Source organism: Rhineura floridana, chromosome 3, assembly GCF_030035675.1.
Source record: "Rhineura floridana isolate rRhiFlo1 chromosome 3, rRhiFlo1.hap2, whole genome shotgun sequence".
Lineage (NCBI taxonomy): Eukaryota > Metazoa > Chordata > Lepidosauria > Squamata > Rhineuridae > Rhineura > Rhineura floridana.
The window spans coordinates 50,669,791-50,791,686 of record NC_084482.1 but is presented as its reverse complement, the minus strand read 5'-3'; the positions used below and the strand labels follow the sequence as shown (position 1 = coordinate 50,791,686).

The 121,896-nt window shown below is 43.9% G+C and overlaps 2 protein-coding genes and 1 long non-coding RNA gene across 8 annotated transcripts; 1 reads left to right on the top strand and 2 right to left on the bottom strand.

Annotated features, from left to right (window-relative positions):
- Positions 1 to 3,964: 3,964 nt before the first annotated feature.
- Positions 3,965 to 94,271, bottom strand: TTYH2 (tweety family member 2). 5 transcript variants are annotated; one of them, XM_061615705.1, is made up of 14 exons: positions 93,845 to 94,271; positions 62,941 to 63,113; positions 47,497 to 47,608; positions 42,150 to 42,370; positions 32,580 to 32,675; positions 31,032 to 31,104; positions 30,011 to 30,080; positions 28,650 to 28,705; positions 27,621 to 27,713; positions 26,504 to 26,596; positions 26,227 to 26,369; positions 24,901 to 25,086; positions 12,324 to 12,402; positions 3,965 to 6,555 (listed from the first exon to the last, which is right to left on the bottom strand). In XM_061615705.1, exons 1-14 carry the CDS (start codon positions 93,974 to 93,976, stop codon positions 6,475 to 6,477), a joined length of 1,608 nt encoding a protein of 535 aa, XP_061471689.1. In that variant the 5' UTR covers positions 93,977 to 94,271; the 3' UTR covers positions 3,965 to 6,474. The 5 variants fall into 5 exon arrangements, with proteins under 5 accessions (XP_061471689.1, XP_061471693.1, XP_061471691.1 ...); XM_061615709.1 differs by lacking the exon at positions 93,845 to 94,271 and adding an exon at positions 68,343 to 68,644; XM_061615707.1 differs by lacking the exon at positions 93,845 to 94,271 and adding an exon at positions 68,174 to 68,264.
- On the top strand, positions 67,971 to 73,959 carry LOC133379779 (uncharacterized). The gene is made up of 4 exons (XR_009761261.1): positions 67,971 to 68,293; positions 68,456 to 68,483; positions 72,499 to 72,614; positions 73,334 to 73,959. It is a non-coding gene; the product is annotated as an uncharacterized LOC133379779 (long non-coding RNA).
- A 17,368-nt stretch (positions 94,272 to 111,639) lies between the features above and the next one.
- On the bottom strand, positions 111,640 to 117,669 carry RPL38 (ribosomal protein L38). Of its 2 annotated transcripts, none has more exons than XM_061621783.1 (5): positions 117,588 to 117,669; positions 117,357 to 117,384; positions 116,621 to 116,681; positions 114,365 to 114,487; positions 111,640 to 111,718 (listed from the first exon to the last, which is right to left on the bottom strand). In XM_061621783.1, exons 2-5 carry the CDS (start codon positions 117,357 to 117,359, stop codon positions 111,693 to 111,695), a joined length of 213 nt encoding a protein of 70 aa, XP_061477767.1. In that variant the 5' UTR covers positions 117,360 to 117,384; positions 117,588 to 117,669; the 3' UTR covers positions 111,640 to 111,692. The 2 variants fall into 2 exon arrangements, with proteins under 2 accessions (XP_061477767.1, XP_061477766.1); XM_061621782.1 differs by having other exon boundaries at positions 117,532 to 117,639.
- Between the last annotated feature and the right edge of the window lie 4,227 nt (positions 117,670 to 121,896).

Sequence of the window (121,896 nt, the reverse complement as noted above, 5' to 3'; positions counted from 1 at the left end):
CCTCCACCTGCACTCTAGCCTCCTTCTCTCTTGCTTCATCACTCTGAGCTCCGGGGTATACCACGGTGCTGTTTGAGTTCTGCACCGAAGGGGGCGCACAGGAGCAATCATGTCAATGGCCCGGGTCATCTCCGCATTCCACAGATCGACCATGGCCTCAACAGGAGTGCCAGTACTATCAGCCGGAAAAACTCCCAGAGCGCTCTGGAAAGCAACAGGATCCATAAGCCTCCGGGAGCGGATCAACTTAATAGGTCCCCCACCTCTGCAGAGGGAAAGGGTTGTCGTGAGTCTAAAGCTCAGCAAGCGGTGATCTGTCCATGACAATGGAGTAGATGAAAAATACCCCACCCTCAGATCACTATCTCCATGACCAGTGGCGAAGATCAAATCAAGAGTATGTCCTGATACATGCGTCGGGCCAGTAGCAACTTGAGACAGCCCCATGGTTGTCATGGAGGCCATGAAGTCCTGAGCCGCCCCGAACAAGACAGCCTCGGCATGAATGTTGACATCCCCCAGTACCACAAGTCTGGGGGATCTCAACAATACCTCCGAGACTATCTCCGTCAGCTCAGCTAGGGAAGCCATTGGGCAGCAAGGTGGGTGGTACACCAATAGTATTCCCAATCTGTCTCCTTGGCCCAGCACAAGATGAAGACACTCCAAACCAGTCGCTGTCTGGACAGGGTGCTTGGTGAGAGAGAAAGAACTCCGATAGACCACAGCAACCCCGCCTCCCCGGCCCTCAGATCTACCACAGTGCTGCACCGAATACCCAGGTGGGCAAAGCTGGGAAAGAGCAACTCCTCCCTGCTCACCCACCCAGGTTTCGGTAACGCACGCAAGGTCGGCACCCTTCTCCACAATCAAATCTTGGATAAGGGGAGTTTTATTAATGACCGACCTAGCATTTAAAAGCAGCACCTGGAGATCCGAGAGCTGGCTGACAGTACAACCAACAGTCCTGTGGATACGAGGAGAACCGGAACAAGGCACAGACACAACTTGTCTGGGACGAGTTCCCCTTACCTGGCACGTTCTCCTCCCAACGCCATAGCTGGTCCGCCTCAAACCACAAGGCAAAAATTGAGAACTCGGGGTGGTGGTGGTTGATGAAATGGGTAGGAATATCTGCCACTTTTTCTTGAGGTTAGTCAGTTTCAGCTTCTGCTCAAGTCTTCTCTTGGGAGGCCAAGTGCAAAACTCCTGGTTATTTCTTTAAAAAAGCATGTTTAAACTGGCAACATTTATTGTGAAGAAAAAGCAGCTGAGGACTCTGTCGGCAATGTGCTCCTAGTCTGGATTGGAATGTTGTGCCCAAAGTTGTCCTCTAGCTCCTATTCACCTTTAAGAGCAGACATCAGGAGAGGGACATTGAGCAGGAAACTGGTGCAACATCACAATCCATGAGTATGTTCTGTATGGGGCCCTGCAGCCAGCTTAAACAAACTTTAAAAAAACCATGAACATCTGGCCCTGCATGCTGGTGTTAAGGGTCAAAGCATGGCATAAGCCTAACGGAATGGAGCTGTTGCTCATTCGTCATGTTACTAGTATTAATTATCAAATGCATGCCTATGACACTGGCACAATCAAATTCTAGAAAACACTTCCAAATCACTATGGCCCCTGTAGCTGAGGTAATAGACATTTTGCCAAACAACAATAATTTGAGATTTGAGTGCTGGGAAAATGCAATAACCCTACATGGACTTGAAGGAAGATGACTACATTCCATGCTATGGTGATCGTCTGGAAAAATCCTGTGAAATTGCAAGCAAAGCATTGCACAGTTGGAATGGTTTCGGTAGATGGCAGAGTCAAAAGTGTGAGCCAGCTTCTAGGACTTAATTGTAAACTTGCCTCCTGGTTTTGCTACCATCCCCTGGGAAGCAGCACTTACCAGACTTAAAAAAAATTTTTTTTTGGCTTCAGCAGCAGTTTGAACTATTAATCACCAGTTGGTAACTTTAGATTTGTTGATGTTTTAATGCTCTCTAAACCTGTTGTGATTAACACTTCAATATACTCCAGCTGTGAGCTAAGAGCCAATGAAAAAGCTGATGAACTGCTAACACTCTACCATTGTGGATGCTACTATGTATAGCACCCTTTACCAACCAGTGTGCCTCCAGATGTTGTTGGACCACAACTCCCATCAGCCTCAGCTAGCATTGCCAATGGTCAGGAAAGATGGGAATTGTGGTCCAACATTTGGAGGCACACTTGTTGGGAAAGGCTGATGTATAGGTTACATGCATGGTGTGACTGATCAGTTTAATGCTAGGACAGCTTTTGCCATAAGGTGGCACTCTTCTCTATATTTAAGAGGCAAACCTTGGAATATGTTCCTTTCCCACATTTTCCAGCTGTTCTGAAGACAGCAGCTAGACAGAGATTGCCATGCTTATTCCACAATATATTGAAACCGAATCCTGACCCACCCCCATTTCCCCCCACATTCCTTCCTGCTGCTCTCCCTCCTCATTCTTTAGGTAGAATGATTACCCAAAAAATTCTAATTTATGCACAGTTACTTTTCTCTTGGAGAAGCATTCAGGCGTACATGCTCCCTCTCTGCCTGAATTGGTACAATCCAGAAAGAGATTCATGGCTCATTGCCAACTGTATAGTTTACAAAGTCCATCAAAAAGACAAAGGCAAGTGATGCTCCAAGGTCTTCCACATTGCCACACCAATTACTCATGTGTTCTCTTTTTAGGACCAAAGCAGACAATATGTTAAACGCCTGAAGGCATTTAACATGTCTTAAAACAACAACTTTACAAGAAATGGTTGTGGGCCTGCCAAATCAGAATTGGGACTGCAAGGACATCTTTCCCCCCCTAACGCTTAATTTCTGCTCTAGTCCTATTCAGCATGGGGGGGGGGGAGGAGAGATAAGGAGCTGGTTATGGTTTGCTGCCTGTGGTATTTCTGTTCACCTGTGAATTCAGATGTTGCAGAACATACCACAAAGCTACTACATATTTGGGCATAATCTACACTTTTTTGATTTACTGTTTTATTATTTAAATTCTAAAAGTCAGAGCAGTAATTTGCCCACTGGTTAGCTTCAGAACCAAAAATATGAAGCACATTCCAATACCCATTTTTATTTCATTTATTTAACATAAATTATATACCCCTTGATTGTAAAAGACCTCTAAGCAGTTTACAAAAAAATATTAAAATTGATAAAACAGCTAAAAACAAGCAATTAAAACATTTAGTTGAGTTATCATAGTCAGAAAGCAGGGTGACCCTTATAGGAACTCAAATCTGCAACTGATTTCTGAGGTTTGCTGAATGCATGTGGAGGGACCCTTCTGTTCTTGATTCCAGCCTTGAACAAAATCATAGAGCAGAACAACCAGGCTGGGGGGAGAGCAGTTACACTGAACTGCATTCAGTGCATAAAGATCAAGTCAAACTGTTTATTATTATTATTATTTGTTGGCAAACGGTTTTTCTTTCTAACACATCAGGGATGTAGAAGCAGTTCTAAGCACTGGTAGGGGAAGAGAGGAATGTTAATTGTGAGTGAACAAGCTGAACCACTGGCTGTGTTCTACACTGATTGACCCTATGTGGAATAAAACTGCAAATAGTATTACTCAGTATTATGAAGGAATGATGGTCACCTAACCCACATCAGGTACCATCATTTTCTGTGACAGAAGTTATATTCTGCCGTTTGCTATGTGATTCAGCCTGTGAGATCTAGCAATCTGCGCAATCACAGACTCTCACTGTACTTCCGTGACCTTGAATTGAATCTCTCTTAAAGACCATGTCAGTTTGAGAATGCGGGTGTGTTTTATAAAGCCAAATTTACTCTGGCCTTTGAACCCATACAACTATCATTTCCAGAGACGCATCTAATAATGTCTGATTTCAAACACATGGCTCTGTACTGCAGGGGGACGGCGGAAAAGAAGACATCTAAGAACACAAGCAGTTGAAGGTCACCTTTTAGTACAAGTGTTTATTATTTGTTTCCCAGTCAGTACATACAAATCAGGCATAGCTCCAGAAGGAGCCTGAGATGAGGTTAGTTCACATGCGTTTTTAAAAAAAACAGTTTTAAACAGTATTGTTACAGTGACACAATTAAAAGCATAAAATTCAGGGTTCTTCCTGTCCCATGCCTTAAAGTTGTAGTTTGCCACATATAAGATGAATGTTCAAATTATGTTGCCATACATATGTACAAGTTATCCTTGATAAAAGACACAGTGAGTCATTGCTGTCAAGTAATTAAACCTCCGTGTAGCTTAGGAGGCTAACTTTGTACCTCTGCAGTTTTTAGCACTATTAGCCCCTGTGCCATGGTTGGCAGGAGCAATTCAGAAGAATGTGCTGCCCAAATACTACTAATCCAGGCTGATGCCGCCTGGAAAGTCTCATTTGTAGTCCCCAGGTTTAATAAATGCTTTCTCTCTCTCTCTGTGCGCTTTGGTGGCTAACCCATCTCTTTGTGTTCCCATGAGAGAGCATGTTCATATATTGCTTTCTCTTCCTCCAATGTCAAGGTACAAAATGTTGAGCAACTCATTGGGAAACACAGCCTAAGCAAATATTAAAAAAGAGGCGAGTTAAATTGGTTTAGGTAAAATTAAACCTGTAAGGCAGGGGAAGCCAACATGATGTCTCCCAAATGTTGCTGAAATTGACTCCCATCACTGCCATCCAGCATGACCCATGGACAGGGATGGTAGTCCAACAGTACCTGGAGGGCACCACATTGGCTACTCCCAAGTAAGAGGGTGGCATCAGAGCTCCTGTAGGTGAAATAACATTCCACTCATCCATTTAGACATATTTTGATCCCCTTCCCATCCCCCAGCAGTCCCCCACTGCCAGCTAGACATATCTCCTTTCCCCAGAGACACACACATATACACAGAAGAAGAGAAGGGCAAAAAGGATTCTTCTTTCCAATACTGAATGGAAATGGAAAGTCACGCTCCATTTTTATTGACAGCCAAAACTGTGTGAGTGATGATCACTATAGCGATGAACAACAGTTTTAGTTTAGCAAGACTCCCTTGATTAACATTGACAGTAAGAATTACTTTCAATAGCCTCCAAAGATGCTAGCTGTATTACAGTCCTGTCCATTGCTGGAGAAAAGTGGACAAGCCGTTACTCAAGGGAAACTGTGCCAAGACATTGTCAGGAACACCTTTGTGGCAATAGTCAAAGCCATTTCTCCCTATTTCATACCAATCCAATTTCCGCCATTATTTTTATCCCACCCCTGGCCCTCCTCGTAGTCAGAGAAAAGAATGCTTGAATGAGTCAAAGTTTTCCCCTACACAGATAATAGCATGCAATTGCCATGGGAGGTTAATTTTTCTTTTAAGAAAAATCAGTGCTAAAAACAGAAATTGACTTTACAAAATATCCAGACATATAAAAAAAACCCTTGTGTAATTAATAAAAATTCTTTAAAAAGACCAAAAAAAAGTTATGCTCTTTGGATAGCTGATATAAAAACACTGGAAGGAAAAACAAAAATAATAATTATTATAATATGCAGAACAAACAAAATATATAAAAGAATAGAAAAACCCCAGTTTGTTCCAAATAATACCCGAGGCCATCAAAGCAATGGTTGCTGAATTGCATGTTCATTCTATTAACAAAGGGACCAATGACAAGGGAGAATACTGTGCATGGATCTCATACCATACTATATAGCAAACAAGTGTTATCAAAAGGAGATGTTGATAAAGTAGCATAGTGCCAAGCCAGCAACAGGCTGTTGTGCAGAGGCCTCTCCAGAGGAAAAAGGAAATTCACTCTAGTGGTTGGTATTGCATTTGACTCAGAGGTGTGGAAGCATTTTCTTTCGTGGCAAACACCCCATTTCCCTTAGGTCACTGTACACCACGTCAGCGTTCTATTTACTGGTACAGTATACTGGTCTTTGTTATTTGCTCTAATAAAACAAAAAGAAAGCCCAAACCACACCATCAATGATGGAACAAACAGCCCCTAAGTCAGTGCAGAGGGGGGCAAAAGTAGGAATTCATACTGTGCCTGTGCACAAACTTGTGACAGTCCAAAACCTAATTCCACCCCACCTCCCCACCCCAAAGCTTGGGGAGGACAATGCCCTGGTGGAAAGAAGGGATCAGAAAGAGATGGCGAGTCAAAGAGAAGACTTCAGAGCAGTTAGCTCCAACGATGGAAGAACTGGCTACCATCCTGTGTGTGCAAGAGAGGAAGACTAAACACAGTGAGAGAAAAAAGCTGCCAGTTGAGCACATGGGATAATCCCTGGAAGACCACCCGGCGTGCCAGTGGGTCTCTTCTCCAGCTGACTCCCTCTCCAAGAGCCCTTCTCCGTCACTTCACTATGGAGGCAATTCTATTCCCTGCAGTCCATGCACCTTCAGTTGTTGTTGGGTTTTTCACTATAGCAACATTGTTTGTTGTGGGCTTTTCTCTACAAGGTGAGTGCTAGGCTGGAAATTCGTTGCCATACTGTCGCCTGTGATCATCATTAACCGAAAGATAGGTGGCTCGCATACTTGGAGAATACTACAGAGAGAAGAGAAAAGGGGGAAGAGGAGTTACATATTTTGCTGTTCTAGCCACCAGTGTAGGCTCTAACTGACAAAGACTGGGAGACGACCCCTTAAATGCCTTTTCTAAAAAGTGCCCCCAGAAAGAACATAAATACTGCAAAACAGATCAGGGCTCGGTTGTTGGAAGTTATGCTGTGCTTCATCTAGGTTTCATGTGGCTGTAAAGCAGCAGAACCACATCCTAACCACTGGCGGTGGAGTGAAATGAGGCGACAACAGAAAGGCACCCAGAAAAAGGAAAATGCTGGCAAGGGATACACCTTGTGTTATTCTGAAAAGAAAGTGAGCTATTTGGGGGAAGGGGAGGCACAGAAAACATCCTGCAGAAAATAAGCCATCTATATTTTTCTCCACTCAAGAGCTGGAAAGCGGCAGGATCTGTTTTGGAAGTGTCACCATTTAGACGCACAGAACAAAACCTGTCTGCTTAACATACCAATTTTGGGTTTGTTGTGGTAAACACCTGCTACTGAAAACTATTTTTTTAAAAGATGATATAGCAAACTTCTTTCCACAACTACAGTACAAATGAAAACAGTGCTCCCTCCTCTCAAACTGGCTCTTATCAAGATTTAAAATATGGACATCAACCACTTTTAGTTACTGCTATGGTCCCCAAATGTAAGTGAGGCATGTTTCTTTCTCTGCATAGATATCCAGTTCTGTTTACAAAACAAGGGTTCTTTAAAAGCCTTAAGTGAAGAGGATGGAGTAAGGCTAGGGTACCTCCTGTATTTATTATCAATGCATGGTAGAAACAAGTACACAATTAAAGGCTATTTCAAACATGATTGTTTAGCATGTTGCATTTTTAGTATGTACAGTAGTTTGAATTTGCATTACGTGTGTTATGGGAAAATGCTACAGGGAACTGTTGATTGGGTGTGGTTTCCTCCAGCATGGACCTGTATGGAAATCTTCAGTGTGTAAGTAATTCTGTCAATACAAGGACTTCTGCCTGTGCAACTGGACCTCTTCTCCCTCTCCTCTCCCCATGCCTCCATGAAACATGTTCTGGGTTTCCCCCAACCCTGTGGAGCACCTTTGGGGGACACAAAGACAAAGAGAGGGTGAGAAGGTCCAGCAGGCGGAAGTCTGTGTGCTAACCATTAATGGGACTACTTCATTGGCTACAACTCTCTAAGATTCAGGCTTGTACTATCTATAGTACAAACTGAGACCATCTATTTTATTTTACAAGAATCCCAGTAGTTTACCAATGTATGTCAAAATTATAAAGCAAGGGTGCATACTCAGGCTCTCTTTAACAGTTAAGGCGCCTTCCTCTTTCAACAAACCTTTTAAGTAGAGACCATATCCCAGTGTGTCTGTGTTGGAATTGCTTTTTAAGATATTTTTAAAGCTTTTTTTAAAAAAAGATGTCTTTAAAGATATTTTGCTTTAATATGTTTTTAAATATTTTTTGTTTTAATATATTTCAACGTCTGTTTTTATGTTGTTTTTGAGTGTTTTTACTGTTTTTGTTTGCTGCCCTGGGCTTCTACTGGGAGGAAGGGTGGGATATAAATGTAATAATAAATAAATAACCTGTGCTAAGTGATCCCAAGCATACAGTCTTGCTTAAAAGGATGGATATTACCTTTCCGGATTGGACCAAGGTCCACTTAGCACAGAATACATTGGCCAGTGATGTGCTGAAGTCTATCTTTTTCCTACTTGACTCCCACCCTTATAAATGCATTACAGCAAGAGACAATTCTAAGTTCATTCCCAGTTAATTGTTTCCGCCCCCCCCCCAACAACTATGTTTTCCATATACTCCCAAGATACTGCTTCTGTTGCAGGGATGTCACATGCTGTCTGTACTCAGCAGCCAATGTGGTGTAAGTGAATCAAGCAATGTGCTTGGATCAGGAGGACATGGGTTCAACATGCCCACTCAGCTAGGAAATGGACTGAAAACGTTACGGGCAAGTCTTTTATCTCTTGATGTAGCTCAACTCACAAGAGTGTTGTGAGGATAAAAAGGCAACCCTTTTGAGGCCGGATGGGTGAGTGGCAGTCGAGTGGGGGAGGAGAGAGAATTATGACTGGTGCCCTGAGCTTCTTGAAGGAAGTGTAAGATACAAATGCAAATAAATCACGACAGCCAGCAATGGATTTCCTTCCTAAACTAGTGCATACATTGCTATTACCTTCTGGAATGTGATTAAATGTCCGAGGCAAATGGCCACTGCCTAGGTATCATCAATACCTTTTCCCTCTTTCCATACTTGCCCCATTTTAAATACACGTATGTATAAAGATTTCTTTAAAGAATTGTTGAGGCAAATATTGGGGGGGGGAATTCCAGGTGCTCGAAGCAGCAATTTTCATAAAGTTCCCCTCCCCCCTGCTTTTTCTTGCTTGTCACTGGTACTCTCTCAGCTTTGCGGCTGATGTTTACATAGTACAAAAGGTCTTAATCTAATAGTAGGTTGTTGTTGCTGTTTAGGTTGAGGTTTTTATTTAAATATTTTGGTTTTTAAAGTTTGAAAAGCAGAAAAGTACTCCCCCCACCACACTCTTCAATTTATAAAGCTGCACTTAGACCTTTCCTATGGAACAAAACCCCTCGCCACTTCAGGAACCTTGCAAAGCCAGCTCCTCAGCCATCATTCACCTTTGTCCATATTAACACAGGGGCAAACCGGTATGGCCATCCCACCCCATCTATTTTCTGGAGTAGGGATGGGTTCTTGAACGACGAGTACTATTGGAAGTACAGGATGAAGGAAACAGCCGAGCGGTTTTTTTGTGTCTGTCTGAAAAGTGTGTGTGTGTGTGTGTGTGTGCATGCGCACGGAGGGGTTTTTGAGGGAAAATAGTGTCTTCCAAATCACAGCATTAAGGAAAATTATTCACAGTCTATTTTTCTGGAGCTCAAAAAAGCTTGAAAGCCTTTCCTTGGAGGATTTAAATCCTATATAAATTGGACTGTTCAGTATGTGGCTTTGAATTAAACTGACTGCATTTAGTTTCATCATTGTCCTTGAGCATTTAACAGTGGCAACCTCTGCAATAGCAAGATTAAAACCAACCAAGCTGGCAGAGCCCCAACATTCAAACATTAAAAACAGTTCCTGTAAAAAGACAGAACAACTGTCACCTAGAAGTAAAAAACTGGTGTTGTGGTAGCTTGTCTTCAAGACTCAGCTATTCTGTTCTTCCTGAATAACCATGAAGCTGGCTGCCCTGATGTGTTGCCTGGCTTTGGGTCCCCATCTACAGATGGAGTCCAACTACACTTGGAGAGCCACAGGGTCCTCAACCCTGATCTATAGTGACATTTGTGGTCATTACCATGTATGAAAGAATGAAGTGGTGGAGTGGCTGCTTGAGCACGCAGGCTGAGATCTGAATGTATCCTATTTGCTTCAAAAAGATTATTTGCATCAGTACTCTCAATTGGGTTTGTACCCAGTGCAAAATAAGCCCAAAACGTAATTGTGCAATTTAGCCCATAGTACAATGAAGGCACACTGTTTTATTAACACTAAGAACTCAGTGGAGATTGGTTAGAATGTGATTCCTTATCTGATTGGCCAATATATACCTCTAATTAAAGAATCTTGTTAATAGGATAGCATAAGAACAGCTGTTTGGTGCCTGCAGGTGCCTTTTACCTTGCTTGAAAACAGGACTTCCTGTCTTCCCCCCCACTTCCTGTTCCAAATTGAACTCTTTAACTCAGAAGAAGAGGCACTCTCGCCACAAGAAAAGAAGAGTCTTGCAGCACCTTGAAGGACAACACATTTACAGTGGCAAAAGCTTTTGGGAGCCAGAGCCCACTTCATCCCACGCATGAAGTGCTATCCTCGCTTGTCATATGTAGAGAGGTGATGGTGGAATGTTATTATTTCAAAGTGAGAGCAGAGGGTCCCAAGCCATGCACAAAAAGAGGAGTGTTAAATTACAAACACTGGTATAAAGGAAATTCAGTCAAAAGCATAAAAGATGCAAACTGAGTAGGATGTACTCTTAAGGGATGATGAATAATGAACATAAACTCCTAAAGAGATTATTTTCTATAGTGAGCTAGCCATTCTCAATCTCTGTTGAGCCCGAGACTGATAGCATCAAACCTGCAAATGAATTCCAACTTAGCAGCTTCATGCTGGACTCTCCCTTTTAAAAGTTTTGTTAATATTGCATCCCTCCCACCCCAAACTTTTGCCTGTAAACATGGGTATGGGTACAACTTATGCCATGATAAATCTTTTAGTCTTTCAACAAGTTTCTTTGTTGGTTTTCCTGCAATAGATTCAAATGGCTACCCCCTCTTGGGAATTTGTCTATATGGCGCAGAAGGAAATCTCTAGCTGGGTAAACCATAATGAAACATTACCTTTGAGGTTTCATTGTATCAAATTTAAGCACTTCTACTAAACTGACTATTTAAAACAACATGTTTGGCAAATATTTCTCACAAAAAAACCCCTATTCACATCACAAGTTCTCATTTGGGGATCACCTGGTCTATAAACTAACTGAAGAGTTTTAAAAAAAATTTTTTTGCTCCAATTAATGCATCACACCTGATATATATTCAGTAGGCCCCAGCAATGTCATTTCATGGGATAAATCCAAGTGAACCTGAAATTCTGGGTTCCTACCTAGTTATGCTATTTGCCATTATTCCATCCTGCATAGTATACAGCTTGGAAAACCTCTAATTTCATCCAATACAATCTACTAAGCTAAACACACACCTACTGTAAATCAAGTGAATACAGTAAAGGTCTGACATTTTGAATTCTGGGGATTCTGTTGTTTATGAGGGGAGGGGAAATGTACAGCACAGAGAAGTAAGTGATCACCAGGAGGGAAAAATAAATGAACTCCAGTTCCAAACGGAGAAAAGATCCAAACAAAAAAACGAATAAGCGACTTACTCTTGAAGGGCTACATAGCTCCAAAACAGTTGATGCAAAAACAAAGGAAACGTTAGCAGGCAAGATGTGTTTTAAAGGAACATAAAGAGCTTTTCCATAGAGTGAAATAGGTTTGCAGAAAAATATGGAAGGATTATAAAAAAAATTAAGAAGAAAGCAAAGACTATATACTCATCTTCTAGATGGTTAGTATCTGAACAGTTGAACAAAATGTTAAATGCACACAGGGAATTTTGTTTTATGGCACTGTGTAACATGCGTATATATATATATATAAAAGAGAATGCAAAGCCGTAGACATCAGCAGGCAAAATGCCATAGATATCTATGGGCAAAATCAGCAAATTCAATAGGGTTGCTGGATAACCTCACACCACAAGCTGCAGGTGTGACAGTGAGCGAAGTACAATACTACAGCATAGAGTTGCTCTCTGCCCAGTTGCCACACAGCTGCCCATAGATGGCCTATAATGATGCCATCTTAACAGACTGCACCCTGTGTTGTCTATAGGTGATGCAGCTAAAACAACTGTGGGAACAAGAAATGCCAATCTTCAAAAAGGCAGGACATGCTGCAGAACTTTTCGCCTTCCAGCAGATATGAATCTTTGGGTTGACTGTCATTTTCTGAAAGAGTGATTTTTCCCCTCGTTTCCTCATCTCTAACATCAGAAACAAAACTATTTTGGCTTTTGACAAAAGCAGGAAGCTTTCTCGTCCCAATTTATTTTTAAAAAATGCATTTTAATATAGAGAAGTTAGTAAAAGCATAGGAAACAAAAAGGGTGTGTTATAAAAATGATTTGGCCTCTGACGCCCACCGTACCGTGGGGGGAGGCGATCCTCTTCCAATCAGTGGGACGTTTTCATAGCGTGGGTTCCCACCAAAGAGCACAGCTTGGTTCCTGCAGGTAGAGAGGAGTAAGGTCAGGAGGTCAATCTGTTCAAATGAACTCGGTTCTGAGCCTGCGGCTAGGAAACAATCCTGTTACATTCCTACAAAAGCAATAAACTCAAGTTGGGTCAGGGACAGAGGAGGAAGAAGGGAAAGAGGAGATGCTAATTCTGTAAACTGGCTGCAACCCTATTATTTCTTTAAACAGAAACTATATAGTCAACTGAAAAATATTGCTGGTCTGGTGAAGAGGTGGCAGAATGTCAGCCACAGTCTTTTGGGTTAACCACTGTATCCAGCAGACCAATATAAACCTTTTCTCCTAATTTCCCTCGCAGCACTATGAGGAGTGAGGAATAGAGAATGTACATGACTCATCTCTTTAGTCTCTCAACTCTCATTAGCTCCACCTTTTGTAGACGAGGTTTAGGGAGCAGAAGTTATTCATTCTGACACCATCTCCTTCCATAGTCCAGAGGTACTCCTTTCCCTCAGTGAGTGCTGCTGGTGGAGGTGAAGGGCAGTCTTAACAAAAGCAGTGAGACTAGAGCAGTGACATAAAAGGTGTGTGCATGCTCTCTTCTCTCCACAAGTTAGGAGGAAACACACTTTCAGTGGTCTACTGGGAGTCTGCCAATGATAGGTAAAAATGGACTGCAGGTCAGCTTTCTGCCCTAGCCATTCTCAAACGTTATCCTTGCAAGCCTCACAAAAGGGGTGAGGGGAAGAATGACAGGCCTGTGCTAACCTTCTGAAGCTTTAATCAAAGTACGACTGGCAGCTCAGGAGGCAGCACTCAGCCGATTCTACCATATGTAGATGTGCATGCACTACAGTTCTTCATGGGACTGTACCATTTCTGAATGCCCATATGGGAATCACTTGCCTGAAGCGCTTTTCCCTGCGTCACAATCTTCTTGCACACAGAAATCTAAAGAGGCCAAGTAGTCTTAGATGGCACTGTTATGTGCAAGGACTTACTGTAGCCTGTTAGAAACAGCACATTTGAATCAGCTCACACTTGTTCCAGATCTGAAATGGCAGACCCAGGGCAGCTTCCGAGGCTATACTTGGAACATACATACAGGAAATCAAAATCTCATACTCTCTCTTTTAAGATGCCCTGGGCACATGTAATAGGGAGACATTTTGGCATAATAGTTTCAGGACCAGCACATACTTAAATATTGTTTTGCAACTTATCTTATTTTAAATTAGCATTATTAAAAGATTCAAATCCTACAATTCCATCTGGTCTTTAATTATCTTTCTAAATGACAGACACCCACATGTTCACTCGCCATGGCAAGTGTGCTGCCATCATCTGGTGAGCAGTGACAAGCCTCAGCCTTCCTCCTAATGATGGAGCTTTAGAAGTGGACAGAGATCTTTCCAGGAGCTGCAAGTTGAGCCTCTGCCTAGCTTCCATGTTGGGTGGAAAACTGAGGGTTGTTAATTTATATGTATATATGCAAATGTAGAATTTAAATGTCACAGCAGGCAAGCCCATTTCCCATCTAGATAAATTGTTCAATTAATTTTCACCCCACCCTAGATCACTAGAATTTGGTTCCTCTTGAATTCATTTATCCCCAATTAATTCCTCAGTAGATCATACTCCACATCAATTCAGTTATAATAATAATAATAATAATAATAAATTTAATTTCTGTGTCGCCTATCTGGCCAAAGGCCACTCTAGGCGACGTACAAAACAGTTAAAACACAATGAGATAAAATACAATAATACAATAAAAAACAGTATGAGAATAATACAGCAGCAACAATATTAAAACAGGGTAGGAGGCATTTCAGTCACAGTAATTAACCCTCCCCGGAGATCCCAAAGGCCTGTTGAAAGAGCCAGGTCTTTAAGGCTTTACGGAATACATTTAGGGAAGAGGCGTGCCGGAGATCTTGTGGGAGGGAGTTCCAGAGAGTGGGGGCCGCCACTGAGAATGCCCTCTCTCTTGTACCCGCCAATCTAGCTGCTTTTGTCGGCGGGATTGAGAGAAGGCCTTGAGTGGCTGATCTTGTCGGGCGGCATAATTGGTGGCGTTGAAGGCGCTCCGTAAGATAAACTGGGCCAAGACCGTATAGGGATTTAAAGGTTAATACCAACACCTTGAATTGGGCCCGGAAAACAACTGGAAGTCAGTGTAGATCGAACAACACTGGTGTGATGTGATCCCGGCGGCGACTATTCGTAAGTAGTCGAGCCGCCGCATTTTGTATAAGTTGTAATTTCCGGACCGTTTTCAAGGGTAACCCCACGTAGAGCGCATTACAGTAGTCCAAACGAGAGGTGACCAGGGCGTGTACTACCAGGGGGAGCTGATGAGCAGGAAGGTAGGGTTGCAGCCTTCGTATGAGGTGTAGTTGATACCAGGCTGCCCGGCTCACTGCCGAAATCTGAGCCTCCATGGACAGCCTGGAGTCAAGTACAACCCCAAGGCTGCGGACCTGGTCCTTCAGGGGTAAATTCACCCCATTCAACTTCAGGTCAACATCTCCCAACCTTCTTTTGTCCCCCACGAGTAGCACCTCGGTCTTATCGGGGTTCAGCTTCAGCTTGTTCCTTCCCATCCATCCACTCACGGATTCCAGGCACTTGGACAAGGTCTCCACAGCCAACTCTGGTGAAGATTTAAACGAAAGATAGAGCTGAGTGTCATCTGCATATTGGTGACACTGCAGCCCAAATCTCCTGATGATTGTCCCCAGCGACTTCATATAAATTATTAAATAGCATGGGAGAGAGGGTAGAGCCCTGTGGCACACCACAATTGAGAGGCCAAGGGTCTGAAACCTCCTCCCCCAATGCTACTTGTTGGTACCTATCGGAGAGAAAGGAATGGAACCACTGTAATACAGTGCCTCCAATTCCCAATCCCTCCAGGCGATGTAAAAGGATACCGTGGTCAACAGTATCAAAAGCCGCTGAGAGATCGAGGAGGACAAGAAAGGTGAATTCTCCCCTATCTAATGCCCTCCTCAAATCATCTACCAGAGCGACCAAGGCTGTTTCAGTTCCGTGACCAGTCCTGAAACCCGATTGGTATGGATCCAAGTAATCCGTTTCATCCAAGTGTGTTGACAACTGGTTGGCCACCACTCGCTCAATGACCTTGCCCAAAAATGGTAGGTTCAAAATTGGGCGGAAGTTATTGAAAACTTGGGGATCCAAGGAGGGCTTCTTCAGGATGGGCTTTACAATTGCCTCCTTGAAGGCTGATGGCATCACACCCTCTTTCAAGGAAGCGTTTACCACCGCCTTGATCCCCTCGCCCAATTTCTCTCTGCAGCTCATAAGGAGCCACGATGGGCAAGGATCAGTTAGACAAGTGGTAGGCTTCACAGATGAAAGCACCTTGTCCACATCCTCAGAAGGGAGAAGCTGAAACTGATCCCAACTTACCGGCATGCAACTGGCCAACTCTGGTTCATCCACTGTATCCACGGCGCACGGGATCGAGCTCCGTAAGTGTTCGATTTTGTCAGCGAAGTGCTTTGCTAATATATCACAGGAGGCCTTTGACTGTTCCAAGGGTTCCTGAGCAACTGGACCGACCAGGCTTCGGACCACCTGGAACAGCCTCCTGGGACAGCACTCCGCAGACGCAATAGAGGCAGCAAAGAAAGCCTTCTTTCCTGCCTTTACTGCCACTTGGTAGGCAGCTACTGCTGCTCTAACCTGTGTCCGGACATCTTCGGAGCGAGATTTCCGCCACCGGCGCTCTAGTCGTCTCACCTCCTGTCTCAAACTACGCAACCGTGGTGTATACCATGGTGCTAGTTGAGTTCTATTCAGGGGGACAGGATGTTTCGGAGCCACCCGGTCTAATGCCCTGGTGATCCCATCATTCCACTCCTTCACCAGGGTTTCAACCGGGCGACCTTCAGCAGGTTCCAATTCCCCTAGCGCAGTCAGGAATCCATCCGGATCCATCAGGCGCCTGGGGCGGACCATTCTAATAGGTCCTTCACCCCTGCGGAGGGGGCATGGCATCGAGAAGTCCATGTTTACCAGGTAGTGATCTGACCATGACACAGGGGTGGAATGAACCACTCCCAACTTCAGACCACTTCTCTCCTCTCCCAGGACAAATACAAGGTCGAGAGCATGACTGGCTACATGGGTGGGCCCAGTATTACTAAGGTGCAGTTCCCAGGAAGCCATGGTTTCCAGGAAATCCCGAGGGGCTCCAGTGAGAGTGGCCTCGGCATGCACATTAAAGTCACCCAGCACTAACAATTCTGGGGACAATGCCCGTACAGCCGAGACCACCTCCAGCACCTCGGCCAGGGAGTCTGCTGTGCAGTGGGGTGGGCGGTACACCAGCAGGATCCCTAAACTGCCCTTCGGGCCCAACCTCCAGTACATACAATCAACAAATTGAGTCCTATGGAGAGGAGGTCTGGCAAAAACCAAGGACTCTTGGTAGATGACTGCCACGCCCCCTCCCCGCCTTCCTACCCTCGGCTGCTGTGCATAACGGAAACCTGGTGGACACATGGCCTCAAGAATGGGAGCAGAGGCTTCGTCCAACCAAGTTTCCGAAATGCATGCCAGGTCTGCCCGCCCATCCAAGATCATATCATGAATGAGTGAGGTTTTCTGAGCCACAGACCTGGCATTACATAACAGCAGTCGAAGGTCGGTAGGAACCTTGCGTCCCCCAGTTTTCGTCTGGTTCTGAGCAGACCCGGAACATGGGATGGATATAATGCATCTATCCCGTGTTCCCCTATATCCATCAGTTACCCCCATTCATTGCCTCCCAAACAATCTCTAAGTAATTTAAGATGATTTTAACTGATTATCTCCTGCCCAGTGACCCAGATCACCCCAGAAATTCAATTTCTTCCAAAATAACTACCCACCAAGAACACTCATGCCACTAAGAAAAAGTTTCTTGGCCTACGCTTCACCTCTAGCAATGGCCCTGGCTCAGGCACTTTTAAGTGTCATGACTGCAGTAGTCAAACTGGTGAGCTCTCTACTTCTCTTTCCTGTAGGTAAGAGACAGAGGCTTCCTCAGTCATATGATCTCATTCATTATTTATAAAAGCATAAAAAGTATACTAGATGCACGATATGTTTTGAGGCATGAAGGCAAATGCAGATAATGGATACTCTTTAATCTAGGAAAACAGGTAACCCTTCTAGAACTTTCCACAGATATTTTTCACAGATCTTGTTAAATGCGGGGGTTCACAGAGGCGTGCAGCTAATGAACAGATAAGGCCAGACCCTAAATTTGCCAGGTAGGAGGAACCAGGGGGTCAGCCAGCGTGTTTTACCGTTTGGGAAGCCCCGAAGGAGGAGGCAGAGAAGTCCTTAAGGGAGTCCAATTGTCCAGAAAACAAGAGATCCGATCAGCTGGTATAGCATCGCAAGTATTGCTAAACCTTGAAATTTGACAATCTGTTTGAGGATGATGGGCTGAGGACAAATGGAGCCAGACATCTAGGGTTCAAAACAGGGATTGCCAAAATCGGGAGGTAAACTGGACTCCTTGATCATGATCTGGAAGGCCATGCAGATGGAATACCTGGGCAAGAAACATCCCGGCAGTCTCGGAAGCTGAGGGAAGTCTGGTACATGGGAGGAAGTGGGCCATCTTAGTAAACAGGTCTACCACTATGAGGGTAGTAGTCATTCCTCTGGAGGCAGGGAATTCCGTGATGAAATGTAGGGAGACTGACCGCCAGGGTCCTGGGGGAGTCGGGAGTGGAAGCAGGGCCCCCGGTGGCTTCCCGGGACAGTCCTTTGCCCGCTGGCAAGTATTGCAGGCAGTTACCCAGTCCCTGATGTCCGCATGGACTCGGGGCCACTAGAACTCCCACAACACTAGGTGGAGGGTCTTGTAGGTCCTGAAGTGCCCAGCTGCCTGGTTGTAATGGCACAGGCAAAGCACTTCTCCTCATAGGACCCCCAGGTGCATGTATAACTGGTTCCGGTGGTACAAGGTGCCATGGTGTAGCAAGAGTGGACTATCAGTGGCTGGGGCTCCTGACTTAAGGTCTTGCAGGTGCTTTATTTTATTTATTTATTTATTAATTTATTTATTTATTGTATTTGTATACCACCCCATAGCCGAAGCTCTCTGGGCGGTTTACAGTAACTAAAAACATTAAAACAAATATACAAATTTAAAAACACATCTTTTAAAAGCAATTTAAAACACAATTTAAGAATTTAAAACAATTTAAAACACATGCTAAAATGCCTGAGAGAAGAGGAAAGGCTTGACCTGGCGCTGAAAAGATAACAGTGTTGGCATCAGGAGCACCAGGGAGCATCAGGGAGCATCATTCCATAATTTGGGGACCACCACTGAGAAGGCCCTCTCCCTTGTTGTCAGCCTCCCAGCTTCCCTCTGAGTAGGCACCCGGAGGAGGACCTTTGATCTTGAATGTAGTGTAGGGGTGGGTTCATATTGGGAGAGGTGTTCCATCAGGTATTGTGGTCCCAAGCCATATAAGGCTTAATAGGTCAAAACCAGCACCTTGAATCGAGCTTAGAAACATACAGGCAGCCAATGCAAGCAGGCCGGAATCGGTTTTATATGTTCGGAACGTCTGGTCCCTGTTATCAATCTAGCCGCTGCATTTTGCACAAGCTGCAGTTTCCAAACCGTCTTCAAAGGCAGCCCCACGTAGAGTGCATTGCAGTAATCTAACTTGGAGGTTACCAGAGCATGGACAACTGAAGCCAGGTTATCCCTGTCCAGATAGGGACGTAGTTGGACCACCAACCCAAGTTGGTAGAAGGCACTCCGTGCCACTGAGGCTACCTGAGCCTCAAGTGACAGAGATGGTTCTAGGAGAACCCCCAAGCTATGAATGTACTCCTTCAGGGGGAGTGCAACCCCATCCAAGACAGGTTGGACATCCACCATCTGGTCAGAATAACCACCCACTAGCAGCATCTCAGTCTTGTCTGGACTGAGCCTCAGTTTATTAGCCCTCATCGAGTCCGTTGTTGCAGCCAGGCACCGGTTCAGCACATTGACAGCCTCACCTGAAGAAGATGAAAAGGAGAAATAGAGCTACATGTCATCAGCATACTGATGGCAACACACTCCAAAGCTCCGGATGACCGCACCCAACGGTTTCATGTAGATGTTGAACAGCATGGGGGACAGAACTGACCCCTGCGGAACCCCATACTGGAGAGTCCAGGGTGCCGAGCAATGTTCCGCAAGCACCACCTTCTGGAGGCAACCTGCCAAGTAGGAGCGGTCCCTCCCACTCCCAACTCAGCCAGTCTTTCTAGAAGGATACCATGGTCGATGGTATCGAAAGCCGCTGAGAGATCAAGGAGAATCATTAGAGTCACACTTCCCCTGTCTCTCTCCCAACAAAGGTCATCATACAGGGTGACCAAGGCTGTTTCTGTGCCAAAACCAGGCCTGAAACCTGACTGAAATGGATCCAGATAATCAGTCTCATCCAAGATTGTCTGGAGCTGGCCCACAACCACTCATTCCAGGACCTTGCCCAGGAATGGAACATTTACTACCGGCCTATAGTTATTAAGATTTTCTGGGTCCAGGGAGGGTCTCTTCAGGAGGGGTCTCACCACCACCTCTTTCAGGCAGCCAGGGACCACCCCCTCTTGCAGAGAGGCATTAATCACCTCCCTGGCCCAGCCGGCTGTTCCATCCCTGCTAGCTTTTATTAGCCAAGAAGGGCAAGGATCCAGCATAGAAGTGGTTGCACGAACCTGTCCAAGCGCCTTGTCAACGTCCTCAAGCTGTACCAACTGAAGCTCATCCAAGAAATTGGGACACGGCTGTGCTCTGGATACCTCGCTTGATTCACCTGCTATAACACTGGAGTCTAAGGCCTTGCGGATGCTAAAGATTTTATCCTGGAAGTGCCTAGCAAATTCATTACAGTGGGCCTCAGATGGTTCTACCATGTCCCTGGGGCCAGAGTGTAATAGCCCCCGGACAATTCTGAAGAGCTCAGCTGGGCGGCAGATTGATGATTTGATAGTGGCAGCAAAATATTGTTTTTTGCTGCCCTTACTGCCCCTAAATACAGCTTACCATAGGCACTTACCAGTGTATAATTGCATCCACCAGGAGTTCGTCTCCATCTGCACTCAAGCCGTCTCCTATATTGTTTCATCACTCTCAGCTCTGGGGTATACCATGGAGCTGTACGAGCTCTACACAGGAGAGGGCGCTCAGGAGGTCTCTTTTGCACATACGGGTCCTTCTGCTGGTGTTCTCTCACCCTGTCCAGTAGGGACTGGGGTTGCTGGGTGGCTGCAAAATTTTCTGGACATAGGATGGGTCACAGGGGAACCTGACTTGACTCAGTCCGGTACTCTGGTATGCAGTAGAGCGCATCCGCTTGTTTGTTCTGACAGCCAGGAAAATAGGAGACGGTGAAGCTGAACCAGGAAAAGAAAAGGGATTACCGGATCTGGCACTGATTTAACCGTTGGGCAGTCTGCAAGTACTCTAGGTTCCAATTATCAGTCTATACTTGCACCGGATGATGTGCTCCTTCTAGATGGTGGTGCCACGTCTTGAAAGCCACCTTGATTGCTAGCAACTCTTTTCCCAAAATAGTATAGTTTTTCTCTGAGGAGTTGAGTTTCCGGGAATGAAACCCACATGGGAGCAGAGTCTGTCCCTTGTCTACTGGCTGTAGCAGTACCGCCACTACGGCTTTGTATGATACATAGGATTCCATGATGAAGGACCTAGCAGGGTCAGGCTGCTGGAGGATGGGTTCTGAAGTAAAGGCTTCCTTGAGGCTGTGAAATGCCTGCTGAGCCGCATCAGTTCAGTAGAGCTTATCTTTAGACCGGAGCAGATCTGAAATGGGCACAGTTAGATCAGAGAAGTGAGAGATGAACCGGCGGTAGTAATTGGCGAAGCCCAATAAGTGTTGTTGGAAGACCGCTGGAACATTGCATACACCAAACGGCATCACAGTATACTCAAAGTGCCTGTTTCTGGTGCGGAAGGCTGTCTTTCATTCATCCCCCTCCCGAATGCGCACTAGGTTGTAGGTCCCCCATAGATCCAACTTTGTAAAGATTCGGGCTTCACGCAACCACTCCAGGAGTTCTGGGATCAGAGGCAAAGGATACTGGTTCCGAACAGTGATCCGATTAAGGGCTCGGTAAGCACTGCAAAGCTGGAGTTCTCCACACTTCTTTACAAACAACACCGGTGCAGCAGTTGGCAAAGTAGAGGGTCGGATAAAACCTCGGCGTAGCTTCTCATCAATGAACTCCCGTAGGGCCGCCAATACAGGTTCAGATGAGGAATAAATCCTGCCCACGGGAATCTTGGCCCCAGGTATCAACTCAATCGGGCAGTCATATGGGCAATGTGGGGGTAGCCGATCTGCTTCCCGCTTCCCAAACACCTCTTGGAACTCCCTGTATTTGCTCGGCAGTTTGTTCAGTTCGGGGGCCTCTTCTGAGGTACCCATGGCCCGCTCCGTCTAGGCCCGACAAGCTGTTCAGCACGGTGGGGAAGGGAAGGATATCTGACCCATTGACCACTGAATGCACGGATCGTGTTGCCTGAGCCACGCCAGACCAAGCACTAATGGGAAATGCGGGACCGCCACCAGGTAAAAATGGATCTGTTTCTGGTGTCCTGCCAAGGTCACCTATAAAGGTGTGGTCTCCTGCACCACGGTCACGAGGTCAGGAGCTGCCCATCAATGGTTTCCACCAGTACAGGCTGGGCGGTAGGCTATCGTGGGATGTGGTGCAGGGTGGCAAAGGAAATGTCCATGAAATTGCTAGTGGAGCCTGAATCCAGCATGGCTTCCACTTGCAGGATCCCCTGTTCAGGGATCTTCAGGGTGACCAACACAGTCAGGTGCTAGGCCGGGGGGCGGCTAAGTTGACAGGCACTTTTGACAGTGACCTCAACCCTATCTAGGGGCCTGTTGCAGCCGTGGTTCCTGGTGGTAGGCTCTTGACTGGACACCATGCTGCAAAATGGCCAGGGGCCCCACAGTACAGACAGAGGCCACGTTGCCTGAGCCGCTGCTTCTCCTCTGGGGAAAGGCACGGTCGAGCCCCGCCCAGCTGCATGGGCTCCTTGGGTAGTGTTGGGTCTGAGGGCCAGGGACCTGAGTTCTGGTGTGGAAACAGGGCCTCTGTGGCCTGGCTGGAGGCGGGCCGAGGCTCACCTGCTTTCCAATCTCCCGTCAATCTGCAGGCACAAGCGAATCAAGGCTTTCAAGGTTGCAGGGCATTCCACCTGAGCCAATTCAACCAGTAGTTCATCTGACAGCCCCTTCTGAAATTGATCCATGAAGGCTGCTTCGTTCCAAGCTAGGTCCTGTTGCAGCAAATGGAGGTCAGTTACATAATCTATGAGAGGATGTTGGCCTTGTCTTAACCGGTGTATGCGACGGTTTGTGGTGGCAGCTCACACGGGGTCCTCAAAAGTGGCTCGAAGCTCCTGGGTGAAGGCAGTCAGATCAGTCAGCACCGGGCTGTGCTCCAACAGCAGGGGAGTGGCCCAATTTGCTGCTGCTCTGGTCAGCAGGCTGATTAGAAATCTCACCTTCCTCCTGTCATCAGGGAAGGCTTCAGGTTCCAGGTCTATATAGAGCTGGGTCTGTGCCAAGAAGGTTGAAAGCTGGTCAGCTGCTCCAGAGAACTTTTCCGGGGCAGCCACCAGGCATTTCACTTGGATGGCCGGTGTGGGAGGGGCAGCTGCTCCCTGCTGGGCTTGCAGGGCTTGCACAGCTGCGGTTAACTGGTCGACCTGGGAACGCAGGAGAAGGTTTTCCTGCAAAAGCTGCTCCATAGCTGAAAACTCTCAGCCCTAGCTGCTCTTATTTTTGCAGGTCTGGCTAGAGTCAATCTGTCAAATGAGGGGTGTCACAGAGGCATGCAACTAATGAACAGATAAGGCCAGACCCTAAATCTGCCAGGCAGGAGGAACCAAGGGATCAGCCAGCATGTTTTACCATTTGGGAAGAGCAGGAGGCAGAGAAGTCCTTAAGGGAGTCCAAATGTCCAGAAACCAAGAGATCCGATCAGGCAGGACAGGGTTCAAGGCACGGGTTTAACAGGAGAGTTGGAGTAATGTCTGCAGCAAGGCTTGGGACTGACTCTAGCAAGGAGTCTCCCTTTCCTTCCAGCCTTTTGTACTCTGCATGCTGGCCCAGGTGCTTCCAATCAGCCTGTGTTCTTGCGAGCTCTCCTGCTCCTTAATCGCACTGATTGCCTTCATTGCTGCAACACCTGTTAGTGTGTTCTCTCTGCTGGGGAAGGGGCAGCCTCCTGGTCGCTTCCTGATTCTGACAGGCAGGCTCCCTCAGGGGCTTGTCTCTGGTCTGGTGAAGGGTCCTGGGCTGTCTCCCTGCTTGTCCCCTCTCCTGGGTCTGTGGTCTCCCATTCCTCTTCCTCCTCAGATAAGTCCTCTGAGGGGGGCATGACAGATCTGCTCCCCCAACCTCAGGTAAGGCAATCCAATGTCAGATCCATCTAACCAAGGGAAAAGATTGCCAGCATGCAAATTCTGATGACAAAGGTTCAACAGCTGGCTGGAGGGCCAAGTGACTTGTTTCAAGGAACACATGGTTCCAGTCTATACCTCCCTCCTTTGTAACGTTTAGCTAAAGATGATGCGCCATGGCCTTGTCCCTCAGGATTTCTCCACACAAGCTCCACTTCACTGGTTACTGATTTCTGTGCGCAGAGAAATGGTACAATGACAGATGTTGCCTTTAACTAATGATTACCAGAGACGCAAAGTAAGTTTGGCAGCAGCCACGCATACCTACTATTGTGTAAACCTAAACATTTTCCTCTCCTTCTTATTGCCATTCCTTGATCATTTCCTTCCAGTCTGCCAGGAATGGAAGCTGAGGCAAACAAATTAACCATATGGAGCTAAACGGGCAAGAATTCCCACGTCAAATGGCACCCTGGTGGAGCCATTTCAGAACAGAGAAGCCACGTGTTGCTCAGTTCCTCGATAACAACCAAATATAGAAATAAGTGGAAAAGGACCTCACGGTAAAAAAAAAGCATGCAAACATACATGGTAACACAGTATAGTAAACAAGAAACCATGTGTTAATTCACATCTTCTGTACATATAGAATTCAAGGTCTGCATCTATAGGCTTTTCTTTAAAAAGACCTCCTCCCATAAGCAAGATTTTTCTTTTAAATAAAGAGAAGGAAATCTCTAGAACTTTTGGTGGGTTAGTGCTGGCTCATCCATTGGGTGGCTGGAATATCTGTACAGAGTATCAAGTTTATAAGTGGCACTGGGTTGCCAGCTGTTCAGAGAGAGGGATGGAAGCAAATATGAAAGGCAGCATGAGTCCCAACAGGGACAGGTGGCACCCAAGTATGGACAGCAAAGGATGGGATGTACCCCTGAGCACCCAGGCCACCCAAAAAGCTTAGCCAATATCTGCAGTCATCTGGGGAACCACAAAGGCCCAGGCATGAGTTTAACTGCTGACTTTTGGTGTCCCAGGCATCTTGTACTCACATGTACTCAGACACTGGAGCATTGGAGATGGTCGGTGCTGGAGGCTGGAGGCTTGTCTGACTGCCTAGGCTACTACTATAGCTGCAGAAACTACGGAGCTGCCCACGGGTAGGGTTGTGGGCAGCAATACGTCGGGCCTGCGGATTGAAGGGGTCCTCTTCATCTATATCGTCATATTCTCGGTCCCTAGTCAGAAGGGAATAAGAATGCATTAACACTGGTCTGAGACACCAACTCAGCCTCTACTGTGCCCAGCAAAAGGAAGTCCTGTCAAGAAAAAAGGTTACAACTAAGAGCAAGGGAAAAGTTTGCTGCCCTGCCTACATTGGCAAAAGAAGGATATACAGCACCCTGCTACTGATGTGGGAGAAGGAAGCCGAATTGGGCATTTCAGGTGTCTTAGAGAATCTAAATTGTAAGGTCTCTCTCAGCAGTGACCAGGGAGGAAGCAGCAGAACCTGCAGTGCAGCTTCTTCTCTCTTGTTCCATGACAAGAGACCTAAGATCCAACTGTCTCCCTGGAAACCCAGTTCCAAGGACTGGTTCATATATTAAACTGGAGCACAAAAATGATCTTAAGAAACCCATCGTTCTCCCTGGGCAACCTCTAATTTCATACTGGGAGTAGGGCTATGGAGCTTGTGGGTTCTAGAGGCCTTCAGAAACGGATTAACTCAAGCAGCAGGAATATACAAGAGATGGAGGAAGTCAGGGATAACTTCCATGGTTGCCTCTCTTTACTGCTCTTGCTCACATTTCTCTCTCCTCCCCCCCAGCCCCAATTTAAGAATGAGTGTGAGAGATATGGGTGGCTGTTATTCAGCAGCAAATGTAAGTGCTCTGTGAATTGCAGATGTGTTAAGTAGTCTCATGTCATGCTAGACAGACAATCTTTAGACTACTAGGCAATCTGGAGAAACCTTTATTGCAGGGGTGGCTAATCTGTGGACCTCCAAATGTGGTTGGACTTCACTCCCATCAGCCCCAGCCAATGGTCAGGGACGATGCAACTAGTAGTCTGGCAACATCTGGAGGGCTACTAGTTCCCCACTCCTGCTCTGCCAGGTGGTATTTGGGACAGTTCTGCTGTCTCCTTGACCCCTCAATTTGCACTGCTCTTAGCATTTGAAGAGGGAAGAGATCAGCCTATGATTCTGGTTATGGTGTTCCTGGATCACAGACATCAAGCATACAGAGGTACCGCAGCAATTTTTATTGCATTCATCTCCATTTAAAAACACTCTCCATAATTAGCAAAGTGATTTTGTACCTTTGTGTATGTGTGTGTGTGTATGCACGTATGTTCCTGGGAGATTCCTGTTTTACCTGCTGGCTAAGTGCTTCCAGGCACGTGGCACGGCACAGATGATGGTGGAGAAAGACACGACAGCCAACAGAGAGAAGAGAATGAGGTAGAGCAAACCTTCCACTCCATCGTAGCAGATCCCAGTCAAGGCATCCAGATAATCCTTTAGTTGGAGGGGAAGGGGGAAAAACAGGGAGAGGAAGTGCTCACTTCTTTGTGTGCCAATAGGCTCCAATAAAGCCTATGCCCACTCCTGCTCTCCCACCCACCCCGCATGATATGCCTTATGCTGCTCACCTTATGCAGGCCCCTGCAGTCCAACATGGCAGTCAGTTGGTGCAGGCTGGTCTCTGAGTAGTTCAGTAGCTGTTGTGTGCCAAGCAGGTCTCTCTGCAGCAAGGAGTGAGGGGAAGCAGTGATGTATTCACAGCAGGGAAAGGAGCATGGTTACTATTAACCTGTAACATGGCTTGGCAGCAATATTAGACTTGATATACTTCCCAAAGATACAACCAGAAAGGAAGACGCAACTAGAACTCATAGCTCTGTACTGCTTTGCTACATGCTATAAAAGATAGCTCAAAGTCCTATTTGAGAAATATCCCTCACATGGTTAACTACTATGTGAGAGGGAGAGCGAGGCCACTCCTGCTGTCAACATGTTGGGGAGGGGGACATCGGTAGAGGGGAGCCTGCTCTGTGTAGGTAAGTTCCCCCTCCCTTCATTTAGAACCCTAACTTCCATGTTGCAAGGGAGCCTACGCACATATAGCAGGCTCCCTCCTACAGCCACACATACCTGCAACAGATGGGGAGTGGGTGGGGCCAGAACAGATGCCCCCCACTCTCCTCTTCACATGACCCATCTATCTGAGGGATAACGCCTAAATAGGGCTTATCTTCTGCCAATAACCATCAGGTGGAATCCTGGTCTGGAGGGAAACTGGGCAGTTAACCTGATCACAAGCAGCTCTAAGGGAGAAACCTGCAACTATGAATCCATAAATGTAGTTCAGGGTTATGACTTGTTCAAGAGATGTTGAATGGTGATCAGGTTACTCCTAGCTAGCCTGATTCTTGGCCCTATGAAACTGCAAATCCTCTGTGCTCTGGAAATGACTTCCAGTGGCTGCCCAGACCTCTAGGCTCCTGCCTCAGCCTCTTCTACTCTGTGGACATTGCACCTTTGCGCTACTGCCTACATGCTTTCTGCTAAAGCATGCTAAACGTGTGCCCCTCTTCTCACATTGTCAACCCACTCTTTGCCAAGAACTAATCTTGCAAACGGAAGGTAGAAATTTGCTTAAGTCCTTTCCCAATTCTAGTTGTACGTAATGTAAGTAACACAGAGGGCTCCCCAAAATGGCTCGCTATTGCTCTGCTCCACAGGACAATACAGCACTGTGCTGTTTACCTCAGCTGTAGGGAAAAGAGGCAGAGCAAACTGCATGAGGCCCTGGATCTGGATCTGCATGGTCGTGAGAGAGCGCTGGTAGATGGTCAGGGCCTGCAAACAAGAAATACAGTACAAAGTGCCAAGCTTTTACACACAGGGCCAGGAATCCTCAATCTTCACTACCTTGCAGTAAAGCAGATCAGTACCACCAACCTCTTCCAGATCCTGGGAGCCAGCCAGCCCCTTCCTTACATGGCAACAAGCAAAACTTTAGTCCCCCTCCCCAAATAAAAAATGTGTGAAATCTGGATTGTTCTATCTACAGTCTCTCTTAGAACCGTTTTATGGATTATCTTGATGGCTAATTCTCTCTACACAGAGGAATACCTAGGGCAGAGTGAGATTTAGGGAATCCACAGGGTTCACATCAAGGCTTGATCTTGTGATGCAATTACCAAGTTCAGACAAGGAAAACTCCTTTTTTAGAAATAACCTATTGGACAGAGGCAACACTCACAAATCTTCACTCAGCACTCTGCAACAGAAATATCTTCTGATGAGAAGCTCATTCATAAAATGAGGACACAGCTTTCTCTTATAGAGTTGGAAGGAATCCTGTAGGCTACATAGACTACTGCCTGCTCTGTGCAGGAAATCACAGAATAGTAGAGTTGGAAGGGGCCTATAAGGCCATCAAGTCCAACCCCCTGCTCAATGCAGGAATCCAAATCAAAGCATTCCCGGCAGATGGCTGTCCAGCTGCCTCTTGAATGCCTCCAGTGTCGGAGAGCCCGCTACCTCTCTAGGTAATTGATTCCATAGAGCATCCATAGAGCATTCCCAGAGAGCCTCTGCTTGAAACCTTCAGCAAAGGAGCACTCGCTACCTTGCTAGGGTACATTGTCCAATTCCTATTACTGTCAAGAAAGTTTCTTCTAAAGCCTACTCTCCTGTAATTCAAGTGCATTTGATATTTCCACTACAGGTAGACTGCAGACATATCAGAACGTTTGCATCACCAGGGTACACATACAGTCAAGTACATACCTGCTGGAAGGGATTGGTTGGACTTTGGCTGCAATACAGGTAGTACCGTACAATCTCTACAAGGCAGAGGGAAGAGGGTCAGAGGTCAGTATGACAGTGACTCCTTTAGTAGCCCAATGCAGCTTGAGCAACTCCTAACTGGGATTCTGTCTGCTTCGAACACAACACACTCTGTGGGTCATATAATGCCATAAAAGAGTGTCTCCTTTTGCAGTGCTAACTCGACATAGTACTGTTTGAAAGGGAGAATACTGCATGAAACTTTAGGTCTAAGGGCTAGGCTAAAGTGCTGCCAAGCCCAGAATATGGAAACAAGGCCAGGATGAGCTTATTCTATGTGCCCATTGGCACCGAGTCTGCTGTGAAATGCATGGATTTAAAAGAATTCCAGCTTTCATAAAGGGCGACTACTACATGTTATACTAACAAATGTGTTTCCTGAACACCTGTCTGCCCATTAAGTGTGAGTGTGCGTCATTTGCAGAGAATAATTGGGAAATGGGGTGGGAATACTTAACCCTTCCTGCACCCACTGATTCTCCCCTGTAAGTGCTCCCCTCCTTCTGTTTTTTCTGCCCTAAAAAGAAAAAAACTGAAGTCTTCAGCAAACACTTAAACATAAAAGAACTTTCAGCACAGCTTCCAATAGCTAGAAGTAATCTATGTTCTATACAACATTCTTGTCTCACTGCATAATAGACTATCATTCCATCTCTCTTTCCTTTATCACTCCCAGTTCTTGCAGCAAACATTTAAAATTAGGCCAGAAACAAAGCAAAAGAACAACCCAAACTTCTCAACATTGCAATCAAAGCTTAAGTTTATTCAAAACCACCCAATTTGCATAATATATTTCTTGCACATTGTTTGGCTTTTAGGGGAAGAGAACTTGATGCAAAATATCCCAATGCCTAAGAAGAGACTGACCCATCAAGAGTCTCGGGACAAATGTGGGAGGCTACAATGTGATCCCTGGTTCTCATTTCATGACCACTGTTGTCTGCAAAACACAGCTTTTGCATTTATCAGTGGCTGAGAGGAAACTGGGGAGATTTTGACTATACTACCATGTTTTATCAACTGCTATGCCAGTAGAGGACATGGGATCAAACTGGGGAGTAGGTAACAAAACATGCTTTTTAAACTAAGCTGAATATTCTTTAAGCCAAAGCCAACTTTGATGCAAACACAACTGTGACCTTGGGTACCCTCCACATGTACATGTACACGGCAATGCCTGTTTGAGAGCAGAGCTGGGGTTGGGCCATGCAAAATTCAGTGTTAGTTATAATTTAGCCAACTCTTGCCCAAAGCAGGACTTGTCTACGTTACTGAAATAATAAAGAAAACAATAACCTTACCTGCACTGAGGTCACCTTGTGTCATGTTCACAATGAACTTATCTGGGGCTACGCAGAAGTCACTGGTCCCCTATGAGAGTCAGAGTTTTAAAAAGGGAGCAATTATGATAACTAGAAGTGTAACTTGAGAAGCTCATACACTTGAGGGGAAGGGTTTTAATTCTGTGGTAGAGCATCTGTTTTCCATGCAGAAGGACCCAGGTTCAATCCCTAGCAAGTCTGGATAGGACTGAGAATGTCTTCTGCCTTAAACCTTGGAGAGCAGCTGCCAGTCGGTATGGACAATACTGAGCGAGATGGACCAAGGGTGCGACTTGGTGCAAAGCAGTTTCCTATGTGGCTTAAAAACTGGTATTTCCACTTCCCAAATCTCTCATGTGTGTATAAAACCTACACTGGTAGAACATGTATCTGCTTTTAAGACCATAAGCCTTTCTACGAAGGCACGTTTGATTTAAATATCTTCCAATTCTCAGCAATCTTCATACATGTGCAGATATGTGTGCAAGTGAGAGGAACTTCTAGCATCATGCATGAAAGTGCTCTCAGCCCCCCAAACCAATAGTTTGGGGTGGTTAATGAAGGCAGACCAACGAAGAGGCTGAACTATTGGTCAAATACCTCCTGCTCAACTGGATCTCCTTGATACACCCTGTGACTAAGTAAATGGAATGGTCCATTCATTCATTCAATGCATTTCTACCCTGCCTTTCAGGCACATTGTCCTCAAATTTAAAACACTGAGACACAACAGCAGCAGTAGTACCAAAATGTTTGCCCTGCCTTAAGTGCATCTAAAACTCAGCAGGGCTTCAGCAGCCCACATGCCAGAAAGCTCAGATTAAACAGACTCTGTTACCAGCAAGAGCTACTGGGTTAGCCAGGAAGGGAGTACAAAAAGATGCACACAAGCCTTTGAAACACACAAAGAGAAGCTATTGCTTCAGCTCTTAAAGCAACCTCTGCTTTAACGTTAAGGGAGGGAGGAAGGATGCAGCTGTGCTTTAGTTATTGTGCTTACCACCGCTGCCGAAACATCCGCTGCAAAGGAAGACCAGCTGAGAATGAGTGTGAAAAGACCACAGCACAACATCCTGTGGACAAAAGGCAAAATGGTCGGAGAGCAGAAGTGGGGTTCACTGAGAAGGTGGCAAGACTGGGTACTAGGAACCCCACTACCACTCATGGACACAGCACTTTACATGATGGGTGGCTTACAAACTTCATTGTGCTCACCCTTACAACAATTCTATAAGGCAGATTGGGTGGTATTCAATCATAATCCTACTCATAGTAGACCCACTGACATGATAGACACAACTTAGATTCATTAATTTCAATGGGTTTACTCTGAGTAGGACTTAGTTGAATACAACCCATTGCTATTACACCTATTTTATAGATGACAAACAGAGGAAAGAGGGGAAGGACTGCCTAAGCAGCACACAATGAGTCTACAGCAGAGGTGGGAACTGAACTCACTTGCCTGGTTCCAGGCCATGCAGGCTTGCATCACATGACTTATTATTTTTTTAGGTGATTTGTAGCCCACTTTTCATTAAAATCAATCCCAGAGTGGGATCTAACATGAAAAAACTATAATACATAATAAAACAAAAACAATTTTAAAAAATCAAATAACAATAAATTTAAATTACATCATAGAACTGTGAGAATGATGAAATCTTCTCCAGTCAGCTAACCAAATGCCTGAGTAAATAAAATTGTATTTTACAAGATGCCTAAAACCCATCAAGGTTGACTTCAACCACATCTGTGAGGGAGGGATCATTCCATAATCAGGGAACACCCTTTTGTGTGCATTCACATTTCATACTACTGGCAAGTGCGACACTGTTAAGAGAGAGTCTCCACTTGATCTCAAAGACCAGGCTGGTATATAGGGGAGAAGCTGTCCAACAAATAATCACTGGACAGTTTTGCCCCAAATAGATTACAGCTTCTAACCTGATCTAGGTCCACCCATGAGCCACATATACATACCTGCACTGGAAAAATGTAAATAGGATGCAGGAACAAGTGCAGAAGTACTGGATTTCCTTGCAATTCTAGAAGCCTACATGGCCACACACTCATTACATTTATGGATTACCCAGCATGACTGGAAAGGTAATGTGGTGCAAGAGGCAAAGTGAGAATTCTCCTCAAGTGCCTTGGAAAGTACACTAGCCCCTGCTTTCTTCAGAGAAGGGTATGGTATATGCTGAAACTCATGCGGCACAAAAGAAAGCAGATGTTTCTGATATACAATCTTTCACAAGCCTTCATCTTATCCATTATTCTCCACTCTTTCTTGTTAGCCTGCCATGGTTGCAGTTATGTAATGCAAAGGAATAGATGCTGTTAAGGGAAGGAAAAGAGACAGACAGCCCAAACCACCCTGTGCAGTAATTAAGATAAGAGCCCAAGGAGTGCTCTGAAATGTGTGACTGGGAATCCCAGTCTCCCAGGGTATTTATTTTATTTAAGACGATTATATACTGCTTAATCGTTCACATTTCTAAGTCGGAAGTTCCAGTCACAGGCCAATCCTAAACTTTGTACTCACGTAATAAGCAGACATTTGGAGTTCTTCGCAAGCCCCAGGCAGGCAATAAGGCAGATCACCAAGTCCAGGATGAACAGCAAGAGGTAGGAGAGCCATCTATGGAGACAGAAAGCTGGTTACGACTCAGACAGACCTGCAGAAAGGCCAGAAAAGGGGATGCTGAAATCCAAGCAAGGCCACTGATATTAAACCTGAGTGACTGCAGTATTCAGAGCCAGCTTTCCCCAACTTGGTGCCTTCCAAATGTAATGGACCACAACTCTCATCAGGCCCAGCTAGCATGTACATCACACCAAGCCACCCAGCTGGCAAAGGCATGGAGTAGACATGAGCACCAGCTGTGCCCAACCCCTTCCCCCCAGCCACTTCCTTTTCACAAATACCATTTGGGCCATGAGAATAGGTATACTCTTATGGGATTCTAACAGAATGTGTGCGTTAATACCATTATTGTGTTCAGCTCATAAGGATTTGTTTTTGCATCATGTAGGCTTTTATGAATTTTCTCTGTACTATTTTCCTTGCAAACGTATTTATGGATGTTATATGGCTCTAGTTTTCATTATTATGGTAGCAGGGGATAGGGAACTTTGAAATAATGCAGTCATGCAACAGCTCCTTTTATTCTTATTGGCATCTTCGCAAAGAAGCATGCTGCATGGAGACTTTGAGTCATGTACGCTCTGTGTATGAGTAGGCATCAAAATGCAGAGGGGAAATTTGTCATTGCTGTGCCCAAAGCTGAAGTGTCCTTGGAAATTATTTAAAAGAATTGTCTTGTCTGCACACTTGAAAATCATATTTTCTGAGGCTGAGACCTTTTGGTGTCCATCCAGGAGATGTTCCAAGATAGCTTGTCTGCAGTAGAAATATGGGATGAAGTGACTCTGATAGTAGTTTCGCTCCATCAGCCCTGGGGCCTAATGCAGCATATTTTCCCCACAGTGATCAGCTGAGGCATTGTTACAGCCCCCCTCCCTTGGATGTTTTGCACTGGGTGCTGGACCTCCTGCCCCTTCCCTCTTTTTTTTAAACATAGCTGACAAGATGGCTTTCTTTTCAAAAGATACCCTAAATTTGCAACGATATACATTATATAATTAGCATACACAAAAATTTATGCAAATTTGTGTCACAGGTCTGTGCCCTGAATGCTGGGGTCCAGACAAATGCTTCTTGGACACTCACAAGAAAGGCATGAAAAGCACCAGTCCTCATGAAACAATCAAAGGTGTGTGTGTGTGGGAGGGAATGCCTGGAGAAATCTCAGAAGCTGATGAGTGGGACAGGATGCTCTGAGCACTCAAGGGGCAGGACTTCAGCACCCTCGCTGTCCTTCTCCATAAACAAAAAAGGAATTTTGCAGATTTGTTTAATCTGAATAATTTACATAGGTTGCAGAATTCCATATTCCTTGATGGGTTTTTAAATATAAACATATAGTATATATGCAGAATACACAGAGGTTTGGATATAACCAATAGCTAGATCTAGTGACTCATGTGGCTTACTAATGCAAGATGCTCCATGCTCTAAAGGGATAGATACTGTTGCAATATTCTGGAGCCTGCACAGTGTTGTACAGGTATGTGTGAGCGTGTCAGTGTAATGCAGCAGCCTCACTCCCTCCTCCTCCTCTTTAAGGCACATGAATAATGTTAGCAAAAGACGGGATTTTGATAGCTCCCACCCTGCAGTTGTTGCTCTGCTCTGGCTTTATTCACAGCCAGTGGCTTTTTGCCTCATTAACACTACAGAGGAGAGAGGAAGAGCAAGATCAGTAGGTTCTTCCTCTGTGTTAATCACCACCTTAAGTCAGAAAGGACCCAATTAATATTCCTACGCTGTGGCCAGGAGCCGGACACAAGCAAACTGCTGCTGTTCCAGGGGAGGCTGCAAAATTTGGAAATAGGGGTGGGCAGAAGCATCAGCAGGGAGCTCGAGGGTAATATGTGGCCTCCACTGCCAGACAGTTTAACACTTGCTGTCTACTGCAGGGAGCTTCCTGAATAAGAAGGCTGTGACGTCCTTCCCTGGTTCTCCCTGTCAGGTTCCCACCTGCTTGTGGCTACTGCCTTTCACTAGGCACCACCAGGGATACCACCAGTCCGGACCGTCCTTTATATGGTTTCTCACTCCGCTCTAGCACAGATCTCACTAGATCCCCCTGCTAGGCAGCACCACCAGTCACCTCCTATAACCAATACTCCCAGAGACTTTGCCTGAGTCTCTCTCTAGCTGGTTACTTTTGTGACTGCGTGCTTATGCTGTTCCCAACCCCCTTGTATCTTTATATACAAAGCATACAACTCTGGGTTGCTCTGGATACTTGACTTGTTACTATTTCTCCCTTCACCGCTGCCACCATTAGATACTGTTTCTGTTCAGCCTTAGTAATTACCTTGCCCTCCCTTCTGGTATGTATATCCCCCAGCCAAGGATCAGGCCTTTGGTAAACCAAATAAGTATTTATTAAATATCAGAAATAACAAGATTAGTTTTAGAATGTTTCACAAGCGTATGGTTTCATCTATTCCTGTTTTGTACTTGACTTATTATTAATCAGAACTCCAACTCCGTGACTGGCTGGCGTTCTTTGCTGCTGGTGTGGTTCCATCTCTACCTTTGTGGTTTGCGCTTGCCTTAGTGGTCCTTCGCCTTTCGTTGTACTGTCATCTGGACCTTTTGCAGGCGGTGCTTTGCCCGGGAAGAAGAACGGTTTGAGAGCTGCGTTGGTGCGCAGGGAGTATGGGACTGTGGTTGTCGTGTAGACCTGAATTGGATGAGTGGATGCTGGTATGACTGTATGTTGTGAGTGTGTGTGTATTTTTATTTTATTTTACTATGTGCCTGGGCGGGAGGATAGGGTATTGGGAGAGGAGACCAGAGGGGGCCCCCGTTAGCATAGTGACGGGTAATGGGAGGTATGGCGTTGTGAGGAGGACATGCCAGTTGAGGGGAACTCGGCCCAGACAATTGGTGGCTGTACCGTGTTCCGGTCCTCCCCACATCCACAGGATTGCTGGTAGTTCTATCAGCCAACTCTCGGATCTCCAGTTGCTGCTTCTTAATGCCAGATCGATAAATAATAAAGCTTCCCTCATCCATGATTTAATTGTGGATGAGGCAGCCGATCTGGCGTTTATTACCGAGACCTGGGTGAGCGATCTGGGAGGCATCAATCTCTCCCAGCTGTGCCCACCTGGGTACTCGGTTCAGCATCTGGGTAGATCTGAGGGTCGGAGAGGGGGAATCGCTGTGGTCTATAGAAGTTCCATCCCTCTTGTTAGGCACCCTATCCAGGTAGCTAATGGTCTGGAGTGTCTTCATATTACGTTGGGCCAGCGAGACAGACTGGGAATACTGTTGGTGTACCTTCCACCCTGCTGCCCAACAGCCTCCCTAACTGAGCTGACGGAAGTGGTCTCGAGTCTGGTGTTGCGATCCCCCAAATTTTTGGTATTGGGGGATCTCAACATTCATGCCGAGACCACTTTGTCTGGGGCGGCTCAGGACTTCATGGCCTCCATGACAGCCATGGGGCTGTCTCAATTTGTTACTGGCCCTACGCATATTTCGGGACACACTCTAGACTTAATTTTTGCTACTGGAACAGGGGATGGTGATCTGGGAGTAAGGAATTTTACATCTATTCCTCTGTCATGGTCAGATCATCGCCTATTGAGGTGTAGGCTCACAATGTTTTCTCCCCTCTGCAAGGGTGGAGGACCAATTAAGATGGTCCGTCCCCGGAGACTAATGAATCCTGAAGGCTTTCAGAAGGCTCTGGGGAGTTTTCCGGCTGATAAAACTGACGCTCCTGTCGAAACCCTGGTCAATCTGTGGAATACGGAAATGACCCAGGCAGTTGACACGATCGCCCCGGTGCGCCCTCTCCTCTGCAGAGCTCAAGTGGCTCCGTGGTTCACCCCGGAGCTAAGAGTGATGAAGCAAGAAAGGAGAAGGCTTGAGTGCAAATGGAGACGAACTCCCGACGGCTGTGGTCTTGCACTTGTGAAGGTCTCTACCAAGCTGTATGTGAAGGCGGTGAGGGCAGCGAAGAAGCAGTACTTTGCTGCCTCCATTCAGTCATCTTCTAACCGCCCAGCGGAACTTTATAAAGTTGTTCGGGGACTTTTACACTCTGGGCCTCAGAACGCAATAATACCATCAATAGCACGCTGTAATGAGTTTGCGAGACACTTCCAAGATAAGATCACGAACATCCGCCGGGACCTTGACTCCAATATTGTAGCAGTTGAGCCTAATGAGGTGTCCGGAGCACAGTCTTGTCCTGTTTTATTGGATGAGTTTCAGTTGGTACAGCTCGAGGATGTGGACAAGGTGCTTAGACAGGTGCAGGCGACCACTTCTGCTCTGGATCCTTGCCCCTCGTGGCTAATAAAAGCTAGCAGGAATGGAACAGCCGGATGGGCCAAGGAGGTGATCAATGCCTCCCTACGAGAGGGAGTGGTACCACCCTGCCTGAAACAGGCAGTGGTGAGACCGCTCCTAAAGAAACCCTCCTTGGACCCTGAAAATTTTGACAACTATAGACCGGTAGCAAATGTTCCGTTCTTGGGCAAGGTCTTAGAGCGTGTGGTCGCTCGCCAGCTCCAGGCTCTCTTGGATGAAACTGATTATCTGGATCCATGTCAATTGGGCTTTCGGCCGGGGTTTGGTACAGAAATAGCCTTGGTCGCCCTGTATGATGACCTCTGTCGGGAGAAAGACAGAGGGAGTGTAACTCTGTTGGTTCTCCTTGATCTCTCAGTGGCTTTTGATACCATCGACCATGGTATCCTTCTGGGACGTCTTGCGGACTTAGGAGTTGGAGTCACTGCTTGGCAGTGGCTGTGCTCCTACCTCGAGAATCGTCTCCAGAAGTTGATGCTTGGGGAGCATTACTCGAACCCCTGGATACTCCAATATGGGGTCCCACAGGGTTCAGTTCTGTCCCCCATGCTCTTTAATATCTATATGAAGCCGCTGGGTGAGGTCATTAAGAGATTTGGAGTGCGTTTCCAGCAATATGCTGATGATACGCAGCTCTACTTCTCCTTTTCATCTTCCTCAGGTGAGGCTGTTAATGTACTAAACCGCTGCCTGGCCGCGATAATGGACTGGATGAGAGCTAACAAACTGAGACTCAATCCTGACAAGACTGAGATGCTGTTGGTGGGGGGGCTCTCTGCCCAGATGGATGATGTCCAACCTGCCCTAGATGGGGTTACACTCCCCCTAAAGGAGCAGGTCCGTAGTTTGGGGGTCTTATTAGATCCGCTCCTGTCACTGGAGGCTCAAGTAGCCTCGGTGGCACGGAATGCGTTCTACCGGCTTCGGCTAGTAGCCCAACTACGACCCTATCTGGAGAGGGAGAACCTCGCCACAGTTATCCATGCTCTGGTAACCTCTAGATTGGACTACTGTAATGCACTCTACGTAGGGTTACCTCTGAAGACGGTTCGGAAACTTCAGCTGGTGCAGAATGCTGCGGCCAGAGTCCTTACTGGGACTAAAAAATTTGATCATATAACACCTGTTCTGGCCCAGCTGCACTGGCTACCAATATGTTTCCGGGCCAGATTCAAAGTGTTGGTTCTTACCTATAAAGCCTTTAACGGCATCGGACCGCAATACCTGGCGGAACGCCTCTCCCGCTATATACCTACCCGGTCACTGCACTCGACGTCGAAGGCCCTTCTCCGTGTCCCAACGCGTAAGGAGGCACGGAGAACAACAACTAGAGCTAGGGCCTTCTCGGTGGTGGTCCCCGAACTATGGAACGCCCTCCCTGACAAGATACGCCTGGCGCCTTCTCTGTTATCTTTTCGGCGCCAGGTAAAGACCTACCTCTTTGCCCAGGCATTTTAAAATTTTTAAAAATTTAAAAATTGAATTTAAATTTGGAATTTTAATTATGTTTTATTGTGTACTGTATTGTATTTACATCCGCTTGTATTTTAATCTGTTTTATTATGCTGTTCACCGCCCTGGGAGCTTATTGCTATAGGGCGGTCTAGAAATGTAATAAAATAAATAAATAAATAATAAACTCCCTCTTTCTCCACACTCCCAACATCCACCACCAAACACCTTCTTCTCCACCCTACTAACATCCACCTCGGTTCAACTGTCATTCTTCCATTTATACTCCCAGCCATTCAAACGCTCAGCCAATCATCCAGCATTCTACTGCTCATGTACTCCCCCCTCCTCTTTCACTCCACTTACCATATGTCTTCTATATAAACAGCACTTACCATATTTACCCTACAAGCAAGAACATCACAAAGGCACCATTTATAAACTGGAGGGGAAATTCACTCAAATAACAAAAACTTCAGTGGAAAATACAATGTACATTAAAGCTGGCCATGCAGTGAAGCAGGTGTGTAAAATTTCTGTTGCACAACCAGTTTGATTTTCAGATCATTATGACACCACAGGCTTGATTTTCAGATCATTATGACAGCACATTATGACCACCACCAAGTTAGAAGAGGCTATAGCTCAATGGAAGAGCACATGTTCTGCATGCAAAGGGTGTCAGGTTCAGACCCTGGTATTGCCAGTTAAGGATCAGAGGACAGGAGATGGGAAAGATCACTGCCTAAGCAAGGGTGGGGGGGGACACACCTTTTTCAGTGTGAGGACTGTATTCCCTTCTGAGCAACCTTGGGGTTACATGCCAGTGGTGGTCAGGGCCAGAGGCAAATGTGGGTGGAGCAATAAATGCAAATTTTACCTTTGTACAGTACACTAGTTTCTACACGCGCTCATACACCCTCTCTGGGTGCCTCTAAACTGTCACTGTTTTGTGGGAGGCATTTAAGTGCATACCAGAACTTTAGGTTTGCACAATGAATGTGAACTTAAAGCACTGTCACCCTAGCGCAACAAATCCACTTTTAAAAAAACCAGACTTTGCAGTTTGGAAAGTAATGGGAAATACTTTTAAAAGTATGGAATGACAGAATAATTTAGCAAGAAGTCATGTAAACACCTCACAAGCAAATCAGAATGAATGTTCATTGTGATGTAACTGTCCTGTAAACAAATTAGAATGAAGGCTCTGTCTCGCACTCTTGACTGAACATAACATCTACCATGTAAGTTCTGTGCAAGCAAATCAGGATGAATAAACAGGTCATTTGGAGGAGCCCCCTACTGGAGCCCCAATGAAGCATTGTTAGTGTTCTTAAGAGAAAAAGCACGTGGACAACTGATCAGTGAGTGTCCAGAGCTTGGAAAAGTTACTTTTTTGAACTACATCTCCCATCAGCCCCAGCCAGCACCATGCTGGCTGGGGCTGATGGGAGTTGTAGTTCAAAAAAAGTAACTTTTCCAAGCTCATGCACACGACCCGCACAAGCCCATGCCAGTTCTCTGCTGATCCCTGTGCAGTACTGTTGTAGAAGACATCTGTACAGTACAGATAAAAGCTTCCCATGCACCTGGACTGCAATCAGGAATACTGAAACAGCGCATCTGATCCCAGGAACAGTAAGCTGTCCAGACATATTTACTGACAACACAGCTGTCCAGTAAATATTTTTTTACAAACCTCGTTAAAAAGCCTGATCATATTTTCCCCTTTACATTAAGCTACACCTCTTTTAATTAGCAAGCTCTTTTAGCAAAGTCAGATTACTAGCCAAGTATTATTCTGTACGTTCTAAAGGTCTTTCAGACAAATAAAGCTGTGCAATATCACGCACAATGCAGCCTCCATCCATTCAGCATCAACTGCCCATCCTTCAAGACTTAGGCTGCAATCCAACACGTCTACTCAGAAGCAAACCAGGTTCAATGGGACTTACTCCCAGGTAAGTGTGTAGTGGATTGCAGCCTTAATCAATGACCTTTGATTTGATGACAATTCCCTGTTGCTGCACCATATTACTGACGTGGAAGATCCCTCATTGCAATGACTCTTCCCCATCTAACAACTGAGCTCTATAAAAGCACATGTACACAGAGAGATTCAAACTTGTACAACAGCTGCAAGGCCATCCCTAAATCCAGAAAGCTTTTGATGCCCAAGGATACAATATTGCAAGCATCTGTCCTCTTCCTCACACATACGGGCATATTCAGTTTCTACCTTGGAGTTATAATGACTTAGACAACATACTCTTACATCTGAGTGCAGTGGAGTTTTTTTTTTTTTGTCAAAGGGGAGCCCCCCCCCCCAGTGCCACAGGCTCTGGTACTTTGAGCCAGCACAGAGGGTGCCATCTACCTCTATGCAATGCTAGCTTATCCTCCTGAGCTGAAATGTCACAAGTGCCTGTAGCGGGTGGACTGAAATGTTGACCTCTTAAGAAGAAATACTTTCCATTTAAAGGGTACCACTAAACATGGAGGATACACATGCAAACATATCAGCTTTGGCTTGGACAAAACCCTGGAGGCAGCTTTGCAGACAGTGAGGGGAAGAGGTGGAAAAGTTTGACTAAGAATGGGGAAGATAATGCATTGGCAAGAACCACATTTGCTCAGTGCCACAGATATTCTTCCCATGCCCTTGCTGCACAGGCTCACAGACTAGGAAAGATGTCAGAGATGAATTACTATCCTCATGCCTCATACTGTGATGTTGGCATCCCATTCAGACAAAATCCTGCCTCCATTTTTGATAAATATTCAGCTAAAAGGAGCCATGAATGAGGACAGCAAGTCAGACTCTTCCTTACCTTTCACTGCTGGACAGAAGTAGCTTGCCTGGTGGGGTGGAGTTTCCCAGCAGCGGGGTCACTGCTGCTTACCAGGAGAGGAGGAGTGAGGTGGCAAGGAGGTCGGTGTAGGTGCACCAGTGGGAGTGCCGGATTGTCTCTGCTGGTGCACCCACACTACACCTAGCCCACACTGCCCCACCCCTTTCCTTCTCCCTCCCAGTAAGCAGAAGTGACCCTGCAGCCAGAGAGCTAGTGTTGCAGCTCCACTCACTGGGTGGGCTGCTTCTCCTGCTGGAGTAATCACTACCTTCTGATTCTGTACTCATTACCAATGCAGACTGAAATGGCCACTAGAATAAAGTGGTGAAAATGTTACAATTCTTTGAGTAATCACCTTTTCATATGGAAAATCTTGAAAAAGTGGCCTCATTTACTGCTGCCTCCCTCCAAATCACAGAATGACCAAGTGGATGCTGGGTACAGCCAATTTCTCTTGCCCATGTTCTTCCTGCTATCTTCTCAACCACTTCCCTACAAGTCACTTAGCTCCTAGGCCACAAATGGGGAACCTGTGGCCCTATAGGTGGTGTTGGACTTCAACTCCCATCATGGCTATTGGCCATGCTGTCTGGGGCTGCTGGGATATCCTACACAAAAAACAATTCCATGATTGGAGTCGGGGAGGAGAGAGATGAGGGAATTTCCACCTCCTGACAATGTAATAGTTTCATGAGCCTAAGATAAAAAAGCCAAAACTCTTTCATGCCTTTGAGATGCTCTTGTTTGGGTCACACTGCCTCCAGTAGGAAATGCCAGGCTGCAAAGTAACTCTATGAATTTTCTGGATTGCCCATGCAACTCTTCCTCTGCAACATCCACTCTCACTTACCTATAATATTCCACATAGCCAACTTCACTGGCGAATTGGGACAGGTGTACAGTGACATCACCCCAAACAGGGAGCCCTGAGAGTTGCAGCACAATATTGCCTGCCATCTGCTGCATGAACTTGAGGGTCTGCACATAGTCACCTCGGGTGGCAAAGATCTCATTCAGCCGGGCTAGGTGCTGCTCCAGAGCCACTTTCATCTGTGTAGTTGTGCGTGAGCCCTGGCAAAAGACAACAAACAGATTTATAAGAACCAGCAGGCTGCTATCTTGTTGAATCACTCATATTTTCTATGGGTGGAAGGGGTGGTTGTAGGATCAGCTTGATCCTGGCAGGCCAAAGAATTTCTTTCAGGTTCCACTATGTGCCCACGCAGGATTTTGACTGAAATCTATTCAAATACACTCAAGAACTATTGCTATAGTCAAAATCCCAAAAGCAGATTTGTGCCATCACATACACATGCACTAGAAGAGCAGGCAAAAAGCTACCCTTATACCACACGAATGGCTCCCATTATGTGAACAAAGATGATGTCTAAAGTGTGCCGTAAGTAACGTCCCTCTGTTTATTGGTGTTGTGCAGGCACCCACAAAAAGGTACTCTTTTCAAAGGTAGAGGCTGCTTGCATGCTGCAAATCTCTCCCCCCCCCCATTATTGCAATCTGAACATATGCACCTTCACTGTATTGTTTTTGGCACTTGCTAAAAAAGTCTTTGTTTAGGCAAGCTTATGCAGACCTGTATTTTTAGCCTGGAATTTTATTGTGTTATATTTGTTTTAATCTGCTGATTTTATCATTTTTTTAATGTTTGATTTTATCAGTATTTTTAATGAATATTTTATATTGTTTTTGTAAACCACTTAAGGGATTTGGCAATTAAGCAGTATCTAAAATTTTGTCAAATACAATAAAAATAAAAATAAATTAAAACAAACCTCATCTGCTGACAACTGTGCACTGCCATGCACAGTATTAGTGCCAGGCCAGGCCAGCATTACCTATACTCTTGGCACTGTTTAAGAACACACAGCCAGTTGAGGTTTATCTTGTTGGTTGCAGTTACTCATCAACATTTGGGTAAATGAAACTGAGTAAATCAGCCGTGCCCTCTTTCTGGTAACCTTTTGCATCCCCAGTTTTCAGTAGTGAGAATGTATCCAGCTTGTGGGTCAGATGGATGGAAAAGAAGTGAAAAGCAAATGTGTACATACACACACATACATAGCCATGGCGTGAAGTCAAGGCAGGTCCACTGAAGCACAGCTGCTAAATAATGGAAAGAGAGGTTTGTTTTCCTGCTGGGCCTGGAAGAGGACTCTGAAATCCTTCCAGAAAAGAAAAGCGAACCAGGGAAATGAGTCTCAGGAAGTTCAAGAGGAGGATGGAAATGGGAAAGCAGCAAAAATTGATGAACATGAAACCTATACAAGGAAGGTGCTGGTCTCTTGTCAAGCGTGTGAGACAGATTTATGCCTCTCTCCTTTGCCTTTCGAGGAAATGTCTGTGTTCATCCCTTAATTGAGTAAAACAGTCCTTGCAAGGAAGACTTGCTTCTCAAGAGGTCCCCAGACATGGCATTATCCACAACTACTAGAAATGGGGAGAGTAGCTCTTCAGCCATCTCAGTCTGGTTAGCAATAACTGGCACACCCAGCAAAATGTGGCTGCCCTAGTGACTTGGCCTTCGCCTATATTGCTATGACAACAACAGGGCTGAATCACCATCAAGAACTCTGTGCAGGAGCTCAGCTTAGCCCAATCCAAACATCTTTCTCTGTGCCTCCTTCTGGTCACATCCTGATATCTCTCCATACTAAAGCCAAAGCAGCAAGAAAGCAAGGACAAAGGTTGAGGGAAAGCTCTGTACAGCAAAACCTCATCCCTTCTAAATACTTCGTGAAGACAGAAAATCCAAAATTAACATTTTCATAGGCATAAGCTTTCATTGGTGGCTTGACACACTAAAGCTCTCATGTGTTTCAAGAACCCAGTGAAAGCAACCCAAACACAGGGCACCAATATACATGGAAACAGAGGGTGTCATTTGAGCACACTGTGTGTCCTCCTGCAAATGTTTGGAATATTCACTAAGAGGCAAAAAACCTTGTGGTTTAAGAATGTATCTATAGCTAACAGAGATTTCTATCAAACTTTAAAAAGCAGGGAAATTGGGCAGCTATAGTGAATGCACCAGGGGAGCAGGAGACCTGACCTCCTGTCTGAGATATTGGACTGCCCTACAAATTTGTCAAAATGCAAACACAATTCGGGTTGGTCTTTCACAGAAATATCTGTGGGCTATAGGTACGTTCTTAAACCGCAAGGTTTTTTTGCCTATTAGTGAATTTCTCTGCTTTTTAATCCGGGAGGTAAGAAATGGAATCCTGTGCAAGTTTGCTGAGAATGGATTGATCATTTGCATGCTTATTGAGTTCAGTGGAATTTACTCCCATGGAATCATGCTTAGGATAGGTAAAACTGACCGGGGGGGAGGGAGGGCTGGAGTGGGCAGGGGAGGAGGAAGAAGGAAGATGGGAGGGGAGGAGGAAGAGAGAGGAGAGGGGAAGGAGGGGAAAGGCAGGTCTGATCATTTGCATGCTTATTGAGTTTAATGGGATTTACTCCTATGCAATCATGGTTAGGATAGGTAAAACTGACCATGGGGAGAAGGAAGGGGAGGGGAAGGAGGGGATTGGAAGGGAATGGGGAGGGAGGGGCAAAGGAAGGGGGAGGGAAGGGGAAAGAGGGAGGGGATAGGAGGGAGAAGGGAGGGTGGGTTTGATGATTTGCATGCTTTTGAGTTCAATGGGATTTATTTCTGTGCAATCATGTTTGAAAATAGAAATGGACTGCCTTCAAGTCGATCCCGACTTATGGCGGCCCTATGAATAGAGTTTTCATGGTAAACGGTATTCAGAGGAGGTTTTACCATTGCCTTCCTCTGAGGCTGAGAGGCAGTGACTGGCCCAAGGTCAGCCAGTCAGCTTCATGGCTGTGTGGGGATTCGAACCCTGGTCTCCCAGGTTGTAGTCCAACAATGACCTGGGGGAGGGGCAGGGGGGGAGGGGATGAGATTGGGTGGGTGAGCACTGGGCAGAGGGGAAAACCCTTTCTTTTCCAAAAGGAAAACATTGTGAACAGTATCATTGCTTTCAGCGTTTCCCCCACCTTTTTATTCTATAGCAGGCACAAGTAGCCTCCCACCCAAATTTAAACCAAAGCTGTCCCTGGCCACATCCACACCAGGCCTTTATTTCATTTTGGTCAGTCAAGGCTTCTCTCAAAGAATCCTGGGGAGTGTAGTTAGTGAAGGGTGAGGAGAGTTGCTAGGAGAGGCCCTGTTCCCCTCACAGACCTTCAATCAGAGCTGCTGACTGTTAAACCACTCTGGCCACTGGAGCTCTGTCAGTGGAATAGGAGTCTCCTCTCAACACCCTGCACAAACTACACTTCCCAGGATTCTCTGGGGGAAGCTGTGACTGTCTCACGTGAAGTCAAAGTCTGGCTTGGGTGTGGCCCCCTGATTAGCCAAGCCAAGCCAAGCCAAGCAGCTGTGAGTATGGCTTTGAGAACACTGACAGTTGGTTCCTACTGAGCATGCCAGACATTATCACGGAGTTCCAGCCAAAATTTCTTAAATTAATTAAAAATCAGCCAGGCATTTTTTTAAACTTTTAAACTGCAGAAGATGAAGGTCATAGTATGGGGCAAGGTCAGTAATACGATTACAGCTACTCTGTGAACATGGCTGATTTTTAATGAATTTCAACAGATTATGAGAACTCTGAGAAAAAAGTCCAAAAGGCTCTGGGTTTTTTCTCTTTTTAGACTTTCAACTCTTAATTCTCTGACTGTTTTGTGTATCGCCATGAAAACTCAGAGTGTTGTTAAGCAAGCGTTTCTGAATGTTGTTAAGCAAGCCTCTCTTGTGGCTGTATAATTGTTTAGAATACTGGCATACTACAGTCACCACACAAGAAACAGAACCAAAAAACCCAAACACACCTATCCACTACACATGTGTAGAGTAAACCTAGCAAAATACAAAATTTTAAAAAGCAACATGATTTCCCTAGATGGGGATAGATAGATGCTATTGAGTCTTCCAGGGCATGGTGCTATCTGAATTGTTCTAGAGTGACATTCTCAGCAGCAGGAGGATGCCAAGATGGCTGGCAGAGCTCTAGCAATCCCTCTGAAAGGTTGCCAAGTGCAGGTGCCACTCAAGGCAGGATGAGAAGACAAACGATGTTACATCATCCTTTCCCCAGCTTTAACTAGAACTCCCACCCATAGACCCTACATGTTCAGTACTGGGCTCCCCAGCTTTTCCTGTGTTTCTGGGGCTGATAATATTCCTTAAGCTCTCAAGCTCTGTCTTTCCTAGCAAAGGGATTTCCAAAGGCTATCTTAGTCCCCAGTCTTCCCCCTGATCTCTTCTTCAACAACAGTGGCAAAACCAGACTGGTGCTGGGCTGTGACAATAATCAGAAACAAAAAAGCCTGTTTTCCCCACAATAACCAGAGCAAGAGTTTCCAGTCTTAGATTTCTGAGTTTTCCCTTTTTTTCAGAGCCAATGTGTCCTGCACAAAGATGAAAACTTAGCCTATGCCTAGCAGAGAGACTGCATCATCCTGGTAATTTGAGACACAACTGTCTCTCCAAGATCAGGTCAGTCTGATTACAGCAACTAAGGGAAGATGTATTGCTGGACTCTAGTATAGGTACATGTGTCTGAGCCCAATTCCTGGCCTAATGTATACCAAGGGCCAGGAGACAATGATCACAGCAAGGAAGAAATAAAAAGAAAACAGATGCCCAAAAAAACTTCTTCACGTAAACAATGGTCATACATAAGCTTAAAAAAGAGTGGCAAATGAACAATGGATCTAGCTGAACAGCAGTAATTTTGTTCCTCTGTTCTGGGATGACCAGACTATGATGATGGCACACCCAGAACATGCAGACACACCCCAACAAACATACACCCCAATATAAGCATGCACACACACAGACAGACAGAATTGAGGTGAGCTGAATAGAGGAAAGTCCCTTTTCCAGTTCTGCTGAGGATTCATTCTTCTACATGGATTAAGGGTTCTCCTCATCCTCATCTACTCCAGATTAAAATGGAGATGAAGGAGGTTTCAAAACAATATTTGCCTTCTTTATGTCAGCCCCTGTGCTCTCTCTACGAAGATATATTCCAATGGATGCTTTCTTTCTTTGTTCTCAAACAGATGTTCTCACCTTCAGGTATTTCAGGACCATCAGGACCAGAATGCCTGCATTAGGTGAAAGCAATTAAAAAAAAATCAAATCAACCCATCAGATTTCTTACCAGTGAATCAATCCCTGAGAGAGTATGATTAGCATTATCAAGGGCGTAGATCAGCTGATAAACCCCATCGTTGGTTTCACTGTTGCCATAGAAACCAATGCCAACAGCAGCACTAGGAATAAAAGGAAATGTGGGTTAGAAGAGGAGAGAACAAAAATTAATATTATTTACAGTGAGGGCTGTAATGAAGGGCTAATTTAGATCAACCTGTTACTTGAAAACCTCATTCTCAATTCCCCCCAAATGGAGAAGTACAAAGTATGGAATAGGTCCTGTCTGGCAGGGATGTGTAGCGATCTATAGCCCACCTCCCAGCTTCCCAAAAGTGCCAAACTGTTTCCCTGACAGTGTGACTGACTTGTGATCAGCTAGTCACAGCCACCTGTTGATCCAGGCTCACCTGGGTCAAGAACTCTTTAAAAGATGGCTGTTGCCAAACAGTCCTTTGCTCCTCAAAGTCCCTTAACTTGACCATCTGCACTGCCACGTTACACGTGAGCAGGCCAGAAGCCTGTTTGTAAGTAGCTGTAATAGGATTAGACACACTTGAACCAAAACATTTTCTTTCTTTTAAAAGTATCACTCTGTTTTTACCTTTGTCCTCCTGTCTTCTTGCTCTTAATAAACTACATAAAATTGGAAGTTGTGGTCTTAGGTGCATTTCTGCGAGACTCAAAGGAAATTTTCCCTTCATGTGCCTAGACTGACTTGGTTCGTGCTATGTATGTATGAGTGAGGTTTGACAGAGAAAAGCAAACTATGCTGGTCTCTGGGGAGAGACAGGTAAGCTGGATGCTCTCTCTGCTTTCCCTTGTAAGTACTTGCCAGGGATCCCCAGACAGTACTCCTATATGGGGTTAGAGGAAGTCTAAGGGGATGTGATGGAAACTGCCTCTGGCACAAGTGGCCTACCTAGACTGGCACTTTTATTGATTATTATTTTATTTATTAAATTTATATCCTGCCCTTCTTCCCAGTAGGAGCCCAGGGCGTCACCTGTGGAAAGAAGTGTGTGAAAGGTCTTTTCTCCCTTCTGTTACAAGGTCTGCTATCAAAGTTCATACCGATACTCACCTGGATATTCAATTTGTCAAAAGAGGAAATGGAAAAATCCCTCCAAATCACTCTCTGCAACTGGAAAGTGGGTGTGATGTGTAAGAACTAGGAAAGGGATTAAGGGGATTTCTGCATAGTGAGGGAATTGCAGTATGATCTTGTGGTGGATGGTTACAATTTGAGGAGGTTGTTGGGTGGTCTTGAGGTGCTATTTGAAGAACTCAATTTGCTCCTGAAATGTCCAAATGTTCTGTTGTGGCAGAATGGCGGAAGTTTTGGCCCTGGCCTCCTATGAAGTGTGCCTGTGTATCAGTAGCAAATGCTAAAATAGCAAATGCTGCAAGACAGTCAATACTGTGAAGGGAAGAAAGCCAGAGAGAGCACTTGCTTGTATATTTCAGGTATCTTGTTACAATGATCTACCAATAGCTTTTAACCCAAACAGAGCGGAGACACTTAAGCCACTGGCAGAGGCCAAGTAGGAAACAATCATTTCATATAGGTAATAAAAGAACCTTGCCGTTTTACAACTAAAACTGCTTCTTTCCACAGGGCTTAAGATTTACATTCGATAGGGAGTACTGGGGTGAGAGGGAGGTCAGGGACTGACCACTATGTAGCAGGAGGGAGGGAAAGAGAAGAGTACAGCATACGCGTAAGGGATGCCAAGAAGGTGTCAACAGAAAGTGTCTCCTCTCTGGCCATTTAAGACATTAGTGGTCCCTTGTCAACTGGCAACAAAGCACGGCCAACCTAGTTTCATTCCCTCCAACTCTAGGGCTTCAAAAGGATGCTACAAGCCAGCAATACATTGAGTTGTAAGCCAGTTCTCTCTCAATTGCTAAGAGATTTAGGCTAAAAGGAGAAAATCCCTCCCCCCTCCAAAAGAAAACCCTGGACTAAGCAGATTATGAGAATCTGTTGAAATACATACTCTTCTAAAGCTGCTCCTTGGTTAACCCTTAGGAGAAGGAAAAAAGAATTCCAGGTTCTTAGGTGAGCTCCAGCAGGGTCAATCAGAAACTATTCCTCTTGCCAGAGTAAATATCAGGGAGGAGGAGTTAGATTCCTCTTCAGGTGATGGAGTCTGAATCAGAAGGGGAAGGACACACAAGGCCAGCCCCAGAAACACGCCTGCCTGCTGAATCTGTAGGACCAGTGTCTCTCTGGCCAGAGGATTTGGTGCTGGTGTTGCTGTCTGAACTCCACTGAAGACCCAGTGAAACCAGAGACTCCCCTGCTCTACTGCAATAGGAGACAGCTGGGCCCCTTTAATCAAAACAGCACCTTCCAGTGCAGACTGGTCTGACAATTAGGATGCAGTACCACCGTTTCAGTACAGGACTGAGGCCCAACCCCAGTTCTGCCTTGCCTCGCCACAGAACAAGACAGTAAAGAGATGCTCTTTTATTTAGGTGGGAAAAACACAGAGTTCTTTATTTTATTTTATTAAACAAGAAAAGACCAGCTCACCTTGGTGATGAAAATATGGCTTTGGCAATCCCCTTCTATCAGATAAATTGTATTAGACACCAAACACTCACGGATCCTAACAATTCACACTGCACTAATTTATGCAGAATAGCCAACATGCTCTAGATTCGTATTCAGATTTTTTAAAAGTCCCATATCATTTATAAGCATGGAATGGATCTTAAGAGCTTAAGGTAGCTAATGAGAGGAATTTGGGAGTTCTTTGTTTTATTAAGGGCCAACACCTTCCTTTTCACGGTAGGAGCATTTTCTATCACCTGGTTCCTGCTGCAGCCACTTGTGGCCGTTGAAAAGCCTCTGGAGGGTTGGAAGCCTTCTGAACAATGTGGGATAGGGAATGCAGGGAGGGAAGGATGGAGAAGCTAGGCCTGAGACAGGCATTGTAACTGTAGCACTGTGAATGGCATCCATGAATAATTGCTCAACGGGAGCCTATAGGTAGGCTGATTGTGGCAAATGGGATTTGACTCACGCATCCTTACTGCACTGGCAATAAAAATGATTCATACTGGCTAGTTCTCCCCTATTGGCCTTTGAATGAGCTCCCTATTTCAAATGGACCCTGCTGTTTAGATACAACATATGTCTAACTCTAAATAACTACAATGCTCAGCAATGGCTATGTTTCTCTCCTCTTCTTCTGCTCACTGAACATTGAACACTAGCTCTGAAACTATGGCTCCCACTTGAAAGGGTGTTGATAATGCTTCTATGGAGATGCCACAGCATGAGTACATCATGTGCACTAATATTATTGTGGAAAGGAATGTGCAGCGCTGGGGTGGAAACTCCCTATGGCCCATATCCACATGGTCCTCTAAGCAGAGCTGCCAACACATGGGAGCTGTTCCAGTGGTTAGGATTGGTATGGTACTTACCAGGGCAGTTTGAAACCAGAATAAAAAGCTAGGTTCTCCCAGCTGGGGAGGCATTAACAGTTCCTATTTTAATATTTCTACTCATACATGTCACATTGCTGTGAATTACAATTCAGCTTTAGTTGCACTTCAGATTGCAATTGGATAAAACTCAGGGTTGTGCAGATACAAAAATAACTCAATGCCAGCCTGAATACATTTTGATTTGAGTTTTGTGTGTGTGTTTAAATGATATATCACTGAGAACGCTTCTGACATGTCTAAAAATGCAAACTACTGGGCAGTGTAGCATTCTCTCAGATATCACTTTAGAACTCCACTTGCAAATGCTTACCAGAAGCCCTCGGGGGTTCTGGTCTCTTTACTTCTGCTGCGTTTTGCAAACTCCCTCCCCCCATATAATTTGCCTTCCCATTCACTTTTCCTTTGCCATTTCTGCTTCTACTTACCTGGTGGTTGGTGCATGGGTGCCGATCCTAAGTCAGGAAAAGAGAGATGCACTCGCACCTCCATCAGATATAAAGGGTGTACGCTTGTAAATTGTAATGCAATAAAACAGTCACTTCTGTTTACCTTTACCACTCATGTAAGAACACAAGAAGATCAGAGAAGAAGACCTATCTAGTCCAGCATTCTGTTCTCACAGTGGCCAAGCAGATGCCTATGGGAAGCTGCATGCCTATGAATCCCACAAGCAGAATATGACTGCAATAGCACTCTCCCCACTCACGTTTCCCAGCAATTGGTATTCAGAGGTATGATGTCTCAGATACTGGAGCTAATATAGCAGTCATGAGTTGTAGACGCTGATAACCTTAACCTCCAAGAATCTGTCTAATACAGTTTTTAAACTATTCAAGTTGGTAGCCTTTACTAAATTTTATGGCAAAAATTTCCATAGTTCAACATTCCATTTTCCATTTTCATTGAGCTATGCACCACAACTCTTAAGATGCCTTTCCATGTAATGTAAAGGGAAAAGCCGTGATTTATATATGTGAACCCTTCTTATCCAACACAATGTGTCAGAGGCATGCTGATTTGGTACAAGGGTACTGGTAACCAAGGACAAAGCATTGCCTAAGCAGCCACCCTTTTCTTTAGTACATCAATCCTTTCGTTTTTCCCATGTTTCTAGTAAACACCAGGAAAATGTCAGTAAAAATTGGCAATTACCTGTGCCCTCTGCAAAACTAGTTTTTTCTAAGGACACTTGCCTTAGAAGCTGTTGGTACTTTGTCATGCAGAAGTTGTAATGTGAGAGCCCCGAGTGTGGCTGGAGCTAGATGGCTGTTTGAGGAAACCTATAGCTCAGCTGGCAGAAGAGGAATCAATGTCCACAAACCTTCCCTGTGCCTCCATAGGTTTTATGGATTCACAGTGGAATTAGTAAATTTTTTTTGTATGTGATGGTGGGAGAGAATACAGGGTGAAAGGAACCTAAAAAGAAAGTCTATAAAGGAAGGAGCTCCAGCCTGGAAAGGCAAGCTTGACTGATCTAAAGTAATAGGTCTGAAGAGCAGGAATGAACCTGAAATTCAGGATTTTCAATCCCCATAGATTTCCCTAAATCATCCATTTTACAGCATATGGCAAGCAGAAGGTAGAAGTGCGCTAGGTGTAATGTAACATGTGGGGAGCTTCATTCTGATCGATGCTTTTGCTACACATTGAAGATTCAAAGAACCCAGATGTCCAGCAGTTTGTATACAGTTGCTCTATATTGTTGCGCTTGCGATCAAAGCACCCTGGGGATCTAAAAAGCACTTAGATATTTTTTACTCTGCCTACCCCTCCTCTCACTCAACCACAGCTTATGCATTTATCTTATTGCATTGGAGACAATACAGCCAGAGTTTCAACAAGCCCTAAAGCTCTGGAAATCACGTGTTTGGGTTAAAGAAGAAGGCAAGTCATGGGAAGAGCATGCCGGTTTAATCAGCATGTTTACTCCCAGGTACAGATACTACTATTCAGCTAACAGAATAATAATAACAAAAAGTCCTTCCCCCACATTTGGTGACTTGGATTACCCTCAAACAATTAGGCACTAAAGCTCTTGGAAGTCCCTGGAACCTGGAATTGAATGGGCTGATTGAGAAGGGCATATGCAGTAAATGGGACAGCCAAAAAATTGCCACGAAATCCTCCCAGCAAACTTTTTTTTTAAATTGTTTTTATTGATTTCATATCCTCCCAGCAAACATGTAAATGGGGGATAAAAAATGTATCAAGCAGATGTGAGGATGTTATTTCCTCTATATTTGCAGCTATGGCTGGTCAGATGCTGAAATAATATGCCTGCTTTTAATATTTCTACCTCTGACAAGGTGGAAGACAGATCAAAGCCTAAAGATGGGCATCCCCACACCACACCACTATCCTAAAGCCAGGAATAACTCGACTGTGAAGGCCTCCGGCAGCTTCAGCTTATTTGATCACTCTACCTTGCGTAAGAGGCAAAGTGAATTTAGTGCAGATCTGTTACCTAGGATGACCCTCGTGTCTTAAGCAGAGGGCAGATTATAGCGTGTGTAAAAGATTGAGAAAGAGGCTTTGTTTTCTCCTATATGCCCATGATTGCAGTTCAAAGAATTCCCCAATTTGCATATGAACTTCCTTATCCAACTGTTCGGATCCATCATGAGTGATTTACAAAATGGCAACTCCACAGAAGGCGGAAGATTCAAAACACACTGGTGTGCAAAATGAATGGTCCTCACAACACAGCTGTAGCTCCGGACACAATCCACACTGATGAAAAAATTAACCATAGGAAATTAAATGAGGACAAGTATTCAAAGTGCTGTAGTTGTGGTAAACACATTTCTCCTTTATGTTCATGGCATTTGATCATATAATACATCACCAGACTCTCTCATCATGAAATTCTGCATTCCACTTTACCAAGGAGTGGTATGCAATTGTGGGCAAGAGTTCAGTTTCTGCAGGTGGTTAATACTAGTCAGATAGCCTGTTTACCGAGAGCCAGTGTGGTGTAGTGGTTAGAGTGTTGGACTACGACCTGGGAGACCAGGATTCAAATCCCCACACAGCCAAGAAGCTCACTGGGTGACCTTGGGCCAGTCACTGCCTCTCAGCCTCAGAGAAAGGCAATGGTAAACCCCCTCTGAATACCGTTTACAATGAAAACCCTGTTCATAGGGTCGCCATAAGCCAGAATCAACTTGAAGCCAGTCCATTTCCATTTTCAGCCTGTTTACCACGGGCAGGGAGCAGTCAGCACAGGCATACAACAAAATGTGGCCTCTATTAGTAAGGGAGGTGCATGCACCAGCTCTAAATTGGGGGAGCAGAGAGTAAGACGACCTTCTGTATGTTACCAGTCGATCCTACCTTGATGGCTTTTCATTACCTCATTTGCTTACTAAAAAAGCCTGTCCAAGTAGTTTTTTGGCAGTTTTTTGGGTGGGTGGGGAAAATATCTTGTTTCTAGCTGGAATTTGTTTAGTCCCTCCTAGTCATCAGCTCTTGCTGTATCCTTTAGGCAGGCTAAATTGCCTTTGGCATCATATGATGAGCGTCTCATTAGTGGCAAGTAAGGAAGGCACATGAACACCAATTCACAGGCTGCTGAGAAAACATGAGACTTGCTCGCCAGGAGCTCCACACACACAGCCCTATCCAATGCCACATATTTAAACCTATTTTCAAGACAAAGGAAGCAATGTAACATTTTTCTTCATTTGGCATGGAAAAGGGAGTAGTATTGCCAAGAGGCTGTTTCTGGCAAGAGGCTCTGAATGTCCAATCGAGGGTGTGCATGGATATGGGCATGTGCCACTTATGCATTGCCTCCCTTGCCATCTCCTTCCCACCCTGCGCAGTGGAAGCACTTCTGCTAGTATAGAAGATAGTCCCTGCTGAAAGCAAGATATCTCAGTGGCAAAGCAGTTTCCCCCTCTCCAGGGAATGGATTTTGTTTGCACATGTAATAGGGTTTGAACAGATTATTCTACCAAGATGCATAACAATTTTTCCCCCAAGCCAAATTATCTGGCAACTGCTGTGTGTATCTGTGCACATGTCACAAGTGATGCTGACATGGCTCACCTCACTGTATTAGAGTAAAAGGATCCCTTGTCCTTGTATGCAACACTACTGAAGTGCAATTGCCTCCAGGAACTTCTTCTTGCAGCAGCACTACCAATCATCTGATTTCTGGGATGAGGTCTTATATGAGGTCTGAAAGATTTCTGGGATGAGGTCTTATATGAAGTCTGAAAGCGGCGGTGATCTGATCACTCCTGAAAAAGCCCACCCTGGACACATTGGTCTGCAACAATTACCGATCGGTCACATATACCCCCTTCTTAGGGAAGATGATTGAGAGGGTTGTGGCGTAGCAATTGCAAATACTCTTGGATGAAACAGATTATCTTGACCCATCCCAGTCTGGGTTCAGGCCTGGTATGGGACTGAATCGGTCTTGGTTGCCCTGATGGATGACCTTTATCGGGAAAAGGATAGGGGGAGTGCAACCCTGTCATTCTTACTTGACCTCTCAGTGGCTTTTGATACCATTGACCATGGTATCCTTCTAGGCTGACTTGGTGAGATTGGAGGAACTGTTTTACAGTAGCTCTGATCCCATCTCCAAGGTAGTTTTCAGAAAATAGCACTGGGTGATTTTCTTTCAGCCCCTTGGCAGTTGTGCTGTGGGGTGCCGCAGGCCACCATCTTGTCCCCCAAGATGTTCAACAGCTATATGAAGCCCTTGGGGATGGTCATCAGGTGATTTGGGGCAAGGTGTCAGCAGTACGCTGAAGATACAAAGCTCTATTTCTCTGGAACATCTGAATCAGGAAAGGCCGTGCAAGCCCTGGACTGGTGCCTGGACTCAGTGGTGGGCTGGATGAGGGCCAATAAACTGACTCTGAATCCTAGCAAGACAGAGGCGCTGTGGGTTGGTGGTTCCTGAGTTTGGACAGTTGGTCAGTTGCCTGCTTTGGATGGGGTCATACTCCCTCTGAAAGAGCAGGTCCGTAGTCTGGGGGTGCTCCTGGATCCATCTTTGTCGCTAGAGACCCAGGTGATCTCAGTGGCTAGGAGTGCCTTTTACCAACTTTGGCTGGTAAAACAGCTGCAGCCATTTCTGGACCAGGATAGTGTGACCACTGTTGTCCACGCACTGGTAACCTCTAGGCTCGATTACTGTAATACGCTCTATGTTGGGCTGGCCTTGAGGTTGGTTCAGAAGCTGCAGCTGGTGCAAAATGTGGCAGCGAGACTGCTCACTGGGGCAAGGTATTGCCAACATGTCACCCCGCTGCTGAAAGAATTGCCCTGGCTGCCCATTTGCTACCGGGCCAAGTTCAAGGTTCTATGTTTGGTGTACAAAGTCCTATACAGCTTGGGACCAGTATACCTGAAAAACCGTCTTATCCCTTATATACCCAGTTGATCACTGAGCTCTGCAGGTGAGGGCCTCTTGCAGATACCATTTTATCAGGAGGTCTGTTCCACACAACATAGGAAATGGACCTTTAGTGTGGCGGCACCTACCCTGTGGAATTCCCTCCCCTTAAATATTAGACAGGCGCCATCTGTGTTATCTTTTTGGCGCCTATTGAAGACCTTCCTCTTTTAACAAGCCTTTTAAGTTGAGACCTTATCCCAGTCTGCGGCTGTGTTGGAATTGCTTTTTAATATGTTTTTAAACCGCCTTTTTTTAACAATATGTTTTTAAACTTTTTAAAAAAGATGTCTTGAAAGCTTTTAAAAATGTTCTTAAAGATGTTTTGTTTTAATTATCTTAAAGTCTGTTTTTATGATGTTTTAAAGTGTTTTTAGTGCTTTTGTTTGCCGCCCTGGGCTCCTGCTGGGAGGAAGGGCAGGATATAAATAAAATAATACATAAATAAATAAAATTGCACACATTTAACTATTAGGAATTTTTTTTGATTGTTTGGAATGTTCTGCCTGGGTTCAGGGGTAGGCTAGGTCCAGAATGGAGAACTGTGGCCCTCCAGATCTTGATAGACTCCAACTCCCATCAGTCCCAGTTAGCATAGCCAATGGCCACTAAAGATGGTAGCTTTAGTCCAATGATGTCTGAAGGACCACAGGCTGCCCACCCCTGGAGCAGATGGATCTTAGGTCTCTTTTACCCTAGCCATGAGTTAACAGCATTTCAACAAGCCTTTTAAGTAGATGCTTTTATCCCAGACTGCATCTGTAGTGAAATGCTTTTTAAAATATATTTAAGATATTTTACTTTTAAGATTTTTAAAAGATGTTTTGTTTTAAAGAGGCTTTTAGTGTTTTATCACTTGTTGTTTGCTGCCCTGGGCTCCTTTTGGGAGGAAGGGTGGCATATAAATTTAATAATAAATAAATAAATTTGTCAACAGCACCTCTGGGGTGGGGGGAGTTCTGGACTTATGATCAGTTGTTATACCTTAGGATGCTTACCACATGCAATATCTACCTCTGGACTAGTTCACCCTACAGAGAGATTAATCAGCACCCTAAACAGGATTCCGGAAGCCTGTAGATGAAAAGTATTCCTGATCCCGGAGGGTGGGGGTGATGGAGAGAAGGGAGGAGACAAGGACACGGGGCTTTTCCTTTCCAGGGGCTCCCAACCCTGCTATCCTCCTTTAATTGATTCACAGACTCCTTATACAATTAACCTCAAGCCCCACATGAGTCCTGACAGCCATCTGTGCCATCTGCTCAGGGATGGGTTTAAAAGCTAAAGGACTCCTCCACACCCCAATCTCCCTCCTTCTCTTGGCATTAGCCACAAAAGGAATGAATACTGAAGCAAAGAAGCCATCTTGAGGAAACAGTATTAAACTGAGGCTGTGGAATCCAGGGGCATCCACAAATAGATACACCAGGCTTGCTGCTCTGAGCAAGACTGGCAAGGGCCCTCAAAGAGCAGCCCATGATTTGTAACCTCCATACTGGAGGGGGTAGGGAACTATGTGTGTTGGATGTCTTTGGCTCAGCAGCAGGAAGTTGCAAAAATCATGTGTCAGTTAGCAAAACAATCAGTGAAACTGCAACAGAACTGTCCTCTTTTCCCTTGTGGACTGTTTGTTTGTTTGTTTGTTTATTACATTTATATACTGCCCCATAGCTGAAACTCTCTGGGCGGTTTACCTCTTTAATTGTGAGATTAAAGCAATGGAACAAACTGAGTATCAGTTGGTCATGCAAACATGAGGCAAAACACAGGCTTTTGACACACATTATGGTCTATAGGCAGCTTTCTAATATGGAATTTGTGTAAAGTGGTTCTCAGTGGCTGTTTCCAATCCAGAGGAAGCTTGTGGACACTTGCTCGCTGCATTCACATAGCAAATGTAAACCAAGGACCTTGGCTCAATAAACCATACTACATGCATACAACCCAACTGCCCCTTCTTCACTCTTCCCTGGCATGAGTGGGTAAACAAAACAGCTAAGTGTGCTGTCTGCACCTGGGATTGTGGTTTATTATGGCGGGTAACAAGCTGGGAACGTCAACAACAAACCCTGGTTTAAGCCTGACTAGCAATCCTGGCTTGTTAGAAAAAAGCAAACCATGATCCTGGGTTTGATGCCATGCTAAGCTGGTTTATTTACCTGCCTGTACCAGCAGTGGAGCAAAGTGGGAGGGATCAATTGGGCTGCATGCACCAGTATTCGGCTTGTGTATAGGACGGTTTATTGAGCCAAGGTTCTTGGCTTATAGTTACATGCGAACATGGCCATTGATTCTGAAGTTACCAGAAAGCAATCTGCAGTTTTAGTAGTTGCCATGTACCTATCTAGCTGTCTGTATCAGGAGAAATAACCAAGAACCTTGTGAAGTCTCACACGCAGACACCATTAGGTTACCCGCTGTTGTTCCTCATTTTATAAAATAGGAAAGAGTCTCCTAGAGACCACTGAGAGATAGTGTGAGTTAATTCACCCAATGCCACCAAGAGTGTACACTCATGAGCTGGTAGCTAAACCCAGATGATTAACACTATGCACTGGACCATGCTCTCCTGCCTGTAGTTTGCACAGGTCACTTCTCTAAACAGTATCCCCACCAAAACAAAGCAAAAATAAAAATAGTCCCCAAAAATCCAAAGGGAAGTATAGCTAATAAAATTGGCAAGGTTTTCCTTCCCTCATTGCATGTTTAGTAAGGCAAAACACAAAGTGGTATCATACTGATATAACATAGGGATGGATAGATCAGTCTACTTCCTGTCCATATCAATTTTTCCAATGTGTTCATTCATAAGTCTGTGCTGTCCTGTTTCTGCATTAATCGGTACATTGTTTTTTAGGATCTATATGAAAATATGTATTTTATTTCTATGTCTGATCCGTGTATTGGGCCAAGAGATGCTTATTAGATTGGTTGGCTTAAAAATGCGGAGCTAATAAAATTCTCCTCCATCCCCAACGTCACGACACAGCTAGTATGGCATAGTGGTTAGAGTGTCATAGAGTGTCAGACTAGGGCCTGGGAGACCAGGGTGCAAATCCCAGCTCAGCTGTGACTGAAACTCATTGGTCATGTGCCAGTACATCTCCCAGCCTAACCTACTCACAAAGTTGTTGTGAGGATGAAATGAAGAAGAGAATCACTTCCACCACCTTGAGCTCCTTGGACGCAATGTGTGCTAACAGCCACCAATTAAGTGAAGCAGGAGTGGAGAAATCCACAACTCAGTGACATTGTCACACATTTTGACTTTCTAAAATATTAACTGTGGGTTAACTGCAGAGATGCTGCTTTTGGTGTTGACCACAATATGCAGCTTCAGCCTGAACTCTGTTATGAATCATCTTCTCCCTTACCATCCAACTCTTCTAAAAAAGAAAGTAATTAAAGGGAAAGATTTACAGTTATGAGCCCAGGAGTCTCTATCTAGCGCCTTTGGCAAACTTTCTCATCAGCATGTGCAAACCACAAAGGCCATGACAGTTTGGGATTGCTTCCTTAGAGACAGCCTTCATACTCTCAGACTTGTGGTCAAAGGCATTTTGTCCAAACAGTGTGAAAATCAGGTGGGTTTTCTTTACAGGAGCTGAAATAGTAGTAGTGAGGCCAACTCTTCCAGACAGCCTATTGTCTGACAAAGAAAACTGCTTCTGGGGAAGAGGAGAGGTGGGCTGACTTTAGGCTTGCAGGATTTACCGTATATTCCGGCGTATAAGACGACTGGGCGTATAAGACGACCCCCAACTTTTCCAGTTAAAATATAGAGTTTGGGATATACTCGCCGTATAAGACTACCCCTGCTTATGACATGCAGGTACTTAGCAGGAAAAATGTCACTTATAGACTTATAAATATTAATATTTGGATTGTCCAGTTGTTTTGTTTTTGTGCCTAGGAATTACCACCAAAAACTGGGGAAAGATGTGAGAAATTTTTTTTTAAAAGCAACATTAAATGCCTAGACTCTAGTTTCCAACACTATGGAGTATTTATTGATTGATTAAGAGAATTTATATCCTGCCCTTTTGCTGTTAAAAACAGAGCTCAGCACAGCTTACAAATATAGTAAAAACAATAAAAATACACAATCAGAGAAAAACAAGCCAAAATGTTAGGAAAAGGAGTCTTTCACACCACAGGCTCAGTTCTAAATACTGTTGCAGCAAGTTTTACAAGTTCCTCCAGTATTCCACTGGTGCAGGCACTCAGACATTCAAAGTACTGTATGTTTCTTAGGTTTTATAAAAGCAGAGCTTTGCTTAACTCAAAATTTCTTCTCCCTTTGATAACCACATCTACACAGGTTCCACCTCCATACTCAAAATGAAACTGAGCCTGGAAGTGTACAACAACCCCACACATACCTTGCTAATTCGATTATCAATGCCAGGATGTCTGTCTTATCGACTACTCTCCTGCTCCCCCCCCCCCACACACACACCGGGCATCATGAAAGACCCAGTCCTGGGCTCAGAAAGAAAATAAATATCTGGTCCTCTTCAAAGTATTGATAAGCCTCTTGTTTTAATTGAAATAATAATTATAAATTCTTGTTCTTATCACTAATGGGAGTTAATTATCTTGCATATGCTGCTGTTGCTTCTATGGCTGTAACGGAGTGAGGTTAAAGATAAGTGAAATGCAAATAGGAAAAAAAAAATACAGAAGGCAGTAACACTTTCCTAAATGTAATACCATACCAACCACAACAAGATTCCTATAAGGCAAAAAACTAAGCATCTCACAACCAGTCAGGATTCCTAACCAAAAACCAAAAATATGATAAATGAAGAAATATTTATATAAGCATAACTATCAAATATATTTATTATTTACACAAACTGTAAAGATATTTATAGTGCAATCCTAAATTTATTTATTCAGAAGCAAGTCCCAGCATATTCAATGGGGCTTACTCAAACAGGGACAGAAATGCAACCTCAAGTGATAAGCAACTTCATTCACACAACCCAAAATTCTGAATCATGCCACTTTACACTGTTTTGCAACTGTTTATACTTGTTTTTATGGTTATTGGATTTTAAATGGCTTTATTTCTTGTTGTGAGCTGCCTTGGTTTCCAACCCTACCTCACAGGGGTGTTGGAAAGACTCCATACACACACGCACACACTGCAGATGTATAAATACATACAGCCCATATAATAGTTTATTGTCAAACCAATTGGTCATTGCAGAAAAATCAGTATTAGTTTTTTAAAAATCAGTATTAGTTTCCTACAGAATAAAAACTGCAATACCTAAGTAAGCCCTGCCTACTTGCTTTAAAATAGGACTTGGGGGGGGCAGAAAGAGAACACAAACACAATTCTTTTTTACATTCACTCCAAAGTCCCATTGATTTTCAGCACATTCATAATCATGTCTACTCAAAAGTAATTCCTACTGAATTCAAAAGGATTTACTCTGGACATGTGGGATTAGCACTGTTTTTACCCCCAAAAGCAACTATTGGGAAGGTTTTCAAAACACTGCCCAGGATCTGACTCCTACACACAACAGGGGGAAAAACTGAAATGTATATACCTACCCAATTTATGAGATTTTCAGATAAACAGGAGGGGAAACCACCATTTTCTGGCCTCGCAATGAGGTTTTGCAGACACTGCCACCAAACAAACACTTCACTGATTGGCTGAAATCCTGAACGGGCGGGGTTAAAGCTATGAAGTGCTATACAGTAGTTTAAAAAAGATTTAACCGGGGGGGGGGGTGCCTGACGTTTTTATATATATCTCGAGAACCGCACCACCTAGAAACTTAATTTTTTTTTTAAATGAAAGCTGAGAATCCGGGCCACCTAACGGGCTAGCCAGGCGCTGGGTGGCATGCTTAGAATCCGGGTAAAACCCGGCTATCCGGGCAATATGGCAACCCTAATAAGACGACACCCGACTTTGGAGAAGATTTTCCAGGGTTAAAAAGTCGTCTTATACGCCGGAATATACGGTACTTGGTTTTTTACAAAGCCTGGTGTGAAAAACATGCACAAAGGATATAAGAATCTTGAGCCCAGGAATTTGTTTTGAGTACCAGAACTAAACTGAATTCACAGTCCTTCCTGCTTAAAATCCACTCCTGGTTACCCCGAGCTTCTAGCAGTAGAATTTAGAGAAGGTCTATGGAGTCATTTTGTTGTTGCTGTTAAAAACTGGGAGTCAGAAAACCTTGCCAATCTATTGAAAATCAAAAATCTTACCAGTAGATCCCAATTTACCTCCCCTCTCCCCAATTTAGCACTGATGCTATGAGTTAAGACTGAAGGTGTATTCACACATTACAATTACAATGAGTGTACAATCTATGTACGGTGAGTTGTATAAATCAATGAGCATACACTCTTTCACATGAGCACTTGTACAAATGTGGAGATAGCATGTACTTATGTTTAGTGAAACGTATGAAACAGTTCTTGAATTAGAACTGCTGCTATGGGACCAGGTGACAACTTGCCTGTGAGCAAAGCTTTCAAACACCATCCCTACCCAACCCCTCAATCACATTGCCCTTCTACTCCCTAGGCCTAGTCAAAGGAACTCACCAGCAGATGAGGCCAGCTACCACAGCAGTCCAGGTAATGCAGCAAGAATTGGGCCTCTTTGTCTCCGACTCCTCCTCCCTCTTGCAGCAGCACAGGCAGATCAGATAAGTGCCAAGGAAGACCAGGTTGAGGCCCAAAAAGACAACTCCCACAAGGGCCAAGAACAGGAGGGACTGGGAAAGGAAAAAAGGAAAGGAAAGGGAGAGATGTAAGATGAGCACCTGCTTATGCCACCATTCTTTAAACAATATTTCCTCCCAATTCCATGCATTAACATGTAAAGTGCCCATCATTTGTCTTTCACAATCAGAGCAGGGCTCTTTAGACAGACTCAGTCAAGTACTACCCAAGAGGCAAGAGGACTAGCAATTGCACATTTACACCAAACCATTCCCAGCTGGTTTCAACCTAGTCACCACTGTAATGGAAAGCTTCCGATGTCACCTCAGGTGAAGAAGATTTTGCCTTCTGTGTATCTAAGGCTTGTTTTCAGCAAAGCAAATACATTCATCTCCTGAGATGTTTGCTTCACGAAAGGTGTGCATTTGGTGTCACACTATATTCTTGCAGCAGGAAAGGAGACATACCTAATGCTCTCAAATCTATAGGCCAAAGAAGATATTTCCACATGTATTCCAACATTCACAATGTAGAACATCTGCATTTATTTTTATTTTATTTGTTTTGTTTTCTACCCTGCCCTTCTAAGGAGCCCAGAGCAGCAAACAATAAAAACAGCAAAACAATACAAATATTTTAAAACGTTTAAATATTCTCACAGCTAAGTAATTTCAGCAGCAGGTATAGCACAGTGGGGAGGACAGCCTGGCTGGGAGTCCAGAGTCTGTGAGTTCAAATCCCCATTTGTGTCTCCTGGGTGTAAAGGGCCAGCTAAAGATCCCCCCACAGTGAGTGGCTCAGGGGTTACGTGCCCTGCCACCTGTGCAGCCGTGGGCAAGCTGCATAGGCCCAAAGAGCCCAGTTGCCCCCTAGCTGGCAGTTGCGGACAAGGAAGGGGCTGGCTTGTGCAGCTGTGGCAAGCTGAGCAGGCCCTAGCCCAGCCTTTCCCAACCAGTGTGCCTCTAGATGTTGTTGGACCACAATTCCCATCTTTCCTGACGATTGGCAATGCTGGCTGAGGCTGATGGGAGTTGTGGTCCAACAACATCTGGAGGCACACTGGTTGGGAAAGGCTGCCCTAGCCAGCTGGGGAGGACTAGCCTCAGAGGGAGGCAATAGTAAACCCCCTCTGAATACCACTTACCATGAAAACCCTATTGTGTCGGGATTGACTTGAAGGCAGTCCATTTCCATTTCAAGTAATTCCAAGCTGCCAAATACAGCATTATTTCAGCCACTCAATGCCTGGGTGAGCTGGAATGTTTGTTAATTCCACCTGGAGTTTAATAATGAGGGAGACAGATGCACCACACAAGGGAGGGCATTCCATAAACAGGGAACCACCATCAAGAAGTTCTTGTTGCAGGGCAGCACTCTGTGGCAGTCCCAACAACAGGGCTGCCCCTGCTGATCCCTTTCTATACAAGGGGAAGCCAGCAGACAAAGCAGCTACTCTAGAAGTGGCCCCTCTAGCAAGCCCAAACATCAATACCTCTACAGCCACCGGGGAAATGATTCTGCTAGCATACGCAGCTCTATGAGGTGGTCTTTCATGTCGTCCTGTGACTGCTACAGTTCTTTCTCTCTAATAGCCTTGGGGAACATCACCCAAGCTGGTGCACGGGATGTCTACGCAAGATCATCTTGCTTCTAGCAATGCTTTATTTCTCTTCAGTTTAGACCAAAGTCAGTTTTCCTAATTTAGCAAAATTTCTCATCCGTATCTGTGAGCAACACCTGTGCCCAATTTTTCTTTTCTGTTGCTGATAAGCTAATCAAGGCACCATAGTGCCACAGAAAAAGAATAAACCTCAGAACAACACCACAGAAAAACCTGGGCGTAGCCATCTCAAACCACACTGGTAGTTCTTACAGCATCTCTACCGACAGCTATTTATTTATAATACAAAGTGTATCATCATCATTCATCTAGCTGTTGAACAGAGTAAATGATGACTTACACAGCTCAAATAAGAACGCTTGAGACATTTGAAGGGCAGGGGGTTAAAAATCAGCTCATGTGAAGAAGTATTGCAATATGCAAATGATATTCGCTTTTCAAGAATGCGTAACAGTTGCTGTTTTTGCAGCCTAGACTCAGCACTAGATTACAAGCCACATTAGATCTGCAAACATACTACAGGACATAAGCACAGTCTGCTAAGGGCAGTCTTGCAAGTCATGGGATCACTAGTTTGCCACATGACCTGTGGCAAGGCTACATTTCCAGTCAAGCAAAGTGAGATTTTGGGGGTGGGGAAATTTAGCATGAGGTATCCCATGGGACTGGTAATCATATTTTCCTCCAAGCAAAATGGTCAGTGCCAGCTTTCCAGGAACATCTGGCAGCAGAGATGCAAGGGAACGGAATGAAAGAGAGAGGGAGACACAAGGCAGCTTTTATGCGGGAGCATATGAAAGCTGAGCTGCAAACGGAAGGGCTGTAAGGCAGAGCTTGGAAAAGTTACTTTTTTGAACTACAACTCCCATCAGCCCAATCCAGTGGCCATGCTGGCTGGGGCTGATGGGAGTTGTAGTTCAAAAAAAGTAACTTTTCCAAGCTCTGCTGTAAGGCATATATATGTATCCTACCTGACTGGTCTCTTGCCAGGATTGCCCACTGGCTAGCATTTTTGCTCTCTTTCTTAGGAAATACAGAACAAGGAAGCTTTCTGCCAGAGCTGTTTGTTTGGGTACAGCAAACTGTTCCCAGTTAGATGTTCCCAACTATGTACTTGCTTTGATTTGCAGGGGAGTAATGTTGTGTGGGAGAGGGACACTTAACTATTTCTCCCCCGGCACTATTTTCCCCCCAAGCCCACAGCATAAATAAGCCTGGCTGGAGAGATAAAAAGGTCTAGTGGGGGTGGGTGGGGAGAGAATGGACACTTAACACTTCCTAATTCTCCCCTGAAAATGCTGCCCACTCCATGTTATCATTAAGTGGCCAAAGATATTTAGGAATCATGTATTTGTTGGCATACTGTGTAATTCCATTGGTTGTGCATAGATTTGTCATCCCCACCCCAAGAGGAAAGCAGCCACTGCTGAATTGAAAGTTAAGGTGCATTTGAAGGCATGCTAGGTTGTTCTGAACAGAAGCTGTGCTTAAATGACAATAGATACAAGCTGGATGGATTTAAATACAATGCAACTCTGCCTTCCAAGCAAAGAATTCATTGTTCAAAAGCAACTTTGATTATGTGCAAACAATTAATTCTACAGCTGTTCATATGGAGAGTTACATCCACATCACCAAGACACATGTTTACTATTGTCCCTCAAACACATCATCAACATTCACATTACCAAAGTGCACTGCATATTCTACAATATTCTGTGAAAAGACTGAGAATAAGATGTGCAAACTGATCATGCAATATAAACATATTTGCACATATATATTTGCATTGTTTCTATTCAGCACTGAATTTAAGTGTCTCTGGGACAGAATATGAGCAACCCTGAGCCTGATGCATAAACTAGTCAAACTGAGATAATCTAGAATGGAAAAAGGCAATTTAAGTGAGAGATCTGCAAAAGCAAAGTATCCAGAGAATACACCTCTATTGTATAAAACACTGGTCTGGAGGTTTGTTTATTTTGATTTATTTTATCATAGATACATTCGCTGGCATGTTTGTCTTGTGGTATCAGTGCACCAACTCGAGCTTGGGATTGCACCCATACCTATTCAGGCTACCGGGATTCTGTGTATCATGAACCTTGGAGAATTCTACCATATTTCAGAGCATTGTCTGAAGAAAAAGCTGAGCAAACTCAGGCTTCCTGCTCTATCACACCACACCCACTAGGATTTTTTTACAATTAACATTTTACTGTGAATACACATACCTTTAAAGCATATTCTCAACTCAAAGAATCCTGGGAACTGTAGTTTACCCACAATAGAGCTACAATTCCCAGCACCCTTTGGTGGGGAAAAGTGCTTTGAATGTACTTTAAAAGTATGGTGGGTATGCAGCATAAGACGTGCATCTGAGTTTCAAACAGGCCATTGGTATCATATGAAAGTATTATTCAGGAAAGACAGAAAGCATGAGACCTATATTAAAAAATTAGGTTAACATTTTGGGCAGTGTAGGTTTTATACTCCTATTATAACCTAAGCCTCATGCATGTAAGAGCTTTTAACAGGCAGATGAATTGAAAGTGTGAGCCATGTGATGATATGGAGGCAACTGTAAGTACTTAGGTCATGGATTCAAATTACACCACAGCTTCACATAGCCTTGAGAACAACCACAAAATAATAATCAGGTTATGAGGAGCCAAAGCTCCTACCTTACACATCAGAATGTAAAATAAGCATTGCAAAACACTCTGCCCAATATGAATATGGCAATACAAGCCCTGCTACTTAGGTAGAAAACACTTTGCAAGCTCAATTTTATCAAATATAATCATAGCAAATACATAAATATCCTCCAGCAAAAAGTAATTTTACTTTACAGTTCAAACTATGGACCAGATGCAAACGTATGTGGGTTCCCTTAATATGGAGCAGAGCTTGCATTCTGACTTAATGTGTTGCATATTCAAGGCTTGTGTGCTAACTGAGCACAATGCATAAAACACAAGCCTGATGGCCCCATATTTTCCTCAGAGAGCAGCTTTGCCATTTAACCTCTCCTATCCCATCCCAGAGCATACAGTGGCCTTTTCATTAAGCTGACTGAATAAATAAATAAATAAAATTTTATTTGTTAGTCGCCTATCTGTCCGAACTTTTCCCTACCTTCTCTACCAGCTCCAGCACTTGCTCCCTCCCAAGAACCCTCATGGAATTGCTTGGTTCTCCCTTTCATTCTCATTTCCTCCACCAATGAGATCCTGCCCTCCCTGCATCCCAGAGTCACGTTCCCTTTAAAACAGTGCCACGAGAGCTGATTTCCTCTGGTTACAATCCATGATGCTACCATAATATTTGAACGCCCAACATCATGTGCATGGGGCAATAAACCAGGCCCTTACTACACATTTGTTGCCCCCTATCCTGGCTGGGATATCCAGCCAGTTCCCAGACATGAAATGTCTGAAGTGTACCATCTTCATATTAACTAAAGGCAAGCATGGTACTGGTGGAGATCACCTGGGCATCCTTGGGCTTGGAGCACAGCACTGCACAGTGTTCCATATGGGAGAGAAGATGGCGGACTGCTAGGTGGACGTCTTTTCGACAGCTCCGTAATTTATTCTCCCACAGTATCACGTAAGCTGCTACTTTAATACATAGCAACCAGCCTCTCTCTCCTGCTTACCATCTTTAACTCAACAGCATCTTTGAATATGTTTTTTCTGGCTGTTTTTGGCTGACCAGTGGATTGTTTTTATCTCAAAACAGCGTCTTATCTCTCTCCTCCCTTTGTTCCAGGCCAGACCTGACCGCAGAGCTTCATCAAGTAAGCAACCAATTTAAATCTCAGCCAGATGAGACAGCTTTTCTTACTCCTTATTTCCAGCACTGAAGAGATCTTGAGCATTAGCTTAACCAGATAAGCAAGTATTTATCTCATCTTTGCCTTTGCTGTTGCTGTAACGATCAAATGCCTGCACCGCAATTTGCAATCCTCTCTGCTCATTTAAAGTGAACGCTCCGAATCATGGTTTTAACCAGAAATGACTATAGAAACTTAGGAATTGTTCCTACCCTCGATTCTACCCCTTACATGAAAAGACCTAAACAAGCGAAGATAACTCTTTTCTTCTCCCCTGAAGTGCAAAGGGAAGGGAGACAAGGAGAGGAACAACAAGGGTGATTTGGAGGTAAGAGAAACAAATACCTACCAGCCAGTCGCCCCCATGCACTGGTCTTTGGATACAATTGGGGCCCTCCATATGAATACTCATGACCCTTCCACTCCTAACCTTGCGCAGGAGTTAGCTTTGGCAGAGAACTTGGCCTCACAAGAGACAATTGACTCTTTGGAGTCTAAGCACTCAAATGAGCCTGACCAAGGGACCTCAAAACAATCACCACAACCAATCTGCAATGATTCCAAAGCAACCTCAACTCCACAGAGTCTCCCCGCCTTGACCTCTCAAGTGAACCTATCAAATAAAGCTGACGACTTCCCAATCAAGTGCCGGCTTTTTATGTTAGCAAGAGATCTTGATCACATTAAAACCTTCTTGTCTGAGTCTAACAAGCTCCTAACCATTCTGGTGGAAGCTCATAGAAAGCTTGATCTACTCTATGAAAACAAGCCCGTGGGAATCTGGCCCAGCACAAACCCAGTGCAAACACTACAGCTTAACAACCTCACTCAGTGCAGCCCCAAGGAATACAAGAGACCACCCAGGATTGGACGGAGAAAAACTGTTAAGAAGAGTAAAAAAATAAAATAAAAATCAAACATCCAAAATTCCATCGTTACAATAAAATGAACTTCGTCAAACTCTTCAAACTTCTTGATCCTATTTCCACCCTAAAGACCGAGCGGCGGACTAACACTGCTATACACCCCAAACATCCCAAGGGTGACAGCAGCAACCCCACCTGCGAAATAGCACCTTCTCTCCCTCCGTCCCCTTTAATTAATTGTCCATCTTAGTTCCCAACATCTATCCAACAAGACCCCTGGTCATTTGTACTTCTTGAAACTAAAATACCACAGAGGCCGTCTGGAGTGAGATGGAGTTTAGTCCTCAACCGCCAAAAAATAGTCCTATCTAGCTTTCCTAAACTCCCTGGCTTTCTTACACAAAGTGAGCGCAAATCTCATTTGCTGAAGATCTTGCAAGATATTATCCCAGGTCTTTTTACTGCCAATGACATAACTCTCGTTGAATATCTCCACTATAACTACGTCACTGCTCGAGCAGTGGTGACCTTCACCTCGCCTGACAAAGCTAACCTGCTACTTGAAAACAAAGATGCGTTCCACTCACTTGGCATAATAACATCAAGATTTTTTGAGAACTTGGCCCAGCCTCAGGTCCTAATTACTCACCCTTTCCCCCTTAACAAAGGATCTTTGGCGACATCAACATGGGAGACAGAAAAAAACTTAATCGAACTGGAACTCGGGACAGATCCCCCTTCATCCAAATCCCCAGGGACACTTTCACATGTCAGCAAGGTGCCAGAGGCACCTGCCCACAGTCCAGAGAGTGATAGCGAGATGATTTTGTTTAACGAAGAGGAGTGACTCCTTGATGCTTTCAGCGCCTTACCTTCATCAGCTCAATCTGACATTGTCTCAAGACTGCAGCGACTGATGTCGTTTTTAATCAATAGACAGACGAAATCCTCCTGTGATAACCTCGAAGGATAGGGGATTCTGTCGGGCCACAGGCTGCTACCTCTAATACTCAAATTGCACCACCGCAGGGCCCCTCCGTAAGTAAAGAATGCATCTCTTTACTCCAGACTGAGGTGGAAATTAACCTGACACCACCTAAGGCAGACCATAAAGGCCTAACGAAGAACTTATATTCCATCTAAGCCAAAAGCAGCAATATGCTCTACCTCCTCATGGACAGACACGAGGCGATTGAATAGTAACAAAGAAGGATCCCCCCAAAAGGCATCTGCCTTCATGGGCCCTTCCTTCAATCCCCTGCGAACGATAGTCTCAAATGTCAGCAGGTTGGATCCAACTTTAGAATTTATTGATCCTCTGAGGGCCGAACTGGCTCCTGAACCCTGCCCCCCCTATCCGCAGTCTGTACCAGCCCTGCAATTAAACACCAGGAGGCATCCACCATCAGCCTGACTCAAAACGAATCATCCTTTATCTAGCCTGCAAATTCTTTCTTGAAATATTTCAGGTTGCAAAAACAAAGTTGCAGATCCATCCTTTCTGGACTATGTTAAGAGGCACAACATCATTCTCTTATAAGAGACGTGGGCTAGAGAGGAATTTGAACTAAATGGCTTTACGGTCTACTCACTGCTGGCAACCCCAAGTATTAAAGGGGGATGGCCTAAAGGAGGCCTGAGTGTGATGGTCGCTACATCTCTTTGAACTTCCATCTTTAGACCAGACTCTCTCCCTGGTCTGGCCACGTCGTTAGTCATCAAATTCAACTGGGCCTGGCTGCTACTTATAAATGTTTACGTTCCCCCACATCGCCAAAAACAGCTGGTGAATGATACCAGCCAAAAACTAGAGGACTATATTGACAAGTTGACAACCTTATATCCACAAGCCGTGGTGATGATTGCAGGTGATTTTAATGCCAGACTGGGCCCGAACGACGAGGCCCTATACTCTCATTTTCATGAAACACCCCCTTCCCCAGACGCGGCCCTTAACCTACCGGTCCGTAGATCAAAGGATTCAGGCTATAATTATACCGGCTTCCATCTCTTACAAATGCTATACAGACTAAACCTGGTACTGCTAAACAGAGCCGTTGAGGGTGACAGAAATGGTGAATTCACTTACCTTTCCGGGTCCGGGGCATCTTCCATCGAATTCTTTATAGTCTCCCTCAATCTGCTCAGTGCTGTATCCTCTTGTCTAGTGGACAATCGCATGGAAAGCGACCACCTCCCCTTGATTTTGTCTCTGTGCTGCAGCAATCACAATATTCATGCTGCCCAAGAGCCATCTTTGCTACCAGAATATGAACTAAGAGCAACGTGAGTCAGATGGTCGTCCAGATTAGAGCAGGAATTAAAAGACATATTACGCTCACCTAGATGTCTGGGCCTCCGTGAGACTGTGATAACAGCGGTACCTTACAATACTAGGCTCTTCACTTCTTTCTTCCCCAGGAGGTGTTTTCTGTGAAATTATCCACAGCACTACCTGGAATGGACTTTTAACATACTCATGATTTAGTAAACAATAAACTTTTGACCAGCAAAGCTATTACACCAGGCTGTGTGCTCTGGCAACAGACCTAGCAAGAAGGCTGGTCTTTAAACTTTTAGTTTCTATTGGTTCTTCAACAGTATTGACCAGTTGGTACAAGCCGACCGACTGCAAATCCCATCATAAAACACTCCTCTGTTCTAGCCTTCCAGGAATGGAGTGGGCTTTGCTCCCTGAATCTGTCATGTGTTAAGCTGTGGATAATGCAGCACAGGAGACTGCCTGACCAAACATCTTTTGATGCCTCAATACCTATCCTAGCCACTAGAAATAAAGCACATATTAGGCAGAACATCATCTTCTGAATGATGAATACTTAAGTCATACACCTAGAAGTCTGGCATGATGAGGGTATTTGGTACTAAGCCCAATGCATGAATCTTCATTATTGTTACACCGCCAGCTGGGAATATACTCAGGATTTGGGACTGGGGTGGGTGGGGAGAAATGGTGTCAATTATGAGAATAAAGATGGTATGTCAATGGTGACTTCTTTCTAGTACCTAAGAACAAGCATCTGGCTCAGCCTTCCTTTCTCTTGACTCTTCATCTGCTAAGACTTGGTCCTGTTGCTTTTCTCTACTTTTGACAGCAGAATCTATTTATGAGTCTGGCTTCTTCCGCACATTCCATTATGCAAGAAACAGCACCCACTGCTCTGTTACGCTGGAATTAAGTTATGCAGCCAAGTCACATTCCCAAACCCAGGTAACTTCTCCATTGCAAAGTGACATTGGGTGGAGATTTGCAGTAGGAGGTGGGAGAATGGATACTTAACACTTCCCCTTCATGTCCACTTCTTTTCTCCTGAAACTTCCCATACTAACCAGGATGCCAAATCTGTATTGCATCTTTCTCTCTCCCTGCCCCTCTGCCCCCCAGCAAATTCTTCACTGCAGTAGAAAAGAGTTTACAAATATGGTCTGGTTATACAACGACCAGTTCCAACACTTGTTCTTTACAGCCACCTAACCCTATGTGGCCTGACTGATGCTTCCAAGGAATCATATGTTGAGATTCTGGAGGATGCACTTGCAAAGTCCTGTTGCAGGAATGCCCACTGACTGTGGTACCCCCTCGCAACTGAAACAAAAATGGAAGACTACGAAAAGGCAGAGGCTACACCTGACTTGGTTCTAGAATTAAAGGGCTAAACTCCTTGGGGACTAAGCAATAGATGTGCTAAATGCCTGAAAGTAAAGCAGAAACTGAAGCTAACGATGCGATAGATCAAGAATAAGTACTATTATTTGATTCTGCTTTCATGTCCACTTACTTGGATTAAAATTATTACTCCACAGTTTAGGACATATTCTCACAATTCACAGATTAACATGTATGTATTGTAACAATACTTTTGTGCAGTGATTAAGCCCCATATTAAAAAGGGAATATGTTTTTTCCCATTCTTTCAATTCTTTTTATAGGTGCCAATGTGGAACAGTGAACAAGAGTGCTAGACTTGGCTCAGAGCAACCCGGGGTCAAATTTCTATTCAGCTATTAAGCTCTTTGGGTGTCCCTGGGGGCCAATCAATATTGTGCAGCCTGGCCTACCTCACAGTGTTGTTCTAAGGTTAAAGTGGGATGACCATCATGTGCAACACTCCATGGAAGAAGAGTGGCAAAACTGAAATAAAATACGGCAATTTATGAATTCTATGTTAATCCAGAAATAAACAGCATAGGTTATCCAGCTAAAAGCTCCATCACAGACTCAACCTCATTCTTAAAATGAGTGTGTGTGTGTGTGTGTGTGTGTTGCGTGGAAACCTACCATTCTCTGATTAAGCAGTTAAAACAATCTCCAAAATACACAAACTTTCGGAATCACTAAATTGCATCTAGAACCACAGCCTTTTCTGCCTCTTTGCAGTCAAGTGCTACAACTATGAAGCCTTGCTTGTAAGCAGGCACTCACTTGATCATCTGTAGAAAGTAAGAATTGATTCCAAGTGATCTAGCAGGAAAACAAAGACCTAGCTTTTTTCTTTTCTTGTAAGCTATTGATGTCCTACTATTTTACAAGGCACGTGGGCTAGCAGGCAACTTTTGAGGACGTACATAGACAAATGTAGCTTCTATCACAAACCTCCTTACCTGAAAGTTTCAGCCATCTGAATTTTGCAGATTTTGTCTAATCTCCTCTGTAATGTACAGATATAATTAGCTGATAACAGATCTCTACATGTGATTCCACCCATGCTTCCAATGTATAGACCTTCCTAAGAAGAAATAATTAAGAAAAGCCCACACATCTATAACCTCCACTCTCTGCTACTGTGGTCTTTCCTATCTAGGCCAGTAATATTATTTGACCATGTGGGGTTAACATTTGAGCTTGCAGAGTTATACCACTTTCAAGTCTTTAACCAAAAGAGATGCTTCTATTGGTAAACATGCAAAGAGAGAAAGGGGGGGATGCATTAGTGCACAAAGCCATCTTGGGAAAGAAACCATAGCAAGTGAGACATATAAATTCTAACTTTTCTGCTTTGACTGCCTTGATGGTCATTTGCTGAACCAGCCCTGGAATGTATGAATCAGCATCCATATACTCACAACTGGATTGGCCCATGATGGACACCTTTTTTTCCAGATGGGTGATTTCTAACATAAATGTGTGTGTGTCCATGGGCATACGCCTCTCTTTTTCAAAAAGACACTTGATATTTTCCTTTGGCCCTCTTGGCCAATCAGCAACTGAGGGTCAGGTTTTGCTTTGTTTTACAAATAATTTGTATTAAAATTTACACGGGTTACATTCAGGAAATACAGACATAATCCAAAAACTGAGCAAAACAACCTAACTACATGCACACACGTGGTGTTAAGTAAGGGTCCCACCACCACAAGGGTTACTGCTAGTGCAATGGGACTTTCCCCCTCCTCCCCCATGCCTCCCTAAATTTGTTCCTGGGGCAGATTTGGGGAGGGCCTGTGGCATGGCAAGAGAGAGGAAAGGTACCATTGTGCTAGCAGTAATCCTTGCACTGATGGGACACATTAATAGAATACTGCCCACTGTGGATATTACAATGAGATACAGTGAACTCCTCTTGTTGGGGTCACTCTAACCCTTAGATGCACATCCAGAGCTTGGGACCAAACGTGTCTTGGCAACAGGTCTATCCAGAAAGACCTTTGGGTGCCAGGTGGTTCTACAGACTCCTTTTTTCTGTTAAGCAACATATAAACGGGTTCTGAACATCACTTGATTTTTGACCCATCGATGAGCAACTTAGCTCTGAAGCTAGCTCTTCCAGGTGATGTGTGAAGTACTGAAGGCACATGGAGCAGGAAAGATTAAGAACTCTCAGTATCATGACCGTAACGACCGCCAGTTATCTGGGATTTCTCCATCTGGAAGGAAGTGGCTCATGACTGCAGAGACAACAGGTGAGAGACACAGATCCCCTGGGCATATTTGCCACTTCCCAGGACATGCACTCAGAGCAACTTTGGGGTCAGTTTCAATATACAGGCAGTTTGACTATAAAATATATCCTAGAAGAGGTTTTCTCCTTTGCAAATAACAGAATTTCATGCATTTGGCACAAGGAAACAATACAGAACTGACACAGTTTGCCACGAAATATTGGTGGGTACTACAATTGGCATGGCACAGCTAGCAACCAAAAAACACTGAAGTTTAAAAGATTGGGTGGGGGCCTATCCCCAAGCAGATTAGCTATGGCCAAATATCCAAGGATAGCAGCATCATATCAGGTTGCTAATGACCCTTAGGGTAGAAACACAGTTCTGCCGGTTCCAGTGCGTCTCCACCTCTCTCTCCTGAAAACAGGGGCACACAATGCTAGTCAAACCCCACCCCTTTTTACTGTAAAACCTGGTGGTAGCCACTTGAGTGTGTGTTTTTTAAAATTCCGTTTGAAAGAGGTTTTGCAACTGATTGGCAGATTAACCTGTTCCCCCTCCACATGTGGCTAATGGACACACTTTGCTCTTGCCACTAGTGTGATCATAGCCTTATTCACTAGGGAACATGACAGAACACTGCAAGCAGACCCACAGAGTTGTTTGGGCTATAGGGAATAGTCCTCTGCTTTGGCTTAAGGGGTGGATCTACAGTTCCTGTCAAGTGGCTTGCAGCTCCCCAGGACCCAGAGGCCTAGCAGGCAGAAGCTAATGTGCTGCTTCTCTTCTTGCTTTCCTCATCTGATAAACTGCTTAGAGAGGGGAAAGGGAAAATTTCTCTTCCCCATATATGATGGATCCCCACTGATTCCCTTGCTCTGTTTCAACTGCCCCCTCAATACTGTTAATTATTATTACGCTCACACCATTAATCTTCCTCCAAAGAGCTTGACTTACTTATGATTCTCCAGGCAGTCATTCATCCAGGTGGTTTTACTGGGCCAGACTGCTTAGCTTTAGTAATCAGAACTGGGTCACTTGCCTCCAGCTCACTTTCAGCAACAGACCATTTTCTGCAAGGATATCAGAAGCCCACACCACAGTCACTTAGAGTAGGACTTACAGTGTGGCATCCCCTGTTCTGTGGAACAGCATCCCTGTCGACATAAGACAGACACCCACTACCTGTACTTTCCAGAAATAACTGGAGATATTTTTGTTCTAAGAAGCTTTCCCAGCTGGATGAATACATCTTTGCCATGGATGTCTACTTTGTATTGTTTTTAAATTTACCTGCTGCTGTTTTCCCTATTGTTTTGAGCCGTTTTTACCGTATTTTGTACATTGCCTCCAAACATTGTGTGTGAAAGTTGATAAACAAACAAATATTCCCCAGCAACTGCAAAGTGTAACTCCAGACCCTCATACCTATCTCCAGAGATGTGGGTTTTCTGAAAAATGTTGAAAAGGGAAACTTTTCTGGAGAATTTTCTAATGCTCCAAACTGACTGAAACCTGATTTAGCATATTTGACTTATTTCATAAATAAAGATTTTTAAAAAGTTTGTCATGATAATTTTATGCATTGTACAAATCCTAAAAGTTTTTCCACTTGTCAAAAGTATTGGCAATATCTGATTGGTGTGTTTTTGTGAGAATCAATAAAGCACACTTCGGGCAGTTTAAACGTTATATTGCAACTAATTCAGAAATGTACTTGGAAACTGTTTTTAATGAAATAAATGTAAACATTTTAAGACACAATAACTGAACAGCATATACTTTTGTTCCCACATCACTTCCTGCCTTTTTTACTGTTCCTAACTACTCCTTCAAAGCTTGCACAGTCTTGTCTATTGCTACAATAATTGCTTAATATTTTCAAATTCTGTGAAAACCCCAAATGTTACACTCATGTTGAGCAAAATATGACAGTTCACTCAGCTTGTATAGGTTGCCCCCCCCACCTCTACCAAGCAAAACAAATACTCAGGGAAACCTAAATAACACAGGCAGTTCACTGACAATAAGCCTCATTTGTTTTTGTTTTTCTGGGGGGGGGGATTTACACACAGTGCAATGCACCATGCAGACAAATGCACATCTGAAGCTTTAGTTTCTGGTGATTTGCCTTAACGTGGGCAGCCAAGGGATTCAGATATGTGCTTGAGGAATACTTTGCTGATACACTGCCCCTAGTCTCAAGATTCTCACAGTTCTGACAAGCCCAGCTGTGCTGTGGTCAAGGCCAGCAATGGCATCCTAAACAGCAAACAAACCATTTCCAGCAAACATACCATTTCCTGGAGCAAAACTGTCTCATGGTCCATGACCCACAAATCCATGAATACTGTTTTTCATTCCACTCTTGCTCCCTGCAACTGGCCAAGTTTAGGTCTAACAGTCTCACGCTTTCTGTGCAGATAATTTCTGAAGCAAACTGAGATGACAAATGCCCAGCTCTGCTTCTCTCCTCCGTGCTCACCCCCCAACAGAATGGAAACACAGTACTAGTTCCTTCCTGAGCCAGATGACAATTTGGCCAGAAGCACAGAGATGACAGTCGAGAGACATAGGGCTCATTTACACACTGATTTAGTGTGTGTTTGGTGTTACTCACATCTCTTTTTAATTCGCATGATTCACATGAAGTTACTGGCAAACAGAAGCAATCACACAGTTCCCCCCCCCGTAAATCCATACTAACCCAATCTGCTAATAATCTGAAAAGTTTAGAACAATATGGCTCCACTTCGCTCTACACGTCTTTGCAGACAGTTTGCTTCGATGGTTTTTAGTAGACGAGTGAATCGTCATTTTTAGCTATTCCCTTTTCTCTGCCTACTAACTCTCCCTTGAATTCCATTTTGTTTCTGGTGGTTTATCTAGCAACTTCCAACTGCTTTGTCCCTGCCCCTTCAACATTTGCTGCAGCCCTTCCTTCTTCCCTTCCTTTCTCCCCGAGTAAACTTCACTCCTTGTAACAAGTGATGGGAATTGCCACTGAATTTTATCATTCTTTCTCATATTCTCTATCTCTGTGGAGAGAATTTTAAAGAAACACCTCTCCATGCCTAGCTTCCAATTTTTTTCTAAAGTCGCCTCAAAAATATCGATATTAATTTCAATATTTTGAGAAAATATCAATATTTTCTCAAGATATTGATATTTTCTTTAAAATATTGATATATTTGTTTTTCCAGCAGGGAAAAATTAACTCAGAAAAAGCAAGGGGCAGCACAGAAAGGGGGGCAGATGACCCCACTTCTTTTCAACTGCCAAACTTCAGGAAGTGGTGGGGGCATGAGGGAGTGGAAATACTGCGCAGGTCAAAAATATTTGCACATGCCTGTAACTGAGCAACCAGAGGGAGTAAAAATGTAAAATTAGAGTGAGGGGTGACAAGGAAACAGTGACACTAAACCTTCCCACAGGAACACCTACTTGTGTGAATGGAAAACAACAGGTTTGAAGCTACCACTGGGCATGAAGTGTGGACCTTGCAAATCTATTATGATGGTAAAAGCAGTGTATTTGCTATGAAGAAATGCTCCCATGAGGATAAGCCCTAAAAGGAAGCCATGGAGGTGAAAGCTCACCGAGGGCTATTCCAAATGGAGGATTTTGTGAGGGCTGTGTGAGTGATGCATCAGAGCACTCATCACTTCCGTAAGCTTCCTAGGGATTGTGGCAACCCCTCACTGATCATTTCTGGCCCTAACTAACAACAGTTGTCTCAGGAGAAGAGCACACAGTCATAATGACAAATGCTGATGCTAGGATATTGGTAGGAGCAACAGCATTTACCATACGCTAGTGACACTGTTACAGATTTGCTTCTAGGGTCATTTTAAGGTGCTGTTTTTGCCCTCTATTGCCCCTGGCCATCAAGTTCAGTGGTCAGGTATGATGGGAGTTGCACTCCATTGGTTCCCCATCCATATTCTAAATGATCAGGGACCTTGTCATCTACTGCCTCCACCTACTTTAACCTATGTAGATTTTACTATCTTCATTCCATGCCCTGCTCTCTAGACTCCTGCTCAGTCAGACCTATTTGGTGGATAGTAGAGACAGGATCTATTCTGCAGTGGCACCTAGAGTATACTCTCTCCTTGGGGTAATTCAACCAACCTTTCACTCTGCATGTTTTCAACACACTTTTATTTTAGAAAGGCCTTTTCTGATTAGTTTTAATCTTGATGTGCTGGTATGGTTTTAAAAGTCTTTTTAGCTTTATTTTGTTATTATGATTTTATTGCTTATGTCAAGGGTTCCCAAACAATCTTCATTCTGGTGGTCTGCGGCATGTCTGTAAAAATAAAATTAAAAATCATGTAGCTTCTGGCGTAGCGTGTTACAATTGCTACAACAGGCAGAAAAATCATTAAGTGATCCATGAAGACCCTTAGCAATCTTGAAGGGGTCCATGGGGGGGGGGAAATTGAGAACACTGGCTTATGTGATTCTTCCATTGCTTAACATTTTTTCTAAGCCACATTGTAAGGATGTGTTAAATATTTATTTATTTGTTTATTAGATTTATATCCCACCCTTCCTCCTAGTAGGAGACCATAAGCCTTCTGCAGTAGTAGTAACCTTTTCCTAGAGGTACTAACTCCTTCCACTTCTAAAAGGTGCTACGATTGTAGTTTGAAGGAAGCATTAACTGGGCGCATCATTGTACAGTAGGGCCCCGCTTTTCGGCGTTCTGCTAATACAGCAGTTTTCAATTACAGTAAGGCCTCACTCATACAGTGCTTGTTCCACTTTTACTGCATTTTTCGGGCGTCGGGCGCCATTTTATTGATGGAGTTCCCTTTTTCGGTGGGTTTTGCTTTTAGGCGGGGCTCTGGAATGTAACCCGCCGTATGAGTGGGGCCCTACTGTATTTCTCATGTAGTCATCAGTTTGATCTTTATGCCAGAAACTCTTGGAGGATGCTCCACAAAGGGGCGGCTTATACTTCCATTTGCTTTTTGTCCCTGTCCTTAACAAAACAAGGATTTGCACAACAGTTACCCCCCTCCCCCAACTGTGCAAACCTCTTCACACATTTCATTTACTAACGGTATTTCTATACCACCATATAAATGAAGTTCTTACTGAAATTCACTTAATTCTCCCAGCAATTCTTACAACAACCACTTGGTAACATATGCCACTATTTTCTCCTTGCTGCGGGTGGGAGCAGGGGAATGGGGCAGAGAAAATCATGGTTTACCTCAGGCCATGCTGACTGATCTGAGATTTGAACTAAGACTTCCCAATTCATAACTCACATGCTTAACCACTACGCTCCACTGATTGTTAACTATGGTGTATGGAATTAATTAAAATTCAGGGCAGTTAAGAGCACAGTTAGCCCATAAACAATTTTTACATACATATGCATACACAAATATACAGTTGGCTGTGAGGGGGAAACGTATTAACTGACACATCAAGGCAATTCAAGCAGAAGAGTATTGCACACTCTTTCATTGAATAAAGCTTTATTAATCCCACTCACTTCAGAGGCGGTGTGGGGCTGCTTTTCATCAACCAAGCCTGGAAACAGTAAGGGTCTTGTAGAGGAGAGGGGCTAAACATGAGCCCCCAAAAGGGAGGGGATTGTTTTTTAAAGATTCACAAGGAGTGCTTCAGGCACAGAACAGCTTCTCCAGGCCTATTTCCAGCAGCTGTCAAGAGGCGCCTCTTCCACTGGGACAGAAGGATGCTTTGTCAGATTGGGTTAAGATCAGGGTCTCCCATCAGCAGGTTTAAACCAGAGCTGGAGCAGAGGGGTGAAGAGAGGCACAGACCATTAAGACCCACAGCCATACAATGTCACTTGAAAGCAAAAGCCCTGGTTCCAATTATGTGGAAAGTCAAATGAGAGACTGCATGATAAAGGAGTTTGCAAGGTCATACTTGGGAAGAACAGGGCATTTTTTCACAGCTCCACAGCTTCAACAGCAAACAAATAGCAAGTATGTATTAACAGAGAGAGCCTCATGTGCCAAGGAAGACCTTTAACTTGAAATGACAGAAGAACAAAGGCAGGTCTTGCTCAGTGTGATATTTCTATGCCTCAGGAGCAAAAACCTCCAAGAACTTGTAATCTTGTGGCATCTTCCTCTGATCCAAATCATTCATCTCCTCCCCTTTCTCCAGCAGACTTTTAAAACCACAATTTAAAAAGAAAATAAAAGGGGGAGGGAGGGAATCCAAAGATAAAAACGGTGTGTTTATCTTCTTCTGCAAAGAGCATTTCAAGGGGACAATGACTATTCTATAGCCTAGTAATTGACAATCCAGATTATGTTATTTAGAATAAAACATGGATTAATATAGCATTATGGGAAAGTTTCTACAAAACATTCTGAAAGGGGAGGGAAACAGAAACATACCATCCTTTTATTCACATTTTAAATTTGAAAAGGAACCAAACAAAATGTGCTAGGCTCATCTTGTATCCCAAGCTCTCTGCTTTTTGTCCAGAAGGGGAAGAAAGATTTGCTTTGGCAAAGTGATTTTTAAACATCACAGGAGCAGATATGTAGCAGAGGTTGCTTATTCTTTAAAGAGGCAGTGGTCAAAAGATTAGAGATATTCTGTCAAGCTGAGGATGGCTGCCATCACACTATAACCAGAGATCATAAACAGAGGGCACTTAATTATTCCACCATCAATACACAGAACGTTATCTTCTCCATACTGGGGTGTGGGGGGAGGAGAGGGGAGATTCACATCAGTAGAAGATGAAAGGAATGATGATCATGAAAGAAGCCTATGTAGAAAATTGGAGCCATAGTACATTGGTTACAATTTGTAAGAGAAGCATTGTTAACCACCACAGAAACTTCCACAGGTCATTCAGGAAAAGGGGCTACTCATATCTTGATTACGAGGAATGTAAAATAAGGTCCTGCCAGCAGAGAAGTGGCAGGCAAGGAAAGGGCTAAGCATGCCATGAGCCCCATTCCGCATCAACCCCTTTGGAAGTGCATTGCTAAAAGAAAAAACAAAGCATTGAGGGTCTCCTGCCCTAAGTAAATCAATTGGAAATTTTAACTTTTGCATATAGTTCAACAAGAAACAGCGTCTGACAGAGGTGGGAACCCAATGAGTGTGCATGGGACGAGACAGAGGCATTAAAGTGTCTTGTGTTTAGAAAGCTCCAGGATTTGACTGCACAGCAATTGGTGGAGTACTGAGATATGCTGGAGGACAAAGCTCTTAAATTCAGCCGTGCACATCATCCAGACACATTGCCTTACAGTATGCAGTAGCTTGCCACAATCAGAACAGCAAGCAGAAGATGCTGCAGTCATGTGATCTAGTGCCTTTATTGGCAATAGACCCCCACAGCCAGTTATTCTGTGCCTGCAATGAAAGCATTCAGTACACGTTTCATCACCACCAGGTGCCCTTGGGAATGAAGGATTAACATCAGGAAACCCCCAGAGTGAACAGCTGTGCCATGCTCCACAGTCCACTTCCCTGCTGGCACAAATAATTCCAAGCAATGCCAAGTTTGCAAGAGGCAACGGTCCACAGCCTGGGCTGTATCTGCTCCCACTTGGGCCATTTCCAATCCTGAGCTCAGAGCAGCATTTCACAAAGGGGTGTGTGTGTGGGAGGAGAAACAGGAGAAGGAAGAAATAATTCTATCCACTTCCTTTCCCAACTGCCAACTATAGGACTGATAAATGGCCGCTCAGTTTCATCTTGGCACAACGCCTCATCCTCCATTCTCCAATGCAACTACTATCTACCATCAAGCAGAGAAAGCCATGTGGCATGCCTCTCTGTCCACACGTGAAACCCTTGTCTTTGGAATGGTTGCCACATGTAGTCCCAAATCACAGTAACTTGGTGTCTTGATTTGTTACCTTCCTGTCCTGGCAAGGATGTGCTGAACTCACTTAATTTTCTCAGCAGTTTTGAACCATCAGCTTTCCCTTTCTTGTCCCTTACTTACTCACCATCTCAATTGTCACCTTATTCTTTAAATGCCACACAACGATAGATTTTCTGCAGCTCACATATGCTGCAGGAATGACAGCAGAAGGGGGTAGGGAGCAGAATCAGAACTGCTCTAAAACAATCCCGAGAAATCAGCTGCAAGGTTAGTGGGAAAACTGACAGTGGGGATAATTTCACAATGATACTCAACAGCTTCCCTCATGAGCACATTGTTCTCGTTCACACATAGTGGCTTAGCGTGAATGAACACATGTGTGGGCTTGAAGAGAAGAGATTGCAGCCACTTTGCTCCTTCTTGGTCGTTCTGATGCCGTGCTGAGTTAAGTCGTGGTTTGGCTTACCATGTTGTCTGAATCCTGGCTCATGGTTTAGTTTTCCCAGACAAACAATAAACTGCAAACCAGAGGACAAACCATAGTTACAGCTTGTGGTTTGTCTGGAGAGAGCTAAAAGAAGAGCCACAGTTCAGATGACCTAAGCCAAACCATGGTGTAGCTCAGCATAGCAGCAGAACAACTGGGGAGGAGCAAAGCAGTTGTTATCTCCTTTCCGGGAGCACGCATGTTTGCTTCTTTGTGCTAAAGCCGTGGTTTGGCTTAGTATTATGTGCTAACTGGGCCACTGGCTTCTAAGAGAATGAAAAGCTGCAATGTTTGGAATTCCAAACATCCTGTTTGAGGACCTGCAAGTTTTGTGACTAGACCAGCCTTTCCCAACTAGTGGGCTACCAGATGTTGTTGGACCACAGCTCCCATCAGCCTCAGCCAGCATTGCCAATGGTCAGGAAAGATGGGAATTGTGGTCCAACAACATCTGGAGGCCCACTAGTTGGGAAACGCTGGACTAGACCAACAGAATTCTGCAATTAGAACAAAACTGAAGATTCAGGTTTAGTCAACTATGGTGTGCCGAAAATGGAGCAACTGTGACAGAAATGTGTAATTCAATAAGGACTGGAAAGATCTTGGATATGCAGCCTCCATGGTGCTTAAAAATAAACCAATAGAAAGAAACCCTGTGGCCCTCCCGATGCTGCTGATTGGCCTTTGGCCAATCTTCCCAATGGATCTGCACAGCCACGGTGTCTAGAGAGTTTTAACAAGTCCAGGTTCTGAGGATTCAGACAAAATTAATCCTGGATTAAGTTGTGCGGCATAATTATAAGTGTGTAGTTTTCAACTGGAAAAAAGGAGATCCTCATTTTTTTATGTCAAGGTATGGTGTACTTTGGAATATGTGCTCCCAAGCCAAAACCCCTGAGCATATATGTAAAAATAAGATTTTCCCCTCAACATGCATCACTTTACATTTGTTTGCATTGAATTACATTTGTCATTTTACCACCAATTCACTCAGTTTGGAGAGATCATTTTGGAGCTCTTTTCAATCCCTTTTTGTTTCAATGGCCCTGGACAATTTAGTATCATCAGCAAACTTGGCCACCTCGTTGCTCACCCTCAAACTCTAGAAAGTTTATGAACAAGTTAAAAAGCACAGGTCCCAATACGGATCCTTGGGGGATTTGCACCTACATCCCTCCACTGGGAGTAGTATCTATTTATTCCTACTCTCTGCTTTCTGTTTTCTAGCCAGTTCCTGATCCACAAGGGAACCTCTTCTCTTATTCCATGACTGCTAAGCTTACTCAGAAATCTTTGGTGAGGTACCTTGTCAAAAGCTTTTTGAAAGTCCAAGTACACTATGTCCACTCGATCACCTCTATTAATACGCTTGTTGACACTCTTGAAGAACTTTAATAGGTTAGTGAGACAGGATGTACCCTTGCAGAAGTCACACTGGTTTTGCTTCAGCAAGCCTTTTTCTTCTATATGCTTTGTTATTTTATCTTTAACAATATTTTCCACCAGTTTTCCCAGAGCATATGTTAAGCTAACTGGCCTGTCACTTCCAGGATCCCCCCCACTCTGGAACCCTTTTTTAAAACTGTGTTACACTGGCCACTCTGGAGGAAGATCTTAAGGACAAGTTACATATTTTATTAGAAGACCAGCAATTTCACATTCAAATTCTTTGAGAACTCTCAGGTGGATGCCATCTGGGCCCAGAAAAGGCTCCAAGACATTATCTGAATAGTGACACAAAAGTTTTTCTTGCAAACTGAAGTATAAATGCTTAAGCCTTGCAGATGTTTTCAAATTACAACTTTGCTTCTTCTGTACTTCAGTGCAGCTGAATTGAATGTGCAAGTGAAGACAAAGAGGACGCCTTACTAGAATTGCATGACACCAAAATGGCCAAGCATCTCAGAACAGGTAACATGAAGAGCATAAAGTATTCTAGTTTTAATCTGGCCTTCCCTCACTGTTGGTTCAGAGACAGATTTGTATCATTATCCTCACATTTTTGTTGCAGTTTCACAGAGCATAATTCTTAAAATTCTCACCTTAAATCAGGAGTAGCCAACCTGGTGCCCTCCAGATGTTTTTGGACTCCAACTCCTATCAGTCCCAGCCAGCATGGCTAATGATCAAGGATGATGGGAACTGTGGTCCAACATCATCTGAAGGTCTCTCGCTCTCTTAAATGCCCACTAACTTAAACTAAAAATTAAAAAAGAAAATCCAGAAACTCATGCTATTTGAGACTACCTTGAACTTTGGACTCCAGATTTTTGAATACAGCAGAAAGGTTCAAACCAGGCCACAAAGGAAGAGTAGAGACAGCTAGCACAGGATTGCAGGGACCGCATCAGGAATGCTAAAGCTGAGAATGATCTGAGGTTAGCGAGGGATGCAAAAAGCAACAAAAAAAGCTTTCTTCAGACAGAGAAAAAAAATGGTGGTACAGCTACTCAATGAGGATGGCAAAGATAACAGATGACAAAAAAAATGGCAAAAGTGCTTAATTCCTACTTTGGCTCAGTCTTCTCCCAAGAGAGTCTATGACCCCCATGAGAAACGTGAAGTTGAAGGGGCAGGATTGCAGCTTGAGATAGATAGACAAATGGTCAAAGAATACTCTAGGGTCAGATGAACTACATCCTGGAGTAATGAAGGAACTGGCTGAAGAGCTCTCGGAACCACCGTTATCTTTGTGAAATCATGGACGATGGATAAAGTGGTGGATGATTGGAGGAGGGCTAATCTTGTCCCTATTTTCAAAAAGGGCAAAAAGGAGGAACCTCGGAACTACAGACCAGTCAGCCTGACATCAATCCCTGGGAAAATTCTGGAGCAGATTATAAAGCTGTCAATCTGCAAGCACCTTGAAAACAATGCAGGGATTACTAGAAGCCAACATGGATTTATCAAGAACAACCCCTGCCAGACTGATCTTATCTTATTTTTTGAACAGGTAACCTCCCTCATAGACTGTGGGAATGCTGTGGACATAATATAACTTGACTTCAGCAAAGCTTTTTACAAAGTGCCCCTTGATATTCTGATTAGCTAACTAGCTAAATGTGGGCTGCAAGGAACAACTATCAGATGGATCCACAGTTGGCTACAGAATCGTACTTATCAAGAGGTAATGAGCAGGGTACTGCAGGGCTTGGTCCTGGATTCAGTGCTCTTTAACATTTTTATTAATGACTTGGATGAGGTGCAGGGAATTCTTATCAAATTTGCAGATGATACAAAATTGGGAGGGATAGCTAACACTTTGGAAGACAGAAACAAAATTCAGAGTAATCTTGATAAGCTGGAGCATTGGGCTGAAAGAACAGAATGAAATTTAATAGGGATAAGTGCAAAAGTCTACACCTAGGAAAAAGAAACCAAATACACAGTTATAAGATGAGGGATACTTGGCTCAGCAATACTACATGCAAGAAAGATCTTGAAATTGTTGTTGATCACAAGTGGAACATGAGCCAACAGTGTTATGTGGCTGCAAAAAGGTATAGTAAATGCTATTTTAGGCTACATTAACAGAAGTATAGTTTCCAAATCACATGAAGTACTTTCTATTCGGCACTGAGTAGGCCTCATCTTGAGTACTGCATCCACTTCTGGACACCGCATTTTAAGAAGGATGCAGACAAACTGGAACAGGTTTAGAGGAGGGCAACGAAGATGATCAGGGGACTGGAAACAAAGCCCTATGAAGAGAGACTGAAAGAATTAGGTATGTTTAGCCTTGAGAAAAGAAGACTGAGGGGAGATATGATGATCGCACTCTTCAAGTACCTGAAAGGCTGTCACAAAAGGAGGGCCAGGATCTCTTCTTGATTGCCCCAGACTTCAGGACATGGAATAATAGGCTCAAGTAGCAGGAAGCCAGATTTTGGCTGAACTCCAGGGAAATCTTCCTGTTAGAGCAGTTCGACAATGGAACCAATTACCTAGGGAGGTGATGGACTCTACAACACTGGGGGCATTCAAGAGGCAAGTGGACAGCCACTCGCTGGGTATGGTTTAACTTGGATCCCTGCATTGAGCAGGAGGTTGCACCTGATGGCCTTATAGGCCCCTTCCAACTCTACTATTCTATGATTCCATCATGTTATTTCACAACTCATTTATATAATATCTGTCCATGCATCTGACAGCAAAATGGCAGGAGCCAGCAGCACTTATCCCATGGAGGCTTCACATTAGCCACTTAATGAAGACATGACCATCTCCCACTTTCTGCTTATAAACAACCAGCATTACCTTAAGCAGCAATGAGATGCAGCAATGAACAGGTCTCTCATGGGATGTTGACAAGTAATTCCATCCCATCCAAATGCGTTTCACTCCACAAAGGCATCAGGCATCTTAAAACAGGTCATGATTTATCCTGGGATTACAACAACTTGTCACATGCTCCTTCAGCACAATGAGTCCAGGAGAGCCCAACTACTCCCTCAGCCAGCAAAAGCAAGCTTCCATTTATTTTCTTCTGGGTAGAGCACACTGACGCCCAGCTGTCCCAAAGCCCAAACTAGGCCCCTACCAGCCTGGCTTTTACACTCTGGAAATGATAGCATGGACCAAAACTAGGATGTTTCACAGCAATGAGCTGAATTACAACAGGAACATCTTGAGAGAGAGAGAGACAGACAGAGAGAGAATGAATGAACGAATATCATATTTGCCTGGGGCAGCTAAACACTAAATAGTCGGGCAGCAACTTAGAAGACTAAACAAATTTATTACGGCATAAGCTTTTGTGGGCCAGGGTCCATTTCTGATACATAACGTGTTACAGTCAAATGTAGATATCCTTGAAGAGAGGCAAAGAAGCAGGGGTGAGGTGGGTAGAGGGAAGAGATGTTATTATAAAGCGAAGCTAGAAGGCTCAATAATGCAAAATGAGAGGTATGTCACAGTCCACCATAGGCCATTAGCCCAAATAAGGCTTTTCCAAACGCATCATCGAGGATCTACAGCCAACCCTGGGAGATGATCCTTCTGTCTCATAAAATATAGAAGGAAGGGCCTGGCTGGCTTTGTTTATAGACAACCCCCCCCCCCAAAAAAAAACTCTGAAAGCAACAACTCACAAGAAGCAACAGATCACCCATTAGGAATACAAACCAAGAAACTACTGCCCCCCTCCCCCTCAAACAAATCCCTGTGGTAACTCTGCCCTCCCCTCCATATCTATGAAAGAGACAGTTATCATGAGACCCACTATCAGTCTTCCCATCCAGGGTTCATTTACCTCCATACATTTGAACAAGATGTATGCCATCACAACCAGCAGCACTACTTTTGTAACAGGATGTGTGCCAGCAATGCCCTTCTGCCATTTACATTGCTCCTACATGACTCCCTGTACAGAAGAATGAATGGACCCAAATCAGACATTAAAAACTGTTAACATCCAGAAACTCATGAGGGAAAAAAATCACATTTTCCTGGGCATTCAACAAAATCCTTGGCAGACTTCAGCAAAAAGGTTTGAAAGGAGATTCCAACACGAAGCTGCCAAGCTAGTATTTGCTAATTCTATGCTTTCAGACGTAGGCTCAAGAGAGAATGGGTCAAGACTGGCTGCAGTTAAATGCCATCCCCCTCTCTCTTTCCTCTACAGGTCTGTCAATACCATTACCCACTTATGCCAAGAGCTAGCACTGCAGACGGCAAATCAGAGATGTGCATGTCTCGGCCACACAGGGAATTACTTGAAGTCCTAGATTCAATTAACCCAGTTTGGATTAATCATTTCTGCCAACATAACTGGGAAGCTTTCACTCACACATAGCCAAACCTCAAGCAGACACAGCTTTTTGAAATATGCAACCAGAGGAGGTACAGCTTGAACTACACAGTGAATAAAAAATTAAAACAATACCACAGTGGAACACAACCACCTTTCAAGGTGGAAGGTCGCATCTGACCAATGCGATGCACAAAAAGAGCATAAGTGGACGTCTACGCAGGTAAGCATTCGAGACCTGCATGAGCAGTTTCCAAGGGCACAAAAGATGTTTCTCTATAGGAATCACCAATTTATCAAGGTTTTCCTGACAAAGTTAATAAGAAAAGGGAAAAGAGGGTTAACTGCTTAGATGACTCTTTCTTTTTAAGATGCCAATCCAACAGTACAAAATACATGTATCAAATGTATTCTCTCTGATAAGGAAAACACACACATATAGAGATTCATGCTTTTCTCTTCCAACTGCATTGACCGGTGAGTGGAAACTGATTAGGTGTTGAGTCGCTGCTTGCAAGGTTTTTATAAATAAATAATAAATAAATCAATGGAAAAAGTAACCATTTGCAAATGTGTACACCCTTTATTTTTTTGCGGGGGGGGGCTTGGGTAATTAATGCCCATTTACTAACCATAACATAAGAAACAGTGATTAGATGCAGAAATAACAAAGTAAAACATGAATAAGACAAGCCATACGAGAGGAAAAATGGCAAAATACAGCAGAAGGTATAGAGACCAGAACTTCTGATGATTTCTGCTAAGCATTTGCCAATCCAGTTCTTAAAGCAGGGGTGGGAAACTTTCAGCCTCCAGGCCAATCATATCCCTTCATTGGGTCCCATTTGGCCTCCGAAGCCATTTTCTCCAATGTGCAATGTCAACTGATGCAAGAGAGGACAGGGTTTAAACCTGCACTGGCTGCATGATCCTGTTCCCAGCAAAGAACAAGACCGTGCAGCCAAGGCTGCAGGATTTAATCCCCACTCATCAGCTGAGTAGAGATGAAAGCCCTGTGCAAAAATGCCCGTTGAAGCATCTTTTGAGCGCAAGCTTGTTCAAAGGGGCATTTGCAAAGGCTTTAAGATAGCTCCTGTGCTCCTATTTGCTCAAATTGGAGCACAGGAGTGGTGTTTGAGCCTTTTTTAAGTCTCCTGGCGCTTTCCTTCTAAGTCTCCTGCGATCAGGGACTTGAAGGGGGAGTGAGAGACACTTGCAAAAGCCTCTTCCAAGTATCCTTATACTTTCATTTTAAGTGTCCAACTTGGACGAAGCTTTTGCAAGTCTCTCACCATTTCCCTTTCCAGATCTCAGAGACTTAAAAGTGAAGCATAAGGGATTTTGACAGGTGGGTGACCCCATCCACCTGTCAATTATGCAATGTCATAATGACATTATGTTATTGATTGGTGGGCATTCCTGTTCACCTGTCAATTTGGCCCATGAGGCAGATTCTGATAAGGATGTGCCCTGTAGAGCCAAAAAAGTTCCCCTCCCCTGTCTTAAAGTGACACCAGAGGCACTGTCTAGCAGCATGAATGGTCAGATATTTCATAAGATTTTTCAGTACTGCATCCTTTTTTGTCCTTCAAAAAACAAAATGAAAGTATATCCAGAGCGGCAGGAGTTAAGTGTTCAGTATGTAAATTGCACTTCCACCAGCTGTGTATAATCCAAAGGTTAATCTATTATTTCATTCAGTGACAATCTGAATGCATTAGGTAAAACTGAACTGAAATCCTACAATAATGCGCTATGTATTCATAAAGAACTATTAGAATAGGAAGTGTTACTACCTGACAAACTAGGACTAATTAATCAAAGTTTTCCACGTACTGGAGAGGTTAAAAAAACACCCTTGGTAAATATTATTCAAAACCTGTCTCATATATTTAAGAGAATAACTTTTACAGAGCCAATTATGTTAGAAACTTAGAAGGCTTTACACAGAACACTCCTTCAGGCAGAACTGCATCTAAGCCAGAGGTGGGCAAACTTCAAGCTTGAGCCTGAAGGAGGTACCAGGGGATGAACTTCTATGACCTTTCCTCTAGTTCTCATGAATAGAGCACCTTTCATACAAAGCATACCACTTCTGCTTTGCTAGCCAATATTCTAACAAACTGACAGCAATAACTCAAGTTACAAAAAAGTTGTGCACAGCCTTAATAATCTTCACTGCAGTTACAATGAACTGACTGACATACATTGGGATCTGTTTGGCTCCATGGCTAAAATGATGAGAGAATCAGACAGCCTCTACAAGATTGGAGAGAGAATGCAAATGATTCATACGTTTGCTGCTTTCGGAACTAATTAAGGGGACATTTACACAACTGCATAACAGCCCTTGGTTATTAACAGTAATTTTTAATAACTACCAGTTATAAATAGCCAGGGTAAGAAAATATCCCTTAGTGGCCAGGCAACACATCAAAGGTCAAAGTCAGCACTTAGCATTGTTATCACTGGTTAAGCAATCATGCAAGGACTCCTCAATTCAAGTGCCACAGTAAGGGTCAAGCTTCTGAAGGGATAGTCAGCATCTATATGCACAACTTCCCGCCAATAAAATGACACCAGTTAAACACCTAAAACATAACTTCAAGCAGAGCACAGAAGTGACCACTGGTAAGTGGGCCTAAGGTGAGGTTCAGGATGTAAAGCCACTCAATTTATTTTTACTTTAGATAATGCTTCTTTCTTCAGACAAGTTGCGACAGCCCCTGGTCTTCCTGCTTCCTTTTCTTGAATTAGCACACAGCCACCTTCAAAAGAAACATTTGTTTCCTAGAGCATCAGCCTGGGAAGACAACCCAGGTTCAATCCCCCAACTCAGCCATGGAAGTTCTCATTGAATGAACTTTCGATGGCCATCAGTCAGCAATCATCTCTCATCCTAAGCAAGGGGCTCCATGCGAGTGATAAAATGGAGGAGGCCGAACCATGCAGGTTGACTTGAGTTTGCAGCAGGGGGATAGAAATAGTATATATAAAAACATAGAGAAATGAAGAACTCTGCCACATCCTTGCAAAACCAAACCAGTACATGGGCAGCAAAGGAAACAGAATTGGCCCCAAACAGAGATAACAATACACCAAAGTACATCCTGAATGGCCAGTGGCATATCAGAAGCATACAGCTAATCATATCACACATTGATTACACATGGATGAGAATATGCAGGAGATTCGCAAGGGGGGGATTGACAGTGGATTCAGCTATCTGAAGAGCAAACAAGGAAGGTTTCCCTGCGTATCATACATGCAAACCAGAGACTGTGTTTAGATTTGCACCTTGAGAGAGGGGTGTGTGTACTTTGTGGGTCTGGGGAAGATGGGGAAAAGGGGTGGAGTCCAGTTTCAGGAAAGCCAATGGATAACCTTGCTGCCTTCACGTGCGCAAGATCAGACCAAAACATAACCTTCAGTCAAGAATGATGTCATAGACAACTACTGTTTAAAAGATTTACAAAGTTCAAATGACAACACTCATTATCAAATGCATTTGTCTATTTTCATGTGCAATTCAGGTCAATTCCTCCAAAAATTGAGGGACTTGGGAATGATAAAATGCTACACAGCTTAACATTTAAAATCCGAGCCTCTGAATTTGCCCCACAACACCCCAATAACAAGCCCAGAGGACTCAGGAGCTTGTACAGTACTTTTTTTCAGGGTGGCGCTAACAGAGGTTTGCCTTATTATTAAGCGATTGGCTAGGATATCGCAAACCGGGTCAACAGAGGCACTGCAGGAGTCTGGTTTGTTCTACTCCGAGGAGTAGAGGCGAGGCGAGGCGAGGCGAGGCAAGGAATGACTGACACTTGGCTACCAGGCTGGCATGGACCGCTACCAGCTGAGGACGAGATATCACGAGACGGTACATGGAAACGTGTGAAGGAGCGTAAGGCAACTACCCACGAGGATTTCATCACCCCGCAAAACGCAGAGAAGGCACCCGGGGGGCTGTAACAAAGGGCCATCGCACAGAAGCCATGCAGTTGGAAAGCCCGTTCTACTACAGGACGCGTTTTCTGGAGAGCGGGTATTTTATGGAAAACCGAAACGGACGGGCAAAGCCACGCAGGATCTCGATCTCTCTCTGCTTGCCCGAACGAACCACGCGGGGTTCCCACTGCAGGACCTGGCAACTGCACGAGATCTCAAGGGCGGGGACCACCAGCCAGCCCATTCCAGCGTAGGCAACGGGACGCAGAGCCGTAGGACACACTCGGACGGATCCGAACGCTCGAGCCCGAGGGAAGAGCTCCCGCAGCCTACGGGGGAGGGGGGGCGAAGGGCTTGTAGCGAAGGCAGCGCAAAGCGTGGCGTGCAAGGTCAGTCCCATTTAGGCTCCTTCTCGGAAGAAGGGCGGGCCATACATTTAACAAATAAAAAATACAGTTGGGACGGGGCCGTTGCGCGGGAATTCAGTGGCTCCGGGCGAAACGTGCACGGAGCGAGCGAAAAGCGCACCTGCTGGTAGTCGGCGTCCCTCGGGCGGAAGGCGCTGGAGACGGGTTGCAGGCTGAAGCTCAAATGGGGGAGCCCGTGCAGCCAGGATGCCCACCAGGGCGCCATGTATTCGGCCCGCGCCGCCGGCAACATTTCTCCTGCTCGTGCCGCAGTTTCCCCCCAGCACCCGAGCCAACCGGCCACGCACTCCCTCCTGCTCCAACTGCGTCCCCTCGGCACGCCGACCGGAGCCCGGCCTCCTTCGCCGCCGCCTCGCTGAGCTCACTCCTCAGAGCCCGCCCCCTTCTTTTCTCTGAGAGCAGGAGAGGGAGAAGGGGGTGCGACGAGGTGAGGCAAGGCGGGGCTGGGGGCGCGAACCCTTCCATTACAATCGCCTTCCATGACGGGGACTGACGACGCCCCCTGCGGGATCCATAAGACTTACGAAGGAGCTTGCTAGAGATTCTCACCACTGGTCGTTCGCTCTTTTACCCTGCTATGCTTTGTCAATCATAAGGGAGGGGGGCGCATCTTTGAATTGTATGCAAATATGATTCAATAATTGACTTACGTTCTTTTCTTAATACCGTCTCCAGCAGAGATAAAACATCTACAATGGAAAGGGCCCCCCAGCAATGGAATGTTCCCTCCATGAAGATACGCCTGGCACAAACTTTTCTCTTAAGGATTATCTTAAACCTTTTTTAAAAATTCAGTTAGGCATTTAAAAACAGTTTTACTACTTTAAATATTTTAAACTGCCCTGTGGTTTTTTGCACGTTTAATCTGCTGCCTGTACTGTTTATTGTTTTTATTTTTTTATAACCCTACTTGAAATCTTTCATAAAATGCAGCATATAAATGTTTTAAATGTATCTCTGGTTAAAAATCTTTTCTACCATGCCTTTAGTTTAACCCTTTCATTGTCAGCAGGGTTTATTCTAACGGGCAGCTAGACATATTTTCTGCAGTGTGAAATATGTATTTGTTCAGTTGGGCATATGGGATTTAATAAGCAGCTAGGCAGTTTCTAAAAAAGAAATAGATAAGAAAGAATAACAAGAAGGAGAAAATGAAGATAACTACTGGTTCATTTCAAATCTTCATTCTCTTATACAATACAAATAATATACTGTGGGACTAATTCCTTGACTAGTGTGGGGCCGGGTAGCATGCTGGCTGCTTGTGTAGTAGGGAAAAAAGTTTAGAAAAAACTCTGATTCTCAGTCACAACTACTACTTCATTACACAGCTTGCCTCAAGAAGGAACTAAGGGAATATAGCTGAACTATGAGCAGGGACATGTCAGCAAGGAGAAACAATGCATGCTTAAACTATGGAACTCGCTTCCACAAGAGGCAGTGATGGCCACCAGCTTGGCTGGCTTTAAAAGAGGGTTACACAAATTCATGAATGATAAGGCTACAAATTGGTATGTATTAGCTGGAGAAGGTATGCCTCTGACTGCCAGTTGCTGGGAATCACAAGTGGGGGGGGGTGCTGTTGTGCTCAGGTGTTGCTTCCAGACTTCCCATCTGGATGGACACTGTGAGAACAGGATGCTGGACTAAATGGGCTTTTGGTCTGATCCAGCAGAACTCTTAAGATGTTCTTATGAAAAATTATAAAAAACTGGTCATCAGCAACTCACTTTGTCAATAAAGGCCACTCTGAGAAGGGAGACAGTCAAGTCTCCAACCCCTGCATTTCAAATAGTCTTCTGCTGTGTCCCTTGACCATAAATTCTCCAAGGCCCTCTTTTTTCTCTTGGTTCATATGAAAGTCCAGATTTGGCTCGGGAACTTCCAGGGTTGTCTGCTCCTTAACTTTCAGGAAATCACAGACATGGACTCCTTCTGTGAGCTGCATCACAGAATTGTTACCTGCAGTTTCTCTTCCTGTTTTTTTTTTTAAAAGTGTACACCACACAAAATCAACCCCAGTGTGCACTTTGCAGGGTGCAGATCAGGTACAGAAAGCCTACATGCATACAATCTATGTGCACAAATGGTTTGTGCAGAACAGCCAGTCAATGCATGGGGCAAAAGTGTAGGGCCAGTCCTAGCCCTTATCTCTGCACCAGAGCGGGGGGACTCTTTTTCCCCTTCCTATCATTCATTCATTCATTGGCGATCACTCATGGCCGAGTAAGATTGTCTTCCAGGATAAGGTCTTTAACAGTGGGTCCGTAAGTGACTGTGGAGGCCAATTCTGGATCCACACAGCCTCCCACAGTAAGGACATAGGTTTCCAGATGGAAGATGGTCATGATGAGGATTTGCTTCATGTGCCTTCCGCTTTGCTCGTTTGTCCCTTTCACCCTGTATTCGTGCTTCTTCAAAGTCCATAGCACCTTTGATAATTTGATAATGGCCAACCTCCAATTTGGACGCTCATGGGCCAAGGCTTCCCAGTTCTTGATGCTTATGTTACATTTTTTTTAGAAAGCTTTGAGAACATCTTTAAACCTCTTTTGCTGTCCACCGATATTCCATTTTCCATCCTTAAGTTGGGAGTAAAGTAGCTGCTCTGCAAGACGGTGATCATGCATTCAAACGACATGGCCGGTCCAGCAAAGATGATGTTGGAGGATCATTGTTTCAACACTGGTAGTCTTTGCTTCTTCCAATATGCTAACATTAGTCTGCCTATCTTCCCAAGTAATTTGCAGAATTTTCCAGAGACAGTGTTGGTGGAATCTTTCAAGAAGTTGGGAGTGGTGTTTATAGATGGTCCATGTTTCAAAGGCGTACCGTAAGGTCGGTAGTACAATGGATTTGTAAATAAGCACTCTACACTTCATTTGGGAGAATGCGGCACTTGCAGAGCTCAGACAATGCTGAATTTCAGTGTCGATGTCAGCTTTTACAGAGAGATGGCTGCCAAGATAAGAAAAGTGATCAACATTCTCCAGCGTCGCACCATTAAGCTGGATTGATGGTGCTACAGAGGGATTGGTTCGCACTTGCTGATGAAACACTTTGGTTTTTTTTATGTTAAGCGAGAGGCCAAGCTTTTCATATGCTTTTGCAAAGACATTTAGGATAGTTTGAAGATCTTCCTCTGAATGTGCGGAGACTACGTTATCATCGGCATATTGAAGTTCTATGACAGAGGTTGTAATTACCTTACTTTTTGCTTTCAGTCTACTGAGATTGAAAAGCTTTCCATCTGTTCGATATGTGATTTCCACACCAGTGGGAAGTTTCCCCTCAACAAAGTGTAGAATCATGGCGATGAAAATAGCAAATAAGGTTGGAGCAATGACACATCCCTGTTTGACGCCTGATCCCACTTTGAATGGGTCACTTTGAGAGCTATTGTTATCCAAAATTGTTGCCGTCATGTTGTTATGGAGGAGTCGCAAAATATTCACAAATTTATCAGGGCATCCAATTTTCAGAAGGATGGTCCAGAGAGCAGTTCTATTTACAGTATCAAAGGTCTTAGTCAGATCAATAAATGCCATATACAGAGGTCGGTTTTGCTCCCTGCTTTTTTCTTGAAGCTGTCATGCAGTGAAGATCATGTCCACTGTGCCCCTGGAAGGGCGGAAACCATTTTGGGATTCAGGGAGGATGTCTTCTGAGATAGGTAGGAGGTGATTTGTGAGGATCCTTGCAGGGATTTTACCTGCGGTAGCTAGAAGAGAGATGCCTCGGCAGTTCCCACAATCTGTTTTATCACCCTTCTTAAAAAGGGTGATAATTATGGCATCCCTAAAGTCTTCTGGGATCTCCTCCCTCATCCAGATTTTTTTGATGAGCTTATGAAGTTGTTGTGTAAGTTCAGGCCCACCTTCTTTAAAGACTTCAGCAGGAATCCCATCAGGTCCACTAGCTTTGTTATTCTTCATTTGATCAATGGCTTTACTGACTTCATCCAAATTAGGGGATACTACAAGCTCATCTCTAATTTGTTGTGGGGGGATCCTATCAATGGGCATTGATCCACAGAAACAAACATATATAAATAAATCCGGGCCCACATGCATGCAAGCAAGCATTCATTCATTCGCTGAATGGTAGTGTATACATGTTGATTATCCCCATTAGTTACATTTTTAGTCTTCTTTGCAGAACTTGAGACAGGCATGCATGAGTGCAAATAAATGCATATTTGCATAAAGATACACTCCATTCTTATTAAACCAGCCCTGGCCAGCCTTTGGCTCATCACCAGTATTACTTTTATACCACCATGAATATATGTGTTAAAAAGACCATATGGAAGAGTAGTAGTACCTCAGTTTTCTTCACATTATTTTTTGGGGGGAGGGGATCCTTGTCAGGTAGAAGGATCTGTAACCATTTAACTTATTTAAGGACAGTAGATAAGCAAGCCTTTGTGTCCAGCCTATTCATCAGACCCACTTAGGCACGCCAACAGCATGCTACCTCTTCAACTGTGCTAGGTTAACTCCAGAAGGGGAAAGGAGTGCAAAGGGTTAGCCATCTGGCAAAGTTGCTTTGTGTCATGCCTTCCATTCATGATCACGTTCATGCTTTCAGGAGGCAACAGATCAGCAGGAACAAGGGAAGTATAACGTTATCCATTATCAGAACTTGAGCTTTGTCAGTTCCGTGGAATCTGGCCCGGTCACCTGTCATTAAGAATCAGTGTGACAGTAGTTTGTAAATATTTGAATGAATGGCACGAGGGATAGAGCTTGAGGAAATGAAACTGATCGAAACTAGTTTCTGTGATGAAACAGTAATCCCACCCCACTTCCTCCCAGGTATAAGAATCAGCATAAACAATGGATGGAGAAATCGTAACAGTTTTTATTTGATGAAGACAGCAGTAGCTAATTCAGCTTATCTCAGGCCCATTTTCTTCTCTGTAGGAATTCCCTTTCTGATATCTGGAGGAGACGTAGTACTATGAAAGTAAAAGCAGTGTCCACACCACATCTAAATTAAACCTATCCAGTTTTTTTAAGTCAGTCCTTTGCCATATAGCACTTACCTAATGAACTCAGCTTGGCAGCCTACAGGATTCCCTCAGGAGTTACAAAGACCCTCGGTTGCATATTATGAATGGACGTTTTATCAATCTAGTTTAAAAATTGACAGGTCCCCTTACAAATAAGTGAGAACACCTGTGAATTAAATCAGATCTGACATACCAGTCAGAGAAAGGAGAATAAAGTCATTTTTCACTTTCTAGCAGCACAGTTAAATTCTGGGATGGAGTCAATCAGGGACACAAAATGTCCATCATTGGGGAATACTGCCAGCAGAATGCTATCTTCGATTACTCTTCTAACCAATTCTAGGACTGGGGGAAAACAGAAGACAGTAGAAAAAGAGGAAGGCCAAACAAGAGATGGATTGATTCCATAAAGGAAGCCACAGACCTGAACTTACAAGATCTGAACAGGGTGGTTCATGACAGATGCTCATGGAGGTCACTGATTCATAGGGTCGCCATAAGTCGTAATCGACTTGAAGGCACATAACAAGCTGTATTAATCTGTTGCAGCGTAAACAACAGAAAGTCTGATTGAATCTTAAAGACTAACAATTCTATTGTGGCTCAGGCTTTTGTGAGGCAGAGCTCACTTTGATTGCCCTCAGTTTGCAGTTAAAAATGTATGGGGATGTTACTACAAGGTGAGGCCAGGAGGGATGTGTGTCTGTCACAAATGAATAGATCTGATCAAAAGAGTGATTAAATCAGAGTAGGTGTGATCCACTTCTAGGTGGTAATGAATTGGCAAAACATAGGTTTAGTACACCTAAACATGACTCCTATTTCATTGTCAGATATAAGGATCTCTAGAGTCCTCAAGACAAAATTTGGCAAGTTCAGATAAAAAATTGTAAGCGCTTAAGAATAGCCATCCTGGTTCATTTCAAAGGCCTCTCTAGCCCAGCATCCTGTTCTCACAGTGGCAAAATAGAAGCTTGTACATAGTAGATCGACATCAATAGTCTTATCCTCCATGAATTTGTCTAAACCCTGTTTAAAGCCATCTAGGTTGGAACTTGGCAGCCATCACTATAACTTGTTGGTAGCAAATTGGTATAGTTTAACAATGCGCTGTATCTGTCTTGAATCTTCCACCATTCAGCTTCATTGGATGCCCCCAAATTCTAGTATTATGAGAGAGGAAAGAAAAGCTCTTCAGTTTCTCCACACCATGCCAACCAATGGGTTCAAATTACAAGAGAGAATTTAGACTAAATAATAAGAACCTGATAGCAGAAGCTGTTTAACAATGGAGCAGACTTCCTTGGAAGGGGATGGATTCTATTTCCAGTGCAATGGAAAAAATAACTAGTAAGACCATTGTATAGATGCCAGAAAAAGGACAGAGTAAATACTTAGTTATTTTCTTGGATTTCAGGTACAGAAAATGTACCTGGAGATGCTAGTCAATAACAATACTGCTTTCTATTTTTATATTAGTTAACACACTTGTAGAGCCTAAATTTTAGAGGTACAGTGCTCATCCATTATGTAAGCTGGGAAGGAAAAAAATAAAATGCATACCTAGAGTGCTTCTGTTGTTGGATTGTACTGAATGTTCTACTTTTTATTATTATTATTAATTTATATAGCAACATCAGATGAACAAGACACAGTACAAAAAATAAACAATACAAACAAGTCCCTGCCTAAAAAGGTGTAGAATCTAAGAAAATTAAAATGAGGACAACAAAAGGGAAATAGAGGACAAAACAAGGACTTCAAATCCATGTACTTTAGGTATTCAGATTATAGAATCATAGAGGTGGAAGGGGCCTATAAGGCCATCAAATCCAACCCCCTGCTCAATGCAGAATCCAAATTAAAGCATACCCGACAGGTGGCTGTCCAGCTGCCTCTTGAAGGTCTCCAGTGTTGGAGAGCCCACCACCTCCTGAGGTACTTGGTTCCATTATTGTACCACTCTAACAGGAAGTTTTTCCTGATGTTCAATTGAAATCTGGCTTCCTGTCACTTGAACTCATTATTCAATGTCCTGCATGACCTCCTCTGTGTGACAACCTTTTAAGTACTTGAACAGTGCTATCATATCTCCCCTCGGTCTTCTCTTCTCCAGGCTAAACATGACCAGTTCTTTCAGTCTGTCCTCATAGGCTCTTGTTTCCAGTCCCCTGATCATCCTCGTTGCCCTCCTCTGAACCCGTTGCAGTTTGTCTGCATCCTTCTTAAAGTGTGGTGTACAGAACTGGATGCAGTATGCAAGATGAGTTTTTAAATTTTTTTAAATTGTGTTTTTAAATTGTTTTTTGTATTTTAAAATGTGTGTATTTGTTATTGTTTTTAATTGCTGTAAACTTCCCAGAGAGCATCGGCTATGGGGCTGTATATAAATGTAATAAATAAATAAATGAGGCCTAACCAGCGCTGAGGGGAACCAATGCTTCACATGATTTGGAAACCATACTTTTGATAATGCAGCCTAAAATAGCATTTGCCTTTTTTGCAGCAATATCACTTTTTTGGCTCGTATTCAGCTTGTGATCAACAACAAACCCAAGATCCTTCTCGCATGTTATATTGCTGAGCCAAGTTTTCCCATCTTATAACTGTGCATTTGGTTTCTTTTTCCTAGGTGTGCAGAATTTTGCACTTATCTCTGTTTAATTTCATTCTGTTGTTTTCAGTCCAATGCTCCAGCCTATCAAGATCCCTTTGAATTTTGCTTCTGTCTTCCAGTAGTGTAGTGGCAAATCCAGAAGTGCAGGATCCTTTCATGATAGTCATGCTACCCCCCCCCCCACACACACAAACAGCCATGCCCCCTCACTCGCAGGCTTGCTTGCTGCCATCTCCATACTCCTCAATCAATTGGCCCAGGACCAAGCCTTGCACTACCCCACTTGTTACCTTCCCCCAGTTTGAGAAGGAACCATTGATAAGCACTCTTTGAGTACGATTATGTAGCCAACTGTGGATCCACCTGATAGTTGTTCCATCCAGCGCACATTTAGCTGGCTTGCTAATCAGAAAAGATGAGCAATTCTGTCTTCACCATATTTTCAGGTGCTGATGAAGCATCCAGGCTAAAATATCCGAAAGACATGCTGTAATACGATGTTGGACACCAGAAGAGAGTTCTGGGGTTGAAAAATATAACTGTGTGTCATTAGCATGCAAATGATACTGAAGGCCATGAGACTGAATAAGGTAGCCCGGGGTAGCACATAAAGGGAAAATAACAAGGATCCTAAAACTGAGCCCTATGGTACCCCAACCACGTGGGGAAAAGAGGATGATGCATAATCTCCAGCCAACACAAGCTGTGGAATCACACATTTTAGTTCATTTAAAAATGATAATTTTGGACTCCTGTTCAAAGATAGTCTTTAGAACATCCAGTAACTGCACAGTTCCAGGCTTTAGATACTTTATCTTTTGCATGTTTTTTAAAAAAAGGTTTAATAAAAATAAATCCCCCTCCAAAATGTTCACAATATTTTAGCACCAATTGTCTTCTTACATAATTTCATATCCATTTGTGGCCATTTCTGATACTTCAAATGCAGTTGAAATACAAGCAGTATTGAGGAGGAGAATGTCTTCACAACCCTGCCACAACCTCCTCCCTCCAACATCACAAAGGAAGCTGCCTGCCTTATGCTGAGTCAGATCTTTTGCCCACGTAGCTCAGTATTATCTACACTGACTGGCAGTGGCTCTCCAGCATTTCAGATGGGGGCCATTCCGAGCCCTACCTGGAGATGCTGGGGACTGACCACAAGACCTTCTGCATGCAGTGTAGATGCTCTGGTATTGAGCTACAGCCTCAGTCCCTTATTTCTCTCTACTAACGTTGTGACAATCTATTCTCTCTGCACATGCCCCATTTGAGAACTGAACTTTACCTGACATTTAAACACTTAGTTAAAACAAGCTGTATTTAATAAAAGCTCTTGAAAAACCTAAATTTGTAGGGAAGTAGCGTGCAGTGGCTCAGCAGGAAATTAGCCAGAATGTTTAATAGCCCATCCTGCTTTGTAGCCTCTTTGAATCACAGTAGCCATGCTCTGTATTTGTAGCTTTCTATGCCTTTGGTTAATAGAGTGTATAAATCCCAAAGCTTTTCAGCCTGATGTCATGGCCTCCAGCCTGATGCAATGAATCTTTCACACCTTCCCAAGCTCAAACCTTCTTTCTAGGGAATGGTAATTATCACACTGCCAGAATGGCCTTCTCTTCAGCTCTGTGATTCTGTTGAATGCAAGTGATTTTTCTATGAATGAGCAATATTTTTCTACTTTGACGACTAGCCTTCGGATGGTTTGATGCTACCTCTAAACTCCCCTCATTAAGCTACTACCACTCATCTTTGTGCTCCATTCATAGCATATATGGGCATACTTCAGGGGATAAACTCATTTATCAATCATCTTAGGTAGCTTGCAGTGTCTTCACAAACCTATCATAAAATGTCACCTCTTTCACTACATTTACGCCTTCATTTTTACAGCATCCCTTTTGAAGCATACAGATATAGTAGGGCCCCACTCATACGGTGGGTTATGTTCTGGACCCCCGCTGTAAAGCAAAAACTGCTGTAAAGCAGAACCCATTGAATAGAATGGTGCGCGATCCCCGAAAACCACCGTAAAAGCGGAACAAGCGCCATATGAGTGGGGCTTTAGTCTAATTGCGTCTGAGACTGCTGTATTAGCGAAGTGCTGTAAAGCGAAGCACTGTAAAGCGGGGCCCTACTGTATAGTCAAGCACTGACAGACTACAAACCTTATATTCAAAAACACATGGTAGCCTAGAATCTGAGTTGAAAAGATAATGGAGACATTAACCCAACATTTCAACGATCCCAACAAAACCAACTATCTTTAGCATGTATTGATGATAAACTTGGAACAGCTTCCTCAGAGGGTTTAACTTCCTATTTAAATGTTTCTAGAATGTGGGCTTCCTGATTTTAACAACATTGACTTGAATCCAGAGTTCCTGAGAGCAGAACTGCAAGCATGGAATGCTTCTGCTGGTGGAAGAAGTGGTTTTTACCAGTTCCCTTTTCCTCTACAGCCCTCTGAAGAACTACTGGGGGTTGGGGACCCCTTCCAAAAGCAAGAGATGTTGCAGGGGAAAGGGGAAATCTGTGAAAATTGCTTCGCATACCTTCTTGCACTTGCAGGATCCTCTGCTCAATCAGACACCATTCTGTGTCTGGAAGGAGACCTTTCATTCATGGAAGACCAAGTCTAGGTCCGGCCCAATATTTGCATCACAAGCATATCTGAAATGACTTGTGAGAAATCGTTGCAATTATGTTTGCATTGATGTCACTTCTCAGCTGCATGATGTATTTTGTTTCTGGATTATCACTTCCAGTTTGTATTTGCTGACAAAAATACCAAATGCAAAAGGAATGTATTCCAGTGTGTGTTGATTAATAAACTGTAGTGCTAACTGTAGCTGGGGGTGGGGGATGGAATCTCAGAAAACTACTCACTGAGGGGAGGGAGAGAGAGAGAGAGAATGCAAAATATACAATGTTCCAATGTTAGTTATTTTTTTTTGGAGGCAAACAGGATGCTGCATTCAAAAGTAATTAAGAAACTATCCATTTACCACTGCAAGACAGCTCAGTCCTACAAAAGCTCATCCCACACACAGCAGAGAAGAATGATTTAATGCTAGTTAGTGGCTGTTTCAGTTCCACTGCTGTTGCAACAAGAAAAGTAGAGAATTATGTATATCGCAGTCTACTGCAAAGTGTAAGCCGGGTGGGAGGGAAGAGAGGCTGGTTTTCAAGGATGTGACTCAAAACTATATTTAAAAGCACTGTCTAGAGGAAAGAGGAGCCAAAGTTCACATTTAGATTAAAATCTCTCATGCGGTGCTGATGAACCCCAGGCTCCCTCTCTGCTTTTTGCTCATGCAGAACCTGCTTCTGCTCCTCCAAGAGCAGCTCTTCCAATACTATCACAAGTGGAATCATGAACAGAACCAATAAGCGTTAATTCCTGCAGGCGAATTAAAATCCTCTAGAGTCTTATCTAGCAAATGCTTCCCCAGTGTGTAACAATACACAATGGCAAGAGCTACATTGTGTCAGAGGAACAGCTTGGCGCTTATTATTAGATATAAGTGCAAACCATTTAATGATAGTTTTAACTGGATCTTAATATCAATTACCTTTCCTCTGTTATGTTCCTTCCTGTCTAAAACCCTGGAGAGCTTCTGCCAGTCAGTGTAGACAATACTGAACTAGATGTTAAAGACCTTACCCTGGAAGACAATCTTACTCGGACATGAGTGATCGCCAATGAATGAATGAATGAATGAATGAAGATGGACCAATGGCCTGACTCAGTATAAGGCAGCTTCCTATGTTCCTATGGGGTTAGGTATGTACCCTCCCCCCATTTCCATAGCCCAGCACAACTTGCAAGATATGGAACAAACCTCCAAAGGACAGAGTCCCTGGAGACTTCAACCAGTGTGAGATAGCTGCAATGTAGGGGCGGGCATGCTTTCTTCCTAACCACATCATGGTATTATATACTGAGACAGCAGATGAAATGTATTTATTATAATATGTAAATACCATGGACCTGTTGCATGATGCTAAATAATGTTACCTGTTTTTCTGAGGAAAAATCTTCAATATAACTGAAAGGCCCCACTACCATTATCAATTTTATCTCCCACTCTGTGATTGAGATGCAGCATGATATGGATGGATATGGGCTAAGCTGCTAGCAGTTAGGTACAGAGGAGCCTAATAACCTTTTAAAAAATAAAAATGGAACAAGTTTACCATCAGGTGTAGTTTTGCCCAAAAGAAAGGACAGACAGGCTCTGGATCATAAGTAAGCTTGTGCCCTACCTCTCCAGTGATCTCAGGGTAACTCAATGGGTAAACAATTTTAATCCTTCTTCCTGCTATCACACTAGGACAAAAGTGAAGCCTCACTCATGATGAGATATTCAGAGGGATTCCACTTGACCTAGAGCAGAGCGTGTCAACCTTTTGGGGCCTATGGGGGTATCTAGAATTTTGAGAGTGGCGTGGACAACACCACTTCTGGTGGCTTCTCTTCTTCCTTTCCCAAGTTCCTCCCTCCCCAGACAGACATTAAGAAAATCCATGAGCATAAGATCTTCCACTTTTTTTTCTTTACTATAGTGAAAAAAGGACTGTCAATTTAGGAAAACACTGCTGATCTCCCAGGGCTGGGCCAGTGGGGTTGTAGCTGTAGTCTTCTAGACTATTAGACTCCGTACTGATTACTTAGAACAATGGTTGGCTAGCAACTTTGCGAATTCAGCTCTTGGTAACATCTCATTCACTCCTACCTCAGATTTGGGCCACAGTGTTCTTGTTCATCGCCAGCCACTGCATACTTGGTTACCTTACCCTTCCTTGCTTTACCCGCCACAGAAACACCTTCCTCTGCTTCAAAAGCCATACACAGGAAACTAGTATCGGGAAAGGGATGCTACTGTGACAATTATGCTGTCCTAAGGAACCACCAGCATATTCCTAGAGGTGAGCTTATTAAAAAAATAAAAATAAAACCAACAACAATTTCAGCATGCATCAAAAAAACTGACATGATTTTCAAGCAAGGTAATAATTTCAAACCCCCAAGATCTGTTTTCACCTTCATAGGGCTGGCTAGTTGATTATGAGAATTTCTTAAGATAGGTACATATATACATGCAAAGAATCCTACCACTAGGTAGGTTGGATGACATTCCAGCTCACACCCCGATTGCATCAAATAAGCCCCGAGGCAGTTTTACTGCTTCAAACATGTATATCAACATTTCTCTTAATATACAGCACCATCTACAGGCAGGATTGTGAATAGCATCAATTTGCATTTACAGTATTTAATAGTGAAAATGGTTACTGGTGCAATTAACTACAGAGAAAGATAGAGTCTTCATTTGCCATCTGTTCAAATAATAATTAGTAGGTAGCTTGAATGCCTGAAGGTAGTTGGTTGAAGCCAGAGCAGAATAGATGCCATTTTGGGAAGATTGCTATAGGCTTCTCAGTGGGTAAATCAGGTGTATCAGCTCAACCTGTCCAGCTGGGAATTTCCATGAGAAGTATTAGAATAAGTGATTCATTCTGTGCTATTTCAGAAATAGCAAATTTCCCACCTGAACTACATAGCCCCATCACACTCCAACCACAGATGTTGCCTGGCTGGTGAGCCAAAACTGTGATCAAATTCTATGTAGTTTGATTTGTAAACTGTTATTTTTATGTAATGCTTCTTAAATTGACGATGTAGTTTTATAAAAAAGAAAATCTCAAATGCCATTTTTTGCTATCTCTTATTCAGAATTGCCAATAGGAATTCTTTTGCTTTTATCTCAGTAAATCTAATAATTTCTTTGATTTGATATGTAGTACCTTGAGGAAGAATTCAAAGAGATCCTTCAGCATAACAGTATTCAAGTCAATGTGTTCTGCTACAAAAGAAAATGCAGTGGATGGTTCAAAAGTTACATTGTTGCTCTTCCTGGAAGAAGAGCTGCCTTAGGGCACAATCCAACTGCCATTTACACCAGGCTGAGGGGAGTTGGATATGACAAACCTCTGGCTGAGTGGGGACCTGGCCAGCTCAGCTGAAGATCCTCTGAAGCCCAGCCTGGCATGTGGGGACCCAGCAGAAGTCCTGAAAAGGGGGCATTCTGAGGGCGTGTCAGGGGAGGGGATTATGCTATTTATTTATTTCATTACCACTTAATATATATAAAAATCTCTAAGCAGTGTACAGAAAACACAGATATTATAAAAATATACATGGTTGATATGCTTCATTGATGATGTACTGCCTTTAAGTCGATCCCGACTTATGGCGACCCTATGAATAGGGTTTTCATGATAAGCGGTATTCAGAGGGGGTTTACCATTGCCTTCCTCTGAGGCTGAGAGGCAGTGACTGGCCCAGGGTCACCCAGTGAGCTTCATGGCTGTGTGGGGATTCGAAACCTGGTCTCCCAGGTCGTAGTCCAGCACTCTAACCACTACACCACACTGGCTCTCAACCCTACCGGGAGATGCCGAGAATTGAATCTGGAAACTTTTCCATGCAAAACAAATGCTCTAGCATTGATCTTATGGCACTCCCCCTCTAAGCATCAGGAAAATTCTGCATCCTCAGATGGACTGAGGTGCATAGCTGACTTTTTATGGAATGAAAGGTGCAATCCTATATAAGCCTAATTGAACTCAAGTTATTGCACTCTTAAATCATTTACGAATGGCACTGACACACACAAACATGACATTGCGTTAGGGAGTCCTTCCTTGGTAACTCTCTAGTACTGATAAGGTCTCAGTAGGTTGCCTTCCTCTGAGGCTGAGAGGCAGTGACTGGCCCAAGGTCACCCAGGGAGCTTCATGGCTATGTGGGGATTTGAACCCTGGTCTCCCAGGTCGTAGTCCAACACCTTAACCACTACACCACACTGGCATTACCACACAGAAATCTGATTATATCTGTATCTCAAGAGACCCCTGATTCCTGGAGAAGACTGAAAGGGGGACATTGTTACATATAAAAGGCAAAACTCTGGACACAGCTGGCCTTGTAATACACTCCAGCAGAGAATGAAACCAGACAAGAGGGAAAGGGTGGTGTGTACAGTTCCCTCTTCCACACCCATTTAATGCTTCTTGGACTGGAAGGAAGGATGATTTCCTAGTGAAAGACAAATGTCTCATGTGGTGTAACTTAATAAATAAATATCCCAGACAATTGCAGTATTAGTAACCAAATTTAAATACCTCCATAATCCTTCAAACCCATCCAGGGTTATGCTACATCCAGGTCCTGTTCAGCTCCTTCACACGGCCCTCCGTCCCAGCAGCCGGCACGCTAGGAAATAAGGGTGGTGGAAGGAAATGTGTATTTTGCTGCCTTCCGCTGTGTCCTGCTGGCACAGCCAGCATCCTCGCTTCCAAGAAGCCTCCAAGTGGCAGCTGAATGTAGCCCCCTGCACCAGCTTCACCTCTGCTGCCTTAGCTCCTGCCAGCCTTCAACAAGATGGATTGTTCTGCCCATCTGTACAGCCTTCAGAACCAAGTGAACATAGTTCAGCTGCAGGTTAACACTTCATTGTCTCAAAAGTGCCTAAAGAAGACCTAACAATTTTTCAAATTCTGCTGAGAAACATATCTAGTGGATCCAAATATTAATTTTTTTGGAATTGAATGTGCCTAAATGTGACGTTTTACATTCTTATTTATAAAATATTAGTATGCTATTCATAAAAACCCAGTTTACAACAAACACGTATGTACAATAAAAACCATATAAAAATGTAAAATCAGATTGTCAGCTATTGCAGAAAGCTATTTTCTTAATTGCCTGCATAATCTTGGCAGAATAGACAAGTTTTCAGAATCTCTATTGGCAACCATTCCCCTTTCCATCTCTGCAAATTAAATATTGTTTTAGATTCATTTAATTTGTTCCCACAAAAAAGGTGATCTTAGTATCAAATTCAACTATAAAAGACAGATCATCCTAGACATATAGACAACATGACATCATTATACATATAGTTTTATGTGCTTTGGCCAATTTTAATACTTATAATGTTCTGAGCTTCCCAGTTGCTAAGGCTTAATATTGGGGTATCAGGCAGCATTGCTTGATGTACTTAATAAATGGGGATTCCATCTGCAAGTGATACCAAACACCTTAAACCTCATTGGTTATACCAGTTTCTTTTGAGTTAAGCAACTCCATCTCAGGAATAGCTTTTCATTCTGTAAATGAAGTAGTCACAAGGTTCAGTTTCTAAAGAGAAACTAGGCCCAGGTCCTTTCCCAATGAGAGTTGAAAATATGAGACCTGGGGGCTGAATGCAGCTCTCCTGACCTCTGCCCAGGCCACACCCCTCACTGGCCCTGCTCTGTGCCCTGCAGCAATTTTATTTGGACTGGGCCCTCTAGTAACTTTACCTTTCTGGGATGTGTTCTTGAACTGTGATGAGACATCTTGCTTGCCTGAATGGAGTGTGGTGTCTGACCACTTTTGCCACTGGTATGCAAGCCCCTGAAAGGTTACTCATGAGGAAATGTGGCCCTTAGGCTGAAACAAGTTCCCTACTACACATTCAAATATGCACCTGGTGAACTAGGAGCTCTAATCTCAAATACCAGAGTAAGAGAGTTGATGGAAATGTACCTTTTCATATGCTCAAGGGCACCCTCTTGGCTTTCAAAATGAAAGATTTCAGGCAGAGTCTGAATTGAATCTTAAAAACAGATCTGCGCTATTTTCAAGCTGCAGATGAGACAAACCAAAAAAATATTTAGTACTTCTTGTAATGGCCACATCACACCACTGTGATGTTGTAACTGGCACTATGCAACCCTTGAGTCTATAAACAAAGCACCAGCCTGCTGGACTTACAGGTGCCTTAACATTCAGGGTGCCCATATCGCAAAGTGCTCCCATTTGCAAAACAGCAGCAAATGAACAAACTGTAGAGGTGGAGAACCTCAGGCACAGAGGCCAACTATCTTATCTGGTCCTCAGGAGTCTCCCCTGCCACACCCCATCTCTTCAGGCTATGCCCTTCACAGGCTCTGCTTTGCACAGGGTGTTTTTGTCCGGCTAAAATGTGTCCTTGAATTCTGATGCCTTTTGCTTGCCTTGATGGAGGATAGATAGGGGTGATGCAAGTGGAGAAGCTAGTCTATTGTACAAAGATAAAATCTACACTTGTTGCTTTGCCCACTTTGGTCTGCGGCCCTGCCCACCCTGGAAAGTTTACCAGAAGAGAATGCAGCCCTTGGGCTGAAAAGATTCCCCACACTTTACATGGAATTATCCATATTTTTATTATTCATTTGATTTATATTCCTCCCATTTTTGTTTAACAGATGCAAGAGAAACTATAGCCAATGAGACTTTAAGGACAGAAATCAGCATTTAGAACTCAGGATCTTCTACCAGTCATAGAAACCTCACAGTTGTCTAAAGTGCAACTATCCATGACATTCTAGCCATTAAGCAAGCCATGATAGAGTTTAATGGTTTTCCCCTTAGCAGGTTTCAAGCGGTTATACAGAATTTGACAAGTCAGGGTACTACAATTCTCTACTACTTTATACCTCTCAAATTCAAGTACTACACAGCAGAGGTTCCCAGCTATTGTTTTCCAGAAGCTCAAGCCCTTTGGTAACTTACACTTTAACTCCAGAGTTCAAGAACTCTTCATCAAATTTGCAATAGGCCTGCAATGATTCCTATGGAGAGACTACTGAAGTAAGTAGTATTTGATCCTTAGCGATCCTTTTGTCCTATAAAACATGTGACGCTTATTAGAGTTCCTTCAGATCTGTAGCTGTAATAAGAACTGCAGAGCCAGACTGCACATGGAACAGCCCAAATTAATCCAATACCAAAGTTAGCGACGGATACTGTTTCTCAGTCAAGCCTATGGATTTCACACTGTGGAAATTCTGCAGATGTACTGGGGAATATGTTTTCTGGGAGATACTGAATTTGGATGTCTGTTCTAGGGTTTTTCTGCAGATCTTCTTACTCTGGGCTTTTAAAGTACACTGCAATTGAGTTATCAACCTGTCAAATGCTTTTATTCTAAGTATTACCCATATATTAGCATCCAGAATACCTACTAGCCATTATTGAAAATACCCAACTACTTTTTGGACTCAGTTTGAGGTGGATGAAGATGACATAGCTGAAAGGACCAACAAGCTGATTCAAGACCATGATACGCATGCAGTTCCTGCAGACCACAAGCAGCTGCTCCCCTCTAAGGAAAAATGCTGCATAAGCAACAGCCTACCCAAGCTACCCTTCAGAAAAGAGGACACCAAAGAAAGAACAGTTCTTTATTACAATCCATGGCCAAAATTCCAGACATGACTGGTTCATTTCAGCTCTTTCACAGCCAAACCTAAAGAGAAAGGGGAAAAAAAAGAGGCTGAGAAACTGAAAAGACAGATTCTGATCTCACTACTTCTGCTCATCAAGCTGGCAAGCCCTCAGAGGTTTTCACTATACCCCAGATAAAACCTGCTTTTGAGCAGGTCTGAGAGTGCACAGGAGCATGACTTTCAGGCTTGTGAACCACGTAACCTGAACACTTCCAGGGCTTTTCATACATGTACCGCTACTGTGGCTTAGTGTGAAATGTCACTGAACATCCAAAGTGCCTGTGTCATTCTTCAGGTTGATGTATCTTTACTCTGTCCAGTGGTTTTCCTTGTAGGCAAGCGACATTTAGACACAAGTCTTTAAAAGCCAACCTTATTAGGCCAACAATATGTGGCAAATCTCTGAGCTTCCCCTCCGCCATATTCTTGGTGAACATAGACTGAGGGAATGGTGTTATCTTTTCAGTCATTTTCCTTGAATTGGGCTCCGCACCCTCGCATTTGATGCAATTTGTGAATGCATTACTATCAAATACATCAAACCAAAGCTAGCTTTTATATGTACAAAAATAAGCCTCACAAAAATTGTATACGTGTCAACCAAAAAGCAGAGACGTTCAGGGCACCATTGGACCAGAGTCAAGCAATTAACAGAGCACTCAAACTCCCCACCCCAGGTCAGGCAGGGGTGGATGGGTGGGTGACACTGGGTAGTGGTGTCCCTCCATCTAGCTCTGCAAGAACTTCCACAAATGGGCAGGTGGGATCCCCACTGGTGGCACTCAGCACAAGGCTCTGAAATGGGGTACTGAAGACAGGAAGGGGCTGAGCCAGCCTGGGATCCACTGGATCCTAAACTGATCTCTGCCACTGCACGATAACATTGGGCCCAATGGCTGCACCAGCTCTAGGCTGATGCAGCAATCATCCTGGCCCCCAACTTCTGCCCCAATTGCCAGGTGCAGCAGGACTGTGGCAGTGGTCCCACTGGTTGGCAGCAAGGGATTAGATTGCACCCTAGTCCCACCAACATGAGAGGGAACAAGTTAGCATCATGCTTTTATTATTATTCCATTTATAGATCGCTTACTATCTAAAAGATCTCAAAGCGGTTTATAATAGAGTACACAAGGTACAATAAAAAACATACCAAATTAATTTACAAAGCAAAATACATAAACAATATCCATATACATAAACATATGCATAAACACAGTATAAATGTCAGAATTCACCAAGGGAATTGTACTCTCTAATAGGAATTAATAAAAGTCAGACATGCTTAACTTTGGCCATATTGTGCCCTTACATTCCATCTCATTGAGAAACACAGTTTAATGTTTTTAATTGTTGTAAACTGCCCAGAGAGCTTTGGCTATGGGGCGGTATACAAATGCAATAAATAACTAAATAAACATTGTTCTGCCCAATAACTACCAGCCCCTCTAGAAATTCTAGGCATTTAATATTTTGGGCAAGTGATCTTGTTCATTCCACGAGTACAGAGCCTAACCATTGTATTTTGTGCAATGACTCTTGCCAATCCTGGCTACTAAGAGCTGGAGCAGTGAATGCCTCCTTGTGGGACCTGTGATCCCAGCAAGTTTGAAATTAGTATGCATCATTTTCTCTTTAAGCAGGCAGAAAAGGTACAGAGCGTCAGTGGTACTGCTAGGTCAAGAAAGAGACCAGTGAAGGAGGCCACAAGGATTTACAAGACTGCTTTAGTCAGCACTTGGATGGATTAAACCAACAGCCTCTGAAAAAGAGTTGCATAACTTAAAATGTGTTGGGTCAAACAAATTAATCTCAATGAGATCACAACAGCATTGCATAATCTTAGGTCTGTGTGCCACAGAATATGGTGTTGTATTCAACTAAATCCTACTCAGAGTAGATCCAGTGAAATGAATGCACTTAAATTAGTTATGTGTATTAACCTCAGTGGGTCTACTGAGTAAAACTAGCACTGAATACCATCCATGGCTTTATTTCCTATTATAATAATTTGCTTTTTTGCAACCAGCTACAGTATCAACCTATAGGTTAAAAAAGAACCTTAGACAATACCTCAGAAACTACAGCAGGGATGGGAAGTCTCTGTCAAACTTTCTCCCCCATTTGGCCCACACATGCCCATTTGCCCTACACCTGCCATCATACATGGTATCAGGTGTGGGGCACATAAGGGCAAGACTTCAAAGGAACCATCAGGAGCTTAAAGTGAGCTCCCTGATGGTTTCTTTGCTGGAGCAAGGCACACTTCTTGCTCCAGGACAGTGAAACGATTTTCACTGAAAGCACTGTTAAAAATGGAAGGGGGAAATCCTCCATTTTAGCACTGGTTTCAATGGGAACTGCTTCCAGTGCTGCTTGAAAGTCCTTTTGCAAACAGCCTCACACTGCACTTTGAAGCTTGGATTGTTGGGAGTTCAAAGTACTGTCACTTTATTTCATATTTGGCAAGATTAAAATCCGGCCTCCGGGCCAGAAAAGCCCTCCCTTTATCAGGTGCATATTCACATGGTTGCTTTTTGGAGGGGGGATCCTCAGGTAACACACTGGAATGCCCTTCACCTTCCGTTAGCATCCGGCAACACTAGATGTTACTCTCACATCACTAGTCCTCCCCCCATGGCTGATAATGCCCTGCATGCTTTAATTACCTGGTGGCAGAGACTGCTTCAGTTTTTCGGCCTTTTCCTTGTCTGTGATGACTAACGTATACAGATAGCGGCTGCAACGCACCTTGAACTTCACATTATCTTTGTTCTTCTTGATCTTGACAGCTATAATGTTGTATCATTAGGGTTAGTAATTACACTCTTAATATCTCAAGCAACAAGCTATTAGAACCTAGTATGATGCAATCTCTTTTAAAAACAAGAGACTTTAAATCCTACTTTATCCCCTGATGAGCACAGTTATTATAGGCAAATAACATCTGTACATAAGTGCTGTTTTGTTCCCATGAAAGTGTCCCTCCACTATACTGCCTCTACCCTCCTCCCCAAATCTGCTCCAGAGTTGCAGGAACCTCTAGAACAGATTTAGGGGGTTCACACAGTGGTAGTGCTTGCACTGATGGGGCTGACTTAATGCAACACTGGATACAACCCAATGTGAATTCCAGTTTCTTTCTGGAATTCAACATGAGCAGAAACCATCTTCGTGGAACATTTTTCAGCAGATTACAGTGTCCTGAACAGCTGTAGATAACTAAAGCCTATGAATACTGTCACAAACCTTGTATGAGTTTACCCCCATCATTCCAAAATGGGGGTTGCCTAGGAAGGCATTCATAAAAAAACCTACCAACATGAAGCAGACAGCCTGACTGAAGTATGGGGTGCAGGACAAGGACAACTTTCAATCTATAGGCTGTACACATGTCCTTTGAGGAACAAAAAGATGGGAGAAAAAAGGCCTTTTGGGCAAGACAATAACCTGATGTCATTATGACTGATCAGCTGATTGTTGGGGCTTAAAAAGAGCTGCACAGGACTTTGCAGGTGCCGCCCATCAGCTGAACAGTAGTGCCTGCAAACCTCTTTTTGACTCAGCCATGTCTTTACCTACTGCACACCCGACATCATGTGCACAGTCAGTGGTTGTAGCTTGACCAAAGTGGCATGCAGATTGGAGGCTGCCCACCACTGTCTCAAGAGAAAAAAATCTTCCTTTGCTCTCAGTTCAAGTAATCGTAAGTGCTTTTTTTAAAAGCTGGAGAACACAGAGTTTAAATTTATGTTGCTCTTCAAGCACAACATAAAGTTCTTTTTTATGGTAGCTATTTTGCAAAGTGCACAACTACATAATAAGTGCTAGCATAATAGAATTTAAAGCAATGTGCTTGGCCATAAGCATTTAAAAACTCAACTCTTTGTTTAGGTTGCTTCCGATTTCTAACACAAGAGGTATAACTTGAACTCCACTGTATGCAAAATGTTTATGAGGCCACATGATTTCAGAGGCAGCATTTTGAAACGTCTGAAAGCAGCAGGAGTACTGGATTGGCTCCACTGCTGCATTTGCATGCTGCTGACTTTGCCCTTCCTGGGAAGTCATAGTGCTACCAGTGATGAGAGATCAGGGAAGCGCAGCCATCCCATTACTGGGCAGCTCCCTATGTTTTTTCCTATTCCTTTCCCTATGTACACGAGGTGCACCCAAACTGGGAAGTTCTAAGTAGATTAGTTGCAGGAACTCCTGGTTTAGATCAACCTTGCATTTTAAAAAATGCATCTAGTAACCAAAGGCGACAAGGAATTTCATACAGGTGAGCGATCAGGCTGGTGGAGTAAGGACAAAGCACTCCACCACCCCCAGCATAAAAACCAAACTGGTTGTCAGAAGAGAAAAGCCTCCTTCTTCATGCCCAACACAGAAATGCAAAAGGAGGGTGGGTGAACTGAATTCATGGTCCCTTCTCTACTCCAAGAAACTAAGCACACGTTTTTGCAGGCTAGTAACTTTTGTTTGGCTTATTTACAAGGCTGGTTTAGATGTTACCTTTTATGCTGTGAGAGAGTGTGATATATCAGAACAGCTAATCAAATGAAAAACTCCTTATAACAGACATCGCAAAACATAAGGACTAAGTCAAATGTGAAACAAGGAATGAAAATTCCACAGACTTGTAACAATGGGTTGTTCACTTTTTCAAGAGCGCTATAAAAGTTGCTAATATTTTTTTCAATTCTTCCCAACCATTCCCAAGTCTGTATCTTTGCACAAGACTTGGAAATGGTAGGGAGAACAGAAGAAAATATTAGAATGTGCAGTAATGGCACTTAATAAACAACATAAGTCACACAAAGTAGTTAGTGCTACTGAAATAAAGGAGGAACACAGGACAGACCCCCCCCTCCCCAGGCAGAGATCAAGTATCAGGGACAAAAAAGCCATAAACAGGTACTCACACTTTGCATCCTTCCTCCTAGCTGTCAACAGAAAATCTTTGATCTCTTCAATTTTGCGAGGCTGTAGAAAATAAAAGAGAAGGCCCTTCAATATAGGTTTGATGTCCTGTGCAATTACAAGGTATCTTTAATTCCTAGTTCTGCAGCCCAGTCACCTTTTCCTTTGGTTCTAAACCTGTCTCAAAACCCACAATATACAGCTTATAAAACAAAGAGGATTCATTTTCTGCCACCCAGGGACTCCCAACAGGAGTTATTTCCTTGTCAATCATCTTCCAGCCCTCAAGTCTGCAGAAGGAGTAAAAAAACCAAGCCTTCCTTAAAAATATGCATATGTTCTTTCCTTCATGACTTGCCTGAGCTTTCTATAAGCATCTGGCTGGTCACTGTTTGAAATAGGATGCTGGGCTAGAGCCACTCTCGGTTTGATCCAGCAGAGATCCCAAGCCCTTTATAAACGACAGTGTCTAAAAAATCTAGTTCTGTTCTAAGGTCAACAGCAACCTTATTCAGCCAGACATGTACGCTGCACTACTCTTACTATAAAATGCATTTTTTTTTACATGCCCTATATACATTACAACCATCCTTTGGCAAAACACACGCGTCCCCCTACCATTAGGCAGAATAGTCTCTCCGCAGCCGACTACCCTTCCCTTAACTCACGGTACTTCTAAAGCCTCCACCTGTATCCTAATGAAAATAAACCCAGGAAAATCTTCTCCCCGTCACTCACCATGGCGACGACTTCTGGAGACAGCTGGCTGTGGGAGAGAAATCAAAATGGCAGATCTAGCGAAAAAGGGGGGCTGCACACCCTTAAGTATTACCCATCGACTTTCTTCTTTGCCCTCCCCCAATCCCCACCATCACACTCCTCGCCACCCCCCGCTCCCCCGCTCCCCTCTTACCAGCTCCCCAAAATTAGCTGCGCCACGGATGGCACCAGATCTCAACCGCCTCTTACCAAGATACCCAACGTCCCGGTCACCCGTGAGAGAAAAGAACAACCACTTCCGCATCCGGGTAATTAAACCCGGCTTTGGGGTTGGGCTACGGAAACGGAAGAGGGTCATACTTGTTAAACGGCTAAACCGTGCTTAGAATGGGAAAGATGTAGAGAGTCCTGTGATTGCAACCGTCACAGCAATCTTATTCTACCAGTAATAACAATGCGTAGATGATCAATGCGATATTTAGTAACGTCCATTTGTTAAACGTGGAGTGGTGCCGCAGGGACGAAGTGCCACTACTTATTTTACAGCAGGGACAATAATGTCATTTCTTGAGGCACTATTTGCTAATCCCCCGCTTGCCACATTAATAAGATTTTTTCAGAGAGAAACTCACCAGATAAGCCAAGAGGAGGAAGGGTAATCCAGCCAGCATTTAACTCCCATAAACCCAGCTAGTTGGAGTCTACCAACACCTGGAGGACCAGAGGCTCTCCATCCCTGGCCTAGAAATCATGGCTGGGGTGATACTGGAACCAGGAACTTCAAGTACACATTCATGCCATCTTTCTATGCCTCAATATCCAGCTCTAATAACTGGGAAAACTTATGTAGGGTAATCCACCTTCTCTCCCTTCAGTGGCCATATCCCTATAAAGTGGGTTATGCTGAAAGTAAGAACTAAAAGCACAACTCTAAGATTATGATCACCCAGTTTGCTTAGGGAGAATTTGTACCCAGGCTTCCACCATCTTAAGTCCACCACAGTAGCTGCCTACTACAACACACTAGCTCTCAATATCTGTGTTTCGGATGGTGCTGGATGGGGATGTGTATCTTTGTACTCATCAAAAATAGTATCCAGCCAGTTCAGCAGACCCAGACCGAGATCACAGTGGGGGTGGGGCATTCATCCATTGTTAGCTATGCACATAGACATAGCTATGCTTCTGCACACATATTTCCTTTGTTGGATGGGGGGGCAGTCTACATTGATAGCCTTGAAAGCCCCAAGTGTGCTTCAGTGTCCATTTCAGTCTTCCTTTATCCAGTAGAAAGAGGGCGGGTAGGGCTAATGCATTGCCTCCTTAATTCCATTCTGTTCTATCTTTAGAACCATTAAGTCTTGTATGCAATAACACAAGCAAGGCACAAGAGGGCACTTTGATTACAATTTTAAAATAAACTGAAAACTTTTTTTTTTTAAGTTAAACAAAATTGCACCCAACAGTGAAAGTAATTATAGTTGCTGGTACTTCACCCTGCCTGCCCAGAAAACAGGCCATTCTGTTAGCTGCCTATAAGGAACATAGGAAGCTGCCTTATACTGAGTCGCACCCAAGGTCCATCTAGCTCAGTATTGTCAACATTGTTTGGCAGTGACTCCAAGGTTTCAGGCAGGGAACATTCCCAGCCCTACTTGGAAAATGGAAATGGACTGCCTTCAAGTCGATCCTGACTTATGGCAACCCTATGAATAGGGTTTTCCTGGTAAGTGGTATTCAGAGGTGGTTTACCATTGCCTTCCTCTGAGGCTGAGAGGCAGTGACTGGCCCAGGGTCACCCAGTGAGCTTCATGGCTGTGTGGGGATTCGAAACCTGGTCTCCCAGGTCGTAGTCCAGCACTCTAACCACTACACCACACTGGCTCTCAACCCTACCGGGAGATGCCGAGAATTGAATCTGGAAACTTTTCCATGCAAAACAAATGCTCTAGCATTGATCTTATGGCACTCCCCCTCTAAGCATCAGGAAAATTCTGCATCCTCAGATGGACTGAGGTGCATAGCTGACTTTTTATGGAATGAAAGGTGCAATCCTATGTAAGCCTAATTGAACTCAAGTTATTGCACTCTTAAATCATTTACGAATGGCACTGACACACACAAACATGACATTGCGTTAGGGAGTCCTTCCTTGGTAACTCTCTAGTACTGATAAGGTCTCAGTAGGTTGTCTGCCACAGACAATTATCTGCTTGAAAAAGATAATGGTTTCATTTATTGTAATATGAGATGCAGAAACACACCTGATGAAAGGCATAAGGATTAAAACAAAGATTCCGTCCCTCTAAAGAAATTATAGTTTCCTGAAGGAATCAAAATGGGCAGGATGCTACTTAATCTGCTAGTTATACTAATGTGACCCATAATGCATTTTTGTGTGCGCACAAAGGATGTGTACAAAGGATTTAAAGTTCTTATTGTGAAGCAAATCTTGTCTCTCTCCCCCCCCCCACCTTGTATTGGCAGGGAACTGAAGCTGAGATCCAGTGATTTGTTAAGACTGATTCTGAGACAACACTTTCTAACTTCTGTGCCATAAGCGAAGCTGATTTGCACATGATATTTATCATGAAAAACTGTCATGACTGGTAGTAGCAAGCTTGGGCATTTGCCAGCCTTGGATTAGTTTAGGGTCCCAATGCGTAAATGGTGTCACTTTTTATTTATTTATATGTACTTATTGATCTTCAAAAATACAATGTATATAAAGAAACAAGAATTAAACTGGTTCCTCCCAATCCCTCCCCCCTCTCCTGTCCTTGAGTGTCTAGATTTTTTGTTATTTGAATAACATAACATATAGCTGCCTAACATAACTTATCCTGTATTTATCTTAACAGATCCACTCATAATTGTCCATGTGTTGCCAGTGGGATCTTTGCTGTCTCGCAAGCTCATTGAAATCTGCATTGTTCTTCTTTGCTTTTAGCTGTTTTGTTAACTTTTCCATGAGTGCTGTTTGCCACTCGCACTGAAGCCATGGATCACGAGTCCAGTTTTGAGACTCTACTTGGCAAGCAGATGTCAACAAAAAAGTGATCATGTCTTTACACAATAAATCCTTACATTCACCCATCCGCAGTGCAGAGGATTCTGGAATGCCCCTTCATCAGACAGATCATTTGCAATACATGCTGCCTCCAACCTGGCCATACTACATACATACTTCTGCCCCCTCCACCTCCAACCTTGCTGCTTCTAACCTATTTATTTATTTAGTACGTTTGTAATCCATCTTTCTTCCATCATGGGATTCAAGGCAGTGTATGTGGGGTTTCTAGGAAGTCTCCCATAACCTGCTTAGCTTCAGCAATGTGTTCCTTCTCAGATCATGTCCGGGTAGAACCCAGGGACCAACACACACCAACACAAAATCCCATTGTAGACCAGTTGCCAAGGTTGTTACTGGATTGCAGTGTGGATAGTCTTGGGAAGCTCAGTAACATGAAGCTGGGAGAGGACCCACTGATCTTGCATGGGGGGAGGTGTCTCACAAAAATCTGGAGTCATCTCTGAAAGCTGAACTGGTCATATAAAAAATCAGAGTAAAGCTAAAGGACAACAACAAAGCAATCATAATGCCAAAATACAATTTAAATATCATCCCAGAAGGAGATAAAGATCAAATAAGGAACAGATTTGAGGCTTTAAACTTAATTGACAGAGAACCAGAAGAACTATGGAATGGTCAGAGACATTATCAGGGAAGAATGCAAAAAGACAATACCTCTAGTTAAAAAGACAGAAAGACCTCAATGGATGACTGACGAAATTCTTAAAATGGTTAAAGAGAGAAGGAAAGCAAAAGCAAAAGGAGATAGAAACACGGTTAGAATCCTAAATGCAACAATACATTGACTAGGACATAGGGACAAAGAGAAGTATTGCAATAGTTATTGTATAGAAATAGAAAAGGACAACAAAAAGGGAAGAACAAGAACCCTATTCCAAAAGATTAGAGAAATTAAAGGGAAATTTAAACCAAGGGTAGGGATGTTGAATAATCAAGAGGGGAACACACTGAGTGACTGAGATGAAATAAAAGGAAGATGGAAACAATACACTGAAGAACTCTATAAAAGAGATGCAAGGATGATGGATTCATTCAGGGAGGAACCATATGATGAAGAACCAGAAATTTTAGAATGTGAGGTAAAAGCTGCTCTTAAAATACTTGGAAGAAACAAATCACCGGGAACAGATGGCATACCAATAGAGTTGCTACAAGCTACTGAGACTGAAACTATCCAAATTTTGAGAACAATTCGTCAAGAAATATGGAAAACTAAACAATGGCTCACAGACTGGAAGCGTTCAATATTCATCCCAATTCCAAAGAAAGGAGATCCCAGGGAATGCAGTAATTATCGAACTATTGCCTTAATATCCCATGCAAGTAAAGTAATGCTCAAGATTCTACAACAAAGGCTCTTACCATATATGGAGCGAGAAATGCCAGATGTCCAAGGTGGATGCAGAAAAGGAAGAGGCACCAGAGATCATATTGCAAACATACATTGGATAATGGAACGGACCA

Excerpts from the sequence above, each read along its gene's own strand:
- TTYH2 (XM_061615705.1), bottom strand. The coding sequence starts at position 93,976 with ATGTTGCCGGCGGCGCGGGCCGAATACATGGCGCCCTGGTGGGCATCC. Across the intron at positions 27,714-28,649 it reads CAACCAATCCCTTCCAGCAG|GCCCTGACCATCTACCAGCG; the intron begins GTATGTACTTGA and ends TCTTGTTTGCAG. Across the intron at positions 25,087-26,226 it reads TGGAAGCACTTAGCCAGCAG|GGACCGAGAATATGACGATA; the intron begins GTAAAACAGGAA and ends CCTTCTGACTAG.
- RPL38 (XM_061621783.1), bottom strand. Across the intron at positions 114,488-116,620 it reads TAGGAGGAAGGATGCAAAGT|CTGTCAAGATCAAGAAGAAC; the intron begins GTGAGTACCTGT and ends ACAACATTATAG. Across the intron at positions 111,719-114,364 it reads GAAGCAGTCTCTGCCACCAG|GTTTGGCTGTGAAAGAGCTG; the intron begins GTAATTAAAGCA and ends CTTTCTCTTTAG.